The sequence below is a fragment of the Ceratotherium simum genome, chromosome 33, assembly GCF_057802395.1.
Source record: "Ceratotherium simum simum isolate JZ-2026a chromosome 33, ASM5780239v1, whole genome shotgun sequence".
Taxonomy (NCBI): domain Eukaryota; kingdom Metazoa; phylum Chordata; class Mammalia; order Perissodactyla; family Rhinocerotidae; genus Ceratotherium; species Ceratotherium simum.
Window position 1 is genome coordinate 14,635,633 of NC_141932.1, and position 112,143 is coordinate 14,747,775.

The 112,143-nt window shown below is 52.2% G+C and overlaps 4 protein-coding genes across 12 annotated transcripts; 1 reads left to right on the forward strand and 3 right to left on the reverse strand.

The window, feature by feature from the left end:
* Positions 1-15,188: 15,188 nt before the first annotated feature.
* On the forward strand, positions 15,189-25,860 carry MEIS3 (Meis homeobox 3). 4 transcript variants are annotated; one of them, XM_004440195.3, is made up of 13 exons: positions 15,190-15,630; positions 17,213-17,394; positions 17,625-17,784; positions 17,872-17,922; positions 18,843-18,893; positions 19,096-19,194; positions 21,114-21,225; positions 21,411-21,559; positions 22,523-22,599; positions 22,805-22,863; positions 22,964-23,047; positions 23,387-23,453; positions 25,653-25,860. In XM_004440195.3, the coding sequence occupies exons 1-12, from the start codon at positions 15,619-15,621 to the stop codon at positions 23,434-23,436; spliced, it is 1,086 nt and encodes a 361-aa protein (XP_004440252.1). In that variant the 5' UTR covers positions 15,190-15,618; the 3' UTR covers positions 23,437-23,453; positions 25,653-25,860. The 4 variants fall into 4 exon arrangements, with proteins under 4 accessions (XP_087277580.1, XP_087277581.1, XP_004440252.1 ...); XM_014795287.2 differs by having other exon boundaries at positions 15,191-15,630; positions 19,045-19,194; XM_087421454.1 differs by having other exon boundaries at positions 15,189-15,630; positions 17,625-17,922; positions 19,045-19,194.
* Positions 25,861-38,397: 12,537 nt separating this feature from the next.
* DHX34 (DExH-box helicase 34) lies at positions 38,398-68,228 on the reverse strand. Of its 4 annotated transcripts, none has more exons than XM_004440194.3 (17): positions 68,179-68,228; positions 63,861-64,854; positions 61,306-61,617; positions 58,137-58,391; positions 55,822-55,924; positions 53,994-54,211; positions 52,123-52,297; positions 50,068-50,261; positions 49,246-49,347; positions 47,380-47,619; positions 46,834-47,007; positions 46,333-46,450; positions 45,117-45,223; positions 42,527-42,802; positions 41,533-41,709; positions 41,199-41,337; positions 38,398-40,498 (listed from the first exon to the last, which is right to left on the reverse strand). In XM_004440194.3, the coding sequence occupies exons 2-17, from the start codon at positions 64,632-64,634 to the stop codon at positions 40,365-40,367; spliced, it is 3,498 nt and encodes a 1,165-aa protein (XP_004440251.2). In that variant the 5' UTR covers positions 64,635-64,854; positions 68,179-68,228; the 3' UTR covers positions 38,398-40,364. The 4 variants fall into 4 exon arrangements, with proteins under 4 accessions (XP_004440251.2, XP_087277584.1, XP_087277583.1 ...); XM_087421458.1 differs by lacking the exon at positions 68,179-68,228 and adding an exon at positions 67,759-68,092; XM_087421457.1 differs by lacking the exon at positions 68,179-68,228 and adding an exon at positions 65,366-68,092.
* A 2,060-nt stretch (positions 68,229-70,288) lies between these two features.
* On the reverse strand, positions 70,289-79,495 carry C5AR2 (complement C5a receptor 2). 3 transcript variants are annotated; one of them, XM_004440193.3, is made up of 3 exons: positions 78,898-79,493; positions 76,592-76,794; positions 70,289-74,651 (listed from the first exon to the last, which is right to left on the reverse strand). In XM_004440193.3, exon 3 carries the CDS (start codon positions 74,634-74,636, stop codon positions 73,623-73,625), a length of 1,014 nt encoding a protein of 337 aa, XP_004440250.1. In that variant the 5' UTR covers positions 74,637-74,651; positions 76,592-76,794; positions 78,898-79,493; the 3' UTR covers positions 70,289-73,622. The 3 variants fall into 3 exon arrangements, with proteins under 3 accessions (XP_004440250.1, XP_087277585.1, XP_014650783.1); XM_087421459.1 differs by lacking the exon at positions 78,898-79,493 and adding an exon at positions 78,616-78,673; XM_014795297.2 differs by lacking the exon at positions 76,592-76,794 and having other exon boundaries at positions 78,898-79,495.
* Positions 79,496-86,535: 7,040 nt separating this feature from the next.
* C5AR1 (complement C5a receptor 1) lies at positions 86,536-95,078 on the reverse strand. Its single transcript, XM_014795275.2, has 2 exons — positions 94,907-95,078; positions 86,536-88,702 (listed from the first exon to the last, which is right to left on the reverse strand). The coding sequence occupies exons 1-2, from the start codon at positions 94,907-94,909 to the stop codon at positions 87,647-87,649; spliced, it is 1,059 nt and encodes a 352-aa protein (XP_014650761.2). The 5' UTR covers positions 94,910-95,078; the 3' UTR covers positions 86,536-87,646.
* Positions 95,079-112,143: the final 17,065 nt, after the last annotated feature.

Sequence of the window (112,143 nt, forward strand, 5' to 3'; positions counted from 1 at the left end):
CTGTGATTTCTGTACAAGTTGCCATAAAACTTTGAAATTCTGCCTGAAAAACAGCCTACCCGTGGGAAGTTGGGATTCAGGAGGAGGGAGCGAGTGAGATCTCTGATTGAGATTTGGGCAACTGTGAAATAGACCAAGTAATCTGGGTTGTTCTATGCCCCCAGCCCGCTCCAGGACACACCCACGGATACACCAGCCGCACTAAAAGTCCTCACGAGCTTTTCCTAGCCACACCCCCACTTATCGCCCGGGAGCCTCCCTAGCCACGCCCCCATTGTCACACAAGAGCTTCCATGGCCACGCCCCCATCCATCACCCAGGAGCGTCCCCTAGCCACGCCCCAGCCCATCACGCAGGAACTTCCCTGGCCACGCCCCATTTATCACCAAGGAGCTGTCGTAGCCACTCCCCCATCCATCACCCAAGAGCTTTTCTTTAGCCACGCCCCCACACATCGCCCAGGAGCTTCCGTAGCCACGCCCACATTCCATCAGCCACAAACTATTCCTCTTCATCGGGCCTCCTGGGAACATAAAAAAGGACCCGAATTTGCCTGAGCAGGAGAGCTGGCGTCGATGGGGGTTTCCTGAATAAAGCGAGTAACTTTCGCAGAATCCTGAAATAGAAGGAGGTGTGCGTGTGTGTGTGTGTGCGCGCGCGTGTGTGTGCGCGCGCGTGTGTGTGCATGCTACTCCAGATAAACGGCACAGCCTATGTAAAGGTGTGCAGACCTGTGAGTTACTGGCTTTTTCATATTCCTGCAAATGGTTAGCATGAATGGATTGTGAGGTGCATGGGGAGTGGGGAGTGGAGCGAGCTCAGCAAACCTTATCAGCCGCTCTAGGGAGCTTGAAATTTATCCTAAGAGCAAAGGGGAGCTTTGGAAGGGATTTAAAGAGGGGGACGGGGGCACAGGCAGTTGATATTGTCTGATTTACATTTTCAAACGTTCCTTGTGTCTACCTGCGAGACTGGAGGCTGGGAGATCGGGCAGGGCCCTGGCAAGAATGAAGTGGTGAGCATAAATGGAGTAGCCTGGGAGAGTTTACAGAAAGCGCTATTACGGGGTCGGCGGGGTCAAGAGAAACAGACGGGGGCAGGTGCAGTACCTCGGGGCTAGCAGTAGAGGGAGCAGTTACCGGCCCGGCTTCAAGGTGAGCTGATGGCTGCCTGAAGTGTTGAGACTTGTCGCTGTAGCCATGGCACAGGAGAGGAGGGCAGGCACCGCCCGCCCAGGCCCGAGAGAGAGAGAAGGGGCTGGGGAGTGAGCACCCCATCCTTACTCTCCTCCCACCCCCAGTCTCCTGCTGGTGCCTCCCATTGGCTGAACTCAACCAGAAGCCAGAGGTCAAGAGAGGTAATAGGCTAGGGCACCCAGCTCAGCCTCTGGGGGGGGGGGGCGGAGAGTGGATCTGGAAGTGGGGGGCAGTGGGGAGAATTTCCAGCACAGACAGTGAGGTCTCTCCTGGGCTTGGGGAACCAAGGTGCAGATAGGTAGGAAGAACAGGCGTGGAGAATATGCTGGATCCAGGTGAGGCCATGCTGGCGGTGAGAACCCTATGGGACATCCAGAGATGTCAGGGAGGGGAGACAGCCAGGGGACCCCTGGAGCTCAGGAGAGGGGGCTGCACTTGAGAGAGATTTGGGATTTGTTGGCAATGAGGTGTCACCAAGCCACTGCGGGGTGGGCTGCCCAGGGAGTGTGTCGTGTAAGAAGAGGGCATGAACGGTGCCTTGAGGAGCCCCAACGTCTGAGGGGCACGTGGACAATGGGAAATCTGTTGACAGAGAAGGACATGCCAGAGAGGGAGGTGGGCAACCAGGAGCCTGGAGCACCTGGAGCTCAGAGAGGAGTTTCCAGAATGAGGGCGTGGTCAACAGGGTCAAAAGTCGTGGAGAGGTAGATGAAGATATTTACTACAATGCGACCCTGAGATTTAGGACTTGACAGGAACAGTTTGGTGGAAGGCGCCGGGGCAGAAGTCAGGCTGATCTAGAGTGAGGAGAGAGTGGGAGCAGGGAAACTGAGTCAGGGCATGTGGACCACGCTGGAGAATCGTGATGTGGAGGAGAGAGGGGGTGCTGGAGGGAGATATGGGGCATGAGCGGCTTTTCCCCCAACGTGGGGGGACGTGTGGAGCAGGAGGGCATCGCGTGCAAGGGCGTAAGGGAGCATTTGGGGTCTGAAGTCCGTGGGAACCGTGCCCACAGCAGCGGGCAGGGATGGAGAGCCCACGATGCCCGTGCTGGGCTCTCCTAGGCCCAGCCTTGTGCAGTCCACCACGAGTCCTAGGAATCCCCCCATTCTCCAGGGGGGGAAACTGAGGCTCAGAGAGGTGAAGCAACCTGCCCAAGCTCTCACTCTCACAGCTGGGAAGGGCAGGGGTGGAGGAGGATGAGGTCCGGTGTGCAGAATGGAAAAGGAGGCCTCTGTCTTACCAGGTGTGCGCAAGGAGAGCGGTGTAGAGGCAGGCAAGTGGGCAGGGAGGTGAGTACCGTCTCAGCTTCAAAGAGCTGTATCCAGAGCTAGGGACGTGCACGAGATGGGGAACATGACACATGGCCCTTCATCCCAGCCCAGACGTCATGCTTCGCACCTTGCAAGGAGTTCCAAGGCCGTCCGCTTGGGAGGGAGTTAAATGATTACCCAGCACAATGATGCACTTTCTCCGTATCTCGGCTCCCCCATCTGGAAATGGGGACAATAATGATAATGGGAGAAAATGGAGACGAATGGTACTTACGTCACGGGGTTGTTGTATTAAATGATGTATCTATTTTAGAATAATACCTGGCTCACAGTAAGAGCTCAATAGATGGTAATAGTTATACTTTCTGGATATTCCCAACTTGTTTGCTCGCTTTCATATTTCACATTCTCTCTCTCTCTCTCACACACACACACACACACACACGCACACACCCCACAATCGCCACCCTGGAACAAACAGCCTCAGAAGGAGGGAGAAATGCAGGCTCCCTATGGGCCTGCTTTGCCACCTGAGTCCCAGATGCTAAATCCCCAAACCCAGGGGCGAAGAAACGGACGAGGGGAATATCTGTTCCTCTCGTTCCAGCCCCTTCCCAGGGAGTCTTTAATTCCCTTTATCCGTTGTGTGCCTGCTCTGTGGCTGGCGCTGCTGGGGACACGGCAGTGACCAAAATGTCCCTGGGCCCTGCTCTCGCGTGCTCACAGTGCAGTGGGAGCCACATGCTGAACAGGGTGTGAGAGGTGGTGGTCGGGATGGGACTCGTGAGGGCAAGAATTTGTAGCAAGACACAGCAGGACATGGGTGACTTCCGGAACCTGGAGAGGGTGTCTGTACGGAGGGGGCCACCCCACCCCCGCTGCCCAATTTGGTGGGAGCTGCGGGTGTGAACACTCTGACCTCACTCGAGGGCCTCCAGTGGCCGAGCCACCAGGAGGCCAGAGGACAGAGAGCCCTTGCACGCATCCCATTAAACCACACTGGTGGGACACTGCGGTCGGCTGAATAATGGCCTCCAAGATGTCCACGTCCTAATCCTCAGAACCTGTGAATATGTTCCCTTACATGGCAAAAGGGACTTTACAGAGGGGATTAAGTTTAAGATCTTAAAATGGGGGCATTCTCCTGGATTGTCTGGGTGGGCCCTAAGTGAAACCACAAGGCTCCTTATAAGAGAAAGGCAGAGGGAGAGACCACTCTAGTAGGAGATGGGACAACGGAAGCAAGAAGTTGAAGCGACATGAGGAAGGGGCCACGAGCCCAAGAATGCAGGCGGCCTCTGGAAGCTGGAAAGGGCAAGGAGATGGAGTCTCCCCTGGAGCCTCCAGAAGGAACGCAGCCCTGCCAACACCTTGATTTAGACTTCTGGCCTCCAGAACCGTTAAGAGAATAAATAAATGTTGTTTTAAGCCCTTAAGTTTGTGGTAACGTGACTTACTGAAGGCTTCTAGTCCCAACTCAGACCCCTCTGGACCTCAGTTTTTCATCTTTAACGTCAGCATGTAGTGGATATTTCTTGTATTTCTGGCTGCTAAATACACTCACTATGTTTGGGGGAATTTCCAGCCTTCAGAGTCCCCTCTCCTCCAGAGAGAACCAGGAAACTCACTTTCCCAGCTTCCTTTGCATCCAGGGCCCAGACATGTGACTTAGGTCCCACCAACGAGACTCACCAGCACAAGTCTTGAATCAGGAAGGAGCGCCTTGCAGTGGGAGGCTCCGTATGGGATCCGTTTAGCTGGTGGGGATGGCGTGACAGGCACGGTCTGACTCCGGGAGGGATCACTGGTTGCAGACACAGAAGTGACATGATGCTGGGGGCAGGAGCAGGTACGTCACAGTCCCAGCAGCAATGCAAACTGGGGCATCGGAGATTCTGATTCCTCAGTGGCTGCGGACGCGGTTTCCTTGTCAGGTCGGTTCAGGGCGTGGTTGGGGCTCTCTTTCTAGAAACTTAGCCTCACGCCTGGTTCTCCAGGCCGCTCAATGCTTCTGTGAGCCACGCGTATTCTTTTCCATAAACACCATATAGTAAATTATATTCCATTTTCCTTCCCCATGGGAAGATTGTACATTCCTGCCCTTTGAATCTAGTAGTGGCCAAGCAATTTGCCTGAGCTAAGGAAAGAGGGCAGAGGTGATGTGTGACCCTTGTGGGTAGAAGCTTTAAAAGCCAGTGCATGCTTTGCCGTGTCTCTTTTTCCTCGGCCACGATGACCCGTAACGTCATAGGTAGTGACTGCTCTACAGCGTGGGGTCCTTGAGTGAAGGTGACATGCAGCCAACTTGCAGTGGGCTTACAGCTTGGTCAAGAAATAAATCTTTATTTCATTCAGCTGAGATTTGGGGGATGTTTGTTACTGCAGCAGAACACAGCCTGCACTGACTGGTACACTCTGGTTCTGTAGAATCAGTCAGTCCACTTCTGGGTGCTCCCAAGAACCAAGACAGATGCCAAGGGAAGAGACTAGATGAGGCTTCTTAAGCTGGAGTCCACACAGACCAAGAAGGTCAGTGGGCAGGTTTCACGAACTCTGTAGACTTGTGTGCAAACCGCATATGCAGGAGCGTTTTCCCTAGGAGAGGGCCTAGAACATTCATTGGACTTTCAAATTAGTTAATGACTTAAATGACTCTAAGACGTTGGTCCTGGAGTCAGACTTCCTCGATTCAAATCCCAGCCCCACCACTCACTAGCTGTGCCACCTTGAGCAGGTTACTTAACCTCTCTGGGCCTCTTCTTCATCTGTATAATGGAGGTGATAACTGATTAAAGGAGGAGGTGTCTGTAAAGTGTAGGAAGTGCCTGAGATATATGAAGCCCTCGTAAGGGCTTCCTATGAATGTGTTTATTAATAGTAGTTAGATATGGGTTTAGATGTGAATAACAGGGGTCCAAAATAATAGTGGCTTAAATAAGATAAGAGTTTATTTCTCTCTTGTGTGACAGTCAACATGTGTTACGGCAACTCTATTTCAGGAGAGCAATTAAAAAACAGGTTTCTTCTATCTTGTTGCTCTGACAGAGCGAGTACGGCCCTCATCTTAGTCCCAGATGGCTCATCTCCATGGCGTCATACCAACCAGAGCATGGGGAGGGAGAGAGAGGCCAGGTCCACCATTCTCTGTAAGGCTGTGACCCAGGGGTTCCACAGATCACTTCCTTCACATCTCAGTGACCAGACCTGACTCACACGGCCACCTTTAGCTGTGAGAGGAGCTGGGAAAATGTAGTTTTTATTCTGAGTCATCATATTAAAATCACAGAGGAGGTTTTTTTTTCCCCCCTGCTTAGGAAGATTGGCCCTGAGCTAACATCTGTGCCAGTCTTCCTCTATTTTCTATGCAGGTCGCCATCACAGCATGGCCACCGATGAGTAGTGTAGGTCCACGCCCAGGATCCGAACCTGCAAACCCCGGGCTGCCGAAGTGGAGCACACAAACTTAACCACTATGCCACCAGACGGGCCCCATCCATCTCTCTCTTTCTTTGCATCTTGTCTCTGCACTGCTGTCTCTCCCTTGATCTCTGTTTCCAAAGATCTCTGTCTCTTTGTGACCCTGTCTCTTCCATTTCCTTAATTCTACTTCTGTCTCTCTCTATCTTTGTGCTTTGCTTTCTCAATCTATATCTTCACTCCTGTCTTTATTGTTGTTTCCAAGTGTCAGGAATCCCCCTCCCCCAGCTGCTGTGTGTGTATGTGTGTGTCTGTCTGTCTGTCTGTTATCGGTTATCTATTGCTGAGGATCAAACCACCCTGAAATTTAGTGGCTTAAAAAACGGTGTATTAGGGGCTGGCCCCATGGGACAGTGGTTAAGTTCTGCACACTCTGCTTCGGTGGCCTGGGGTTCAAGGGTTCGGATCCGGGGTGCGGACCTACACACCGCTCATCAAGCCATGCTGTGGCGGCATGCCACATACAAAATAGAGGATGACTGGTACAGGTGTTAGGTCAGGGCCAATATTCCTTGGCAAAAAGAAAAATAAAAAGAGACGTGCATTATTTCTCACGATTCTGCATGTTGACGGAGGCTCTTCTGTTCCATGTGGTGTTGGCGGAGGTCGTTGTGTGACTCATTCACTTTGGAGCCTGGCTGGGGCTAGAATGTGCAAGATGCCCTCACACGTGGCTGGCAGTGGCAGTCCGTGGGCTGGTCCACTTCACTTCTCCGTGTAGCCCCCCTCTATCCCCTAGTTGGCTAGACCAACTTCTTCTTGTTGTTTTTGGCTGAGGAAGATTGTCCCTCAGCTAACATCTGTGCCCATCTTTGTCTATTTTGTCTATGAGACCTGCCACAGCATGGCTTGATGAGCATTGTAGGTCCACGTCCGGGATCCGAACCCACAAACCCCCAGCTGCCAAAGCAGAACGCATGAACTTAACTACTACGCCACCAGGCCAGCCCTAGACCAACTTGTTAGCAGCCTGGTGCCCAAGTTCCAAGAGAGGCGCAGTGGAAGCCTCCAGGCCTTGGTCACTTCTACCACATTCTGTTGGTCAAAGCAAGTCACAAAATTCAAGGGGCGGGGAAATAGACACCACCTCTTGATGGGTGGAGTGTGTGCATGGGGGAGGGGAGACAGTGTTGGTGGCCATTCACGGTAGGCTGACTAATGTCCCCCCAAAGGACACCCACGTCCTCGTCCCCAGAACCTGTGAATGTGTTACCCTATGTAACGAAAAGGATTTTGTGGGTGTGATTAAGTCAAGGATCTCGAGATGGGGAGATGATCCTGGGTGACCTGGCTCGGCCCGAAATGCAATCACTTCGATCCTTGTAAGGGGGAGACTGTCCCACACACAGAGGAGGAGGCCGTGTGAGGACGGGCAGAGCCTTGAAGACGCTGGCCTGGAAGGCTGGAGCAATGTGGCCACAAGCCAAGGAAGGCCACAGTCCCCGGATGAGCTTCCACAAGCACTGTAGCCCTGCTGACTCTTGATTTTGGCCCCCGGGACTGATTTTGGACTTGCAGGTTCTAGAACTGTGAGAGAATAAATGTGCGGTGTCGCAAGCCACTGAGCTGGTGCTGTTTTGTCACAGCGGCCACAGGAGACTAATATACCCTCCTTACAGCTAATTCATCACTGCCTCTTGTCTCCTTGTTTCTATCTAGCTCTACATCTGGAACTCTTTTTTTTTTTAATGTGGTAAAATACACATAACATGAAATTTACCATTTTAACCATTTTCAAGCGTGCAATTTGGTACATTCATGATGTTGTGCCACGACCACCACTATCTAGTTCCAGAATTTTTTCATCAGCCGAAAGGTAACCCCATACCCATTAGCAGTCGCTCCCCATTCCCCCTCCCCCAGCCCCTGGCAGCCACATTCCTGTCGCTATGGATTTGCCTAGTGTGGAAATTTCATAGAAATGGAATCATAGGATATGTGGCCTTCTTTGGCTGGCTTCTTTTGTTTAGCATGATGTTTTCAAGATCTCTCCATGTTGTAGCCTGGATCAGGGCTTCATTCCTTTTTATGGCTGAGTAATATTCCACTGTGTGAATGTACCACATTTTGTTTATCCAGTCATCAGTTGATGGATGCTCCATCTTGAACTCTTGTGTTCTTTTTGTTTCTTTGCCATGTCTCACATGCTCATAGCATTTTATATTTGGGAGGTACACTAGTGAGAGTTCTCCAGAGAAAGAGAACCAATAGGACATGTAAATAGATAAACAGAGATTTATTTTAAAGAACTGGCTCACATGATTGTGGGGGCTGGCAAGTCCAAATTCTGCAGGCCAGGCCATCAGGCTGGAGACCCAGGGAAGAAATGATGTTGCAGGTCAAGTCCAAAGGCCGTCTGCAAGCAGAATTCCCTCTTTCTCAGGGGACCTCAGTCTTCTTCTCTTAAGGCTTTCAACTGATTAGATGAGGCCCACCCACATTATGGAGGGTAATCTGCTTTACTCAAAGTCAACTGATTTCAATGTTAATCCCATCTGAAAAATACCATCATAGCAACATCTAGAATGTGTTTGGCCAAATATCTGGGCACCATAGCCTAGCCAAGTGGACGTACACAATTCACCAACACAGGGGGATCTCTTCTCCCCTTGCCCCCCTCTCTGCTCATCCATCATGTCCCAGGGAAGGGAGGGGAACCATTAAAGGCTGTGTTGATGAGCAGTCACCCCTTGTGGGCAGAGGGTCCACAGGGGACTGTGTAGAGTCCTCCCGGGGTGCCTAACCTGAGGGCGGGGAAATTGGGTGTTCATCCTCTAACTCCTGTCTGCTGATGGAGGGCTGATTCTGGGGGTTGATGCCTGGCACTTCGTGCCTTGGCCAGAGAGCGCATCCAGTGGGGGGTCGCAGGTGCCTGCCAGGGAGCTGCTGTTGGGTCATAGGGCCATGAAGGGGCATCCACAGCCCACAGGGCCTTACCACCTCCCTCTTCCAGGGAAATGCGTGGGCACCACGACTGTGCCAGGTCCCCCGTCTCCTGGCCCCACGCCCCCAGATCCCTTCTTGGCACCTCTGAGCACACGGCTTCTGCTCCGTTTCGGGAACAGGGAAAGGCTGACTCCTGGCACCTCCTCTGCATCCTGCCATCCTCCTGAGGATGGAAGTCAGACTCTAGGGAGGACTTCCAGGCACTCAGGACGGGGGAGAGAAGGGATGGACTTCCAGCGCCTCCCAAGGCCCTCTTGTCCTGTCTCCCCCCTCCCCCAGCTATTCGCCTCCCGGTCCCCTGCCCTCTCCCTGCAATTTTCTCCCTGCGAGGTGGAGGGGAGAAAATGTCAAGGATGATGGATTGAAAGGGGCAGTTGGGGTCAGTAGAGGAGGGACCACAGGGTGGAGGGGAAGGGAACAGAGAAGAGGAGCGGGGCACGGGGTCACAGAACAAAACATGGGCGGGGGCAGGGAACTGAGCCAGAGATAAAGACAGGAGGAGACAGAGAGTTAGACTGAGAGAGACCACAACACTGAGGGAGATGGGAGACAGAGAAATCCGGGCAGAGATGGTGCCAGAGGTTTAAAGCTATCCTCCAGCCCCTTAACCAGCACACAGAGCCAGAGAGAGGCCGCCGCCCAGGGTGCGCAGAGAGAAAACCAGAGACGAAAAGGCGTAGGGACTGCCAGACAGGGCCCAGAGTCGGGCAAGGTTGGGGAGAGACAGAGAGCGAGACAGAGGGAGATAGAGAGACAGAGACATAGAGTTACAGAGAGACACAGGGGCAGAGAGAGACAGCGAGGGAGAGAGACACAGAGACAGAGACACAGAGACAAGGAGAGAGACAAAAGTCACCAGGGACTGAGGGTTGGGGCACAGAGGTGGAAAGATGGAGACACAAAGGCGGAGAGACAGGGGTCCCCAGAGAAAGAGAGAGATGGGGATGGGGGGCAGGGGGAGGGAGAGAGACTGTGAGAGAGAGAGAGGGAGACAGAGACACAGAGAATCATCCAGAGAAAGAGAGACACAGAGATAGGGAGATACACATGAGACAGATGGGTGGACAGACAGATGCCCAAGACAGGGAGGGACGCAGTGAGAGAGAGGAGGAGGAGGAGGAGACCCAGGGGCACAAAGAGAAAGTGCAGAGCAAGGCAGAGTCCGAGAAGAAGGTAGACGGACAGGGCAGGAAGGGTCTGGGGAGTCGCGCCCGTGCCCCGCCGCCAGGTCAGGCGGGTCGGTGGCCTGTGCCGAGCCGTGACTAATGGTATGATTGCCTGGCGGGGCGGCAGGCGGTGGTGACAAATGAGCCGCCCGAGTCGCCAGCTCAGTGATGGATGGGCTGGCGCCGGCGCAGGAGTGGCGCAGGGTGGGGGCCCCGCCAAGACAAATGTTTCCTCCCCCTGCAGCCCCGCCAGGCGAGGCAGGAAGTGGGGATTCGGGGGGCGATGCATCTCTGTAAGGCCTGAAGCCCAGGGACAGATGCGGGGGGGGGGGGGGGGGAACACAAAGGCCCAGAGACGGAGGTCCCTAGAGATGGAGTGGGGGCGGGGGGAGAGAGACTGGGAGAAAGAGAGATGGAAACAGAGACACAGAGAGAAAGATGGAGGGATAGGAGACAGACAGACACACCCGAGACAGAGACAGAGACACAGAGGGTCCCTCATTTAGGACCCCTTCTTCCCCCACCCCTGAGCAGAGAACCAGATCCTTGGGGGGAGTCTAGCGGTGAGGGAGGAGGGACAGAGACGGAGAGACAAGCCAGAGCTGATGACAAAGAGGGAAACTGAGGCAGAGAGCTAGTAGGACCAAGAAAGAAAACAGGAGGGGCCCTGGGCAGCCACTGAGAGCAGATCCTGGGGGGGCCTGGGGGTCCCTGGGGACGGCGGCTGCCTGGTGGGCACAGCCCCAGGGGTCAGTGTGCAGGTGGGGGGACTGCCCAGGCCACTGGGAGGTCGGCAGCCAAGCTGGGGGAGCCTGTGTTGGAGAGACCCGGGAGGTCCCCCAGATCTACTCGGGGAGGGCTCAACAGGACGGGCTAGGCCTGGGGCCTTCCCATCTGGTGAATGGGGGGGGCTGGAGGGGGGGCCCCTCCCAGGGGTCGCTCCCGTGGGAGGCTGTGCCCACGCTGAGTGAGAGGCTCACACACGAGCAGACGCACACGCGCACGCTCAGTTAACACGCCTCCACACATGCACAGAGGGGCCCCCACCTCAGCCTCACAGATGCAGCCGCACGGGCCCCCCACCCAGGACCCCACCTGCTCCCTCCCCCGGGACGCAAGGGTCCAAGTGTCCAGGACCATTTGAGGAAGACTGCTTGGCAGAGGAGGCCTGAGGTCAGAGAGAGATGGGACATGTACGTGTGTGTGTGCGTGTGTGTGTGTGACAGACAGACAGGGGGCATGGGAGTCAGAAAGCCCAGGGACCCCCTCCCTCCCTCCTCCCTCCCTCCTCCCTCCAGCCCCTTGCCTCCCCCATCAGTCTCTCTCCCAGACACTCCTATTTCTCCCTTGCCAACAGCTCGCTCCTCTTTAATTAAAAAGATTTATGCCCAAGAGTCCACGCCCCTCCTCCTTGTCTGGGGGCTGGAGGGTCTCTCTGAGCTCAGAGCCGTGGAGGAAACAACTCATCTCTCCCTATGTCTCGGTCTTCTCTCCCTCTCAATCTTTCTCTTTCCCTCCATCTCTCCTCTCTCTGTCTCTCCCTCTCTCTCTCCCTGTGTCTGTGTCTCTGTCTCTCCCCGCTCTGTCTGTCTGTCTGTCTCTCTCTGTGTCTCTTTCTCTGTCTCTCTCTCTCCTCTCTTTCTCTCCCCATCTCTCTCTGTCTCTCCTTTCTCTCTCTCTGTCTCTGTGTATCTCTCTCTCTTTCTCTGTCTCTCTCTGTCTCTTCCTCTGTCTCTCTCCACTCCCTCCTCTGTTTGTCTCTCCTGATAACTCAGTCTGCCCCCCTTTCCTTCATCTCCCCGTGTCTCTTTCTGCCACTCTGTCTTGGCCATTCTCCGAGTCCCACGCCCTCGCTGGGACCACCACCCAGTCAAATCACAGTCGCCTCCTTCCTCTGTCCTCCGGCCCCACTGGGATGGTCAGGTCAGGCCACACTTCTTGTTCTCACAATCAGCTTGGGGGGGACCTCAGCACACCCCCAAGACCCAAAGCAAGGCTGGGGGCCCAGACCGGGGCTCCCCCACCCTGCACCTCTGCTGAGGGCAGTGAGGGGGCAGACAGAAGAGCTTTGCATCTTTAATTAAAAAGTGATTTAAATTAATTTTCTGCTCCAAAACCCCTATCTAGGGGGCGGGGTGTGTGTGGCAGTGATTAAAGGCTGGGGGTGGGGGCTTTCCCTCCGCCTTCCTTAAAGGGCCAGCGTCACCCATGGACAGCTGAGTGTGAGAACTTCAGGGGGGAGCGCCCACTGGCCTGGGGGACCCCAGACTCAGCCAAGGCCCCGGGAGCCCTGGCACCCTCTGGTTTAACCACTTCCCCATCATCCCCCCACCCAAGCCCATCGCCCATCCAGCAGATGAGGAGACTGAGGCTTAGGGAGGGAAGGACCAGTCTGAGGTGGGTCCAGACCCCAGATTCCTGGAGAAAACCCAGAGACAGCCAGGGAGGACGGTGTGTCGAGGGGAGTCAGAAGACAAGAGTCAGGGACAGAGACAGAGAAGGGACAGGAGAGAGACAGGGACAGAGATCCTGGGTGAGACAGAGAGTGAGGGCATGCCAGGAAGGGAGAGACAGAGACAGGGAGAGACAGAGACAAAGAGAAGAGGAGGGGGCCTGAGGGTGAGGCTGAGCCTGGATGGGAAAGGAGGGGCCTTCGCAGGGGCCAAGGGGGACCAGGGCCATCGTCCTCACCCTTCCCCACAGCCTCCTGTCGCCCTCTCCCGCTGGGAAGTGCTGCTGCTATCCTAGCCCCAATCCCTCATGCTGTAGCTCCAGCTGGCTGCCCCCCGCCCTGGGCCAGGGCAGTTTTGTTTAATTTCCACAAGATGGGAGGATGAGGAGAAGCAGGAGGCGGGGGAGGTAGAGCTGTTTACGAGAGTCATAAAAATATCCTTAGAGCGCCCAGCAGGGGTGGGCACACTGCCTCCAGCCCCCTCTCTCAGCCTCCCCTCTCTCTGCATTTCTCTCCCTCTCTCTCTGGCCCCCTGTCCTCATCTCTCTGGGTCTCTGTTCCCCCCTCCATCTCCGTCCCTCCTCCCTCTGGGTCCTTGTCCCCCCCCCACCGTTTCTGTCCCCTTCTCTCTCAATCTGTCTCATTTCTCTTTGGTGCTATCCCTCTGGAGTGATGGGTGGTAACTTTTGGGGGTCAAGTAACCTTTTGTGACAATAGGATGAAAACTATGGCCAGTCTTCATGGGGGAAAAAATACATCAGCACCAAACTTGTAATTTGCCATGCAATTTTAGGGAGTTCACAGGTCTCCTGACACCCATTGGCACACTCCGTCAGGAATCTGAGGACACCAGAAGAGAAAGACCCCTAATGTAGAAAAAGCCAGTGACAGAAAAAATCCCAGGTGTCTCTCTCCTATCCTGCCCTCGCTGGCCTCCTCACTGTTCACATTCCTGCCCCAGGGCCTTTGCACCTGCCGTTCCTCTGCCTGGAGTGATCTTCCCCCAGATGTCTGCATGGCTCCCCGCCTCACCTTCCTCAGGTCTCTGCTCAGATGTCACCTCCTCTGAGGGCTTCCCTGTCCAGCTTATATCATGCCTCCCCTCACCACCCCCCCACCCATCCTTATTCTACTTTGTTTCAGAGCACTTGTCACCTCTGGGCATCATTTTATACTTATACATTTACTTACTGGACTATTCTCTCTCCCCCACCCCATCCCCAATAGAATGCAAGCGCCAGGGGCCGGCCCCGTGGCTTAGCTGTTAGGTGCGCACGCTCCGCTACTGACTGCCCGGGTTCGGATCCCGGGCGCACACCGACGCACCGCTTTTCCGGCCATGCTGAGGCTGTGTCCCACATACAGCAACTAGAAGGATGTGCAGCTATGACATACAACTATCTACTGGGGCTTTGGGGAGAAAAGGGGTCAAAAAGGAGGAGGATTGGCAATAGATGTTAGCTCAGGGCTGATCTTCCTCACAAAAAAAAAAAAAAAAAAGAACGCAAGCGCCAGGAGGCCAGGAAGCTTGTCTTTTGTTCTCTGCTCTATCTCCAGAACACCACCCAGCACACAGTAGGTGCTCAATAAATTTTCACTGCAGAAATCTTATCTCCTGAGAGCACCAGTTTCAAAAGCTGGTGGGTCCAGACTTCTTCAGGAATCAGACAGAAGCTATGGACCTGCGCTCCAACAGATACGCAACCGGCCACATCATTTACCCTCAATTTTGGAGATTCCACAGACTCCTCAGAGCAGTGGCGGGAACTTCACGCTAAGAATCTTCTGAAAGGCAGGGGCCAAAAATGGGCAGAGGGAGAGAGTGATACCTCCAGGCGCACACACACACACCTGTGCCGACACCCTGATGTCCAGGGCCTAGATATTGTATGTACAAACTCAGGCAGACACACACACACACACACCCCCATACTCACCATATTCGGAGACAGAGACAACGCACGCAGTCACTCCTGCAAACACACACACCCGTGCGCGCGCACACACACACACACATGGCTTCAGCCACAGGCACACGCGTGTCCCTGTCTCCCAGGGGAGGGAAGTTAGGGGGCCAGAGGCAGAAAAGAAACTAAAATATGGGGTTTGGCTACTTCCAGCCTCCAGTTCTCTCCTCTGATGCTATCTCACAGTCAGAGAGAGAGAGAGGGAGGGAGGGAGGGAGAGAGAACAGAGAAAGGGTGGGGGGGCCTGTGGGAGCGCAGGGGCAGGGAGAGATGGAGAGAGGCAGAGATGTGTGGGGCAGAGATGGGAGAAAGAGAGACTGAGAGACAAAGAGAAAGAAATGGAGAGAGAGAGACTCGAAGACGTAGAAAGAAGAGGGAAGCGGGGAGATGGAGAGAGAGAGAGGGGAAGGGCGGAGAGCGAGAGGGAGAGGAGGGGGGCAGGGACCTGTGGCGGCCCGGGTGGGGGGAGGCCGGAGAGGGGTGGGGAGCGAGCCGGAGAGAGGGCGGCAGGAGGGGTGGGGACCGAGGAAGACCCAGGGAGGCTGCGACACGCGAGCTCCCCGCAAAAGCGCTGCGCCCCGGGAAGGGGGCCGGGGTGGGGGAGGGGAGGGGAGGGGACTGGGGACGCGCCCGCCCGCCCGCGCCGCCGGCGGACAGCGGGTTAAGCATCTCCGCGGTGGAACTTCCGGATGTGACCACAGAGAGAGGGAGAGACCGGGAGGGGAGAGGAGACGAGCGCCAGCATCCCTCGGGCGCGCCGACGCCGGGACCCGCGCCCCTCCCCGGCCCGCGGGCTGGCCGTCTGTCTCGGGGAGTTCAGTCCTCCCAGGACCCGGGCAGGGACCGGGGGCCCCGGGGAGGGGGCCTCGGGCGACCCGCCCCCGCTGCTCGCCCCCGCCGGCCGGCATGCGCCCCTGGCTGTGACCCCCGCGGGGGAGGGCGCCGGGGGTCCATGCGCGCAGCCTGCACCCCGCCCGGCGCCGGCCGCTGACGGCGGGGGGGTGGGGGGGCCGGGCACCCAGCCTCCTGCCCCACCCCCCGGCGTCGGCCCCGCCGGCCACCCGGGCCGCAGCCCCCGGCTGCGCCCTCCCCGCCCGCCAGGCCCTGGAGGGACCCAGCAGCGGCCGCCGGCTTCAGCCCATGGCCCGGAGGGTAGGTCTGAGGGCGGGCACCGTGCGCCCCAGCCCGTCTTCGCGTCTCCCGTCCGTCCGTCTCCCCCAGCCCATCCCGCCCTCTCCACCATCTCTTCCTCTGCCTCCCCTCTCCCTGCCCCTCGGTCTCCCCCTCTCTGCCCCTGTCTCCCCCTCTATCTCAGGCCCTTTATCCTACCCCCCACCCCTGGCTGCCCTCCCCAGTCCTTCTCCCTGGTCTACTTTTGTTCCCAGTGCTCCGGGGTCAGGGGTGGGCACAGTGCTGGGAGAGGTGGGTCTCACCAGGCAGGGCCGAGGGCTTCTCTCTTTTATGGTCCTGGGGATGGGCGAACCCCGAGGAGACAGGCGAGGAGGTGAGTCTGCACCTTTGGGGGCAGAGGATGCGAACGCGGCAGGACTGAAGACCCCAGCACACATCTTGGGGGCGCAGGGAAAGGCGGGAGCAACTGGATTCAACTTCAGGGCTCAGGAGAAGTTGGGAGAAGAGAGAGTGAGGGGCGGAGAGAAGGAGAGACACACGCAGGTGACCCTGGTGGGAGCACTTGGCTCCTCCTCTCCCGAGTCCCTGGTGCCTGCGCCTGTTGGAGCCTCAGTTCCTTCATCTCCAAGGAAAGGGTTTGACCTTGTGATTTAAAGGCCCCTCTGGCCTCCCTGCTCCGCGGGCTTCTGTGATGACAGGACGCAGAAATCTCACCCGGATGCTCATGGTTTCTCTGTGGGGCTGTTTGCACAGTGGGTTTGTGTGGTTGTGCAGGGTCATACTTTCCTTCAACAAGTGTTTATTGAACGTGTGCCAGGCACTGTGCTCAAGGCCTCATTCATTCCTTCACTCACTCATTCATTCATTCATTCCTGTGCCCTGCGTTTGGCTGTGTGTGTGTGTGTGTGTGTGTGTGTATTGGAGTCACGTGGTGGGTGGGGTGTGACAGGTTGTTAAGACACACTCAGATGTGCAGATTTGACAGCTGTGAAATGAAACTGAAGTGGGGGAGACTGTATGTAGGTTCGTGTCTGAACGATGCATGGCTTTCGTGGGAAGTGTCCGTGAGCGTGACTTGGTCTCTCTCTGCCTCTCCCTCCGTCTCTCTGTCTCTCCCTCTGTCTCCTTGCATTTCTCTCTTTATCTCCTGTGTCTTTCTCTTTGCCTTTCTTGCCATCTCTCTCACCATTTCTCTCTCCTCCCCTCTGTCTCTCTCTCCACGGCTCTCTCCCCTCTTCCCTCCCCTCCTCACTCTGTGAGGAGCTGGTAGTTACCAGCCAGACCATCCCTGACCCCTGACCTCCCACCCTGACCCTCAGATCCAAGACCCTCATTGCCCTCACCTCAAGGATCTCTGATGGGACATTTGTCACAGTCCAGGGGTACAAGGGAGGCCGTGAGACAAGGCCCTCAGTCCCACCCAGCAGCTCCACGGACATGGGGGGCATAAGGAGGTGGAGCTTGGACACTCGGGGAACAGAAGGGCGGGTTCCTGGGGCAGAGAGGGGGCATCTCCTGGGTCCCAGGGTGGGGAGGTCTCTTGCTGGCGCTGACGTCTCCCTGGGGCTATCTCTCTCTCTCTCTGTCTCTCACCTCCCCTCAGTACGATGAGCTGCCCCACTACCCAGGCATTGTGGATGGCACTGCAGCCCTGGCTGGCTTCTTGGAGGCAGTGCCCTCGGCACCGAGAGCCCCGGGGCCCTACGGCCCCCACCGGCCTCCCCAGCCCCCTCCCCCGGGCTTGGACAGCGATGGCCTGAAGAGGGAGAAGGACGAGATCTACGGGTGAGTGGGGTGAGGGCCGAGGGCTCCGTGGGGTCTCGGGATGTGGGCCTCTCTCCCACTCTCTGTTTCTTTGTCTCTCTGGGTCTGTTTCTCTTTCTCGCACTCCATCTCACTCTCTCTCTGTCTCTCCGTCTCTCCTCTCTGGGTCTCCTGTCCCCCTCCCAGTTGCTCCATGCTTCGCAGACCCCTGCCCTGCCCTCGTGAACCCTCTCCTCTCCTGCTCCCCCCAGACACCCGCTCTTTCCGCTGCTGGCCCTGGTCTTTGAGAAATGTGAATTGGCCACGTGCTCACCCCGTGATGGGGCCGGGGCTGGGCTGGGCACGCCCCCGGGCGGTGACATCTGCTCCTCCGATTCCTTCAACGAGGACATTGCTGCCTTTGCCAAGCAGGTGGGCACCCCCCATCCACCACGTGCCAGTGAGGACGGGCGGGCGGGAGACAGGACGTGCCCTCCCTGGCCTCTCTCTTCCTCCCAGGTCTGCTCCGAGAGGCCCCTCTTCTCCTCCAACCCAGAGCTGGACAATCTGGTGAGACCCCGGCCCTCCCTAATGCCCCCTCCTCCAAGGGGTCTCCTGTCCTGCCCTCCATAGCCCTGGGGTTGGTTGGGGGAGCTGACCCACGTTCTCAAATATCGAGATTTGTGGCCCATCTGCAATGCAGTGTAGCCGGGAGTTTGAGAACAGGACCAATGGCCCGAGTTCAAATCCCAGCTCTGCCACTTACTAGCTCTGTGAACCAGAGAAAGGAGCTCCCTCTCCCTGTGCCTCAGTTTCCTCATCTGTAAAGTGTAGCCTGTAGTAACTTCTATCCTGTAGGGCTGTTGTGGGTAATTAATGAGTTCACGGGAGCTTAGAACAGGGCCTGGCACCGAATGGGGACTTGAAAAGCTGTTCTATCAGTTGGGAGGACAGAGCCTGCGCCACAATGAGTGCAAGGACTCAGGTGCAAAGGAGAGAGAAGAGCGGGGAGGAGAGGGAGAGGGAGAGGGAGAAATACCCTGGCTTCTCTCTCCCTTTTGTTTTCTAAGCTCCCACGAGGGCTTCCTATTGGCTGAACCCTTTGGCAAAGGACTCTGGGAAATGTAGTTCGCAGGTGAAGGGTGGGACACGGAGCCGAGGGCAGGCAGGGGAAGGGTGGGCTAGTATTATTACAGACCCCTCGGCTCACTCCTCCTGTGATGGACCCCCTTCTGTCTCCTGCACCTCTTCCTTCTCCTCGTTTGTCTCTGACTCTCAACGTAACGCTCTCTCTTCCCTTAATTCTGGGTCTCCATCTCTGTTCCCGGTTTCTCTCTCTCTCTGTCGCTCTGTCTGTGTCTTTCTATCTCACTCTTCGTGTTTCTCTGTCTGTCTTTTTCTCTCCTTTCTCCTCCTCCTCATCCTCCTTCCTCTCGCTCTGCCCTCCCTCCCTCTCTCCCTCCTCTGTCTCCCCCCGTCTCTGTTGTCAGATGATACAGGCCATCCAGGTGCTCCGCTGCCACCTGCTGGAACTGGAGAAGGTGAGTGCTTCTCACTTCCCCTCACACCCTCGCCTGCCCCCCGTCCCCCCCCTCCCCCTCCCCCAGAGTTGGGGCAGAATGCCACCCCCATCCCTGTGTACCCCAGCCCTGGCCCCCGGGTGGCCCCCCCAGTACCCCGGTGCCCCCTCAGGTCCACGACCTGTGCGACAACTTCTGTCACCGCTACATCACCTGCCTCAAGGGAAAGATGCCCATCGACCTGGTCATCGAGGAGCGGGACGGCGGCTACAGGGAGGATCTTGAGGACTGCCCGGCGTCCTGCCCCAGCCTCCCGGATCAGGTGGGGCACCAGGCATCTCCCTACCACCAAAGCCGTGTCCGGGCCGCTGGGCCACAGCTTGAGGGCACACACACGCTACAGAGCCTCAGAGCCGCGGTCAGACACGGCCTGTCCACGGGGCATGCGCCAACCACACAACAGCCGCACAGCCGGGGAGACGGCTGGACGACAGCACACACACACACCCCAACAGCTGCAGACAGGACCCCTAGACTCGGCTACACCCACACGGGTTCCCACACAGCTATGCAGTCACAGCCGTTCTCACTCACAGCCGGGCAATAACGTATGCCACCAACTCAAACACACACACCCCAGCTGCAGGACAGCGTCATAGACCACACAGCCTGATTGGGACAGTGCTGTTCTAGAGTGTGTGTGTGTGTGTGGTACACACACCCCAACCACACAACAGCCACACATATGGGCTCTGATACCGCCCATGGCCGTGGCCCACCCTGATATAGTCACAGAGCCACCCGCCTGCTTGTGCAGGAAGCAGGATCACAAATAGGACAACCACCCCTCGAACTACAGCCACAAACAGAAAAACGTGGCTTTGCAATAGTCAGATAGAGCCACCTGGCCATCTCAGAGGGTGACACAACGATGCTCGAACACCACTGCATATCCCAGCTTTGCCCGTGGAACAACCACGCCACGGCCACCTCCTCTCCAGAGACAGCCTTGCCATCTCGGGCACAGATGTAGGCACACTCACACTTACGTGCCACACACACACAACAGTGTCAGGACAGCTTCAGGGACACCGATGTGGATGCTCACCCACAGCATCCGATCGGATCCGGTGGCAGAAGAGCTACGGGCGACAGTGAGAGCCGTGCTCGAAAGCCTTCAGACCCGACGTTGCTGCGGTTTGCACACAGCCCGTCCCCAGTGCTCTCAAATGCACAATTCCATGCACACATACCCAGCCTGCAGAAATCCTCTCTGAGCTCCGGTGTCTCTGGCTGGGCCCCAGCAGGACATGAATGATGCACCCACATTTGGGGAGGGACTGTTTACAAAGCAGTGGGCAGGGTCTGCGGCAATCAGTAGGGCAGGGGGGTACCCAGGGTTCAGCAACAGCAGGTGACTCTTTCCACCCCCCTGCACCAAATCTGCCTCCCAGAAATTGGACCAAACCTAAGGTAATCGACAAAGAGGTCTTCACGCAGTATCTATGGGTGGGCCGGCCTCCTGGGACACACAGCTGGGGCAGAGGGTGACTCCACCACATTGTCACGTTCCTCAAAGTGTGTCGGACTTTGGATAAAGAAAACACAGCCCCAGACTCCCTGATCTGCAATTCTGAGACCCCCCCAAATCTCTGAAAACTGAAAGTTGTGGGGTTTTTTCTCCATAAGTTGAGTGCAGACTCATTTGGCAGCAAAATCTGACCTGAACTAATGAGAGACTATTTATAGCCTTTATTTATTCCACTTAGTTAAATATTCATCCATTTTGCTGCAGAAATGTGAATGAGTTTGATGACGAGGTTATGCCCCAGACCCTGCTGGGGGTGCTATGAAATACGCGGTGTGTGCACTGATTTACTCTCTGAAAATGTGAGAAGTTCTGAATTCTGAAACACTGCAGGCCCCCGAGGATTTCAGATAAGGTGCCGTCAATCTGTATAAGCTCATCTTTATTGAGCGATTGCTATGTGCCTTTACATAAATTAACTCATTGAGTCCTTACCACACTCTGTGAGGTGGGGGCCGTTATTGTCCTCCATTTTCCAGGTGACGAAACTGAGGCACAGAGAGGTGAAGTGACTTGCCCAAGGTCACACAGCCAGGAAAGAGGCAGGGATAGGCTTTACACCCAAGAGTCCTAGCTCCAGAGCCCACGATCTTAGCCACTGTGCTATATGGTACCCCAAGCCTTGGCACTGACTTTCAACTCTTGTTTTCCAGAATAATACCTGGATTAGAGACCATGAGGACAGTGGGTCTGTACATTTGGGGACCCCGGGTCCATCCAGTGGCGGCCTGGCCTCCCAGAGTGGGGACAACTCTAGTGACCAAGGTGAGAAGCTTGGGAGGTGGAGGGGACATGTGGGAGTCAGTCTGAGGATTGAAGTTAGACAACAAGTAGGACTTCCAGAGGGGCAAAGACGGCTGGGATGTGAAGTGTTGTCTTGGGTGAGGGTTCTGGGTCCCCCTGGTCCCCCACCTTCACTGTCCACAAACAACATGCCTCTCGCCCCTCAGGAGACGGACTGGACACAAGCGTGGCATCTCCCAGTTCTGGGGGAGAGGACGAGGAGCTGGACCAGGAGCGGCGTCGGAACAAGAAGAGGGGCATCTTCCCCAAGGTGGCCACCAACATCATGAGAGCCTGGTTGTTCCAGCATCTTTCGGTGAGCGCGCTGGGGCCCCGGGTGCAGGGTGGGCATAGAGGAAGAGAGAAAAGGACGGCTGCACAGAGACTGAGGCCCCGAGAGAGCCCAGAGATGGGAGACGGAGGCAGGGGAGAAGTACTGAGGGAGAATCTCAAGGAGATGATTGACAGGGGCAGACATCCGTGAGCGCTACCTGGGTGCCAGGTGCTGGGTGCCGCTGAGGGCTCTTAACTCATTCAGTCCTCCCCCTAACCCATCCACCCATTCGCCCATCTATTCACCCAGCCGTCAATCATCCACCATCCAGCCAAGCATACCCTATGATGGCAGGGCTATTATTAACTCCATTTTGCAGACGGGGAGACAGAGGCTCAGAGGTCTCACAGCCAGAAGTGGGTTCAGATGCAGGCAGTGTGGCCTTAACCACTGCACAACACTGCCTCCTGGAGAGAGCTGGAAAAAGAGAGACAGGGAGAGGCTGGAACAAAGATAGAGATGGAGAGATATGGGGAAGACTGAATCAGAGCAAGATAGACACAGGGAGAGACTGAGTCACAGAGGGACAGAGACAGAGAGAGCGGGAGAGAGAGATTAAGTCAGAGAGAGAGCCACAGGGAAAGATAGAGACTGGGACGGCGAGAGACGTGCACGGGGACCCTGACAGAGACTCAGAGGGCTGGTGCCGGCTTTGCCTCCTTTCTGGGTGATGGCCCCCTCCGCACGCTCAGTCTCCCTAATGAGAGCTGGCCAGTTAGTCTCTAATTGCTGGAAGAGGCGGGGGCGCCCACGGGCGTAATTGCCCTAAGCTCGGTTCAGCTTCCCTCCATTGGGCCCCAGGGGAGCCCAGAGAAGCTCAGATGCTCTGGCTGTCCTGGCCCCTGCCCCAGCCTGGGCTCGCTATCCTCGGAGACCCAGAAGGGCCAGGCCTCGGGGATCAGATGGTGGCCGGGCCGGCAGGGTGACCCTTGCTGGTGGCCACAGCACCCGTACCCCTCGGAGGAGCAGAAGAAACAGCTGGCGCAGGACACGGGGCTCACTATCCTGCAGGTCAACAACTGGTGAGTGACCCGGGAGGCGTGGGCCGTCCGTGGGGCAGCCGGGGTGGGCGGCCTGGCGCTGTCCGCGGTGCTGAAGGAGGCCCCGGCGCCCCTCGGAGCCTGTCCTCTCCTCTCCCTGTCCTCTCTTCCCGGCTCTCTCGCTGTCTCTGTCTGTTCATCTCCTACTCTTTACACCCTCCTCCGTTCCCATGACCCACCCCTCCAGGTTCATTAACGCCCGGAGACGCATCGTGCAACCAATGATAGATCAATCCAACCGCACAGGTACAGGGAGAAGGTGGGGAGAGAGGGCCTCGTGTTCCTGCGGGAATGTCAGGACCCGGGCATCCTGGGGCTCAGCCTGCACCCTCAACCCCCCTCGCAGGGCAGGGTGCAGCCTTCAGCCCGGAGAGCCAGCCCATGGCGGGCTACGCGGAGACTCAGCCACACATGACCGGCAGGCCGCCAGGTAAGGCCCCGCCCCTAAGCCCCGCCCCCAGCACACCACGCCCCTCCTGGCATTAAATTCATGGGATTAAGTTCATGAATAATACAGTGACTCATTTGCATAACAGGGGAACTGGAGATGCAAATGCAGATTTCCTGGTCCTCATTGGGTTGGCTTCTTTCAGGCTCCTCCCACCTACTGGAAGGCTCCACTTTTCCTTAAAGGACCAGCACCCTCTTAAACGATGACTCAGTGTGTCCCAATAGAAGGATCCCCTGGGGAAGGAAGGGGTGGGAGGGACTTAAGGGCATATGCAGGTGTCTGGTGAAGACCCGGTAACACTCCCCTTTTGTCTTCCAGGATCAATGGGGATGAGTTTGAACTTAGAAGGAGAGTGGCATTATCTGTAGACGCTGGATTCAGAAGTGTGAGTGTCCAATGTAGAGGGGTACTGGGTTGGAGGTTGTGTGACTCAAACCTTCGTAAGACTTCTGGACTCCAGTAGTGTGCCCACCCAGAGCAGGGTCAGCCTGGCTCCCTGAACTGAGGGTTCTCCAGGGCTTGGTGAAAAGATGATTCATTCATTCATCCATCCATCTATCCATAAACAACTCACTCATCCATCCACCCATCCATAATCAACTCACTCATCCATCCCTCCATCCATCCGTCCATCCATCATCAACTCACTCATCCATCCATAAATTTCATCAGGCATCCATCTACCCACCATCCACCAAACATCCATCCACTCACTGTCCATCCAACCATGCGTTCACCTACTCACTCATTCATTCATCTGTCCACCCACGCACCCACCCACCCACCCACCTCCATGTTGACCCACCTGCCCATGTGTGCATCCACTTGTCAACTTATCCTTGTGTTCCCCCACCTACCTACCCACCCATTCATCCACCCATCCATACATTACCTACATCTCCAAACATATATTGAACCCCCACTCCACGTCCTGACATGCCTCAGGTATAATCCAGCTCTTGAGAAGGTTCTGGGCTTCTGAGGAAGGGGACATCAGAAACCAATGACAATCCTGTGCAACAGTTGAAACAATAAAACACAGCTTGCTCAAAGGAGGGAGTCATCAGCTATCTCTGAGATATCAGGGAAGACTTTGTAGAGGAAGTGGCCTCTGGGTGGGGCATCGAAGGATGAATAGGAGTCCACTGGGTAAGAGTGGGGAGCAAGGTAGTATGGTGCATTCTTGTACTCTCCCAGGTCTTAAGACTTTAGAGTATCTTCTCATTTAGCCTTCACAACAATCCCAAGAGGGAGAGATTATTATTATCTTCATTATACAGATGAGACACTAAGGCTCGGAGAGAAGAGGTCACTTATATAGCTTCATTGGGCTCAGGAAAGCATAGGGAACAGTATGTGCAAAGGCCCAGGGTTAAGAGGCAGCCTGGAGTTTCTAAAGCACAGATTTTGACTCTTCCCTGGATTAAAACTCTTCTATAGCTTCCTAGTGCCCTCTGAATGAAGTCCAGACTCCTTAGTTTAGCATCTATTCATTCATTCATTCAATACACATTCCCTGAGCTCCTCTGTGCCCGGCCCTGTGCTGGGTGGTGCTCGGGACACCATAATGACCATACCACCTCCAGCCCTGTCCTCAGGGGACTGATAATTCAGTGGGGAAGACACCCGTGTCCCCAGACAGTGACAACCCAGAGTTCTCAGGGCTGGGATGAGGGAACCCAAGAAGTGGAGGGGCCGGGGGGGGCATCACACCCAGGTTGGAGGGTTCAGGGAGGAATTCCTGCAGGAGGAGGTATTTGACCCAGACTGGAGGATTCAGGGAGGGTTGCCTGGAGGAGGGGACTTTGGAGCTGAGACCAGCAGAATAGGAGTGATGCAGGAGAGGAGGGAACAGCATGTGCAAAGGCCCGGTGCACTTAGAAGCTTCCTGGCTATGAGCCACACACACACACACACACACACACGGGCGGGGGGAGGGATTGGGCTGGACTGAGGCTAGTGAGTTGGTGGGTGGGTAGTGAATTCAGGGTCAACAGAAAGGCTGGGAGCTGGGAGTGGAGACCTGGGAGGGCTTAGGCGTGGAGGGCACTGGAGGCCTGAGCGTGGGAAGGACAGATGGCTGGCTGTGTTCAGAGCTGGCAGGCCAGTGGGGGTCTCGGCCCTGCTCTGATCAGTCGTGGACAGGTGTGGCCTGGTGTGAGCGTCAGGGGACCTCTGGGGTCAGGAGATGGAGATCCTCCCCTTCTCTCTCTGCCCTCCTTCTCTCTCCCACCCTTGTCTTTTTCTCTGTCTCTCTCTGTTTTTCCTGCCTCTGTACACCTCATTCCTTCTCTCCACGTCTTCATCTCTGATTCTCTCGATGTTTCTTCCTCTGTCCTCCTCTATGTGTCTCTCTCTCCTTGTCTTTCTCTAAGTCTTTCTTGGTCTTGACTGTCTCCTGGTCTCTTTTTCATCGTCTCTGTCTGTCTCTGTCCCTCCTCCATTTCTGTTCTGACTCTGTCTCCTTCTTTCTCTGTTTCTCTCTCCCTCTCTGCGTCCCTCTCACTGTGGGGCTGGTGGGGGCTGACGTGGGGCCAGACCCGCCCTCTACCTCCTGATGTGACCTCTCCTCCCCTCTCCACAGACCCCAGTCTCCGGACTGTGACCACCAGGCTCACATCTGGTTCTGGTCCCCGCCTGGCCCTCTGGCTTCAGGACCCCACCTCTTACGGCTCCCTCACTCAACGCCTACCTCCCTGGGGCCCCTCCGGGACATGGGGGGCCTGAGCGCCCACGCGAGGGTCTCTCAAGGACAAAGACAAGGCCTCCAGGCCCTGCGCCCTGCTTCTGCCTTCACCTCCGCCCAGAACCTGAGCTGAGATCCTGGGCCTGAGTCTTCAGAAGATGGCGGCTGGGGGTCCCCCACCTCCAGGACAAAGAAGGGATCGGAGGTGGGCTGGGGCCATCAGGAAAGAAGGGTCACCTGGATCCGACATTTTGGAGAGGTTTCCTTCATCCTCCCAGCCCACCCCCCTCCCCTCTTCCCTACCTCCCTTCTCTGATGTCTTCTACTTTTTTTTTAATGATAAAGTCTTAAAAACAAAAAGCCACCAATCTGTGTTCTTGTATCTCTTCCCAGACTCAAATTCTCATCAATTTGAAGCTCATGAATCACTAATTGTAATAATAATTGATACTTTTTATCCTGCTCTCTTCTTGGGCACTCTGTATGTATCAGTTAGCTATTGCCGTGTAACAAACACCCCCCCCAAAATTCGTGGCCCAAAAGGCCAACTATTTTGTAGCTCCTTATTTGTGGGTTGGTATTTTATTCTAGGGTCAGCTGGGCAGTTCTGGTGGTTGCCACAGGGCTCTCTTGTGCATCTGTGGGCAGCTACGGCTCTGCTGGGGGCTCTGCTTCTGAGGGTCCGCTGGCTGGCAACAGGGGCAACAGCAGCGACTGGACTGCGTGGTGACACCGACCAGCATGCTGTCTGGTTTGTTCACATAGAGGATTGGTTGGACTCCAGGAGAAAGCAGATGGGCCCAAGGCCCTCGAGGCCCCAGCTCAGATCTGCCACGTGATTATCTCTGCTGCATTCTCCCGGCCACTGGAAGTTACAAGACCAGCCCAGATTCCAGGAAGGAGAAATAGACTCCACCGCCCGCTGGGGGGGCTGCAAACTCACATTGCAAGAGATGGGGGTACAGGGAGGGAGGAAGAATTGTGGCCATTTTGGCATCAGTCTCCCACACTGTGGCTCTCAGATTACCTTCGCCATCTGTCCCACGGGAGATGAAGAGGCTGGGCCTTGAACAGCCTCACCCTGATGGACGTGGGTTCAAATCCAGCCTCTGGAACATAACAGCTGTGGTACCTCAAGAAAGTGACTTCCCCTCTCTGGGCGTCAGCGTTCACATCTGGAAAATGGGGAGAGTGGCGATACCTGCTCACAGGCCTGCTGAGCTGATTGATGCGGGTGTGGAAGGGCCATGCTGAGAACAGTGCCCTGCTCAGTCACAGGCAGAGGTCACGGTCTGTGACTAGAGACGCTGATGGGCTAACCAAGCCCCTGGGTCTCTCAGCTTCCCAGACCTGCTTCCCCCGAGAGACCAAGAAGGCAGAGCGGGGGTGTCTCTCTCTAGTCCTGTTCGCCTCACTCTGTGTCTCTCGTCTCCATCTTTTTCAGTTTTGGTCTCTCTCTCCAGGGCCCCTGCTTTTTGTCCCCTCACCGCCCCCAGGCCCTCTCCTGGGTGGCCCCCCAGCCCTTCCCGGCCCCTCCTTAGATCTGTACAGGGCATCATGCAAGGGTGTCACGCCTGTCAGGGCAGCCCCACCCCAATCGTGCTCACATCTGCTCTGTGTTCGAGGCCCCTGGGTGCCTGTGTGTGTCATGGTGGGTGTCGGGGCGCCAGGAGAGATGTGTGCCCCTGAGTCCCACCCAGCAGACCCCGGACGGAGATTCACACAGACGCACACATTGCTACAGATACAGCCGATGCCAAGATTCACACTGACACTCAGAAATACACACAACCGGACACCCCCAGCACACACACAGGACACACACAAAGATAGACCCACACTCAGAAACACGGCCACACACAGGCATGGAAACACACACACACACACATACACACTGGGAAGCTCCGGGAAGAGTCACAGATAAGCCACCACACATTTATGTTTTCAAACACATATTCGCACACAGGCATACACATGCTCACGCATCACACGTCACACACTCATGATCACACACATTCACACTCGTATATAATCACAAACACATGCATTCATTCTCACACTCATACGTTCACACATGTTCAGCTCACACTCGCTCACACATGGTCATACAACAAAACGCAAACTCACGACATGCATGTTCGTCCTCACTCGTGCTCACACGTGCTGATGCTCGCACACTCACCGACATCACACCCGGGGGGGTGCCCACAAGATGTGGGCAGAGGCTGACACCAGGGAAAGTTCCAGCAACAGCCACCTGCGGAAACATTCGTGTGTGACCAACAGACCGACAGGCCGGACAGCAGGGAGATCACAACCCTGACTCCAGCAGGACCTGCCCAGGTTCAAGTCCCCAGTCTGCCACTCACCAGCCCGTGACACTCACTTGGATGGTGCAGACCGGGCTGGGGATGTGCCGAGACCCTCAGAGCCCGCCTGGAAGCACCATGCACTTACGCTCACCTCCTACGATGCTGCAGCCTCAGAATCCTCGTTGTGCAAACAGGGAAACTGAGGCCCGGGGCCCCTGGGCCTGTTCTGTCCCCAGCCGTGTTAGGCCCACAATGGCCGGTGTAAGGAGGCTCTGCGGACTGGGAGACCCGTCTCCTAAGACTCTGAGATTTTGTTCATTGATTCATTCACACAGCGGATCCCTTCTGTCCACCTCCTGCCAGGCCGGGCGCCAGGCTCCAGGGAGAGGCCCCGGGCCCCGGACGAGGTGGCCGTGCATGAAACATCCCTCACGGGAAGGTCAGCCGCTGCTGAGTCCGGGGTCTGACCGCTCTGCTGTGTTGTCCCCAGACGCCGTGGAGCTCAGGGCAGACGCTCAGTGGCTTAGGCTCTTCTTAGTGGAAAACGACCAGACCCCCCACTTCGGGGCCTCTGTCTGGGCGGCTCCCTTTGCCTGGGACACCTGTCCTGGCTCAGAGGTCGCCTCCGCAAAAGCCAGGAGCAGCCAGACCACAGCATCCCGCCTTCCGACCGGCACTTGTCTCCCTAGCGCCCCCTGTTGGCCTGTTTCATGATCGGCTTGAACCCCAGCCCGTCAGAAGACAGAGTTTGTCTCTCCATCACCAGCTCGGATGACCTGGGGCCTCCCAGCACCCAGCACCCAGTGGGTGCGCAGGAGGCAGGAGGAGAGCGGAGGAGGCAAGTCCGTAGTTCTGAGCCGCAACCGCCTCCACCGTGTCATTCATTCGGGCCACAGGGATTTCCTGCGCCCGCGCTCTCTGCTCGTCCCTGCACGTCAGTGGATAAAGACCTCTGCCCTCGCGGAGCTGATGTCCTCGCGGGGGAGACCCACAGTGGACCCCTCACCTGAGCGTGTCGTGTAGCCTGTGAAAAGGTGACAGGGGTGGGAGCGCGCCTGCCTCCTGTACCCATGCGTTCACCCTTCGTCCGGCGCGTGCTATGTGCCAGGCTCTTTTCCAGGAGCTTCAGACCCACCAACCCGGTAAACCCCACTGCTAAGCCCCAACAGGAGGTTGAAGCAGGCTCCCCATTTCCCAGATGAGGAAACTGAGGCTCAGAGAGGCGAGATGGCTCACCCGGGGTCACACAGCTGCAGAGCGTGCGTCTCCATCCAACCCAGGCGGCTTGGCAGCTGGGGAGCCTGCGCGTTAAACACTCCGCTCACGGCCTCTCATTTTTTTAAATATAATTCTAAGATTCTATGATTTTTAAAGGGCCTAACACTAACTATTTTCTGGGTTCAATATTGTTTTGGGGACTGTGATTAGTATTTTTCTCTCCCCAAACTCCCCAGGACTGAAGCGAGATGGATGAGGGATAGACAGTGGGAAGGACTTCCAACGACCCCCCCCCCACCCCCCACCCCCTTTGAAGGCAGGCCAGGAAATGTTGTTGGGGAAGGGCAGGGCTGGGTCAAGGCCTGAGGTCTGCTTTAAGGGGAGGCCGCTGCCTTCATGCAACCCCTGCCTGGCTGGGGAGGGAGGGGGGAATAGGGGATCCTGAACTGTGGAGGAAGGGCGGCTCCTCTCCTCCTCTCCCACCTTCTCCCGGTGCCTGGAAATGCCTCTCACTTAATCTTCTCTAATTAAACCAATTGGATGTGCCACCGGCAAGGAGGGAAATTGGGCGGGAGGTTAATTGTAACTAAAAATACCTCCTCCACTTCCTGGGGTGAGGAACCAGAGGCTGGACCCCCAGTCCTGGGGCCGCCTGTGCAGCGGGCGGGTGTCACTGAGTGGGATGGGCCCGGGGGAGGTGGGGACCCTGATGGGTCTGAGAGGTGGTCTGTGTGGGGCTGGTGGGCAGAGCCAGGCAGTCTCGGGTCCGTGTGTGTGTGTGTGTGTGTGTGTGACCATCGTGTGGTTGCTGCCACGATGGACTCAGGACGGGGGTCCGTGTGCCATCCCGGGATGGCGCCGCCAGGAGTGTGTCCGCGGCTGAGCCTGTCATTGAACGGGGCGTATGTGTCCCTGAGGGTCCGTGGCTGCGTCTGTCACGCTGTGCCTGGTCTAGGTCGCGTGTCTCTGCCTGTGTCTGTCACCACCAGACTCTGGTCACTACGTGTGTCTGGGTGGGATTGTGTGGCGAAGCGGGTCTTTATAACTGAGCCTCCTTGTGTGTGTCCGTGGCTGTGTCTCCGTAGCATCTTGTGAATTACGTGTCCGTGACAGTCTGACTCCGGGTCATCCAGCTCTGATGCCTCAGGATGTGGGCAGGCGATGAGCCTGGGCTCCCTCCAGAGGGCGCTGGGGAGCCATGGAAGGTGTTGGTTTGTAACAGCTTCATTGAGATGTAATTCACATACCATGAAATCCACTCATTTAAAGCGTGCAGTTCAGTGGCTGTAGTATATTCAGAGTTGTGCATCTCTCACCACAACCAACTGTAGGACATTTTCCACACCCCGAAAAGACACCATCTACCTCTTAGCTGTCACTCCCCATCCCCCACAACCCCCAACCCCAGGCAACCACCAGTCCACCTTCTGGCTCTGTGGATTTGCCTGTTCTGGACATTTCACAGGATTATGTGGTCTTTTGTGTCTGGCTTCTGTCACTCAGCATAATGTCTTCCAGGCTCATCCATGTTGTAGCCTGAATCAGTACTTCATTCCTTTTTATGGCTGTGTAATATTCCACTATCTTGGGAGGATTTTGAGCAGAGAAAAGACAGAGTCGGGTTTGTGCTTTGCCCCTCGGGCTGTCATGTGGAGGGGGGAATTGAGGGGGTGTTATGGGTTGGACTGTGTCCCCCAAAGAGATAGACTGAAGTCCTAATTCCAGCACCTGTGAATATGACTTTATTTGGAAAGAGGGTCTTGGCAGATAACCAAGTTAAGATGAGGTCATTGAGTGGGCTCTAACCCCATATGACTGTGTCCTTACAAAAAGGAGACATTCAGACACAGACAAACACACAGAGAGAGAGAAGACAGCCCATGTCAAGACGGAGGAAGGGAGTGACGAAGCCAAAAGCCAAGGAACACCAAAGACTGCCAGCAGAGCGCCAGGGGCTGGAAGAGGCCAGGAAGGGTCCCCTACGGGTTTCAGGGGGAGCACGGCCCCGCCGACACCTTGATTTTGGACTTCTGGCCACCACAAGTGTGATAGAATGAGTTTGTGTTCTGAGTCGCCCATTCGGTGGTACTTCGTTATGGCAGCCATGGGGAACTGGTACAGGGAGGAGCCCGGCCAGGGCGGGGACGTGGGAGGGAAGGAGCGGGCAGAGCAAGACTACTTAGGAAGATGTGCAGGGAAAGAATATTGGGCACAGAGCCACTTTTTAGAGATGAAGGGGCCATCCAGTTAATATGTGTCACCTAAAGATGGTCAGTGTGCATGTCCCCAACAGCTCACGGCAGGCTGGTAAACGGTAAAACACAGCTGGCTCCCTCAGAGGCGGTTACCTTAGCGTTGGGGGTGGGGAGTGGAGGTGAGGGGCAAAGAGCGAGCCATCAGCTGCTGATACGCCTGAGGTGAGGACCGAAGAATAACGGTTGGAGGTCGCCGTTGACCTTGACCGGAGCAGGTGCAGTGCGGAGTAGGGGGCAGCGGGGGGCTGGGCAGAGGCTGACAGGGAGGAGGTGAGGGGAGCGGAGGTGAGGACGTGATGTAAGTGCTCCACGCAAGCTCCAGGGGCTAGGTACAAGGAAGTTCGTTTGTGCTGAAGCCTGGGGACGACCCCAGGCGTATGGAGTGGTGATCGGCAGACTGCATGGTGGTCCATCCCAGGTGATCCCCATGGTGGAGTGATGGCCCACCAAAAATGAGATGGATTTCATTAAAGGAAAAAAACCTAAGCACAAAGGACAGGGCTTAGAGGTTGACTGGATGCGGCAGGCAAGAGGGTGGAAAAGTCTAGAACTGTACTCGGATTTCTGACTTGGGAACTGACCCAGTCTCTCTCTGATGTCACAGACGAGCACACCGTGGTGGCCTTTCTCATGGCACTGGGGGCGATCGTAGCTACTGTTTGCCGAGCGAGCACCTGTGATGTGCTAAGCAGTTCTGAGCACGTGGATCAACGCACTCAACACTCACCTCAACTTCGTGAGTTGGGAACGGGTATCCTCCCAGCCACAGGCAGGGAAACACACAGAAAGCGGGGAGGATGGTCTCCTGCCCCCTCCAGCCCTGAGGTTCTCTGCTGCAGCAACGATCAGCTCCAGGGGCCAGCAAACTATGGCCACAGGCTGACTCCATGGTTGTGCAAGACCTGTCCACTGGACACTCTGAATGTGGCTGGGAGAAGTTAAAGGAGACCTGAAATAATGTGTTAGAGGGAGAGATATACCATATTCATCGATTGGAAGACTTACTGTGGTTGAAATGTCAACATGTCAATTCTCTCTAAATATCTATCGAGTCAGGAGAATCCCAGTTGAAATCCCAGCAGACTTTTGTAGAAATTGACAAGCTGATTCTAAAATGTATACGGAAATGCACGGGACTTAGAATAAACAATTTTGACACAGAACAAAGTTGGAGGATTTACAAGGCCTGATTTCGACTTCCTATAATGCTACAGTGATCAAGACAATGTGGTACAGGGACGAGCTTCGACAAACAGATCAATGGAGTAAAGCCTAGAAATGGACCCACGTGGATCTAGTCCACTGATTTTCAATAAGGGTGTCCAGTCTATTCAAAGGGGAATGAATAGTCTTTTCAACAAGGGTGCTGGAACAGCTGGACGCTCACATGTAGACAAATGAACCTTCACTCTAAACTCACATTATCTCACAAAGTAACTAGACTTAAAGGTAAAATCGAAAACTATAAAACTTCTACAAGAAAACGTAGGAGAAAAACTTCATGACCTTGGGGGTAGGCAACAATTTCGTGGGTAGCGCACCAAAAATACAAATAATAAAAAATAAAATAATAAAAATTTAAATTTAAAAATAATAAATTAATAAGTAACAAATATAAATAGAATCATATAAAAATAAATACAAATATAAAAATAAAATAAATTTAAAGTTATTAAAAATAAAATAAACAAAAATAAAAAGATAAAATAATAAACAATAAAAATAATAAATAAAAATAATTTAAAAGTACAAATAATAAAAGAAAATGATAAATTGAATTTCATCAAAATTAAAAACTTCTGCTCTGCAAACACTGTAAAGAAAATGAAAAAGCAAATACAGACAAAGAAAATATTCACAATACATATATTTTAGAAATATATTTGTATTTAAATATATAAACTATATATTTATTATATAAATAACTCTTTCAAATCAATCAGAAGACTCCTTTATAAGAGGCAAAATATTTAATATAAACTACAAAAAGTAGATAAACAAATGGTTAATAAGCCCATGAAAAGATACTCGACACCCCTAGTCATCACAGAAATGCAACTAGAACTGCGATAAATATCACTAGAACGGCTAAAATAAAAAATACTGACAATGCCAAGTCAGCACAGGGCACAGTCAGAGCTCTCATACATTGCTGGTGGGAGGGTAAATTGATAAAACGACTTCGGAAAACAATTTCAAAGAATCTGCTAACACCGAACCCGTGCGTGTCCTGTGACCCAGCAGTTCCGCCCCTGGATACCCACCTCCCAGAAATGCACACACGTGTTCACCAAAACCCGGGTCCTGTGTGCTCAGAGCAGCATTATTTGTGCTGGAACCAAGCCAAACGCCCCTCGACAAAAGAATAGATAAATGCATTGTGATTGATTCATACAATAGAATGAATAAAGCAGAGCTCCGTGCAACAGAATGTTGAGCAAAAGAAGCCAGACATAAGAAAGTACATTTTTTTGGAAGTTCTAGGATGGGCAACATAGGCAATGGTGTTAGAAGTCAGAATGTTGGGGGCCGGCCCGTGGTCTAGTGGTTAAGTTCAGTGCACTGCACTTTGGCGGCCCAGCTTCAGTTCCCAGGTGTGGACCTACACCACTTGTCTGCCATGCTGTGGCAGCGACCCACATACAAAACAGAGGAAGATTGGCACAGATGTTAGCTCAGGGCCAATCTTCCTCAGCAAAGAAAAAAAAAGAAGTCGGAATGTTGATCTTTCCTGGGGGCGGGGGCAGGAGGAGCACCAGCCAGGCTGCTGGGGGGCTGGTCATGGCTTGTTTCTTCGTCTGGATGCTGGTCACCCAGAGATGTTTCAATTTCTGGGAAAATTCATCAAGCTGTTCAGTTATGATTTGTGTACTTTTTGTATATTACACTGCAAGAAAAAGTTTCAAAAGATTGAATGAATGCATACACACTTTGCATTTTGAACCATCCTGCTAAATTGCCTTCCAGAGAAGTTGTGCAGATTTCCCTCAAGGTGGTTGAGAGCAGCCGTTTCCCCACACCTCCCAGCAGTAAGCATCAGCAATCTTTTTAATCTGGACCAATCTGATGGGTGAAAAACCACGTCCCCATGAGGTTTAATTCACGCAGTTGTGAGAATGCCAAACTCACAGCCCCACCTGGAGTTTTTGTGCACGTACCCAAACGGACACATTTCCCCAGGTAATGAATGGGTAGTAAGGACGTCTGGTACTGTTAAGGGTCTAGAATTCTCCTTTGAGAGGCTGTGACCCCTGGATCCTCACTTCCCACAGATGCCCTGATGGCCATCTCTGGGCATTAAGAGTCTCTTCCCTTCTTCCAGCAGGTTCCTTCAGACTCACTCCCCAGAATGGATTGATTGGGTCAGAGACCGGGGCATTCTTAAGGCTTTTTTTTTTTTTCTGAGGAAGATTGGCCTTGAGCTAACATTTGTTGCCAATCTTCCTATTTTTGCTTGAGGAGGATTCACCCTGAGCTAACATCTGTGCCCATCTTCCTCCATCTTATATGTGGGTTGCTGCCACAGCATGGCCACCAACGAGTGGTGTAGGTCTGCGCCTGGGAACCAAACCCAGGCTGCCAAAGTGGAGCATGACGAACTTAATCGCTAGGCCACTGGCCTGGCCCCTTGCTTAAGGCTTTTTGGCAGACACTGGATGGAAACGTTTTAAGTGGGTAAAGTCACCATAAACAAAGCCAAAAGACAAGAACAGACTGAGAGAAACGTTTGTAACATCTACGATGAAGCTTAAGATCCAGCATATATAAAGAGCTGCTGCAAACCAACAAGAAAATGACAAAGAGCCTAGGAAGAACATAGTCAAAAGATCTGAGCCAGCACAGAAGAGCAAATACAAATGGCCTGGGATAATATGCAAAGATGCTCAGGCTCACTGGCAATCAGGGGAAATAAAGATAATGTAAATAGGCACAGCCTGTTTGGAAGGACATTTGAGAGAATCTATCAATGATCTGTGAAAATACACCTTCCCTTCCGTCCCCAGGAATTTATCCTACAGATATACAGATATCTGGAAACAACACATGCACAAGGATACTCATGCCAGCCTTGTTTGTAGGAGCAAAAGATTGGAAACAGCTTAAATGTCTATTCATACTGGCCTGGTTAAACAGATGTTTGGCACATCCATATAATGAACCACCGTGCAGCCACGCAAAAGAATGAACAGGCTCCGTGCTGACTCAGAAAGAGCTCCAAATTATACTAAGTGGAAAAAAAGCAAGTTGCAGAAGCATGTGATCCCATTTTTTGAAAAATCAAAACATTTTATTTCCATATGCACATCATTGAATAGAATCACACACCAGATGCAGTGGAATAATACATAGCGAATCTGACTAATGGTCATCTCTGCGGGCGGGGGGGTGAATGAAGACGGGAAAGGGTGGGTTTTCTTTTTACATCAATTTTATTTAGGTCTAGTTCACATATAATGAAATGTCAATACATTTTGACAAACACACCTGTGTAGCCACCACCCCAATCAAGATAGAGAGCATTTTCAACACTCCGGAAAGTTCCCTGCTTGCTCTTCTGGTCAATGCCTCGGCCCCAGGCAACCACTGATCTGCTTTCTATCACCATTTATTAGATTTGCCTTTTCTAGAATTTCACGTAAATGGAATCACACAGCACGTACTTTGTGGTTTTCCATTGTCTGACTCTGCCACCGGCTCTCCATTGTCTGGATGTTTGGGTGTTTCCAGTTTGGGGCTGTTATGAATAAAATTGCTGTGAACATTCACATATAAGATTTTATGTGGACACGTTTTCATTTCTCTTGGGTAAACACCTAGGAGCGGAATTGCTGTCAAATGGTAAGTGGATGTCGTGAAAATTAACACTGGAAAGGGAAACCTTATTTAAAATGCAGTCGGGAGGCCAGAAGGGGGCGCCCTCGCCAGTCGGTGTCAATTACAGGAAGACTCACCAATGACAGACCCCAACAGGAAGAGGTGTACATTGCATCCCAACAAGAAATCCACCAGCCCAGCAGTCAGCCAATGAGAAACTGTCACCACCCTGCAGTCTCGCTTTCCACTCCTGGACTTTTGTTCAGAACAACCCCTCTGCACTTCCTCCTTCTTCTCTATAAAATAACTTCCTCTCCTTTGCTTGTGGGACTGCCTATGGCTTTTGCCCTAGTTTGCTTGTCCTGAATTGTGGTTCCTTTGCTAGTCCCGAATAAAGCCATTTTTGCTGGTACAATAACTGGCCGTTTTATTTCCTTTAGGTCAACAGTGTTTAAGTTTAAAAGAAACTGCTGGTTTTCCAAAGTAGTTCTATTTTCTCCCTCCCACCAGCAGCGGGACAGCTCCAGCAGATCCACTGCGTGGTTGTGCATTTGCGGTTCCCTGATGACTAAGGGAGCTCAGGGTCTTCTCCCCTGCTGATGGGCCATCTGCATATTCTCTTTAGTGACACGTCTATGTCAGTGTTTGGTCTATTTTCTCTTGGGTCGTCTTTTTCTTCCTGATCTGTAGGAGCTCTTGATATATTCTGGATCCAAATGCTTGCAGAACGTCTGTACCACAAACACCTTCCTCCTATGTGTGCCTCGCCTTTCCATTCTTTTAATGATGTCTTTTGATGAACGAAAGTTCATCTTACTATACTCCGACTTGTCCAGTATTTCTGTAGATTAGCATTCTGGTGTCCTGTTAAAGATATTCAGCAGCTACCTATCGGGCACAAGATCCGTCCCAGGCGCCGCTGCTCCCGGCACCGGGGACAGAGGGCGAAACCCCGCCTCCGCACATGCGCAGAGCGGCGCGAGGGGCTCCGCGAGCGCCGGAATCCCCTCGGCCGTTGTCGCCGGTCCAGAGGGCAGAGGGGCTTTACCGCGATGCTAGAGCAGCCGGGGCTTGGGGACCCCTCGCTTGTCCAGGCCCTCTTCAAGACCCTGCCCCTAATTTTGTTTGTTCTGTAGCTTTTCCCAAAGAGGGCCCCCCAAATTGTGTGAGCTTCAGGCCCCACAAAACCTGGACCCACCCTGGATTATATCAGAACATTGGGAGGCCACAGACACTCATCAGTTGGGCAATGGCTGGATAAATTACGCTGTGGAGCTCTACTTGGCTGTTAAAAAGAAAAAGGAAAGCTCTACACACAGCAGAGAATTGCAATTAAGCGCAGGGACTCGGGAGCCAGACAGTCTGGATTCAAATCTCAGCTCTGCTACATACTCGCTGTGCAACTCTGGGCAGGTGACTCAGCCTCTCTGGGCCTCAGCTACTCCATCTGCAAAATGGAGGGGAACGAGAGTATCTATCCTGCTGGGTTGTTTCAAAGATTAAGTGAAGTGAGCACTATTTGAGCGTTTGCTATTATACCAGAGGGCATGCAGTTTCTCTTGTAAGTTGGACAGAAAGACAGGTGGCTAAAAAGAAGTGGAAATTCTGCACTCTGTGCCGAAGACCCCTCCCAAATGTTCTCACCTTTTGATGCCCCCCAATTGCCCTCTTAGGAACAAACCCTAAGGAAGTGGCCGGAAGCTTGGGGAAAAGCATGAGGCAGAGGCAGGCCCGTCAGAGTGCCGTGTAGGATGGCAGGAAGTGTGGTCACGGACGCGGGCCCCGCCCGGCCACTGACCGAGGGCTCGGACGCCTGTGTATAACTGGGCCGGGTTTCTGTTCTGATGCTCTGTGGAAAAAGCCAACGCATTGCGCCCCCATCCACGCCGAGGTCCAGCAAACACACCCCACGCCCGAGGTCTCCTAGGGAGATTCCAGGGGATTCTCTTTCCTTACTTTTTCCAGCTTTTCCAAATTTTCTATAAAGGAGAAAACTTTTTAAAAACAGGAACTCAAAAAATGGACAACATTCCCGCAAAAAGATGTATGCCAAGATATTTCCTATTGTGTTACTGGAAGGGAAAAGAGCAGCATCAGTCCACAGGCAGAAGAGGAAACGGGTTTCGACAATGATTTAAATGGCACACTCAACAACAGGATATTTCACAGCTCTTAGAAAATCGAATTTTGGAAGAATTCATAATGACCTGGAGAAATACGCAAGATTAGCCACAGAAAAGTATGACACGGAGAGGACAGAATGACAGTGGAACCCTGACGAGTTAAACCACACGTATGAACACGAGGAGAGAAAGGCCTGGGAGGGCGTGGCCCAGGGGTGACGGGGCCTGAGCAGCTGGTGAAGGACGGTGGTGGCATCTTCCTCCTCGTCTGTGCTTCCGTGTCCTCTCATTTCCTCCCTGTTCCTCGCTGGGAGTACACGGGCTGGGCCGGCCCCCACCCTCCTCGCAGCAGCTGTGTCTCCCAGACGCCCTTGCAGCTGGATTCTGTCCAAGGAGCAGGTTTCAGCAGTGAGAGTCTCTCCAGAGATGCGACCCCAGCGTCACACCAGGACGGGGCGTCCCTGAACCCAGCGGCAGCCCTCGCGGGGGGTTCTGTGCTGTCGTCCTGGGCGTCCTTCCTGAGGGCCCGGCCCAGAGCCCGCTGCTCCAGCCTCCCGCGGTTTCATAAGCACCCAGTTCCCTGGATTAAATCCCTTCCTGTTTAAAACACCTGGAGTGGTTTCTACATAGGCTCCAATCCCTGCCCGAGACAGCCATGCGTTGCTTTCACACACAGGAAAAAATACCTATACACGTGGGCTTTCCAAGGTTTCCATAGCAAGACAAAACCTCTGGGAAAACAGTTGAGCTGTGTTCACTGGTCAGAGCAAAGAAATGGTGGAGCAGAGAGGTGCCGAGGTTTACCCAAGGCCACACGGTGTGGAAATTTGCCAAGTACACTTTCTGGGTTTAATATGGCAAGTCACGCTGATTGATTTTCAAATGCTGAACCAGCTTTGCATTCCTAGAACAAACCCCACTCGGCTACGACGTGCTGTTCTGTTTACATATTGCTGAATGTGAGTTGATAAACCTTTGTGAAAGATGTCGGCGTCTGTGCCCATAGAGGACACCGGTCTGCATCTTCTTTCTGGTGTTGTCTTCATCTGCTTTGGCATTAGGGCCCTGCCGCCCTCATAACACTCCTCCAGAGGTGGCCTCTTCTACACGGCGAGTGAGCTGTCGTCGACTACGTTATTTCGTCCTTCCACATCTGCTCGAGGCCCCCAGTGAACCAGCCCAGCCTGCTCTCCGTGTCTGTCACTATGAAGTCCTTAACAGACACACACAGTTTATCTATTTATTTCTGGGTGAGCTTTGCTAGTTTGCGTCTTTCAAGACATTTTCCCATGTCGCGGAGTCGTGCGGTTTACGGGCATCCAGTCGTCACAGCGTCCCCCGTCCCTTCCGTGTCTGTAGGGCAGGCGTGGCCGGGAGAACGGAGGGACGCGGAGAACGGCCCACAGACCCCGCGCAGGAACGGCCCGGTGACCATGCCGTGAGTGGGCCCTGACGTGCAGCTGTGGGCCCACGCGAACGCTGACACCCCCAGCTCTCAAAGGGACCCCTGTGGACGGGCCCGTGCCGAGTCTCCCTGGTTGGAGGGAAAGCGGAGGCCACGAGGAGACGGAGGGGCGAGCGGCGGCCAGGGAAGTCAGCATCCTGTCCCTGGAATCTGAAGTCCCTGCTGGGCCTCAGCTCCCCACATCCGCCCAGGACGCCTCAGATGGCACGCTGCAGCAGGAGGGATGAGAGCTAGACCGGGGGGGACCAACAAGGGGCAGGAGCAGGCTTAACGGTCCGAGTCAGCACAGGAGACTTTATTCCCACATTCCCTCCCCCTTCCCGTGGGGTGGGGGCCAGACCGTAGTTCTGAGCCCACGCTGCGGGTTCGGGTGGGAGTCCTGGTCCTGGACTGGGGGCAGGCGGGCTCCCGGCCAGGCTGGCTCACACATGCTGCCTCCGGTGCCGCAGCACCTCCGTGGGCGTGAAGAGAAAGTCCTGCTGGCAGGCCTCGCAGTGGTAGGGCCTCTGCAGAGCAGACACCTTCTGCGGGGGCTCGGGGGCAGCGTCCTCAGCCCCTGATGGAGAGGAGAAGGGAGGCAGTGAGGGGGCGCTCCACTGCGTGCTCACCCCACCCAAAGCCCGGGCACCTGTGGGGCTCAGACTCCCTCCCAGCCTTTGGGGAATCTGGCTCTGCCTCCTCCAGGAAGCCTTCCTTGATTAATACACACACACACAGGCAAGTCTTGACTCTGTGTCCCAGGGGGTGAGAGAGACGGAGAGGAAAACACAAGGAGAGAGACAGAGACTGAAAGAGACAGACAGACAGGGCCCTGCGGTGGGGACTGTGTGGTCCCGCTGCCCTCTCCCCCACAAGCCCTGGTGTGTGACACTGTGTCAGGGTCTGCCCACTGTGGCGTCCCCTGGGGGACAACAGGGTGGATGTGGCCAAGGCAGAGACGGCTACAGGACAGAGGAAAGAACAAGAGACACAGCCGAGAGAGACAGAGAAACAGACACACAGAGACAGCGATGCAGAGAGACCAAAGAGACAGACAGACACACAGAAAGGAGAAAGAGCTGCACTCCAGGCCCCGCTCCTCCCGGGCTCCCCGCTCCGCCCGGGTTTGTGACAAAGCCCAGGTGGCACCAACCAGGGCCAGCGAGTTGAGGCCGTCAGTGCCCAGAGCGCCCAGCGAAAGCCCAGATGCACAGGAAACCAGGGGATGGACGGACAGCCGGGCAGACACGGGCGCCCCGGCCCCCCGCCGTCCTCACCTGGGGGCCCGTCCCGCGGGGCCTGCGGGCAGGTGTTCTCGTGGGCCATGCGCTCCAAGGGCGTGAGGGGCATGTGCAGGCCGCAGTGCGGGCAGGTCCAGAAGGTGCGGAGACAGTCGCTGTACAGGTCCGCGTCGCTCTGCGGCGGGAGGCTGTGTCAGGACTGCCCCGCCCCCAACGCCAGCCTGGGACCCCTCCCAGAAGCCCTCAGGGCCGGCAGGGCCCCTTCTGAAACTGCACCCCGGGACTAAGTGGGAATGAGGTTGGCGTGGGGGGTCTAAAATCCCATTTTCAGGGGCAGGAGGGTGAGGGGCCAGGTGGGGTCCATGCTCACCATGAGGCAGTTGTACGTGAGGAAGTCAGTGACTGCGTAGCCCCCTTTGGTGGGGTGGGGGGACAGGGTAGAGCTGCCAAAGAGGCCAGGGAGACTGGGGGCAGCCGTGACGGTCTGGGGTCCCACGTAGAGGTTCTGGACTTCCAGCCCCGTGAGCCGCCGGAGGCTGTAGGGAACCTGAGGAAAAAAGGACAGGAGTTAGGGGAGATAGACTGAGGGAAGCATTATCAGGGCACCTGGATCCAGCTGTGCCTGAAGTCCACCCCTGAACTTTTCTCTTATGGGGGCCAATTGCTTAAGTCAATCACAACATGGTTTTAGACACCCATGACCAGAGGTTTGTCTAAAACATGCCCTAATGCCCTATATCCCATCTTAACTGCCTTCCCCAGGTCCCTTCTCTGCTCCCTGTCACTTGTGGGATCACATCCAGACCTTAGGTCTGGCCTTCAAGTCTGACCACTTTCCCCCTCCCCCCGGCATGTCAGCCTGTTCCTCTTTCCCTGGTTCACTGGGTCCCTCCACTCCTCCAGGAAGTCACCCTGGATTGCACCCTTCTCCCCATCCACACATGCTAGAATCAGGATCAATTCTCAGCACCCCACTTTAGAGGTGGGGTTTGGTTTCAAATCTGCTCTGTCCAATTCTTCCCATCTGTCCTCCACGAATAGAGACCTCACAGCTTCCCTCTCACACCCCGCACACCCTTAACTGTTCCTGAGCGGTAACCTGCACTGTGCACACAGTAGGTGCTTAATAAGCCTCTGCTGAATGAGGGCCACAGGGGTTAGTAGCGTGGCCTCTGGAGACAGGCTCCTGGGGTCAGATCCTGGCTCCAGCCTTTACCCGTGCGTGACCTTGGGTTTGTCATCACCTCTTTGGTTTGAGAACCCCCACATGTGCCCACGCTAAATGAATACGCCTTCTGGAGCCCTAATCCCTGAGGCAGACGCCCCTCTGGCCAAGGCGGCGCAGGCCCCCGGGCGGTGGGCACCTTGGATGCCGTGAACCGCAGCAGCTCCCTGCTCAGGGCCGCCACCTCCCCACGGTTGACCGGAGCCTCGTCGTCCTCGTCCTCCTCCGGCCGCCGGGCCTGCCGGGCCAGCTGCCGGTCCAGAACACTCTCCCAGCGGGCGCGGAGCCGCAGGGCGGCCGCCAGGAGCCCCACAGCGCTCTCGCTACCCGCCAGCTGCAGCTCCAGCCAGCCGTCGGCCACCAGGCGGGAGCAGTCACCGTTGGTGTCCAGGGACCGGCTGAACAGCAGCAGCGACTGGAAGAGAGGGGGCAGGGGACAGGCCGGGGGCGTGAGGGGCACGACGCCACCCGAGGCCCCGCCCGGCTGGGCTCCCGCTGGCTCACCCGTCGTGCATCTTCCTGTCCCTCCAATGTATCCATCCACCCACCAGCCACCCCCGCAACTAACATTCGCCCCGCGCCGGCTCTGTGCCAGGCGCTCTGCCAGGGGCTGGAGACACAACTGTGGACACAACCAAGTCCCTGCCCCAGGGGGCTGCCAGTCTACTCGACAGACGAGAGATCACAGAGGAAAGCACAGAGCGTGCTCTAAGTCAGGGTGGCCACTGCCCGGGCGGGAGGCGGACGGCGGGGACAGGCTGTCTTCACAGGGCTGGGGCCGCACACGTGGAGCCTCGTCGACCCTCACCAAACGGGGCCCCTACCATTGGTGCATGTCCCTCTGTCTCCAGTTCATCCTCGAAACACACACACAAATATTGGACGCTAGTGACTGGGCCGCGTGCTGAAGGGCTGGACAGTGACGGGCACCGATGGCGGCACCTGACTTTAAAATGCACCCGGAAATTACAGAGAACGCCCACCGATGACGAGGGAGGGAGGGAGGCAGACAGCGGGGCAGAGACGGGATAAAGCAGGAAGACCACGCGTTATCTGCAGGACCTCGGGAGTGGAGTACAAGGGTTCACTAGACACCTCGTTTAATGTTTCTGTTTGAAACTGTCATAATAAGATGTTGGGGCCAATCCTACGGGACGGGGCGGGGGCAGTGGACGGGGCAGGACTGGCCGCAGGCCGGTGGGGCTGGGCAATGGCACAGGAGGGCTCAACACGCTCTTCTGTCTCCTCCGTGGATGTTTCAGACTCTCCACCAGGAACAGCCGCACGGAGGGCGAGCAAATCTCTGTTTCCTTCCTGAAGTCTGGCTGGTCACCAGCACTCTGTCCCCTGCCCCGCTGTCCCCTCCTGCCAGCACGGATGTGAGCACCTGGCCTTATCTTGTGTTTGTGCTTCTGTTCCCCGTCTGCCTCCCCCACTCACACGAGCCCCCCGAACGCAGGGAGTGCCGTCGAGCCCCATCATGACGGCATCCCCAGCATCTAGAACAGGAACTGGTGCGTGGCGCAGGCAGGCACTCAGTGTTTGAACAAATATGTAAATGAGCAAATTAGAGTCCACTTTCACAGCGTTGGTCAACTAAACCTCCCTAGGCTTGGGGAGCCCAAAGGGTCTCTCTTCCCTCTGTGTTCCCTGGGACAGAAGCGAGGGGGTCTGGGGACTGGGGACGCCCACCTGATGGGCAGGGGAGGCCTGAGGTGGGGCGTGTGGCCCCGGAGCTCTGGCTCAGCCACTTGTCGCTGTGTGACTGAGGCAAGTGACATGCCCCCCCACCACTGAGCCCCGTCTTCTCTATAAAGAGAAGCTCAGGGCTGCGGGAGGACCCCAGAGGCCAGGCCCAGAACCGCAGGGCGGCGGCAGTGAGCTCGCAAGGTGTGCCCACCTCTGCTGTCAGGACTCTTGCTCCTGGCTACAGACACACAGACAAGCACATCCGCAATCTGAGCGCACCCTTGGCCTCCACCCGGTCCAGCTGTGTCCTCTCTGGCCTCATCTCTGGCCACTCTCCCCCTAACCGACTCTGTTCCAGCTGCTCCCCGTGCACGCATCCGCAATCTGAGCGCACCCTTGGCCTCCACCCGGTCCAGCCGTGTCCTCTCTGGCCTCATCTCTGGCCACTCTCCCCCTAACCGACTCTGTTCCAGCTGCTCCCCGTGCACGCCAGGCATGTGTGTGCCTCAGGGCCTTTGCACTGCTGTTCCCTCTGCCTAGGACGCTCTTCTCCCAGAGATCCCTATGGCTCCTACCTCTCTCCCTTCAGGTCTTTGCTCAATTGCGCCTTCTCAAGGAGGCCCACCCTGATCGCCGTATTTCACACTGGACCCTGTCCCCCCCCCCCCCGGCACTCCACCCCGTCTCCTATTCCTCCTATTTGCCCCGAACACTGGTGCCCGTGACACTGCATTTAGTGCTGTGCTGTCTCACCCCTACTGTCCGTCCTCCCTGCTGGATGTGAGCCCCAGGAGAGCAGGGAGCAGTCTTGCCTTGTTCACTGCTGTGCTCTCAGCCTTCAACAGCCCCTGGCACCCAGCGGGCACGCAGCAACTGATTGTTGAATGAATACACGAACGAAAAGACAGCAGCCGACGTGCAGTCTGAGGCTGAGGCCTGCAGCCGCCCGGGGGAAGGCAGCTCCTCCAGGCCCACCCTGGCCTCTGCCCTGGGCACCCGCCACCAACCGCGGGCGCCGGCAGGCGTGGGGCGGGACCCACCTGCAGAGCGGGGACGCGCACGCAGTTCACGAGGTACGGTTTGTTGGTCTCCAGCAGGGAGACGAAGGCGAGGAGCTGGTGCCTGCTGCTCATCTTGTCTTTGTCGTCTGCAAGGGGCAGGAGGACAGCTCAGCGCCCCCCTAATCTCCCGTCCGTCCCCCAGGGCTGCCTCTCCCCCCCGGCCGTTTACACCTCCACGTCAAGGATACGCTCGTGGGTTAACAATAAAACGTCCGTGGCTTATTTTTAAAACTGTGCCACGACGCACATGACTTGGGCTATTTCATGCTATTAACAAATACTGTCGATTTTGTTAGGAGTGATAATGGCATTGTGGTAATGAAAAAAATAGTCATTATTATTATTATCATTACTAAATGATATGACGTCTGGGATCCGCTTCACAAGGCTCCAGCAAAAAGGAAAAAAAAAAGCGAAGGGACAGAAAAAACAAGGGCGGCAAATGTGACAGCTGCAGAGCTGGGCGAGGGCACCGAGGGCCGTCATATTCTCTCTGGATGGTGTTTGGAAATCTCCAAAATTACAAAATAAAGGAGAAAAACAATGTAATAGGAAGAGGGTAAACTGACTAGGAATTCACAGCAGTTAAAGACCAAAGAGGAAAGGTTCAAATTCTATCTTAGATGTTTAAAACTATAAACCGTATCCTTTCGGGTTAATATTCACCGTTTTCAGAGAGCATGTTACTGTCTCGACAAACAAGGGGAAGGACGAGCTGCCTTGCAGCGCTCAGGCAGAGCTGGCGCTCGGATGCAGGTGTGACGCCCCCGCCGCGGCAGGGGCCTGCCCTGCACAGGGCGCCCTCAGCTGGGGCGGCTTCTGCGGCCTTCCACGCCCGCAGGGGCTGCGGGAGCCCCCTGGGCCCAGCGAAGCCGGGGTCTCCCGGGGCTCCCGGGCCAGGTCTCCTGACAGCTGCTCTACTCACTATGACCTCAGGCCCTGGGACGGCCACAGTGCTCGGTGGCCAGCGCCGTGGGGAGGGTGGGCTCAGCGTGGGGCGGACTCGCCAAGGCCACCCAGCGAGGTCTTGCTTCTGGGAGCTCCCCTCCTCCAGGTCCCACGTCAGCAGCCCCAGCAAACGGGAGTGTGGGGAGAACAAGGGGGACCCCCGAACGGCGAGGGGCCCCTGAGGTCGCTGTCCCCGCCCCTCGCATCCCCCGTGGAGGGGGTTCTCAGCCCCCTGGGATCCCCATACCTCGGCCCCCTTCGCCGTCCCCGGCCTCCTGCTCCCGTGTGTGCAGCACCTCGGGGCTGTTGGCGAAGACACAGGTGGGGTGCAGCACGGTGCCCTGCTTGGCCTGGGTGTGGAAAATCTGGAAAGGCCACAGGCGGGGGCCAGGTGACAGAGACCCTCAGACCTGCTCCTCCCGCTGCCCGGAACGCTTTCCTCCACTCTCTTGGCCAGACTCCCCCTCTATGTCTCAACTCAGAAGGCCCCTCCTCCAGGAAGCCCTCCCTGACTCCTCCCAGGCTGGTCAGGCCCTCCTCTGTGTCCCCTTAGCCTCTGGACGCCCCATCCAGCCCCAATCACTCTGGGTCATCTGTTTGGGGACGGCTCTGTCCCCACCACTGGACTGGAGCCCCACAGGGGCAGGGCCAGGGATGTTTCGGTCCCCGTGTCCCCGGCACAGAGCAGGAGCTGGGAAGGTGTGCTGAATGAGAACACAGCGGGGACGGGGAGCGGAGGAAGGCCCACCTGGTCCGAGTCCTTGCGGCCGCTGTTGAACGGGTCCGGGACGGCGAGCTGCGGGTAGAGGCCCCGCGCCAGCACCAGCTTCAGCAGCGCCGTCTGGTCCCGGGGCAGCGCCGCGGCCGAGCTGGCGGCCGCCTGCAGCTGCTCCAGGTTGTGCCGAAGCTTAAACTTCACATCCTGGGGGCACACGGGCAAAGGGGGGTTCCTGGGGGCCTCCCCACCACCCGAGGGGCTGGTACCAGGATACCCGCACCCAAGGGGTTCTGTGGACTGCAGGGCCAGGTCCTGCCACGGACACCTGTCTCCTGAGGGGAGGGCAGGGCCGTGTCCCCTCAGACCCCCGGGGCAGGGCCGTGTCCCCTCAGACCCCCGGGGCAGAGCCGCATCCCCTCAGACCCCTGGGGTAGGGCCGCGTCCCCTCAGACCCCCGGGGAAGGGCCACGTGTCCCCTCAGACCCCTGGGGCAGGGCCGTGTCCCCTCAGAGCCTCAGTGCTGGCTGTGTCCCCACTCTGGTCAACTCCGCCCGAGACAGCCCCGCGGCGGCCCACCTGGATGTCCACGCTGTCGCCGGCCCCCCGGGCAGCCGCACTGCCCCGGTCCTCATCGCTGGAGCCGTCCTGGTCCTCGTGCAGCCGCAGCACCTTGCGCCTGCGCCCCCCGCCCTCCTCGTGCTGGCGCTTCAGCTGGTAGAGCGCCTGGCGCTCCCGGCGCTGCCATAGGCGGCTGTAGCTGTCCCCCGGCGTGGGGACCTGGGCCCCGGCCAGCAGCCCGTGGTCCTCCAACAGCTCCTGGGAGCGGGGAGGCCGGGTGAGGGACACGGGGCAGGCCAAGTGGGCTCCGGACCAGACATGGGCTCAGGTCTGGGGCCTGCCACCTGCTGGCAAGCAACCCCACCCTTCTGAGCCACAAATTTCCCCAAATGGAAAACGGGGACCTCCCAGTACCTCCTGCCAGGGCCGCTGGGGGCTGAAACTGACTGTGTGAGAACAACCCTGTGCCCACTGCGGGCACAGATGGCTGCTCCATCAGAGAGCTGTCACCGCTGTTGGCCAAGGGAACGCCTGGGCCCGGGACAGGAGGAGAGAGGAGACCAGTGACCACTGCCCAGGTCCTCCCCGCGGGCTCCTGTCACGGCTCTGACCTGCCCCCTCAGGCCTGCCCCAGCCCCTGTGGGTTTTCCCTGTGGTTCTCACAGCCTGGTCCTCCGACCAGCAGCAGCATCTGGGACACCCGGGAACCGGTCAGAAATGCCAAGTCCCGGGCCCCGTCCCACACGACCGCATCAGAATCTCAGGGCGTGGGGCCGGGAACCTGGATTTCACAGACCCTCCAGGTGATTCGACACACACAGGGACCCCCTGCCCTCCCCCCAGCCCTCACCTCTGTAAACAGTCTTCGAGTGACCCTATGATCTGACCTTCTGTTTCTCCGAGCCCCGACCAATGGACGACGTAGGATGTCGTGTGTGTGTGTATGTCTGTGTGTGTGTGTCTGTGTGTGACACAGAGAAGAGGGCCCACCTTCCATGAGTTTCTCAGTGTCTGGGGCCCAACAAAGGTTGAACCACAGTTGGGACATCAGTGGTCCCCAACGTGTGGCCCCCTAAAATGGCATGGGCGGCGCTGGTCGGGTGACGGCCCACTCTGGCCTCAGTTTGCCCATGTGCAACCAAAGGCAGCGGGTTACACCACGACTCTTGTTATATTTTCATCCCACAGCATCTCCTGACCACTGAAAGGCACGTAGCAGCAGATCTTTCTGTACTCAGCTGGGAAGATGTGCGTGGAATATTAACGACACAAGCAAGTTGCAGAACCACGTGATAATGATAACAGTGAAAAGTGCCAACGCTGGGATGGGACCACCTGTGCCAGGCGCTGTCCCAAACGCTCCACAGGTATTAGCTCACTTAACCCCAGGAATGCCGTGAGGCAGGTGTTATTTTCATCTTCCCGTTTTCAGAGGGAGAGCCGAGGCCCAGCGAGTGCAGTGACTGGCCCAGGGTCACAGTGTTAGCAGACGGCTGGGCTGGGATTTGCTGCTGGGACATCCGGCTCCAGATGTGGTGTCCCCAGGCATCGCCCCACGCTGCCTCCCAGCACCCAGCCTGCATGGCCGGCTCAGCACCCTGCTCCAGAGAGCGAGGTTCTTCAGGAGGATGCGGTATGTGACCGTTGACCCTGTCCACTCCTCCAGGAAGCCCGCCTGGATTTCCACCCCTGTGCCCTGCCCCGGCCGCCCCCACGCCTGGCCGTGTGATGGTGGGGGTGGTGGGTAGGGTGGGACTCTGATCCCTCTGTGGGAGAAGGAGAGAGGCTGTGTTCTGGAACGTGCTCACGCACACTCTCAGCCTGTCTGCCCCCCCCAGCCCCTCGTGTGTTCCTGCCCCGTCTGCCTGGGCGGCCGGCCCTCACCTTGAACTGGCGCCGCAGGTTGGCCATCTCGTACAGCCGGTGCTCCTCGACACCCCGGCGGCGGCACCACTTGCGCGAGTTTCCGCTCCGTTCACACTTCACCTGGCGGAGGGACAGACACCGGAGGGACAGACACCGGCATCAGGGCCTGGCCAGCTGGTGGGGGGCTGACCCACCCCCACTCCACCCCAGCATGGGTCCAAACCCCAGCCACTGGGCGGAGGCGAGGCGGGTGGGGGACCCGTCAGCCCTCCCTCAGGGACCCCCGCTTTCCCTCCTTCCAGGTCTCAGCCCAACTGCCCCCTCCCACCATCTGCCTCCTCCTACAGGAAGCCCTCCCGGACCACAATGGATCAGACACCCCTCTGGGCTCTCTCAGCCCCTGAGACTCCCCACTGCAGCCCACTCTGGGTGCCACTGTCCAGGGACGGGTCTGTCCCCTCTCATGGGACTGTGGGCCCCAGGAGGGCAGGGCCAGGTCACTGGGTCCCCAGCGCCACTCAGCACAGGGCCAGGCCCAGCGCAGGGGCTCAGGAATGCATGCGGATAAACAGACGCCACCCCCGGAGTCCGCGCTTTCTCTAGATGACACTGGTTTCCGTCGGCGCTTTAGAAACCCTGGGCTCCCCCTCAAGCCGGGGCCTCTGCACACGCTGGTCCCGTGAATGGTGGAGACGGGTCCTCCCAGGCGGGCCCAGTCTGTCTGCGGAGGGCTCAGGGGCCCTCCCTGGGGTGGGGGCATGAGGAGGAGCCACAGCCTCAGGAGGCCCTGACCCCGGAGAGAACGACAGCCAGACAGGGCGGCCCCGCCGCCGGCCTCACCTGCACCCAGGCGTTGAAGACATTGAAGAGCGTGAAGGGGTCGCCCTGGTCGCTCTCCAGGGGCCGCCGGGCTGCCGCACACTCCGGGCTGCTCTGGGCGCTGCGGGTGAAGGGCGACTGGACGCTGAGGGCGGCCGCGATGGTGAGCACGGGCTCCGCCAGGTGGAACGTGGAGCCCAGGATCAGCATCTTCCCTGGGAGGGCGGCCGCGAGCTGAGCCTCTGGGCACCGGGACAGCCTCCCCAGCCCTCGGGCCCTCGGGGTCTCCTGTCCCGCCCTCCCTCTGCGTCACCCACAGACGGCCTCAGGAGCCAGGCGGACACTCAAACACACTCTGCTTTCCAGGCACGTGACCTTGGGCGAGGCCTCAGTTTCCCCCTCCGTAAATTGGAGACAGCCACGATTCCCGCCTCCTTGGGCACACAGTGGGCACTGTCCAAGTGGTGGCTACTACTGTCACCATGTCACCTCCTGCCCAGCTCTTCCCTTTACAACCGACTCCCCTGGAACACCCACCCCGCTCTGTGCTTTCTTCTTCTTCCCGGCACTCATTTTGACCCGCCTGGTATCCGGCTCTCCTGCCTCTACAATGTGGCCTCCCCGGGATGTGGCCTCCCCGGGAGCTGTCACCTGGTCTGCCGGCACACAGCAGGGGACTCCTGTGCCCACCTCGGGGCGAATCTTTTCCTGCCATCTTTGTTTGATTCAAGGTGGAGGCAGGGAAGGAAGAAGAAGGGGGATGGAGAGGAGGGGGGAGGAGGCAGGAGGACAGGGAAGGACGGAGAGAAGGCAGGGAAGTGGAAGGAATCCTGTCCCCACGCAGTGAGAAGCCGCTCCGTCTGCAAGCGCTCCTCAGCAGGAACCTGGCTGCCCCCTGGGCTGCACCTCCTGCGAGCTCAGGCCCTGCCCACCTGCCTCGACTGTGTGTCACATGTCTGACTAATCCTCACTGGTCCCCTTGGCCACCATTCCAGAAAGTTCCTGTGACACATCTAGCCTCGTAAGATAAAGGTGGGTGGGAAAACAAGGCTGTCCCAGGACCCCCAGCTCTGTCACCTGGGACAAGTCCCTCCACCTCTCTGTGCCTCCGTTTCCCCATCCGTGAAAGGGGGTAACAGGGCGTCCACCTGCTCTGAGGATGAACTGTGTGTCACCCCGTGAAGCGCTCGGAGCTCCACCTGCAGAGAGTGAGGCCGGTGACTGAGCCCTCTGGGCCCAGAACCGTCCAGCACTGTGTCATCTGTGCCTCCTGCCCCTCAGGTGTCAGCCTGGCTGGGGAGTGCCTCCCAGCTCTGCCCGCTCTGTGACCCTCGTCTGGAGGGTCGTCTGGAAAGCGAGAGGCACTCATTCCCACCCCTCGGGGAGAGGATGCGCCTCACACACTTGGCATCGCGCCTGATCCGGCGAAGATGGAATGATCTAGGTCCCTAAAGCCTTTCCCTGACACACAGAAAATGCTCACGGAACGTTCTTTTCCTTCCCAGATCTGATTCCCCTTGCTCTAGCCCTGTTTCCTTCTGAAACAAACAAAAGCAAGCATCTCCACAGCCGTGGACGGCCCTCAGAGTCAGTGGCATCCGGCCCCACCCGCGCTGAAGCTCCTGTGTTGCAATCACAGGGGACTAACGACATTAACACAGGAGGAAGGCTCTGCTGAGCGTCATGCTTGCGAAGTGGTGTCACGGGTGGCACAGCTCAGTGGGAACGTGCTGTGGGCTGTGGATTGTTGGTGGAAACAGAAAGTCTTGAGTCAGGAGAATTCGGCGAAATGAACGCACCTCAGCCATAAGCTCCCGGGGAGGGGCAGGGGTGACTCAGGAATGACCAAGAGGAAGAGGCAGGCAGTTGTGACATCCTTACAACCGCAAGAGAGGGGGCACGAGGGTGGAGCTGGGGACAGGCTGTGCCGAGAGAGGCGTCTGTTTTGTTTACTGCTGTCTCTTCGGCGCCTGGAATAGGGGCCGCACAGAGGACTCGTGAATCAATGGACAGGCTCGCCGAGGGGTCCCTCAGAGTGAGGGGGTTCCTGTGTGACCACGCCAGGGGGGTCCTCACCAATCACAACGTCCACAGGGAGCTGGGCCAGCAGGGACCCGATGGGCGTGAGCGCCTCCGAGCTGTCCAGGGCCCCCTGGTCCCGGAGGTAGAGGATGGCCGTTTCCAGGCTGGCTGGTGGCGGGGGCTCAATGAAGGGGAAGGTTCGGGGGTCCCCCACACTCATGCTCTTCATCTGGAATGAGAACCCAACTCCCCGGGGAATGGGGAGCACATGAGCCACTGTGGAGCACCGGGCAGGCTCAGGGGTCACAAACCGGGGATACTTGAAAAGCTCCCTACATACAAATATCAAATCTCTATGTCGTACACATGAAACACAGTGTTATATGTCAACTATATCTCAATAAAACAAAATGCAAAAAACTGTGCCCACTGTACAGAGGCAGGAAAGGAGGGCCACTGTCTGTCTGTCTGTCTACCCAGCATCCCTTCCCCTAGCCCCTGGCCATGGAACGAGCACAAGATCTAAGCTGGACCAACCTCAGTGTCTCAGCCCCTGGTCCTAGCAACTGACTGAGGCATGAGCACGTGACCTGAGCTGGGCCAACCAGAATCCTTCCCTGGGAGTTTGCAAACTGGCGCTGGGAGAGAGAAGTTCCAGCATCCTCTCTGGTTGTGAGGGGTCAGGATGGAAATCCAGGGCTTCTGTGGGTATTGTCTCGATTGCCAGGAAATTAGCCCATCCACGGCAGATGGAGAAATCCTTAGAATTGATTCTAAGCTAGAGCACCCCCCACAATGGATACACAAATCCATAAAACCTCTTTCCTGCATACGATAGTTTGAGCTGGGTTTCTCTCACTTAAACCAAAAGAACCCCGATTAATTCAGAGGCGCAGAGGGGCGGCGGGTCGTGGGGAGAGTGAAGTGAAATGCACCATCACCAAGCCTGGCATGGCGTAAGCAAACAGCACCTCTCTAACGAGTGGAGGGAGGAAAGGCTGGCATGGTGGCTGCTGTGATGGTGAGAGCGAAAACAGAGCCGGGGGTCAGCCAAAGTCCCCCAGAGAGGTGACTGCTCGCCCGGCTCTGATCTGGAGGGCACCAGATGTTCTGGCCGTCTACCCGGCCACCAGCCGTTCCACCTCGCTCCCTGCTCACCAAGCCTGGATGGTGTCTGGCAGATCACCCAACACTCACTGAAAGCCCTTTAAACTAGAAGCTCTAGGGTGGGGGAAAGGCATGATTCTTTTTTAACTCTCCAGGTGATTCTAGTGGATAGCTGGGGCCCAGAATCACTGCTGATCCATTGTCCTGATCCCGGACAACGACAAGTCAGAGTGGACACGGGTGACCCAGGTCTGCCGACAAGACGGGATGGGAGATCAGCCAGGGGGAAAGGTTCTGTGGGCTTAAAAATGAGACCCACAAAGAGGGGCAGTTCACTGCTTCTGCCTCTGGAGGTGAAGGAGGAGGAGGCGATGCCCACACCGCCAAGGCCCCGCGGCATTCACGAGGCAGGCTCCAGGGCCTGACAGCCTCAGACGGAACGCCGGCTGTGCCACTTGCCAGCTGTGTGACCTGGGTCCAGTCACTTTCTCTCTCTGTGCACCCGTTTCCTCTACCAAGAGAGGAGTCAAGACATCAAATGAACTGAGAAACCCCAGTTTTAAAAGCCACTTCTTGACGGGTTTTCTGCTACAGCTGAAAGCACCCCGATGGAGTCACGAGGGTCTTCTCAGGACCCTGTGGACCTGGGGAACAGTCCTGCCCTCAACCTGGGATCTGACATGGGGACAGGAGGAGCTCCCCTCGTGGCCTGGCCAGCCCTGCGCTTCCGGGCCCTGACAGCCTGGGACTGTCCTACCTGCTCCCGGCTCCCCCGGCACCAGCACTCGGGATCCCGCCCCCTCCTCACCCGGCCTCACCTGCAGCACCAGCGCGTCCAGGGCGACCCTCCGAATCTCCGGGACGGGGTAGGGGGCGAAGGCGTCGTAGTCCGACTCGGCATAGAGGCGGAAGCAGACGCCCGGGCCTGTGCGGCCCGCCCGGCCCTTGCGCTGCTCGGCACTGGCCTGGCTGATCCAGAACTCCTGCAGCCGTTGCAGCTTGGCCTGTGGGTCGTAGCTCATCTCCTTCACCTTCCCTGGGAGGGGAGAGCGCCTGGGTGCAGGAGCCACGGGGGCCTCCACACCCCTGACCCCCTCTGCACAGTCACTCCTTCGCCCACACCCTCACTTACTCCTTTCTTCCATTAACGCTAACCCAGAGCTTATTCTGGGCCGACCCTGGCGTTCTGTTCATGAACCCTTCCGTTCCTGCACTCGCACACCTCGTCTGTTCTCTCAAGCCTTTGCCTACTCAGAGGTTCAGTCACCCAACGAATATTACGAAGCCCCTTCAAGGCACAGGCACTGTACGAGGCACTAGGGACGCAGCCGTGAGCACGGCAAAGCCCCTGGTCTCCCAGGTCTGAACAGACACTATATTTTTGTTTTCGTTGTTGCTGAGGAAGATTCGTGCTGAGCTAACAGCTGTGCCAATCTTCCTCTTTTTGTATGTGAGCCGCCACCACAGCACGGCCACTGACAGACGAGTGGTGTAGGTCTGTGCCTGGGAAATGAACCCAGGCCACCGGAGCAGAGCCACTAGGCCTCCGGGGCAGGCCTAGACATCATATTTCATCAGGTCTAAGGCCTGTCTTTTCTCACATTTGATTCCCTCTGAAAATGGGGTGCACCTTAAAATCAACAGCATGTCAAGGTTTAATGGGCAGCATGTGAAAATGTTCTTAATGGTACAGAACATTATGGAATGTTTATCATCGAGGGTATTTCCCAGTCGGTACAATTAAGGAACTGGTAACATTTACTGAGTTTCACTCTGTGCCAGGCACTGCCCTAAGCACCCAAGTGTATTCCTTTTTTTTTTTAAAGATTTTATTTATTTATTTTTCCCCCAAAGCCCCAGTACGTAGTTGTCTGTCATAGCTGCACATCCTTCTAGTTGCTGTATGTGGGATGCGGCCTCAGCATGGCTGGAGGAGTGGTGCCTCGGTGCGCACCCGGGATCCGAACCCGGGCCGCCGGCAGCGGAGCGCACGCACCTAACCGCTAAGCCACGGGGCCGGCCCCAACCAAGTGTATTCCTAACTCATGTAATCCTTCCAACCCGAGGGAGGCCCTGTTATTGTTATACGCTGTTATTGTTATACGCTGTTATTGTTATATATGCTGTTATCGTATATAACCAGTCACACAGGCAGCAGTGAACCTGGCCAGGCTTGCTCCAGTGTCTCCTAACCACTATGCTATGCTGACTTTCCAGAGAACAGTCTAACTGGGAAGACAGACGATAAACAGATCCACAGATATAAAACATAATGCCCATACTGTGAAGAAAGATGAAGCCTCATAAAGGAAGCAACGGTGGAAGGAGAAGGGGGAGATTGCTCAGAATAAGGAGACAAGGTGAGCCTCTAAGCGGGAGACATGCATGCAGGCCCTGAAGTGAGGGGAGGGAGTGAGCCGTGTGGACATCTGGAGAAAGACAGCCCTCAGCAGAGACAACGTAAGTGCAAAGGCCCTGAGGCAAGAGCAAGCCTGGAATGTCTGGGAAGGACGAAGACGTTGGGATCCACAGCCCTGACCACCACCTACTCCCCGCGTCGGTCTGGAGTTCCCTTGCTACATCCGCACGGCTGCAAACCCCACACTGCTCTCCAGGCGCTCGGGGCAGCTCGGGGGCAGCCCTTACCAGAATCTACTACGAAGCGGATCCCGTCAATGGTGACCGAAGTCTCAGCGATGTTGGTGGAGAGGATGCACTTCCGGACTCCAGCGGGAGCTACATCGAAAACCTGGGGGAGAGTGAGGAGGTGGCCTCAGGGCCCACCTCAGCCCTTACTGACCCGTGTGTCTGGCTGCCCCACGGGCCTCTCACCCGCCATGTCTGAAACAGCCTAGCGCCTCCCACTGAAACCTTCCGTCCTCAAGTCCCCATCTCAGAGATGGCTCATCACCCACCGCATCACCTGGGCTGTCCTGGGTCCCTCCTTCCCCCTTCCCCCTCCCGCCACACCTGAACATCTTGAACATTCCCTCCTCCCCAAACCCACAGCCCCTGCTCCAGTCTAGGCTCCTCCTTTCCACAGCCCCTGCCCCAGTTTCTGCCCTGGTCTCTGGCCTCTAGACTCATCCCCTCCAGTCCCTCCCTCACACGCCACAGAGGGATCTGCTACAGCAGACTTCTGCCATCTCAGAACCGTCCATGGCTCCCAGTGCACTTGGGACGACGCCCGGGCACCACACTGGGTCTTCAAGGCTCCCCGTGGTCCAAGCCTGCCCTCCTCTCCAGTCCCATCTCTCTTGACTCACCCTTCACAATCTGGACCCTAGCCACCCTGCATGCAGTCTCCCAGCCGCCCTGTCTTTCTCTCACCGCAGGCCCTTTGCACAAGCCCTTCTACTGGACCCAAGAGACAGTCAAGCACAGTGGTTATGAGTGGGGTCAGTAACTACAGGGCAGCCCATGGGCCCAATCCAGCCTGCCACCTGGTTTTGTGCACACGTCTTCATGGAACCCCGCCTCACCTGGTCAGTCGAGGGCTGCTTTTGTGCTGTAATGGTAAAGCTGAGTAGTTGTGACAAAGACTATATGGTCACAAAACCTGAAAATATGTACTCCGTGGCCCTGGACAGAAAAGTCTGCCAACCTCTGGTTAAGAGCTCTGGGGCCAAGTTACCGAGTTCCACAGCCCGCCTCTGCCACGTACATGAGTCTGCACCAGAGCCCACACCTCTGTTTCTGCATCTGCAGAATGGGGATGACAACGGGACCCAGCAGACAGGCTGCGGCGAGGATTGAAGGAGACGAGGCGGACACAGAGCTCAGAGCCCTGGCCGCACGCGTGAGTGCTCCACACATGCTGGTCGGGACGCTCTTCTGCCTGCCCCCTTCCTAGGCCGAGGCTTTCCCAGGTCTCAGTTTTGCAAGTCCCCTCCTCCAGGAAGCCTTCTCTGAATCCACTCTCAGAGTATCCTAAGCCTTTCTCTTACTGTTTGTAAAACTGTTGATCACTTGTCCATCTCCAACACACAAGCAGCCACCTGAGTGGAAGGACCATAGCTTGGCTCCCACTGTGTCCCAAAGAGCCCCAAAGTGTATAAGGGGAGGCGCTCAGAGGTTGTTTCTTCAATCAATGAACAACTGAGTGTGACCTCAACGGATTTTTCCCAAGGTGACTATGGTAGTTAACCCCCAAGATGGCCCAGTGAGTCTCGCCTCCTGGGACTCACACACTCTTCCAGTACCTTCCCACCAAACAGGGCAGACTGGGTTCACTAATAGGATTCCGCAGAAACAATGGCATGTGATCTCCAAGGCTACACCATACAAGACACCGTGGCTCCTGATTTGGCATCCAGCGGAGAGTCAGCCACCACGTTGTGAGACACTCACGCAGCCCCCTAGAGAGGCCCCCAGCCAACAGCCGGCCGTGTGAGTGCACCATCTCAGGATCCTCCAGCCCCAGTCCAGCCTCCAGATGATGCAGCCCCGGCTGACACCTGACTGCACCTCACAAACAACCCTGAGCCAGAGCCCCCAAATTCCTGATCCACAGAAACTAGGTGAGATGATGAATGTTTATTGTCCTAAGCAGCTAGATTTGGGGGTAATTTGTTACACGGCAAGAAATAACTAATACAGTGACCCAAAGGCCTCTCTCCCAGCACCCTCCATTCCAACCAGGTGGTCTCTTCACCTCTCCCCACGTCCAACTCACAGACTCCCACCTCCACACCTTTGCTCACAGTGGCTCCCCCCCAGGGGACTGCCTTCCTCCCTCTTCTACTCAAACTCTTCCTCGTCCTCCAAAACTCAGCTCTAATGCCTCCTACCCACCAGAGGCTCACCCTGGCACATACTCCCCTCCCCCAAAAAGATGCGAGCATCCCCCTCGGCAGCCCCCAGCCCTGGGTTTGTGGAATCGCATTCCCCTGACCCCCTTCTCCTCCTCCCCCACACTGTAGCCGCCCACCTGCCCCACTCGGCCTGGCCGCACGGGGTACCTTGTCCTGGTCGGCCACAGAGAGGGCGCTGTGCAGTGGCAGCACCACCCAGCGCTGGGTGTGGCTGGCGTAGGTCTGGGCGGCCTCGAGCACGGTGCTGATCTCTGCCATGCCACTGAGGAAGACAAGGAGGTCGCCCCGCTCCTCAGGCGGGTACTTGTTGTCGATGGCCTCCAGCACCCTCAGGAAAGGCCGCGGGTCCAGCTTCTCCAACTTGGATGTTGTCGGCTCCACCTCCTGCGGCTGGTACGTGACCTGTGAGGAGACAGCCCCAGGGAGGAGGGCACTCTGTCACTCCAGCTCAGAGTGGCGGGGTGGGGAGACCACAGGCTGACAGAGAAGACACGGATCACTCAGGTAGCAGGTGGCGCACACAAATAGGTTTTTTTTTTTTTTTTTTGCTAAGGAAGATTAGCCCTGTGCCAATCTTCCTCTACTTTATATGTGGGCCACCACCACAGCATGGCTGATGAGTGGTGTAGGTCCGTGCCCAGGATCCAAACCCACAAACTCAGGCAGCCGAAGCGGAGCACACGAACTTAACCACTAGGCCACGGGGCCAACCCCAATCAAGTAGGACATTTTGAAGAGGATCTAATAAAAGGGCAAAGTATCGAGGTAACTAGAAGGTTTCCCGGGTGGTGGCAGTGTTCAATGTTTTTAATCTGGGTGCTGGCTCCACACAGGTATTTAATTTGTGAAAATTAATTGAGCTCTACACTTGTGATATACACATTCTTTTGTGTTTGGAGCAAAAAAACTTTAAGGGGTGGAGCCAGGATTAAAACCCTAGAAATCACTTCTCAGAAAGCGTCCTCACTCTTTTTTTATGGCTGCTTAGAAGATGGATGGATGGGCACGTAGAACCAGAAACCACAAGGCCAGTGCATTTCCTGCTGCTGGAAACTCCAGAACTGTTACCGTTCTTAGTCCAAAAGTACCAGAGGGAGTGGTTATCAAAACCATAAAGGAGAGGGTTGTGGAGAGAGCCGTCTCGAAAGCAGCATGACTTCGCTTACAGCTGTGACTTCCTACTGGAGACCTCGAGGGAGGGAGGTGACTCTCCTTTTCCCACTGACCACCCAGAAGCCAGAGGAAACAGGGTCCATTAGTGCCCCCCACACAGGGCAGCCTCCCGGGGAAGACAGGAAGGTGGGGAAGGGGAAAAGGAGATCTGGAAGGGCAAAGAGAAGCAATGTGGCACAGGGCCCTGTCTGTCTGGGAGCAGGATTCCAGTCCTGGCTCTGCCACTCCTGAGTCGTCCCGTGAACAACGGACTTCATGTCTCTGAGCTTCAGTTCCACCCTCATTGGTAGGAATCCCTGGCACAGAACTACCGAGGCTGCTGTGAGGGACTCACGTGAGCTCCTGTATGTTAATTTGTAGCATGTAGTACACACTCAATAAATGTCAGTATGATCATCATCCAGCCAGCCCTGGTGGTCTAGTGGTTAAGATTCAGCACTCTCACTGCCACAGCTGGGGTTCATCTCCCGGTCAGGAAACCACACCACACACCTGTCAGTTGTCAGACTGTGGCGGCTGCATGTTGCTGTGATGCTGAATGCTATGCCACCAGGATTTCAAATACCAGCAGGGTCAGCCATGGTGGACAGGTTTCAGCAGAGCTTCCAGACTAAGACAGACTAGGAAGGAGGACCTGGCCATTTGCTTCTGAAAAATTTGGCCATGAAACCCTACAAACAGCAGCAGAGCTTTGTCTGACAAAGCGCCAGAAGGGGAGAGGATGGCACAAAAAGACCAGGGTCGGTGGGCCGGCCTGGTGGCATAGTGGTTAAGGTTGTGCACTCCGCTTTGGCAGCCTGGGGGTCACAGGTTCGGATCCCAGGCACAGACCTATACACTGCTCATCAAGCCATGCTGTGACAGCGTCCCACATACAAAATAGAGGAAGATCGAAAAAACAGAGGAAGATCAGCACAGATGTTAGCTCAGGACAATCTTCCTCACCAAAAAAAAAAAAACAAAACACCGGGCAGGGTTCTGCTCTCCTGTCCACAGAGTCACTAGGAGTCGGAATCGACTCGACAGCACTAACAACAAATGATCATCGTCACTATTACTACAAAATGTAAGCCACAGCTAACAGGTGGAGAAAAAGCGGAACGTTCAGGGCAGAAGTTGCTGGGGAAACTGAAGAGATGGGATGCTAAAAAGGATCTCCACCTAGCTGGGGTAGAGCAAATTGTAAGAGGACCTAAAAAGCATTATTTTTCACGAACGCCAAATTCCCTTTCCTTTCCCTAAAGGTCTGTCTCTTAATTTCAGCAGTGGCTGCACCTCAGCGGGGGATGCTGACTAAAATGCAGTGGCGGCAGGCCTACCCCCAGGACTGCTGACCACGATGAGATCAGGTGTGCTGAGTGGTGTGGGAGACCCAGTGGTCCCCAGAAAGTCTGCTCTTTTCTTCCCAGGCACACCGTCACCGAGAGACAGAACATTTTCCAGCCTCCCTTGCAGCTAGGAGGGGTTCAGAGATGAGAATAAAGCAACTGAAAGGTCGTGTCCAACTTAAACTGCCTTCCCCAGACTTTGGCTCCTCCCCTCCTCCTGCGAGCTCTGACCACACAGACCAGGACAACTCCCTAGGACAGTGGTTCTTATCGGGGTGGTTCCGCCCCCCAGGGGACGTCTGGCAACATCTGGAGACATTTTGGATTGTCACAACTCGAGGAGGAGAATGCTACTGGCATCTAGTGGGTAGAGCCCAGGAATGCTGCTAAACATCCTAAAACGCACAGGGCAGCCCCACAACCTAGAATTATCCAGCCCCAAATGTCAACAGTGCTGAGTCTGAGAAACCCTGCGCTATGAGATGGGAGAGCAATGAGAGAGGAGGAGCCTGGGTCCCTGAATGACCACATGGAACAGAGCTGCCCACCAGCCTGGACCAGCTGAACCATCATATAAGAGAAAGAAACTTCTTACTTGAGGCTTTATGTTTTGGGGTCTCCTCTAACAAGCACTAAGCACTCTACCCAGCACACTGTAAATGCTCAGAAAATACCAGCTTTAAAAGAGAGAGAGAAAGAACGTCCTTAATTGAAGAGACAGGACATAGAGCAGCAGGAAAGAGAAGGGCCATGGCCGGGTTGGCCAGAGACCAGGTAGGAGGCATGGGGATGTGGGGGGTGGGGGGAGCACTGACCGTGATGGGGAAGAGCCTTCCCGGCACCTGCACCACGGGGGCCTTGTCGAAGTAGCTGGAGAAGAGCGAAATGTTGATGGTGGCCGACATGAGGATGACCTTGAGGTCAGGCCGCTGGGGCAGCAGGCGCCGCAGGACGCCCAGCAGGAAGTCATTGTGGAGGTGCCGCTCGTGGACCTCATCCACGATCAGGACCTGGTACTGGGGCAGGCTGGGCTCCCGCTGGATCTGCCTCAGGAGCAGCCCCACCGTCAGGAACACAATCTTGGTGGCCGCCGAACGCGTGCTCTCAAAGCGGATCTGGTAGCCGACCTGGGGGAGGGTTGGGGGGGGGGTTGGTCAGGAGAGGACCCCGAGACTGGCACCAGCCCCCCACCCTGCCCAAATTGAAAATCCGAGCAAATGCACCCCCCTGCCATCAGACTCTGGAGTCCCACAGGCTTGGGATGGAATCCCACCTCTGTCACTTAGGGCCCTTGACTCTGGGCAAGCAATCCCATCCCTTAGATGCATATTTTCTTCTCCTCGATGCCGTGAGAATTATACGTGCTAATGCACATAAAGTATTTGGCACAGAGTCTAGCACATGATACTAATGAATTAAAACAGTAATAACTAACGTTTATTTGAGTCCTCACTATGTGCCAGGAACTACTTTAAATGCTCACATCCATCCTCACAACCACCACACAATGTAGGAACTATTATTATCCTCACCTCACAGATGGGGAAACAAGTCACTCTTCCAAGGTGACACAGCTAAAAAGTAGTATTGAGAGGAAACGTGTCTTAACCCCTACCTCACACCATACACACACACACAAATCAGTATCAGATGAATTATAGTTCTAAATGTAAAAAGTTTTAGAAAAAAACATAAAACATCTTCATGACCTTAAAGAAGGCAAAGATTTCTTAAACAGAACTCAAAGAGTGCCAACCATAAAAAAAAAATGACAGACTGGATTAAATTCAAGTGAAAAGACACCATCATCAAAAGACACCACTCAGAAAATGAAAGACAATTCACAGAGCAGGAGACAAGATTTGCAATACATAAATCCTACAAAGGACTCACCCAGATTCTATAAAGCCCTACGGATCAAGAACAAAAAGACAACACAAAAGACAAATGGGAAAAGACCGGAACAGACACTTCACAAAGGAGGATCTCCAAATGGCCAATAAATACGTGAAAAGGTGCTCAACGTCCTTGGTCATCAGGGAAATGCAAATTAAAATGTGATATCACTACACACCACCAGAAAAGCTAAAATGACAAAAGTTAAACAGATAACATGCACAATATTATAAGCCAATATGACCTCAATAAAATTTAAAAAATATAAAGATTAACGATAACGAGCCTTGCTGACAATGCAGAACATACCACTGGTAGGAGTGGAAATTGGTAGGACCACTTTGCAAAATGGTTCGGCAGTACCTACTAAAGCCAAAACACATGTGCAGATCTGATGACCCAGCAGTCCCACTCCTAAATATACACCCAACAGAAACACGTACCAAGACACCAAAAGGTACGTTCTAGAATGTTTACCTTCACACAAGACCCTAAAACGGGAAATCCCCCAAATTCCCATCCACAGTAGAGGGGACAAACACACGTGGTGCCTTCACAATGGAATACCACACAGCAGTGAGAATGAACAGGGTACACCTATGAGACACTATAGATAAATCTTGCAAAACTAATATTGAGCAACAGAGGCCAGACACAAGAGAAAACACATTTTTTGATTCTACTTATAAAAAGTAAAAAAAAAGAGGTAAACACAATCTGTGATATTCTATCTTTAACTCAAGTGTCATAATCTAGCACTAAGAAAAGTGACAACCCTTGGCACCTCAAGGTTGTAACTGGAAGGGGGCACGAGAGGGTTTCTGGGGTGCTGGTAAGTTTATTTTTTTAATCGGGGTGCTGGTTACATAAATGTATTCAATTTGTGAAAATGCACTCAGCTGCATACATATGATATGTGCCTTGTTCTGTGTTTACAGTCTTATAACTTCAAAAACAATTTTTTTGTGTATGTGAGGAAGATTGGCCCTGGGCTAACATCTGTACCAATCTTCCTCTATTTTGTGTATGGGTCACCGCCACAGCATGGCTGACAAGTGGTGTAGGTCCACGCCTGGGATCCAAACCCACAAACCTGGGCCGCCAAAGCGGAGCACATGAACTTAACCACTACGCCACTGGGCCAGCCCCAACAACAATTTTTAAGTGGTAGATCCTGGATTAGAACCCTAGAAATCATCAGGAAGGAAGTATCCTCATTCTTTTCCTATGGATGCTAAAAAAGCAATTTAGGACATTTCCAATTTTTTACTGTGTAAGTGCTATACTGGAGAATGTTAGTGTCTTTGTCATTTGGAACATATTCAGGCCAATCTGTCGAAAAATTTCTAGAAGAATCATCACTGGGTCGAAGGGTCAGTGCTTTTGTAACTTTTCTCGATACTACCATACGGGCAAGCAACTTATTCCTCAAGCTTACCCCGGAAAAGCTGGAAACCTGTTACGTCCCGCTCACCTGGGAGCCATACTGACTGAGGCTCTCAAAGCCAACACGCTTGGCCAGGGAGACGCAGGCAATTCTCCGGGGCTGGGTGCATGCCACGTGACTGAAGCCGGCGGCCAGCAGGTACTGGGGCACCTGAGTGGACTTGCCACAGCCCGTGTCACCCGCCACCACCACCACCTGGTGCTCCTTCAGCGTCTGCAGGATGCGGTTCGCATACTGGGCGATGGGAAGAGCTGCCCGCTCACGCTGTAGCTTGGCCAGCCGCCCGAATGACTGCTTCTGGCCGAAGTCCAGATAGTGCAACAGGGCTCGGCGGAACTCGGACACTCTCTCTGGTGGCAGGCGCCCGCCCAGCCCCCGAGCGCCCCGCGGGTCAGGGCCAAGGATGGAGAGGTTGATGCGGTACCGCGCATCGTAAGTGCAAGGCAGGTCGGCCAGCGCTGGGATGCTGTGCTTAGGATGCTGGGCATCCCTCTCCACCTTCCTGGCAGTCTTGAGATTCTGGAATTTCTGCAAGCGTTCAAAAAAGGTCCAGAACTTCTGGCACTCCTCGGAACCCTGGCGGATATAATCCTCATCACGGAAGAAGGCATCTTCGAAGAGGCGACGTGTGTCTGGACAATTAAAGTCCCATTTCTCCGGGGCCTCCTCCTCCCTGGGAGCCCGGTGTCGGTCTCGGGGATCCCTGCCCTCCCTTGTCCTGGGAGGAGGCATGTTGTGGCTGATCACAATGCTGTCACAAAACTGGCCTCGGTTCTGATCGCCTGGACCAGATCTTCCCATCCATTCCCTGCCTCCTGCAGTGAGAGCTCAGAGCCTGCGATAAGGAACCACCTTCTCTCCAAAGAGCCAATCTGCCTCCTTACTGACAGTACAGGACCACCGCAGGTGAGGACGGAGTAAGTGGCCAGGGGCCCGGGTCAGGCTGGTGACACACAGGGCACCTCATGACTCCTGCAGCGATCTCTGGGATGGACACAAGTTCATCCTGGGTTTTCAGGCTCTGAATGTTTTGGGGAGAGAACAGAAGATGCTCATTCATTTTTAGAAGCGTTTACTGAAAGCCTGCTGTTTTGCAAGCACCGGACTAGGAAGAGGGATGGTAATGAGTCAGACCAGCTGAGCCCCCACAGGGGGTCGTGGTCACATGCGAGAGACAGACATTTCCCCAGACTCAGACAATCCAGGGACTGGGGCTCTGGGAGCCTTCCCTGACCAGGCTTGGAAGTCAAGGAAGGATCCTCAGAGGAGGGGACATTTAACCAGAGACCTGAAGGAGTATAGGTCACACGGCCAATCGACAGCAGAACCTTGTCACAGGAGGCAGTAACCCGAGAGAGGTGCGGTATGACGACAGAGTAAGGCGAGGGTTTCTAATCTGGGGTCTACTGAGCTTCAGGACACCAGGAACCCTTTGAAATTATGTGCTCAATTTTGCAAGAGTTGCGTTATTTATGTATTGTTTTTGCCTGCCTGGCACGCCCCTTTCTTCTTTTTCTGATAACAGGACACACCTTCCTTTGGAGAGCAGCCCTTCCTGGATTCCACGCAGTTCTGACCGCCTTTAAGCCAGAGAACCCTCGTTGGTTGGGCAGGTGACAGAGGCCTGGCCAATCATGGGACCCTTCTCTCCCTTTAACTGGTGATTGGTCTGAGGAGGGGACACATGACCCGGGGAAAGCCAATCAGGGCCTTTCTCTGGAATTTAGACTGTTAACTAGGAGAGAAGAGCTCTCCTTTTATCTACTGTGGCTAGGCAAAGATGACATAAACCCAGAGCTGTTTGCAGTAGCTCCTGAAGATGAGTCTTTCTAGAAAGCTATCCTAGAGAACAGCCTGCCCGTGGGCACAAACAGGCACGCACCAGGATGGTCAATGAGCCATTACGAGGAGAGAAGGGGAAGAGGGCAGAGAAGCTTGGCAACATCCTTTAGTGCTTGAGGCCTAGTTCCCTCCAGCCCTCCACTTCCCAGCTACACAAGAAAACGTCCTTCTGCTTCAGCTGCGTGAGTTCTCACTAATAAAGAGCACGCCCTCATATGTGCAATTTTCCGGAGGGATGTCCATCACTCAGATTCTTTAAGGGGTTTATGATCTTAGAAGGGTTCAGAGCTTTCCGTGGTAATGGTTTTGGAGTCAAGCAGATCTGGGTTTGCATCTCAGCCTCGTCATTTACTAGATGTGTGACCATCCACAAATTAACTTCGAGGCTGTTTTCTTCATCTCTAAGATGGGGACATACCTATCCCAAAATACTGCACTGTTTATCACCCAGCCTGGCACAGAGGAGCTAAACAGTAACTAGTACTCAAAGCCAGTGCTTTCTCTGCATGACGACTAACAGAAGGAACACAGTGAGAGGAATCGGGGGCATATAACCTGGGAAAAATTACACTCAACAGGCCACAACTGGCCTTCATAATGGTATTAGCGATGCGGTCAGCTACTCCGCCTTCAGTCTCTCAAGGGCCATCATGGAACAGAGTTCAGAGACTGGATCTCTGCGGTCTCAGGGGGACCTCAGGCCAACCCTGGGGGTTATTAGAGCCAGTTAAGGGTGTCAACTGAGGAAGAACTTGTACACTGCCAGAGTTGTTTCCCCCAGAAGCAGTAACCTGTGGGGAGGGCACATCACTTCTTGGTAAACACCTGGGCTGGGTGATGCCACCGCGGCTTCAAAGAGAATTCCTGTTCTAGGAAGGAAGAAAAGGAAAAGGCCTTAAAAGGCCACTGTGATACTGGGCCAGTGATTCTCAGAAAAGGATGGGGACAATAAAATGGAGGAGAGCATTCGTCTCAGGCCGCAGGCTGCCTAATGCCTCGCCGCTCTCAAGAAGTCTATTCTCAGGCTACCTTTTAGACTGCCTGGATCTGCTAGTTTCTCTATACCTGTGTCTCTGACCATCTTTTGGTCTCTTGCCCTACCTTTCCTAGGCTGACAGCTTTTCGAGGTTTTCTCTGCTTCCCTATCTCCCTCCTCTCTAGCTCTCCATCCTCTGGTCTCAGTCTCTTGTCTTTTCCAGGCCATCTTGCTCACCACCCTCACCTCTCTTCCCTTTCCTAGTCTGGTCCCCTCTCTCTTCATTTATCTGATCCTCTCCCACTGATTCCGTTCTTTAGTCTGATTTTCTCTCCAGCTATCTTTCTCCACTTGACTCCAGTACCCTTCAGTTCTCCACCTGACTTTCTCATCTTCTGTTTTCATCTTTTCTGACTCTCCATCTTTGTCTCCCCAGTTCTCACTCTCCATCGCTGTCTCCGCCCCGGTCATGGCGCTCTCTTCATCTCTCTCCACTTCTCCATCGAATATTTTGCCTCCCAATTGTTGCAAGCTTTAATAACAGCGAACACTTCCTCACGTCTCAGGTACCACTCTAAGTCACTCAAATACATTTATACGCACACATCCACTTCTCTCACAACCCTAAGAAGGTGCTATTATCACTATGTCACTGAACCACAGATTAGGTTTTACTACCTAACCAGAGATTAGGTAGTAAGTGGCAGGCGAGGAACTCAAATCTAAGGGTTCAGGCTTTACTCCTCTCTCTCACTGTTCACTGATTCCCCCCTGTCCGGCTGTATCCCTCCATTTTTAAGCCTGACGCCGTCCTTTCGGGTCTAGTGGCTCTCCCTCCATTTCTCCAGCGGCACTGTCTCTTCATCTCTCTCCGTGTCTGCACACTGAGGATCACTCCCCTCGTCCGCCTATCATCTCTCCCGTTCTCCATCCATCTCGCTCCTTCTCGTCTCTGCCTCTCTCTCCAGGTCTCCCTCCCTCAGCTGGCTCCTCCCGTCTCTCGATCCCTCTGGGGGCAGTTCTGGCAGTTTCTCCCTACTGCGCTGTCTCCACCGTTCCGCGTCTGTCCGTCTCTCCCGCCCCTCGGTCTCCTGTTCCTCCATTTACCCTGTCCTCCCCTCCGGTCTATTTCTATTTCTCATCCGCCTCCGTTTCCTCCACCTCCCAGCCCGCGGTGCGATCACATGTCTCTCCTCGCCTCGGCGAGCGCCCCGGGGGCAACCAGAGCCCCTCGCCCTGGCTCTCCTGGTTCTCAGCTTCCCTCCTCCTCAACCTCCCTGCCTCTGGTCCCTCAGTCTCTCGCAGATTCTTTTCGAGCCTCCATTTCTTTCAGCCTCGGGCGTCTCTGTCCCCCAGGTTCTCAGGGACGCTCAGGGCTCAGGCTGCATCTCCGTCCGCTCCTCCCGAACTCGGCCTCCGCCGACACACGTCCTCATCTCGGGATTTCCCTCCGCCCCTCCGCTCGCCCCCCTGCTCCCCTGACCCGCTCCGACTCCCGCCGCCGCCGCCGCCGCCCCGCCCCCTCACCTCACTAGTCGCCACCAATGCCTCGACTTCCGGTACCCAGCGCCCCTCGCGCGCCCGAAGCCGGTCCTGCGCCTGCGCACGCCATCCTCAAGGCCCGGCCCCGCCCCTCCGCAGGCAGAGCAGCCAGTGGGCAGCTGCGGGCGCCCAAGGCCCACTCTGCGCCTGCGCACAGCACGCTCTGGCCCCGCCTCGAGTGGTGCTGCGCCCTCTAAGGGCGGGTAGAGGCGCTGCGATGGATACTTGCAAGCGCCTCCTCCCCCGCCCCGCTCCGGCCCCTGCACAGCCCTCTGCACCCCAGGATCGCCGGGGCGCCGGGAATTTAACCCATCGAGGGAGCTGCTCAGCGCCCAGACGCTATAAAACACTCTCATGGTTTATTAATTATAAGTTATAATTATTAAGGCATAATTCTATTAATGTGTAATTCACCTTATCAATTCATTAACAAATAATCTAACTCGACTCCCCAGCTCCCTGAAGGCGAGGGCCAATTCTTTCTTGGACGCCCTATGTTCTCCAGCGTCCGCACAGGGATTAGGTAGTCGGTAAAGGTTTGTTGAATGAATGACCAAATGAACAAGAAGAGTGAGTCCTCTTTAGTCCTAGACGAACCAGTCATTGGGGGACTGAGCCTCGGTTTCCCTATTTATAACGTGAGGATAATACCTCCTTTTCAAGATGGTTAGGAAAAATAAATTTAAAAGTATCCCGAAGGTATATAAACTGTTTTCTCACTACTGTACATATAGGCGCTCAATAACATTAGAGCTTTTATTTTTATTATAATATCCTTCCCATCATTCTTTTTCCTTAGGACAATATTGCCGTTAAGAAGGTACAGCCTTCAGTTCTGGAGTCGGTTCTAGGCACTGAGGATACAGCAGTGAACAAAACAGATAAAGTCTCTGCTCCCATCAGACACATAAATAAAAATAAATAGAATGTCTCGCAGTACTGCCAGTGCTCTATGGAGAAAAACAAAGTGGGAAAGGGGCAAGGAGTGACGCTATTTCAAGTAGCATGGTCAGAGGAGACAGCTCTCAGAAAGAAGCATTTGAGCAGAGAGCTAAAAAAAAAAAAAAAAAGTGAGGCAGTGAGCCACGGGGATCCCTAGGGGAGAGTATTCTAGATCGAGAAAACAGCAAAGACTGAGATGGGAACAAACTTGGTGGGTTCAAGGAGCAGCCAGCAGGCTTGTGTGGCTGGAGTGAGGGTGGGGGAAATAGAGGGAATGAGCCAATGAGAGGAGGAGGATAGATCATATATAGCCCATGGCGAGGACTTTGGCTTCTAATCTGTGTGAGGTGGGAGCCATTGGAGGAGTCTGAGCAGGGGAGAGACATGAGACGTGTTCTGACTTAGATTTTAACAAAATCCTCTGGCTCCCATGTGGGGAACAGACTGTAGGGACCAAGATGAGAAAAGGGGGCCAGAGAGGAGGCTGCTGCAATAGGTGAGAAGTGGTGGCAGCTGGACCAGGATGATGGCAAGGAAGACAGTGAGCAGAGGTCAGATTCTGGAGATATCTTGAAGGTAGAACTCAGAGGGATTGGCTGATGGGTTGGCCATGGAATGCAAGAGAAAGAGAGGCGTCAAGGATGACCCTGAATTTTTGGCCTGAATGCCTGAAAATATGGAGTTGCCATCAACTGATATCAAGAAGATATGGAAGAAAGGCTGAGAGAGAAAATCCAGAGTTCCATTTTGAGCATAAGTTTGAGTTACATATTGGACATCGAGTTGGGATGTCAAGTGGGAAGTTGGATGTAATTATCAAATCTTTGGGAAACAATTTGGACATACAGAGACCAAGTCATATGTCATTATCAAAAGGAGAAGGGGAAGAAATTGCATAAAAACTCTACTTAAAATTTGCAAAAGAGAACTACAATTTTTTTAAAGGAAAAAGGAGGAAGTAAACAATAAATATGCAATTAAGAAGAAAGTCACAACCTACCAACACTAGAACTGAGAGGCAAACTTGAAACTAGTTCTTGGAAAAACCATTCAGACCGAGTTCCTTGGAAACTTAAGGAAATCAATACATTCGTGGTGAAAATGAATAGAACAAACAAATTTAGGAACAAAAAAGGGGAAGTTACAACAAACAAAAAGCAAGATTATCTTTAATGATCAAGGGACTTCTATGTAAAATTGCACAGAAATACATTTGAAAGCTTTTGTGAAATTGATTCTTCTTAACAAGAAGTAAGGCTAATGCAATAAGAAATGAAAACAAATTTTGAAAAACACAAAAGACTTTTATAAAATGTAGCAGAGAAGAACTCTCCTAAATGGCACCCGGCCCCAATGGATTAACAGTAAGATTTCTCCCAATTTTTCATGAAGCTAAATAAATTGTCCCAGGACGTAATTCATTCTACGAAGCAGTCTTGGTCTTAGTAATTCATACATGAGAATTCTGAATAACATACGTATTGTTGAGGACCTACTATGTGTCCCTGTATCAGATAAAGAAAAAAGAGATCCCCACTGTCAGGGAGCTCACAGTGTAGTTGGAAGCAAACAGGGCATAGACAAAGATAGTTTGGCTCTCTCTAAGGCCTGGGATGGGTCTATGAGAGACAGAAATTAAAGTGGCCCAGTTGTTACCCTTGGGGAATTTACAGTGTAGCTGAGAACTTGCATTCTGGAAACTTGGAGAAGAGAAGAACACTGCTTCCTCCCTGAGAGGGGAATGAATCAGGGAGGGCTCCCTGGAGGAAGTGTCTTTTGAGCAAGGCATTGAAGGAAAATCTTGATGATTCAGAGCATGGGCACTGGAGTCAAGTAAATGTGGGGTGGAATCTCAACTCTATCATTTCCTTGCTGTGTGATCTTGGGCAAATGACCTCCCCTCTCTGGGCCTTGGCTTATAAAATGAAGCATCTCCCTGGGTTGTTGTAAGAATTACCTTAAAGGGGAAACTATGTGTAAAGTGCTGTCCTGGAGTAATGACTCTTCACACAGGTGCCACTACTGTGTAATTTAAAAGATCTGAGCAGGTGAGATTCTACAGTAGCCCTGTCTAGTAGAACTTTCTGCAGTGATGGGAATATTCTGTATCTGCATGCCGCATATGGTAGCCACCAGCCACATGTGGCTATTGAACACTTGAACTGCGGCTAGTGTGACTGAGGAACTCAATTTTTTTTTTCTGAGGAAGATTCGCACCGAGACAACATCTGTGCCAATTTTCCTCTATTTTGCATGTGGGTCGCCGCCACAGCATGGCCACCAACGAGTGGTGTAGGTCCACACCCGGGAACCGAACCCGAGCCACCAAAGCAGAGCACGCCAAATTTAACCACTAGGTCACCGGGCCAGCCCCAGGAACTAAATTTTTAATTTGAATTAACTTGAATAGCCACAGACAACTAGCGGTTACCAGACTGGGCAGCATAGATCGGAAGGGCATTCCGGGCAGTGGCACTAGTTTAAGAAAAGTTCCAGGGCCGGCTCCGTGGCTTAGCGGTTAAGTGTGCGCGCTCTGATGCTGGCGGCCCGGGTTCGGATCCCGGGAGCACCCCGAGGCACCACTTCTCCGTCCAACGTGAGGCCGAGTCCCACGTACAGCAACTAGAAGGATGTGAACCTATGACATACAACTATCTACTGGGGCTTTGGGGGGAAAAAACTGAATCAATAAAATCTTTAAAAAAAAAAAAAAAAAAAAAGAAAAGTTCCAGAGGCGTGAAAATAATACAGTCCAGAGGATCTGTGTTAGTTTCCTGTGGCTGCTGTAACAAGTTACCACAAACTTAGTGACTTAACATGAATTTATTCTATTAAAGTTTTGGAGGTCAGAAGTCTAAAATCAAGGTGTCAGCAAGTCTGCGTTCTTTCTGGGGGCTTCGGAGAGAATCCGTTTCCTTGCCTTTTTCAGCTTCTGGAGGCTGCCTGCATCCCTTGGCTTGTGGCCTCTTCCTCACATCACTCTGACATCTGCTTCCGTTGTCATATCTCCTGCTACTGACTCTGAGCCTCCTGCCTCCCTCTTATAAGGACCCTTGTGATTATATTTGGCCCACAGGGATGACCTAGGAGACGCTCCCCACCTCACGATCCTTAACTTCATCACATCTGCAAAGTCCTGGTTTTACCATGTAGGGTCACATACTCACAGGTTCAGGGGATTAGGATGTGGACCTCACTAGGGGCCATTATTCTGTCTGCTACACGATCTGAGCAGATGGAATATAAGTGTGTCCAGTGGTGGAGAGAAGCCTTGAATACTAGGTTAAGGAGCTTGGACGTGGCCTTTTCTTCAAAGTAGATCCATCATCTGTCACTCTCTCACCATCTTTCTGCTAGTACCCTGATCCAAGTCACTGTCACTTGCTTGGACTATTGCCGTTGCCTCCTCACTTCCCTCTCCCCTCCCCTAGAGTCTAGTTCCCACCAGCAATCAGAAGGGTCCTACTAAAATCTAAGCCAAATCAAGAAAAATAAAATACAGAATGCTCAGTTAAATTTGAATCTCAGATAATTTTTTTTTTTTTGCTGAGGAAGATTAGCCCTGAGCTAACATCTGCTGCCAATCTTCCTCTACTTTATATGTGGGTCGCCACCACAGCATGGCTGACGAGTGCTGTAGGTCCGTGCCTGGGATCCGAACCCACAAACCCAGGCCACCAAAGTGGAGTGCACTGAATTTAACCACTATGCCACGGGGCCGGCCCCAACAAACAATTTTTTAGTTTAAGTATGTCTCAAATATTGCATGGGACATACTCATGCTAAAGCAATTTTGTTGTTGTTTATCCAAAACTCAAGTTTAATTGGGTGTTGGTATTTTATCTGGTAACGGTAGCTCAGAACCTCTCATGGATCCCTGGACACTTGCTATGGCCCAGAAGGTTTTCAAAGTCCAGCCCCGACTACCTCTCTCCCTTCATCTCACACCGCTCTCCCTCCTGCTCACTCTGCTCCATCCACACTGGCCTCTTCACTGTTCCTGAAATATGCCAAGCACATTCTGCCCCAGGGCCTTTGCACTTGCTGTTCTCTCTGCTTGGAATGCTTTCTCTCAGATTTAAGCATGACTCGTCCCTCCCTTCTTCAGGTCTTGGTTCAAATATCATTTTACCCAAGGGGCCTTGGCTGGCTACCTATATCCCTGCCCCACCCAGCCCTCTTTGTCACCTTTCGGTTTCTTAGCATTTATCACCACCTGACATGTTCCACATTCCTTTATTTCTTTGCTTATTCTCTGTCTTCCTCCACTAGAATGTCAGCTCCTTGAGGGTAGGGATTTGTGTCTGTTTAGGTCACTGCTACATCCCCAGGGCCTATAATAGGGTCTTTCACACAGCAGGTGCATAATGAATGTTTTGAATGAATAAAGGAATACACGACAATATCATTGAGCCCCTGGATCCAGCTATGCCTGAAGCCAGTTTTGTGAAATGAGAGAGGAGGCTACAAACCAGCTTCCCTCTGGCCTATACCTCCAGCTCCGAGACCAGGTCATGGCTGGTGGATTTCTTGCTGACTACACTTTCCTCCTTGCTCTGTGACTCCTTCAGGGCCCAGTGACACGCGGCTGGCAGTGACCGGCGGAGTTGAGCCCGCCCGAAATACAGGAAAAGCATGGGATTGAGGCAGCTGTGAGCAAGAGCAAGGCCCACGACCAGGGGTTCAGCCCTCAGGGCCCGGGCGAGGAGCACTGAGTGCGGGGCAGCCACGGTGAGTACCAGCCCCAGCATGTGGTAGGGGGCCCAGCAGATGAAAAACCCCACCACGACGGCCATGCCCAGCGGCCAGCGGCGTTGGGCCACGCGGCACAGGAGGGCGCCGTGGCAGCTGGCCACGATCACCAGTGGCCCCAGGAAGCCGAAAGTAAACCGGATGGCGGTCACTGTGTTCTCAGCAGTGGCCGAGCCACCATAGTCCACCACACACTCCAGCCGGCGTGGGAAGTGCTCCTGGTGCAGCCGGCGGTAGAAGGCCGAGGGCACTGTCAGCAGCAATGCCAGCACCCAGGCCACCCCGCAGGCTGCGTGCACCCTGCGTGTCCCCCGAGCCGCAGCCCACCAGATGGGCCCGAGGGCCAGCAGGTAGAGGTCAGCGCTGAGAGCGGCCAGCAGCAGGACGCTGGCGTACATGGACAAGAGGACGACGGAGGGCAGGGCCTGGCAGCCCGCCGCCCCGTACGGCCAGTGGCCCCCGCGGGCGATGGGCACCGCCAGCACGGGCAGAGACAGACAGCAGAGCAGGTCGGCCACGGCCAGGTGGAGGAACCAGGTGACACCGGCCCTCTGGCGGGCCTCTTTCCCGGTCACCCAGGCCAGCATGGCATTGCCCGGCACCCCCACCAGGAAGACCGCAGCATAGAGCAGGAGCGGGGCCGTGCCCAGGGGGTCGACCAAGACGCAGGAGTCGTCAGCGCAGTCCACGGGGACATCCGGAATCTCGCCGTAATGCTCATAGTCGTGGGCGAGAGAAGCGTTCTCCATCCAGGCCCCAGACACCTGGACAGAGAGAAAGGCCGGGATGCCCCACGATGAATCCGAATCCTAGAGTGTAGGAACCCCAGCCCATTAGCATCCTGGAAACTAGACCATGACCACGTTAGAACTCCAGTACCTTAAGATATTGGAAACTAGAACAATCAAATTAAACTAGCTAATTCCAAAATGTTACAAGTAGCTCATTAGCATCTTGGAATTCTACAATATTGCACCATTGGAATTCTAGATGCCAAAGGGTTAGAACACTGGCTCATGAGCATCCTGGAATTCTAGAACATTACAATGTTAGAACACTAGCGTGCTAAAAAGTCTTGGAATTCCAAAATGTTAAGCTATCAGAACCCTAGCCAATTATGCGGAATTCTAGAGAGGCACTGTGGAATTTCAACGTTGATGGAAATGTTCTATATCTTTACCGTCCAATATGGCAGCTGCCAGCCACTGAGCCTTTGAAATGGGGCCAGTGCAACCAAGAAAGTAAATTTTCAATTTTAGTTAATTGCAATTAATTTAAATAGCTACACATGGCTAGTGGCTACCTTATTGGACAGGGAAGTTCTAGAGCATTCAAATGTTAGAACACTAGCCCTGGAATTTTAGAATTTAAAATATTGGAATCTGAATATCCACCAAGAGGGGAAAAAGTTAATATATATTCACAGCAAAACTATTTGTCTTGGTCCTCCTCATCTCTGTTTTCAAATCTTGGTGCAATGAAAATGTATCTCTGGAACAATTTTGTCGTCTTTTTTTTGAAATATAAACTAGATCGTAGTAAAACATGCAGATGGCAAAGTGCACATCACACAGGTACCTTTGCTGGGTTTCATAACCTGAACAATCCGTGTAACCAGCAACCAGATCGAGAAACAGAAATTTCTGGAATCCTACTAGAGCAATTTTCAAAAGTAACAATAGTGTTAGGAAAAGAGGAAAAATAAAATGTTGAGTTCTCTACGGTTCATTCATTCATTCGACACAGCTCCTGAGGACCGTCTCTGTTCCAGGTGGGGGACGCACAGCGGGGGCAAGGCCCATAAAACCCACTTTCCCTGGGAGCTGCCGCTCCAGTGGGAGGAGTCAGACAGTAAAGGAATAAATACAAAATATGCAGTATTTTAGAAGGGGATCAATGCTATGGCCAAAGAAAAAAAAATGTTGGAATTTTAAATGAGTCGTCAAGAAGGGCCTCAATGAGAAGGTGACATTTTGAGCAAAATGACAAAGGAGATGAGGGAGGAAGCTATGTGAGGATTTGAGGGAGGAGAGTTCCAGGCAGAGGGAACAGCCAGTGCAAAGGCTCTGAGGTGGGAACATGATGGTCATGTTCAAGGAACAGGGAGGACACCGGCTGGAGTGGAGCAGACAAGGAGGATTGGGGGAGGTAAGAACAGAGATATCAGGGGCTTCATGGGGCATTGTAAGGACTTCGTTGTTTTTTTTTTTTAATAATTTTATTTATTTATTTTTCCCCCCAAAGCCCCAGAGAATAGTTGTATGTCATAGCTGCACGTCCTTCTAGTTGCTGTATGTGGGACGTGGCCTCAGCATGGCCGGAGAAGCAGTGCCTCGGTGCGCGCCCGGGATCCGAACCCGGGCCGCCAGCAGCGGAGCACGCGCACTTAACCACTAAGCCATGGGGCCGGCCCAGGACTTCGTTTTTTATTCCATGTGAGATGGGAGGTATGGGAGGGTGCTGATCAGAGAAGCAGCATAATTTATCATAGCAATAATAATAACAACTATTATTATTATTAATAATAATATTATTATTATAAGCCACTCTCTACTGAGCTCTTGTATTCTGTGCCGGGCATTGCTCCAAGCACCTCTCAACGTTGTATCATTTAATCCTTATAACAACCCTCTGATTTTAACACTATTATGATACCCATTTTGCAGATGAGGAAACCGAGGCACAGAGAAGTTAAGTAACTTACCCAAGATCACTCAGCTAAGCAGGTAACAGAGCTGAGTTTCCAACTGTGTTAGTCCCACTCCAGAACTCCGAGCCCTAGAATATCATCTTCCAAAAATCTTAGATTCGGGAGAGTCGGAAGGCGGTATAGCCAGTGGTCCTGAGGAGCCCCGGGCTGTGTGACTCCGGCTGAGCAGTTGCAGCTGCCTCTCTCGGTTTCCTCGGCTGAGAAATGAGAATCACCAAGGTGAACCTACCTCACCGGTTTGGGGAGGCCCAGAGGAGAGAATACGTGTAATGCATGTGGCGCAGTACAAGAGCTTGGATAGACAGCAGACCATCCAGCGTGGTGTCAGAGAGACCTGGCCCTGTGGCTCTCTGCTCATCCTTCTAGGCTGGCTGGCATGGGGCTGCAGCCGAGATTGATGCAACAGGAAAGGCAGAAGGGAAGCCCCGGCCCTTCCTTCCACCCCCTTCACCCAGACAGGCAGCCACGAAGAGGCCAAGCCACTGTGTGCGTGTGTTTCGAGTCTGGCCCTCTGCTTTCACAGTACTTCCATCAGTAGAGTAAAACGTGTGCAGGCTTTAAAACCTCAACCCCCCACCAGCTGTGTGGCTTTTGGCGAGTCACTTAACCTCTCTGTGACTCAGTTTCCCCATCTGTAAAATGAGAATAATATACCTACCTTAGAGAGTTTTATGAGAATTCAACAGGTTAATAGGCGTGAAGAGCTAAGCCCAGCGGCTAGTCCACAGCGAGTGTTAGACACGTGATAGCTGCTGACACATTTTCCAGGCACACCCTCCCTCCCCACCCCACCTGGTTAACATCCAGGAAATTTTCTGCGTGTAAGCAACTCAACCAGTCTATGGTATTTCCCTTTGAATATATGAACAGAATGGGAGGATTCAACACCCACTGTGTCATCTGTTAATCTTTTCCACTGAATGTGTCTGCCGTCTGTTTCCCTGTCTGCACCCACATCAACTCCTTTCTTCACAATGGCTTCAAAATCAGCCCCCTGGCGGGCATCTCATGCTTATTAACCAGCCTCGGACTAAGGGACATCTAATGATAATCATGAGTAGCGTTATTATTTTTATATTATTTTGTACAATAAATAAATTACATTTATATATTTGTATCTATATATAAAACATAATTACTATCATTATTATTTTATAATAATTTGAATGATAGATGACATTTATTGAGCATCTGTTATGCACCAGGTGTAACCCTTTCAACAACCCTATCAGACAGATATTATTATTAACCCTGTTTTCCCAGAATAGCAGGATTATTATTACCCCCATTTTCCAGAGCGACAGCTGTTCCCTGCTTTGGGCCTCCCTGTGTCCCCAGCATCTAGAACACTATTGTTACTTTTAAGACTATTGTTACTTTTAACACTATTGTTACTGTGCGCGCTCTTGGCGTGTGTATGTTTGTAAATCAGCCAGTTCTTGCTGGGCCTTTTGCTCCTGGAGGCCATGGGGCAGAATCTACTGAACACATGAAACCTCGCCCCCCTCCCAGAGAAGCACACATATGCTCGCCAGAAGACAGGTTCTAGAATGTTCTCAGCCCCCCAAGATGGAAACCATCCAAATATTCACCCACAGGAGAATGAATAAACATATCATGGTGTATTCACACAGTGGAATATTCTACAACAATGGTAATGAAGAAACCACACACGAGAACGTGGATGGATTTCATTGATACGATGTTGAGGGGAGAGAGCCAGACGCACAGGAGAATTTAAGGAATGATCCCATTCACATAAAGGTCAAAAATGGGCACAAGAACTATGGGGGGTGGTGACTGGCAGGGGGACCAGAGCAGGTCTGGAACTCGGCTCGTGCTGTCTCTTGACCTGGGTGCTGGGTACCTGGGTGTGTTCGTCTCCTGTAAATAACGGAGCCACCCAGATCTGACATGCCTGCTTTCTGTCTGTATGTTACACAGGAAAAGAAAGCTAAAGAACCCTGCTTAAGAAGTGGAATTGCTCAGTCAAAGAGCTTGTGCATCGGGCAGGTTACCGTTTGGTGGATTCTTCCCGAAGCTGTAGGAGTTCCTCCAGGATTGAGGATGGCTGGTTCCTATACAGCAGAGTGTGACAATATATTGGCATCCTTTGACAAAAGCTTTTCTGTTGGGCTGCCCAAGGCAATCCCAAGAGTCTGGGATTCCGATGTGGATTCCAATGAAATGGTGATAAGATTCCACTTCCCAAATTCTGGTCCTGATTCCAAGATTCTGAGAATAATGAGTCTAAAAGCCAAGATTGTGAAACCCTCCACCCTCTTTCCCTCCATCCTTACCGTCTCTTGCAAGAGGGTCTCCAGTTTGGTTGAATGCCACTTGGGAGCGCGATCCGGGCCCACAGTAGAGATCCGGGTGGTCTGGGGTCTGTCCTCCGCGTCTGGCAGCTAGTGGATTCCTAGAAGTTCGTCCCGTTTGCCAGGGCTCCTATGGGACACCGCTGGGCACTGCCACTTCACGGGCCCCAGCAAATCTTCATAACCAGGGAGAAACAGGAGTGGCCCTGTCCTACTCCTAGGGTGTGTTTGTCCTGTATTCTTCCCATGACTCACATATCCCAAAATTACGGGCAGCAGATGAGGCTGGAGAGGGCTCCCGTGGGTGGAGAGCTGACAGTGTCCCCCACCCCAGTGTGAGTGTGGCTTGACCTTCCTGGCCTGGGGCAGTTGGCCTGGACTCGGTCTTCCCACAGGGCCCTCTGAGGTCTTCCTCACCAAGCACCCACTGCCCGCTACCCCCCTCCCAGCCTCCAATGGCGTGTCCAGCCCTTCCCTTCAGATAAACATTCCTCTCGCCTCCCACAGTCTGAGGGAGACAGCTCAGGGTCACAACTTCCACAAAAAGTCCAAGGCTGCCAAGAGCAGGGCCTGAGGCCTCAGAGGCAGACACAACACAAACAAATCCTATGCCCTCTGTGGGGCTCAGTTTTCCATCTTTAAAATGAGAAGCTGTTGACCAATGCAGTTCTGAACCTGCCTCCCGGCATAGCACGGGGGCTGACAACACAGACTCAAGAGCCAGAACAATAAGATTTATACTCCAGGTCCACGGCCGTCGGGTTTCCAGGCCTCAGCCCCTCTGAACCTCAACTTCCTCATCTGTGAAGTGGGCATTTTGCCACGAGCATTAAACGGATGAAGAGATTTAAAACACACACAACAGTGCCAGGCACATGGGATACGCTATGGACATGATTGTTACATTAACGACAACAAAAAGAATATAGTATAAATTCTTAAAATTTACATTAAGAATGCAGGTTGAGCAAGAGTGAGTGGCTCTCCACCTTCCAAGCCTTATTCAGCAGTTCTTGTGTTTGCACTTCTCTCTGTGTGTGGTCTAGAGGTTCAGGGAATCTATTTATATATTCCTTTTGTTGTTGTTTAGAGAAGAAAATCGTGTTGTTAAAGGAAGTTGTTTCTGAGTCAAGAGACTGGGACCATGTGACCCAGGGCATCTCCCAGCCCCTCTCTGGGTGACCCTGTCTTGGCTGAGCCAGGCCCCAGATCCCTGTGGAAATAAACATCCCCCCCACCATGGGGCCCGCCCGGTGGCGCAAGGGGTTAAGTGCACGCGCTTCGCTGTGGCGGCCCAGGGTTCGCCGGTTCGGATCCCGGGCGTGCACCGAGGCACCGCTTGTCAGGCCATGCTGTGGCGGCGTCCCATATAAAGTGGAGGAAGATGGGCACGGATGTTAGCCCAGAGCCAGTCTTCCTCAGCAAAAAGAGGAGGATTGGCAGATGTTAGCTCAGGGCTGATCTTCCTCACAAAAAAAAAAAGAAAGAAAGAAAGAAACATCCCCTCTGCCTGCTTCCATCAGATTCTGGGAGGGCTCCTCGTCTCCCACATCCTGCCCACCCCAGGCCCCTGTGGTAACCCACCCTGGTCAGAAAAAGAGACTGAGACGGAAGACACCGAGCATGGAAGCTGTCTTTTATCAGCTCAAACTTTGTCTGATCTGATGAGTTTACGAGGATGTGTTTCTCAGATCGCTTGATCTTAATAAACTCTGCCGCTGTGTCTCTGCATGGACGTTTCTCAGATTCTGGGAGGCTAAGGTTTTCTGGTGTCCCTGGAGGCGGGGGCTCTTACCTGGAAGTCTGGGGGATGCTGTGGGCCTAGAACAGAGTCCCCACAGGCCTCAGAAGGCTGCTCTGGGGGGGGTGGGATTACTTTTACAGCTATCCTGCAAGATGCTGAGCGCCGGGCCCCTCCACACCAGGAGAAACCAAAAATGAGAACACTCTAGAAGGTTATTAAGTTGACCCATATGAAATTGCCATTTTTATGGGTCAAAATAGGTTGAATTTTGGCAAATCTATAGTGACAGAAAGCAGATTAGTGGTTGCCAGGGGCTGGGGGTGAGGGGATGGGAAGTAATTGCTTAACAGGTACAGAGTTTTCTTTGGCGGTGATGAAAATGCTCTGGGACTTAGTAGTGGTGACGGTTGCACAACATTGTGACTGTGCTTAATGCCACTATTGGTGAATCTTGTTATGCGTATTTCACAATTTTTTTAAAGGAACAAATAAATAAACCGTTACCCCCACACACACCCCAAAGTAGGATGAAGTTCGGCAATTTCATAGATTTCTACCTAATGGAATTCTAGAAGAGTAAGAGAGTGAATGGCTAAGATGGAGAAACCAGTCTCTCTTGAATGATATATTTTATGATGTGATATTTGGTGCATGGAAAAGAATATATGTAACATATTTGTTAACTTATAAAGCCCAACAATTAAATAAACATCTGTAAAGCCAATACCCATCTTAAATCTGTGAATTTCTTGGTCAAACTTTTTGGTAAAGGAACAGAGAGCAAATATTTTAGTTTTTGCTGGTTAAAACGTCACTCACGGTCTCTGTAACATCTGCTCAATCTCCCTGGTAGAATGACTGGCCACAGACTGAATGGGCATGGCTGTGTTCCACTAAAACGTTATGAAGAATTACAAGCAGTGGGCCGGATTTGGCCCACAGGCTGGAGTTTGCGGACTCCTGGATCTAGGTCAAAGATTCAAGACTATAGTGTTGGAATCACAGACTCTTAGAACATTGGAATCAGGAGGCTATCTGACCCGAGGGACCCTACAATGCTAGTCATAGACTATTTGAATCACAGGATTCTAGAACGTCACACCAGAACCTCAGAGTGTTAGAAGTATAGAGTTCCAGCTGTCAGATGTTAGCATTTTATAGATGGTCTGAATGTCAGTCAAGGAATTCTAGCTCTGACCTGTCCAATATGGTAGCCACTGGCCACATGAGGCAACTGAGCATTTGAAAAGTGGTGGAGGGGCGGCCCCGTGGCTTAGCAGTTAAGTGCGTGCGCTCCGCTACTGGCGGCCCGGGTTCAGATCCTGGGCGCGCACCCACCCACCGCTTCTCCGGCCACGCTGAGGCCGCATCCCACATACAGCAACTAGAAGGATGTGCAACTATGACATACAACTATCTACTGGGGCTTTGGGGGAAAAAAAAGGAGGAGGATTGGCAATAGGTATTAGCTCAGAGCCGGTCTTCCTCAGCAAAAAGAGGAGGATTAGCATGGATGTTAGCTCAGGGCTGATCTTCCTCACAAAAAATAAATAAATAAATAAAACCATTAAAAATGTAAAAAAAAAAAAAAAAGAAAAGTGGTGGATCTGAGAAGAGAGGTGCTGTGTATGTAAAATACACACCAGATTTTGAAGACTTGGCATTACAAAAAAAAAGAATGTGACATCTCTCAATAACTTTTTATATTGATCGCGTATTGAAATGATACTATTATGAATATATTGGGTTCAGAAAATACATCACTGAAATTAATTTTACCTGATTCTTTTTGTTTTTCTTTGCTTGTCCCTTGCTTGGCTACTGGAAAATGTAAAATCGCATATGTGGCGTGCGTTATATTCCCATCAGACAATGCTAACCTGGAGTAATACCTCCTGGAGGTGAGATGTGTGGTGCTCAGGAAGGTTTCATGACAGAGATGCAGGGGAGAGGCTCTGATCCCAGGTCTTGAGGAGTCAGGCGTGAGGAACAGGTAGGTGGGTGATGGGGGACTTTACGGGGGTGTTGGAACACAGCCGACTCAGCCAAAACCATCATCCACTTCCTTTCCCCACCACTTCCTCTTTAGAACTTGTTGACCCAGCAGACTCCTCCGAGCCCCGATTTGGCAATCGCCTGGCCCTGCATCCCACTTCCCTCCTGAGCATGGCTGGTCAACACCAGGCAGAGGCTGCCTCGGGGAAGCCACCTGGATCCCATTCACTGGCCTCCAAGTGTTTCTAGAAGACTGTTGTGGGGCCCAGCTCTTGGGACAGCATCTCCTTCCCAAATCAGGGTGAAGGGAAGACCTCACCACCTACAGCCCACTCCCAAACCAGGAAGGTGAGAGGATGGCCAGGAACAGAGATGGAGCCTGGGGCTGGGGAGGCAGAGGAGGAAGTCAGGGAGGACTTCCTGGGGGAGGTTGTATCCAGAAGGAAAGTAGAATAGGAATAGGGATGGTCTTTTAAAAACAGGCCGAGCAGCAAGGAGACCAAGCAGGAGGCGAGGCAGGGGCCTGAGTGGGAGAGGATGGAGGCCCTGGACCAGACAGGGCATGGGGGTGGGAAGAGGGTGGCATCTAGCATGGGTCCCAGATGCAGGTGTGGGTGACTTCGTGGACGGTGGGGCCCCCCAGGATGCGGGTGAGAGGGCAGGGGGTGGTTTGGGAGAAGATGCTGAGGTCAGTTTGGGCAAAGTGAGTTGGTGCGGAGGCCTCAACCTGAAGAGAGAGAGCTGTGAATGTCCTGGGGAAAGTGGCCAGACTGAGAAGAGAATCCAAGAAAGCCAACAGTTAAGGGCAGAAGGAGAAAGTCTGCGGAGGAGGCAGGGAAGGATCACGAGAAAGAGGAGAGGAGGAAAACCAGCCAGGCCTGGGGCCAGCCAGGGAGGACGCCCGAGTTGCGGGAGGAGGGCACTGGGAGGGATGTTGGCTGTCGAGGTAGCAGGGACATCCAGGATCACCAGGGTCTTTGCAGGGGGTACCAGTCACCCCCCCCAAGACCTGAAGGTAGCTGGGGCTCAGATTTTCCCCCAACGACCTTGCTGCCAGGGGGTCTGCACAGGTACCAACATTTACTATCAAAAACCACACACACGGGCCGGCCCTGTGGCTTAGCGGTTAAGTGCGCGTGCTCCGCTACTGGCGGCCCGGGTTCGGATCCCAGGCGCGCACCGACGCACTGCTTCTCCAGCCATGCTGAGGCCACGTCCCACATACAGCAACTAGAAGGATGTGCAACTATGACATACAACTATCTACTGGGGCTTTGGGGGAAAAAAAAGGAGGAGGATTGGCAATAGATGTTAGCTCGGAGCTGGTCTTCCTCGGCAAAAAGAGGAGGATTGGCGTGGATGTTAGCTCAGGGCTGATCTTCCTCACACACACACAAAAAAACCCACACACAGCTCCTTCTGGAAGCCCAGCAGAGCACCTGTCCTTCTAGTGCTCAGACAGCATCTTTAGTTTTTATTGATTGATTTTTTTAATTTATTATTATTATTATATATTTTTTTTTGGTGAGGAAGATTGGCCCTGAACTAACATCTGTGCCCATCTTCCTCTATTTTGAACGCGGGACGCTGCCACAGCACGGCTTGATGAGCAGTGTGTAGGTCTGTGCCCGGGGTCTGAACCTGTGAACCCCGGGCCACCAAAGCAGAGCACGAGAACCCAACCACTTCACCACCAGGCCAGCCCCTCTTTAAATAAAAGTTGTAGCCAAGGTAGACACGACAATACTGTAGTAGCAGGATTCAGTTTCCCAGTGCCCCGCGAGGAAGGCTGTTCCCTGGACTCAGCCTGCTCTTGCAAAGAGAGAGGGAGAGTCGATACCTGACAGCACCAGCCCTGCGTGGCTCCTGAGCCCTTGAAATTGGCCAGTCTGAATTGAGATGTGCTGTAAGTGTAACATACACACAGGATTTTGAAGACTTAGTACCAAAAAAAAAAAAAAACCATGTCAAAGATCTCATTAATAATTTTTCATATTGATTACATGTTGGAATAAAAATACTTTTGATATATGGAGTTAAGCAAAATATATTACTGACCATATTATTATTTTATACAGTAAATATTATTATATCTAGCAATATAATATATATTCTATTAATACTATTAATATTACTATAATATATGAAAACACATATATTCTATAAAATAATATCGTATTAAGGTGTTATATATTCTCTGTATTATATAATTATAAATATAATTATTATATAATATATTGATATTCGTATAATATAAAATACTTATGCAATACAATTAATATATTATTCATATCACTGTTGTTAATATAGCATATAATTATGTTACATTATTAAATATATTACTGTTATTTCACCTGTTTCTTTTTGATTTCTTAATGTGGCTACTAGAAAATTTAAAACTACTTAACATGGCTCACATCACATTTCTGCTGGACAGCGCTGATCTATACAATATTTCTAGCCAATCCACACACACACACACAAACACTAAGCAGAAATGTTTTAAGGTCAATTATAAATAACACAACATTTTTACAAGAGAATACTGTGAAAAACTGTATGCCAAAAAATTGGATAATCTAAAAGAAATGGGTAAATTCTTAGACTCATACAACCTCCCAAAACTGAATCAAGAAGAAATAGAGAACCTGAACAGATCAATCACAAGTAAAGAGATTGAAACAGTAATCAAAAACCTCCCAAAAAATAAAAGTCCAGGACCAAATGGCTTCTCTGGAGAATTCTACCAAACATTCAAAGAAGATTTAATACCTATATTTCTCAAACTATTCCCAAAAACTGAAAAAGACAAAACACTTCCTTACTCATTCTATGAGGCCAACATTATCCTGATACCAAATCCAAGCAAGGACAACACAAAGAAGGAAAATTACAGGCCAATGTCGCTGATGAAGATAGATGCAAAAATCCTCAACAAAATATTGGCAAACTGAATACAGCAATACATTAAAAGGATCATACACCATGATCAAGTGGGATTTATACCAGGGACACAGGGATGGTTCAACATCTGCAAATCAATCAATGTGATCCACCACATTAACAGGACGAGGAATAAAAACCATATGATCATCTCAATAGATGCAGAGAAAGCATTTGACAAGATCCAACATCCATTTATAATAAAAATAAAATGGGTAGAGAAGGAAAGTACCTCAACATATTACAGCCCATATACGACAAACCTACAGCCAACATCATACTCAACGGTGAAAAACTGAAAGCCATCCCTCCAAGAACAGGAACAAGACAAGGGTGCCCACTCTCACCACTCTTATTCAACATAGTACTGGAGGTTTGGGCCAGAGCAATTAGGCAAGAAAAAGGAATAAAAGGTATCCAAATTGGAAAGGAAGAAGTGAAACTCGCTGTTTGTGGACGACATGATCCCATATATGGAAAACCCTAAAGAATCCACCAGAAAACTATTAGAAATAATCAACAACTACAGCAAAGTTGCAGGGTACAAAATCAACTTAAAAACCAGTCACATTTCTGTACACGAATAACAAACTAGCAGAAAGAGAACTCAAGAGTACAATCCCATTTACAATCACAACAAAAAGAATAAAACATCTAGGAATAGATTTAACCAAGGAGGTGAAAGACCTATACACCAAAAATTATAAGACATTATTGAAAGAAATCGAAGATGACATAAAGAAATGGAAAGATATTCCATGCACATGGATTGGAAGAATAAACATAGTTAAAATGTCCATACTACCTAAAGCAATCTACAGAATCAATGCAACCCCAATCAGAATCCCAATGACGTTCTTCACGGAAGTAAAACAAAGAATCCTAAAATTGATATGGAACAACAAAAGTAAATAAATAAATAAATAAATAACACAACATTTCAACATTGATTATTTTTTATTTTCATTATTCAAGTGATACACACAAGTTTTTTTTACAATTCAAAAGGTTACATGCTGTATGATTCCATTGATATAGCGTTCTTGAAAGGACAAAACTCTAGAGATGGACAGCAGATTCGTCATTGCCAGGGGCTGGGGACAAGGCTGGGGAGGGTGGAGGGAAGTGGAGGTGTCTAGAAAAGGGCAAGGGGTCCCGGAGGTGAAGAAAGTGTCCTGTACCTCGACAATCTCAGTGTCAACATCCTGGCTGTGATGTTACAATGTCTTTTTGCAAGATGTTCCTACGGAGGGAAGCAGGTCGAGGGTACACAGGATGCCTCTGTATTATTATTTACAATTGCATGTGAGTCTACAATGATCCCAAAAGAAAAAGTTTAATTTTTTTCAAAAGATTCAAACAAAACACCAGTTTACAAAGTAAAAAGTCAAATTCTCCTGTGACCCTGGTGCTTGGAGGTGCCCAACCAAACGTTTCCGAACCTCTGTCTTCAGCATGCCTTCCTCAGGCTTTTCGCCATAACCACATGACATGTTTTTACTTAATATCTTTTTCAAAACCCAATTATCATTTTAACTTACTGTTTTTGTTCAAATCAACTCACTTATAAAAGCTTAGATAGGCCCATGTCCTTCTGCTTTGTCCTAAACAAGAATAAGTTTTGAGAAGCCGGTTACTTTTTTTCCCCAACTCTCCAGAAAATAAACACACAGCTATTTTTTGAACAAGGTTAGAATGTTTCTACGCATCTGGAGTCTATGTATCTAATATATTCTATTCACACTCTCTGCACACACAAACATATTGCTGGATGAGGGGCTGCAGACTGGTTCCTGGTGGTTTTTCAAAGTCCATGGATGGAAAGAAAGGTCGGGGGTCCCTAGAAGGAAGTGTTAACCTGGGAAATGAGGACGGATGAGAAGAGTTCGTCTAGAAGGGGAAGGACAAGTCCAGGAAAGATGAAAGAAATGGAGAAGAGTTCATGAAAACACCACCACCTCACCAAGGGCTGAGTTAAAATCAACAGAGAGAATAGACGGGAAGGCAGGTGAGGGTCCCGGGGCAGATGGTGGCCTGGGAGGGCTCCCCTTACGCGGCCTGGATCTTCTGGGATGGAGTGTCCATCGTGGAGAGCGTGTAGGACCTCGACTCCCTGCTCACAGTCTCCTCGGTCAACACTTTCCGGAGAACGGAGGGGAGGGTCTTGAGGAACCTGGACTGGAACCCCTGGGCAGCGACCACATAGATGATGGGATTAATGCAACAGTTGACGTAAGCCAAGGAGACGCACAGGGCGTCGATACTGGTCGCGAGACTGAAGCCGTGGTGGCTGCTGTGGAGGAAGGCTAGCATCATCCCCGTCACCTGGTAGGGCAGCCAGAAGATAAAGAAACTGGTCACCACTGCCACCACCACCTTGAGGGTCTTGGTGGAGCGTGTGGCACTGCGGCTCCAGGCTCGGATCAGGAGGAAGGTGTAACAGACGGCAAGGGTGACCAGCGGACCCAGGAAGCCCACGACCAGCCGGACGATGGCCACGGCCCTCTCTTTCCCGTAGCCGTCTTTGCCGTAGTCCACACCACACCTCAACTTGTAAGGAAAGTGCTCCTCATGCAAGGAGCGGTACCGGAAAGAGGGCGTGGTGAGCAGCAGAGCCAAGCCCCAGGCTCCAGCACAGGCGGTCCAGGCCAAGCCGGCCCCCCGGTAGTTCTGGCACCAGACGGGATTCACCACCAGCACAAAGCGGTCGGCGCTGATGGTGGCCAGGAGCAGGATGCTGGCGTACATGTTGAGCAGGATCAGAGAGGGCAGGACGCAGCAGGCAGCCGAGCCGAAGGGCCAGTCGCCGTGCAGGACGATGGACGCAAACAAGATGGGCAGCGCCAGGCAGGAGAGGAGGTCAGCCACGGCCAGGTTGAGAAACCAGATGGCGTTGACGGTTCGCCTGGCCTCGGACCCTGTCACCCAGACCACCAGGGCATTGCCCGGCACTCCCACCACGAAGACAGCCGCAAAGATGACCAGGGCAATGATATCTGGAACACTCAGAGTGGGGGTGCCGGAAGGGTTGTCCACAGGTGTCCCGGGCTCATTGCTCACGCCGTCATAATGGGAGTAGTCAGGGGTGCTGTTATTCATGGGGTCCTGGGTGGAATCAGAGAGGCGGGAAGAGAATGAGTCTGCAGACGGGTACCAGGGAGGCCCATCCCTCCACTCCTCTGAGCCTCAGGTTTCTCCCAGGATATGGGGAACACTGAGGGCTGAGAGCCAGCTGGGGTGCCCTACCATTTGTCAAAATATTGAAAACGCTTCCATGTCGATTGGCCTCCCTGCCACCCTGCCACCTCCCCCTGAAGTCCCTGGACTTCTACAGTCTAGCAACCAAATGGTTAACACCTAGCCTTCCTGCAACACTGTGGTCACACATCCATTCTGATGGGTCAGTGCCCGTGACTCACTGCTTGTTGGATATTTTTAATGTCACCAACAAACTGAGACGATATTACTGGATGGTTACCCCACCACCACCAACATGGCCCCCTTTTCCTGCCTCCCACCCACTGAGGCAGCTCTGTGCTCTGTCTGGGAGTGGCTACCCAGAGAGGGCCGTGGTTTGACAGTGTCTGGTATACTCAGGCACAACATTCAAGTTGGGGGAGAGGGGACAGCAAAAAACTCAGTCGTCAAGATGAATAATATCTTATTACATACTAATAAGGGGTGAGCACGATGAAGTCTATCTAGGAGTTAACAAATAATAATGTACACCCGAAATTACACAACATTATAAACCGTTATCATCTCAATAAAATTACTGGGAAAAAAATACCCCCACAGCAAAAAAAGAAAAAAAAAAAGATGGGGGCCAGCCCCATGGCTTAGCGGTTAAGTGCGCGCGCTCCGCTACTGGCAGCCCGGGTTCGGATCCCGGGCGCGCACCGACGCACCGCTTGTCCGGCCATGCTGGGGCCACATCCCACGTACAGCAACTAGAAGGATGTGCAACTATGACACACAACTATCCACTGGGGCTATGGGGCAAAAAAAAAAAAGGAGGAGGATTGGCAATAGATGTTAGCTCAGAGCCGGTCTTCCTCAGCAAAAAGAGGAGGATTAGCACGGATGTTAGCTCAGGGCTGATCTTCCTCAAAAAAAAAAAAAAAAGAATAATATCTCAATAATATCTCAATAATATTTTAAAGACTCAAAACTAATGCCCACCCCCAAAAAAATCCTTGATGGAAAAAAATTCCAAATTTTAAATAAAGACAGGCTGCTCTCATTGTTTGTTTATTTTATGACCCTGCATTATTGTACAAGGGGAACTTTCCGATGAACCCACAGTTTGTGTTCCCAGCTGGGCGCATCTTTGCAGGGTGACAATGGCCTGCAAACATATCAGGCAGTATGGGGCTTTATGTAGAGTCATGCTTTTGGGATCTTGGGGGTTTTTTGGTTTTGTTTTTGGGGGATTTTTTTTGGTAGAGCTTTATTTAGTTTTTCTACTTGGTTCAAACTATGGGAGGATATTTTGCTAAGTGTAGATAAGGGTGCACGTGTGTCCTTTGGCACTGGGTTCCAGGATGCCTCAGCGTGGCACTGGGTCCAGATCCCAACTGTCCTAGGTGAAGCCTGTGTGGCCTTCTCCAAATTCCATTACCACTCTGTGCCTTTGTTTCTTTCCTAGTTAACTCCTAGCAGTCCATCCATTTTAGCTATCACCATTCCAAACATCAGTACCAGAGGAGAGAGAAAATCTTTGGGGGCAGCAAGACAAAGAATAAGAAATAGGAATAAAAAATGGATGTTTACCTTGCTGGAGGGAGGAGAGAAGAGATGAAAGGCCCCACTCCCCCACCCCCAGGACCCTGGCTTCCCATTTTCTGCTCTGGGAACCCCCCTCCGCCCAGGTCCTCATGCTCTGGTCACTTAAGGGTTAATGCAGGCATGGCAGGAGGCCCCAGACCCCACTCAGGGGGGCTCTGCCCCTAAGCAAGTTGTTAAATATTTTGAATGTCCTCCTCGAAGGTGATCCATGAAGCTAACTTTGCCTCTGCTGGTTTCACAAGCTCTCAACCATCCTTGGCTGCAGAATGACTCACAGCCCCAAAAAGGGGAGCCTCCCCCCACCACTCTCATGCTCATCATTAATCCTCTCATCAGCAGACAGATTTCCCCTCCTGGCATGAGCTCACTTGACCCTTTCCTCTCGCTGACCTCATGAGCACAGAAAAAAGACGCTGATTCTAACAGTCTATGTTTCCAGGATCTTCCAGATGCAAATGACTTGCAAAGTTTTGCCTTCGCAGCACCCTACAAAGATTGGCAATAACTGGTGTCCAGCAAGAGGGGACTGGCAAAAATGAGGATGGCACATCCAGGCACAGAATACTATGCAACTATCAACAAGGATGAGGAAGATTATGTGCTGATGTGGAAGGAGCTCCAAGATCTGGAGTGAAATAGAAAAAGCGAGGAACGGACAGTGTGTCAATCACACTACCTACAAAAGAGGAACCTCTCTCTCTCTGTCTCTGTCTCTGTGTGTCTCTCTGTCTCTCTCTCCGTCTTTCCTTCTCTCCCTCCCTCCCTCCCCTCTATCTCTTGTCTATCTCTATCATTCGATCTCTCTCTCCGTGTGTGCATGCACATGTGTGCTGGCGTATGCACAAACTCTCTCCAGAAGCTGGCAGAGGAAACTCATAACAGTGGTTGCCCCTGGAGAGGGGAAGTAGTGGGTTGGAGGGCAGGCATAGGAAGGAAGCTCTTCAACATACAGGTTTTTGTTTTTCCTGTGTGTAGACCCATCCAAGTGAGTACACTGCCCATTCCCCAAAAATGGATATTATATAGCATATATAAAAGAATCCGTGGTTCAACAATTCTGGGAGACTAGCCACGATTCTAAGAATACTTCTTCCTGACACAAATATTAACTGGCTAGAGGATTGGGTGTTGACATATCCGGCCTCTGCCCTCAGAGAGTTTATGGTCTGCAGGGAGAGAGAAATTCATCAGCGATGATGAGGACCGAGAGGGTTTAAGAGAGGGTCCAGCCTGGTGTGGGAGCAGGAGAGGGGTCCCGGGAACTCAAACTGCAGTGCCGTCCAATAGAACTTTCTGCGCTGATGGAAATGTTCTAGACTGGCACTGTCCAAGGTGGTAGCCACCTGTGCAGCTGTTGAGTGCGTGCAATGTGGTAGATGCATCTGAGGGACTAAACTTTTCATTTTATGTCATTTTAATTGCATTTCCATAGCCACCCATGACAATGGGCTTGCACTAGGGTGGTGGCAGAGAGGAGACACGAAGGAATTAGAGGAGAACGGGGTGAAGAAGACACGAGACTTACGAGAATAGCACCATAATCGCCAGGCTCTGTTCTAAGCCCTTTTCCTATAGGATCTCATTTAATCCACAGAACAATGTTGCCATTGCAACACCCATTTTAGAGAGAAGAAAACCGAGGCCACAGAGAGCTTAAGAGACCTTTCCAAGTCCTCGAAGTCAGCAAGCGGCAGAGATAGGAGAGAACTTCTGAGAGTCGAACTCCAGAGCCCTCTCTGAGTGGCTTCCAGGCCTAAAGTACGGTGGAAGTGAGGGGCATGCGTTCAAGGCAAAAGGCCAAAAGGTAAGAGGGAGGGAGTATGCTCATCCAGAAAATGAAAGAAGGTCACCATGGCTGGCAAGTGGCCAAGACTAGGTTGGAAGATCCACAGATGCCACTCCTGGGGTAATGGGGAGCCGTGGATGGTTTTTGAGCTGCAGAGGGACCAGATTAGAGTTTCAGTTTAGAAAGATCCCTCTGGGCGCTGTGAGGAGGTGAGATTAGAGGCAGAAGGACCAGAGAGGAGGCTGGGGCGAGGACCCAGGCCAGTGAAGATGGGGATGGGTGGCGGTGATGGCCAAGAGGAGGAAGAAAAATGTTAAGATTTGAGAGCTCAGAGAAGAGGCATGACTGGGCCACAGTCATGCGGCTGGTACGTGGTAAACTCTGCCCCAGCCCCTTCCCTTCCTCTCTGGGCTTCAGTTTCCCCATCCTTCCAGGCAAGAAAGTCCTAGCAACCGTCCCCCCATCACAGTGAAAACAACAGACCCACTTAGGGATGCTGCCAGAGCCAGTAAACACACGGAAGGCAAAGTCCTCTTTTTTCCCCCAAACATCCCCCTCCCTCTTCCTGCAGGGACACGAAGTCTTTAAACAATCCACCCACAGAACCACATGAAACTATTATAGGCCATGACCTCTGAGAAACGGGATAGAAGGGTGGGGGCGGACATTTCAACTCAGATTTATCTTCCTGAATTTGCACGACCTTTGTGATTCCAATCCCTATGCATTAAGAAACATAAACACACACGTTTTTAAAACTATGTGAAAAAGACAAGCCTCCAGATCCTTTGAGGATGCAATGAACTGCCTCTCAGATTGGCAAAAATAAAAAACTTTGATATAACTGTGCAATGATGGTGTAGACAAACAGACACTCTCATGCACTGTAGATGGGAAATATAAGTTGGTACAGCTTTCGGCGATATCTGTTAAAATAAAAATCACCTCTGCCTTAGATTCAGCATTTGCAATTTTGGAAACCCAAACATGGGTCCAAAGATATAGTTTTGGTGTGAAAGACAAAATATTGTAAACAACCGAAATCTCCATTGATAGGGGATGGAAGCGCCCGTTTGGAATATTATACAGCTGATAAAAAGAAAGAGACAACTCCCTTGAAATACATGGGGATGATAATAGTACCTTCCTCACAGGTTAAGATGAAATTATTAAATGTAAACTGCATAGCACATGCAGTAGGCACTCAATAAATGCTGGTTAATAATATACATGATTCATGAAGAAAAGCAAGATGTAAAACAATATGTAAAACATACTTCTATTTGCAGAGAAAGGGGTGGAGAAAGGATAAACATGTCACATGCATTGAGCGCCAACTGTATGCCAGGCACTGTTGTAAGATCTTTCCATGCATTATTTCATTTAATTCCCTCAATGATCCTGTGATGTAGGCTCTAATTCTGCAGGACTTTTAGCCGCATCATAAAGATAAGGGGAAGGGGGCCAGCCCCGTGGCTTAGCGGTTAAGTGCGTGCGCTCCGCTACTGGCACTCGGGTTCGGATTCCGGGCGCGCACCGACGCACTGCTTCTCTGGCCATGCTGAGGCCGCATCCCACATACAGCAACTAGAAGGATGTGCAGCTATGACATACAACTACCTACTGGGGCTGTGGGGAGGGGGGGGGAGGATTGGCAATAGATGTTAGCTCAGAGCCGGTCTTCCTCAGCAAAGAGGAGGATTAGCACGGATGTTAGCTCAGGGCTGATCTTCCTCACAAAAAAAAAAAAAAGATAGGGGGAAGGACACCCAGCAAAGGCAGGTCTCCTCAGCTATCACACAGGAGAGGCGGAATTTGAACCACATTTCAATTTGACCCCCCGTGTCAAATTGGTCCTTACTTCATTCCCTGGAGCACCTGTAATCATTTCTGGAAGGATACACCACAAACTGGTACCCACAGTTGCCTCTGGGGCAGTGACAAGGAGTCTGAGGCTCTGGGGGGGCGTCAGGGGGGAGCAGGGAGAGTGGCTTTCCACTGACTACCCCTTTGGTATGTGGGACTATTTTATAGATGGAAGAAGTTGAAGCTAATCATGGGCCCTCTTCTGAAAGCCCAGGTCGGGTCTCGAAAGTGGGATGAGGAGAATGAGCCAACTCCCTCCCTGGTCCAGCCAACACGTTCTCCACTTCCCCTTTCACCCCGATGAAGCAAGACAAGATCCTCTACACGCAGGTGTTAAATCACAGCCCTGCGTCACTGAGACACGGACCTCAGGGCGCAGGTGTGCAAGGGGGCCCCTCATTTAGCCTGGAGACAGTCTCCCTCTTTGGGAGACAGCCTGGTTCTGCCACCAACCACTGAAGGACCCTGGCCAACTCCGTGCCTACCCGTGGCTCCATTTCCCCATCTCTACCATTCAGAGCATCTGAAAGTCCATGTGACTTCACCATTCTTCCAGACTGGCCCTTTCCAGCCTCCCAACCTTCAGTCCTGCCATTTCCGCTGCCTGGAAGGCCTTTCCTGGACGACTCCCCTTGAGGAAGGGTGTCATCTTATCAGAGGCAACAGCAAGGGTTTCCTGCCCTGGGGGACTTCTGGATCCCAGCCCGGGAGTGGGAGAGTCTGAGATGAGAGTGAGGGCAGACAGGGGGGAATGAGGATAGGGAGAAGCAGGAAGGAATGGGAGAGACGGCGAGAAGGGGAGAGCTGGAGAGAGAGACAGGGGCCCCGAGAGGAGAGAGCACGGTACAAGGGTCCCCTTCTAGACTCACCATATTCAGGTCTCCTGGGTTCCCCGTTGATCTGAGATCCCTTCTGCCTGAGGGCTGTGGTTTTTAAGGCCCCAAGGGAGGGTGCAGATAACCAGGGAGGAAATGACCCATCTGTCGCCTCTGGGGTTCTCATTGGTCTGCACACTGGACACCCTATCTGGGACTCCTTTATGGGCACACACCCGCGGAGCTCTAAACACCAGTCAGAGGAGGGAGGTCAGGGCTCAGAGAACTGAGGAAGTTCCTGTCCGAGGAGAGAGGAAGCCAGATGAAAGAGACCCCCACCCCGGTGTAGGCTTGGCCTCTCTCTGGACCTTAGTTTCCCCATTTGAGACCATCTCTCTCTTTCCTTCTAGGGCCCCGGGCAGCTCAGGGTTCTAACTGGCTTAAACTCTCCTGGGGTCCCGGGCAGCAGGGATTGTGAGCCTCAATCCAGGTTTCTTGGAGGCCCAGAGAGGCTAAGCAGTTCTGCGGGGGTGGCCCAGCACTTGGGGACTATTAAATCTTCCTCCCTAGGGTTGTAACGTTGGCGTCCCTCGAGCCACAACCATCCTTTCCAGCCTCGTTTTGAGTTCTCGTGGACACAGGCTGGAGCCCCGCGTGAGGAAGGGTCTTATGTTAGTTTCCTATGGCTGCTGTAACAAATTGCCACAAACCGGGGGGGCTTAAAACAACGGGGATTTATCCTCTCGCAGTTCTGGAGCCCAGAAGTCCGAAATCAAGGGGTCTGCAGGGCCACACGCCCTCTGTAGGTTCTAGAGAAGAATCTCCGCCTGGCTATTCCAGCTTCTGCCAGCTGCCAGCGTTCCTTCGCCTGTGGACATCACTCCAGCCTCGGCCTCTGCGGTCGCATCTTCTCTCCCACTGTGTGTCTCAAATCTCCCTCTGTCTCCCTTATATAAGGACCCTCGCGATTACATTTACGGTCTCCCTGGATAATCCAGGATAGTCTCATTTCAAGATCCTTAACGTATCTGCAAAGTCTCTTTTGCTCTTTAAGGTCACGCAGCAGGTTCCAGAAACTGGGATGTGGACCTCACTGGGAACCATTTTTCCACCTTCCACAATGGGCATGGTTATCACAAAGAGCACGAAACAGGCTCATTTTCCCCAGCCTTTTCTGCAACTCTGCAATACATCATCCACCTCTTCCCTCCGCAAATAGTATTTTTCTACAGCAACCTTCAGTTTGTAAGGATCTAGCTTTCTTTTCGTTGCAAAAGTAACCCACGCACATTGCAAACATGTAAACAATCCAGAAACGCACTCCTCCCACCAAAAAAAAAAAAAAAAAAAACCCACTGAAAAATCCCGTGACCGCCGCCCTTCTGAAACTCCTCTCAGCGGTTTGGAGTGTCTTCGCCCAGACTTTCACAAACGTGGCGTTTGCTTGGGAATGGACATGCGGGTGCACGACGTGCAGCAAGATTTAGTTCCACTAAATGAAGCCATGCGTGTGGTCTGCATGGCTCAGCAAGGATTTTTGCAAGTGCGTTGGCGGGGGTTTGGGGCTGGTAGGAATGCGGTGTTGTTATTCCGACTCGGACCTCAAGGGGGCGCTTGAGCCCCGGGGAGACTCAGGCGGCCAGGCCACACGCTCTTGATGTTTCAGGATTTTGGACCCAAGTTGCGCATTGCCTTAAATCGTGGATTCTCGACATTTTCTATGCGCTGGACCCTTGGTGAAGTTATGAACCCCTTCTCAGAATATTTTTTATTTTGGCAACTTTTAATTTCGGTGTAATTTCAAACTTAAGGGGAAGTAGCAAGAAGGGTTAAAGTAACTCTTGCGTACCCTTCACCCGGATTCACTCATTGTTGCATCTGCGCCGCGTGCATTAGTATGCTCCCACTGTATACTCGTGTGTGGGGTGGGGGAGGGGAAGGGGGTATCCATCAGAGCTCTCCAGAGAAACAGAAGCAATAGTAAAGAGAGAGAGAGAGAGATTTGTTTTAAAGAATTGGCTCCCGCAATTCTGAGGGTAGCAAGCCCAGGAAATGAACGCGGGAGGTCCATACCCATCTCCATATCTACAGATCTATTTGCATTTTTCCCCCCGAATCATTTGAGATTACAGTGGAACCATCATGCCTCTTTGCCTCTAAATTCTTCAGTGTGTGTGTCTTAAGAACAAGAATGTCCTCTGACATAACCACAGTGCAACTATTGAAATAAGGAAGTGTAACACTGATACAACACCATTATGTAATCCGCAGCCTTCATGCAAATTTGTTCAATTGTTCCAATCATGTGCTGTTATCACTGTTTTTATCCTTATTTTTTTTTTCGGAATAATGTTTTTGTAAATACATTGAAAAACACCTTGTTTCCTTTTAGTAGCATCATAAATCCGTTGTTAGTTTGAAACCTGTTTATGGAACCACTTCCCTGTGGGTGGAACTTTCGGTGGTTTCCGATATTTTTGTTCACATCACAGCGAGCACCCTCATCCACACATCCTGGTGCCGGTGTACAAGGATTTATTGCAGATAACTCTCCAGAAATGGAATTGCACGGCAGAGTGGGTGGACACCATTCTCAATGTTTGTAACCTTTATGCTGGCGTTTCTCCATCCTCTTCCTGAAGACCTAGACCTGCACTGTCCAATACAGCAGCCACCAGCCATGTGGCTACTGAGCAATTAAAATGTGCAGAGTCTGAATTGACATGTGCCATGAGTGCAACACACACACCAGATTTCAGAGACTTACTGCAAAAAAAAAGATTGTAAAAGATCTCAAGAATTTTTATATTGTTGGGCCAGCCCCGTGGCTTACCGGTTAAGTGCGCGCGCTCCGCTGCTGGCGGCCCCAGCTCGGATCCTGGGCGCACCGACGCACCGCTTCTCCGGCCATGCTGAGGCCGCGTCCCACATACAGCAACTAGAAGGATGTGCAACTATGACATACAACTATCTACTGGGGCTTTGCGGAAAAAAGAAAAAAAAAAAAAAGGAGGAGGATTGGCAATAGATGTTAGCTCAGAGCCGGTCTTCCTCAGCAAAAAACAAAAAAAAAGAAGAGGATTAGCACAGATGTTAGCTCAGGGCTGATCTTCCTCATAAAAAAAAAAGAATTTTTATATTGTAATACATATTAAAATAATAACATTTTCGGTTAAGCAAACTATATTATTATTATTTTATTTATTTATTTTTTTGTGAGGAGGACTAGCCCTGAGCTAACATCCAATGCCAATCCTCCTCTTTTTGCTGAGGAAGATTGGTCCTGGGCTAACATCTGTGTCCATCTTCCTCTACTTTATATGGGATGCCGCCACAGTGTGGCCTGACAAGTGGTGCGTCTGTCTGCGCCCAGGATCCGAACCTGCAAACCCCAGGGCACCGCAGCGTAGCGCGCGCACTTAACTGCTGCACCACCGGGCCGGCCCCAAACTATATTATTAATTATATTATTGTTATTGTTACATATTAAAGATCATTATAGGTAACGACCTAACAAATATCACTACTATGGTATGACTATGATATATTCATATACCATTAATATCATTGATATTAATCTAACATATAGTAATTATATTATTAAAAATGTTACTATTTTTATTTCATCTGTTTCTTTTTACTTTGGTAACACAGCCACTAGAAAATTTAAAATTACCTCTGAGGCTTGCGTTTGTGGCTCACATTATATGTTTATAGGACAGCACTATAGAGCCACCATCACCCCAGCCGGAGCCTTTGTGTGAATTATAAAGAGGTGCCCTGTCCAGGCAGTCAGAGCCCCGTGCCACGGTGCACACACGATTTGACAAGGAGAGCCGTTTCCGAGTGTTAATGCTTAAGTTCCTTTTTCTATCACATATCATATGCAACTCATGGCTTCCACTTTGGGGTCTAAGGTGGCTGTTCGTGCTCTCACCACACCCCGACAGGAAGGGAAAAAGGAGTCGGGGGCACAGATGCCCAATCCTTTTAGGGGCGAGACTCAGAAGTGGCTTCCCACTCACAGCTCACTGGCTGGAACACAGCCTCCTGGCCGCACCTGGCTACGAGGGAGGCTGAGAGACTCAGTCTTGAGCCGGGTGTTCCTGTGTCCTGTTAAACCTCCATGCCAGTGGACAAATGGGAAAATACATAGGAGAGGACAATTAGAAACCAGTCACAAACAGCATCGGGAGGGACAGCTTTAATCTAAATAAGGCAATCTTATTTATTATTGCTTCAATAAGAAATCTAGCAGAGGAAAATGTATGAGAGAAAAAGGATGTGCCAATGATTTTCTTCTGGTTTACCAAAGAAAATTCACACATATTTACATATTCCAGAAAACAGGGATGTCAATTCAAATAATACTACCAGGGCCGTACACTATTAAGTCAGATGACTGTGAAAAGCCGAACAGCCCACTTCTGACACCAACTGCAGAATTGGGGAGGCTCCAAGGCCACCCTGAATCTGACACCAACGGCATGTTTGAGGGTCCCCAAGACCCCCCCTCAGGTTTGATAACTTGCTAGACGGACTCTCAGAGCTCTCTGAAAGCTATTGTGCTCATGGTTACAGTTTAGTATGTCGCAAGGGTACAGATTAAAGTCAGCCCAGGGAAGAGACGCACGGAGCAGAGCCCAGGAGCATTCTATACTCGTAGCTTCTGGTTGTCCTCTCCCAGAGAAGTCGTGGATACCTTTTTCTCAGCAGCAGGGTGTGACAATACGGATGGAGCATTGCCAACCAGGAAGCTCACCCAAGCTTCTGTGTCCAGGCTTTGCTGGAGTTTGGTCACATAGACCTGGCTGGTCGCCAGCATGGCTGATCTCAGTCTGCAGCCCCTCTGGAGGTCCAGCTGATACCACAGGACCCAAAGCTCCCACCGTAAGTCACATTGTTAGACTAACTGGAGAGGCCTAAGACCCCAGGTAAACAAAGACACTTTTATCAGGCAGGACATTCTAAGGGCTTAGCAATTACCTCCCAGGAGCCGAGGGCGGAGGCCAGAGCTCTCTTTGGGCAAGGCTAAATTTTTTACTACACAACAACCAATCCTAATGACAGATTTTTTAGGGGTTAAAAGTTACTTACTTAGGACATAATAACATAACAGCAAAATCTGAAGTTTGGATGTCTTATAAGGTTCCTTTGTTAGAAATAACATTTACAGGGGCATTTTTATGATGCACAACCATGCCTGCTTTCCTGAGACTGTGGAGGAAGAAGGAAAAGATTTTTATCCTTATCTTGCTAAGATTTGTTTTCACCAGTAGTTAGGAAGACCTACGGTTTCAAAAGCACTGGGATTCTTTCAGTTAGCGCTAAGAGAAAAAAAAATTGGAAGGCCTGACAACACACAGAGTGGGAGAAGATACATTACTATCTCCAGCAAAGAACTTGTACCTAGACTCTATAAAGAATTCTTACAGGGCCGGCCCCGTGGCTTAGCAGTTAAGTGCGTGCTCCGCTGCTGGCAGCCCAGGTTCGGATCCCAGGCGCGCACCGAGGCACTGCTTCTCTGGCCATGCTGAGGCCCCGTCCCACATACAGCAACTAGAAGGATGTGCAGCTATGACGTACAACTATCTACTGGGGCTTTGGGGGAAAAAATAAATTAATTAATTAATTAAAATTAAAAAAAAAAAAAAGAATTCTTACAGGGCCGGCCCGGTGGCGCAAGTGGTTAAGTGCGTGCGCTCCGCTGCGGTGGCCCGGGTTTCACCGGTTCGGATCCGTGGTGCACCTAGACACTGCTTGCCAAGTGGTGCTGTGGCAGCGTCCCATGTAAAGTGGAGGAAGATGGGCATAGATGTTAGCCCAGGGCCAGTCTTCGTCAGCAAAAAAAGAGGAGGATTGGGCCGGCCCTGTGGCTTGGTGGTTAAGTGAGCGCGCTCCACTGCTGGCGACCCGGGTTCGGATCCCGGGCTCGCACCGACGCACTGCTTCTCCGGCCATGCTGAGGCCGCGTCCCACATACAGCAACTAGAAGGATGTGCAGCTATGACACACAACTATCTACTGGGGCTTTGGGGGGAAAAAATAAATAAATAAAATCTTTAAAAAAAAAAAAAGAGGAGGATTGTCAGATGTTAGCACAGGGCTGATCTCCTCACAAAAAAAAAAAAAAAGAATTCTTACAAATCATAAGAGGAAGATAACCCAATAGAAAAATGGGCTAAAGGCTTAAACTTTATAAACCTTCATAAACATAGATATCCAAATAGCCTACACACACTGAAAAGGTGCTGATGACTTTCTTGGTCAACAGGGAAACACAAATGAACCACAACGTGGTTCTACTCCACATCCAGCAGAAAGGCTAAGACGAAAAAGAAGGAAAACAGCAAGCCTGGTGACCATGTGGAGGAACTGAATTCTCACACACAGCTGGAGAAAGTGCAAAACGGAGCAACCACCTTAGGCAACTGTTGGATGGTATCTACTAAATTCACAGCTAACCTACGCCCCAGCAATCCCACTCCTGGGCACTTACCCAACAGAGCAGCAAATATGTGTTCCGCAAAAGAATGTACTAGAATGTTCATAGCAGCTTTATGCATAATACAGGCATCCCTCGGAGATATCGCAGGTTCGGTTCCAGACCCCCTGAAATAAAGCGACTATCACAATAAAGCGAGTCGCATCGATTTTTTGGTTTCCCAGGGGATATAAAAGTTATGCTTACACTATACTGTAGTCCATTAAGTGTGCAATAGCATTATGTCTAATAATACAATGGACGTACCTTAATTAAAAAATACTTTATTGCTAAAAATTGCTACCCATCATCTGAGCCTTCAGCGAGTCGTAATCTTTCTGCTGGTGGAGGGTCTTTCCTCGATGTTGGTGGCTGCTGACTAATCAGGGTGGTGGCTGCTGAAGGCTGGGGTGGCTGTGGCAGTCTCTTAAAATAAGACAACAATGAAGTTCGCTGCCTCTATTGACTCTTCCTTTCATGAACGATTTCTCTGTAGCACGCGATGCTGTTTGATAGCATTTTACCCACAGTAGAACTTCTTTCAAAATTAGAGTCAGTCCTCTCAAACCCTGCCGCTGCTCTATCAACTAAGTTTTTGTAATACTCTAAATCCTTTGTTGTCATTTCAACAATCTTCACAGCATCTCCACCAGGAGCAGACTCCATCTCAAGAAACCACTTTCTGGGGCCGGCTCTGTGGCGCAGCGGTTAAGTGCACGCGCTCCACTGCTGGCCACTCGGGTTCGAATCCCGGGCGCGCACCGATGCACCGCTTGTGAGGCCATGCTGTGGCGGCGTCCCATATAAAAAGTGGAGGAAGATGGGCGCAGATGTTAGCCCAGGGCCAGTCTTCCTTGGCGAAAAGAGGAGGATTGGCATGGACGTTAGGGCTGATCTTCCTCACAAAAAAAAAAAAGAAAAAGAAACCACTTTCTTTGCTCATCCACAAGAAGCAACTCTTCATCCATTAAAGTTTTATCAGGAGATTGCAACAATTCAGTCACATCTTCAGGCTCCACTTCTAACTCTAGTTCTCTGGCTGTTTCCACCACATCTGCAGTTGCTTCCTCCACTGAAGTCTTGAACCCCTCAAAGTCATCCATGAGGGTTGGGATCAACCTCTTCCAAACTCCTGTTAATGTTGATATTTTGACCTCTTCTCATGACTTACAAACGTTCTTAACAGCATCTAGGATGGTGAATCCTTTCCAGAAGGTTTTCAATTTACTTTTCCCAGATCCATCAGAGGAATCACTATCTAGGGCAGCTATAGCCTTGTGAAATGTATTTCTGAAATAATGAGACTTGAAAGTCAAAATTACTCCTTGACCCATGGGCTGCGGAATGGATGTTGTGTTAGCAGGCATGAAAAGCAACATTAGTCTCCTTGTACATCTCCATCAGAGCTCTTGGGTGACAGGTGCATTGTTAGTGAGCAGTAATAGTTTTGAGAGGAATCTTTTTTTCTGAGCAGTGGGTCTCAACAGTGAGCTTATAATATTCAGTAAACCATGTTGTAAACAGAGGCACTGTCATCCAGGCATCCAAATATTGTTCCATTTATAGAGCACAGGCAGACTAGATTTAGCATAATTCTTCAGGGCCCTAGGATTTTGGGAATGGTAAATGAGCATTGGCTTCAACAAAGTCCCCAGCTGCATTAGCCCCTCACAAGAGATCAGCCTGTTCTTTGAAGCTTTGAAGTCAGGCATTGACTTCTCCTCTCTCGCTATGAAAGTCCTAGATGGCATCTTCTTCCAATATAAGGCTGTTTTGTCTACATTGAAAATCTGCTGTTTAGTGTAGCCGCCTTCATTAATTATCTTCACCAGATTTTCCGGATAACTTGCTGCAGCCTCTACATCAGCACTTGCTGCCTCACTTTGCACTTTTATGTTATGGAAATGGCTTCTTTCCTTAAACCTCCTGAACCAACCTCTGCTAGCTTCAAACTTTTCTTCTGCAGCTTCCTCACCTCTCTCAGCCTTCACAGAATTAAAGAGAGTTAGGGCCTTGCTCTGGATGAGGCTTTGGCTTACGGAAATGTTGTGGCTGGTTTGATCTTCTATCCAGACCACTAAAACTTTCCCCATATCAGCAATAAGGCTGTTTCACTTTCTCGTCATTCGTGTGTTCACTGGAGTAGCACTTTTAATTTCCTTCCAGAACTTTTCGTTTGCATTCAGAACTTGGCTAACTGGCGCAAGAGGCCTAGCGTTCAGCCTGTCTCAGCTTTCCACATGCCTTTCTCACTAAGCTTCGTCATTTCCAGCTTTTTATTTTAAGTGAGAGACGTGCGACTCTTCCTTTCACCCGCACACTTAGAGGCCGCTGTAGGGTTATTAATTGGCCTAATTTCAATATTGCTGTGTCTCAGGGGATAGGGAGGCCTGTGGAGAGGGAGAGAGACTGGGGAACGGCCGGTCGGTGGAGCAGTCAGAACACACAACATTGATGGACTAAGTTCGCCATCTTATACGGGCACAGTTCATGGCGCCCCAAACAATGACAATAGTGACATCAAAGATCACTGATCACAGATCACCATAACAAATACGATAATGATAAAGTTTGAAATATTGTGAGAATTACCAAAATGTGACAGAGAGACACAAAGTGAGCAAATGCCATCGGAAAAATGGTGCCGACAGACTTGCTCAACACAGAGTTGCCACAAATCTCTAATTTGTAAAAACATGCAATATCTGCAGAGTGCGATAAAATGAAGCACAATAAAATAAGGGGTGACTGTAACCAACAACTGGAAACCAACCAAAAGTCCATCAACAGTAGAATGGATAAATAAATTGTGCATTCATATAATGGAATACTATATAACAATAAAGAAGAATGCAAAAACTAGTAGTAAAACATCTAATACATAGAACAACATGGCTGAATCTCAAAACCATTCTGTTGAGAAAAAAGTCAGACACTGAAGCATATTTACTGTATAATTCTGTTTCTATGGAGTTCAAGAGCAGACAAAACTAGACTTTGGTGTTATAAACCAGGATAGAGGTTATTTTTGAGGAGTAGAAACTCTAATGGGCTCTGGGGCAGAGGGAGGCCTAGGGATTGGAGATATCCTTTTTTTGGGGGGGAAGATCAGCCCTGAGCGAACATCTGTTGCCAATCCTCCTCTTTTTGCTGAGGAAGATTGGCCCTGGGCTAACATCTGGGACCAGCTTCCTCCACTTTACATGGGACGCCGCCACAGCATGGCTTGATAAGTGGTGCGTAGGTCCGCACCCGGGAGCCAGACCCACGAATGCCGGGCCACCGAAGTGGAGTGCACAAACTTAACTGCCACGCCACCAGGCCAGCCCCTGGAAACATCCTTTTACTTGATCTGGATGTCGATTACACACGGACGTTCAGCTGTGAAAATTTCCAAACCTGTACCTTTATGATTTGTGAACTTTGCTGTCTTTATCTTATACTTCAATAAAAAGATTTTTTTTAAAGTAGGCCTGAGAGGCTTAAAATTTACACAATGGAAAGGAAAGGAGCAGGAAAGGATTATGACCCGGCGGCATATGGACCCGTGTTGTCTTGTATCCACGCTCCCTAGCAGCATGCAAAGCCTGACCCCATCTGAAGGCTGGGCCGGGCAGGTGGCTGCAGCTGCCACACCCCAAAGAGGAGCAGCTGTGGCCAGCCCCCACCCTGCCAGCAGCCACCGGAAGCCCAGAGCCAGACAGACATTGGCCATCTGTGCCGAGGCTGTCAGCTGTGGGCACGGTGGCTTCTGAGGCAGGATGTGGCGGGCCCATCAGCAACAGTACTTGGGCCCACGAGGTCTTCCGACCCTGACCAGATCCGCTCACCAGAACTTCCGGCACCAGCTGAACCTGAGAACCAGGAGGTGGTGGTGGGCACCAGGGGGAGGCAGGGAGGTAGAGGCTGGAGGACGCATCAGGCAGAGAACCTCCTGACAGAGGCTGACGGAAAACAACAACATCAACAATAATAATAATAATGGCAAAGACTCGCTGAGCAATTCCCTGGTGCCAGATGCTGTTCCGTGCACTTCAAATACCTGAAGCAAGTTAAAACGAGAAGTGCTAACCCTGACAGAATTCAGAATGGGGGCTTATATTATTATTACTCTGAAAATTCTAGAAGTTTCTAATTCTGATTTTGTAAGTAGATGAAGAGTATGAGCATCTCTGATTCTAAAATGTCAGTTCTAAGATTCTCTCATTTTAAAAAATATTTATTGGCTGGGCCGGCCCCGTGGCTTAGCGGTTAAGTGCGCGCGCTCCGCTGCTGGCGGCCCGGGTTCGGATCCCGGGCGCACACCGACACACCGCTTCTCCGGCCATGCTGAGGCTGCATCCCACATACAGCAACTAGAAGGATGTGCAGCTATGACATACAACTATCTAATGGGGTTTTGGGGGGGAGGAATAAATAAATAAAATCTTTTAAAAAATAAATAAATAAATAAAAATAAATAAATAAATAAAAAGTATTTATTGGGGCCAGCCCGGTGGCCTAGTGGTTAAGTTTACGTGCTCCACTTCCGCAGCCTGGGGTTCTCGGGTTCAAATCCCGGGCACAGACCTACACACCGCTTGTCAAGCCATGCTGTGAGGGCGTCCCATATAAAGCAGAGGAAGATGGGCACGGATGTTAGCCCAGGGCCAATCTTCCTCAGCAAAAACAAATAAATAAAATAAAATAAACTTCAATCACTAAAAAAAAATGTTTATTAATTTATTTTTAACTTACAACAAAATCCACTCTTTGGGGCATACAGTTTCATGAGTCTTGACAAAGGCGTCAAGCTGTGTAACTACCACCACAAACAAGAGGCAGACCAGTTCCATCACCCCAGAAAATTCCCTCCGGCTGCCTCTTTGTAGTCAGCCCCTCCCCCACCCATAACCCCTGGCAACCACTGATCTATTCCCCATCACCATGGTCGTGCCTTTTCCTGAATGTCCTATAAATGGAATCATACAGTGTGCAGCTTTCAGAGTCTGACTCCTCTCACTTAGCATAATACGTTTAAAACTCATGCGTGTCGTTGCCTGTTTGACCTGTTCCTTATAGCAGCTGAGTAGTATTCCACTGTACGGATGTATCGCAGTCTGCTTATCCACTCATCAGTTGAAGAACTTCGAGTTGTTTCCAGTTTGGGGCAATTACCGAAAAAGCTACTGTAAACATTCTCATACGGGGTTTTCTGCGATCCTAACCTTTCACTGCTCCAGGGTAAACCCCCAGGAGGAGAACTGCTGGGTCACATGGTAAGTGTGCGTTTAACTTTATGAGAAACTGACTGTATTCATTTCCTGGCGCAGATGTAACAAATGACCACAAACTGGGTGGCTTAAAACAACAGTAATTTGTTCTCTCGCAGGTCTGGAGGCCAGAAGCCTGAAATCAAGGGTGGGCAGGGCTCGCTCCCTCCCAAGGCTCTAGGAGAGGATCCGTCCTTGCCTTTCCCAGCTGCCAGTGGTTCCAGGCACCCTTTGTGTCTGCATCACTCCAGTCTCCACCTCCGTCTTCCCATGGCCTTCTCCTCTGTGTCTGTGTCTCGTTCTTCGTGTCTCTTTTATGAACACTTGTCATCGGGTTCCAAGGCTCTAGGAGAGGATCCGTCCTTGCCTTTCCCAGCTGCCAGTGGTTCCAGGCACCCTTTGTGTCTGCATCACTCCAGTCTCCACCTCCGTCTTCCCATGGCCTTCTCCTCTGTGTCTGTGTCTCGTTCTTCGTGTCTCTTTTATGAACACTTGTCATCGGGTTTAGGACCCACCTGGATAATACAGGATCATCTCATGCTGAGATGTAACTTAGTTACATCTGCAAAGACCGTTTTTCCAAGTAAGTTCCCATTCACAGGTTCCGGGTGGATGTATCTTTTCGAGGGACACCACTCGACTTATTACAGCGACAAACAGGTTTCCAAAGTGCCTGCACCATTTTGCATTTCCACCAGTAGATTCTCTTACTTTAAAGATCCTAAGCTGAGCTGGGATGGGGGGAACCAGGAAACAGCTCAGGTGGGGTGGTGTGGCATCTCCTCAGGTTATCTATCTTTAAGGCCATCTTTAAGCCCCTTACTCCCCAAAGTGCAATCTCCAATCCCCAGCCTCGGCATCTCCCAGGCATGTTAGAAATGCAGAATCTCAGGACCCACCCAGCCCTGCTGAGTTAGAACCTGCATTTTAACAAGAGGCCCACGTGATTCCTTAATGGTTAAGAAGAACAGGACTAGGGCATCCTTGGAAGAAATTAGTCAAGTTTCCTGTCCCGCCCTCACTGCGTAGATGCTGTCCCCCGTGGAGACGGTTTAAGCCCCCTCCTTCTTAGCACGGGTCTATCTCTATAGTCTTGTTTGGTCTTGGGTGCACACATCTGCCATCAGCTGAAAATCTGACATGACGGCAGAGATGTTTTCTTGGAAACAAGCAATTAGTATTATTCTCTCATTTTAAACTGTTTGATATGCCCCCCAAGAAGAAGACAAAGTCCAAAAAAAATGAGAAAAATGAAAACGGAACAAGATCTAGAGAGGAGTGGCAGTTTTGCTAGAGTTTCCCAAAAAACAGACTCTGAGACAATGACGTGGGTGATGGTAGTTTATTTGGGAGGTGATCTCAGGAAGCAGGAGTGAAGAAGTAGAGAACTGAGTCAGAGAAGGGAGAAAAGCCAATGAAGGGTGTGTTAACCGGGGGGTACAGCTGTGTACAACCGGGGACTGTTAACTTAAAAAGCAAATTTACCTGTTATTTAATCCTCAAAATGAGTTTACTTGGGAACAGCCAAAAGAATTGCAATTCAGGACATGCATGCTATAGCAAACCATAGGCAAATCCAGCAAACAAAGGAGGGGAGCTGCTTTTATAGGGAAAAAGGGGGAGTAGGGAGGGGCTGTCCTAAAGAAAGTCCATTGGGGGAAAGTAATAGTTCAGGGCAGCAACAGCTTCTCATTGGCTGAGCCACGGCATTACTCATTGGCTGAGCCACGGCATTACTCATTGGCTGAGCTGTTGCCAGGTGGGGAGAGAAATCTTCCTTCAGGAGTGATGTAGTTTTACTTCCCGTGGAACATGCAGGTGTCTGTCTCTTCCTGTTTGGTGTAATTGACAATTGTGATGGGGGTGAGAGCTCCCCCTACAGGCCTTCCCCACTCCAGTTTAGTTAAGGTTTCTTTTTTTCTTTTTTTTAAAGCTTTTATTTATTTATTTATTTTTCCCCCAAAGCCCCAGTAGATAGTTGTATGTCATAGCTGCACATCCTTCTAGTTGCTGTATGCGGGACACGGCCTCAGCATGGCCGGAGAAGCAGTGCATCGGTGCATGCCCGGGATCCGAACCCAGGCCACCAGCAGCCGAGCGCGCGCACTTAACCGCCAAGCCACAGGGCCGGCCCCTAAGGTTTCTTTTATTAGTTTCCACAGGACTCTCTGCAGAACCAGGCAGAACATGCCTCAGAATCTTCCCACTGCAGGCTGGGGAGGCTGGGGCATTAATGCAGTCACCCCTATCCCCCTTTGGGTATGGTTGCCCCGGGGAATATTAAACTGCCCCCCATTTTTGGGGTTGCACCTGGAGTCCAAGTAACTTGAGTAATGTGGAAGAAAACCAAGAGGAGAGACATGGGTGCTGAGTTGAGAGGCTGTCCACGTGCTGGAAACTGTCGTCCCAGCTGCAGGCGACGCTAGGGGGATTAGCGGGGGATGGGGAGGGGCATCCACAGTGTCTACTACACCCAGGTGACCCTTGACAATTTTTTTTTTACTAGAAAATTGTCTCTTGTCTGGCCAGAAGCAGTCATTCTCTTTCTGCCCATATTTTTTTGAGGAATAGAAATCAGTTTCTCTACGTCATCTCTAAATCAATGCGCAAAGAAAAATAATATAAAGCTATCAGGTTTAGGGAGCACTGAATTTTTACCTTTTCTTGTCAGCATGCCCAGGAGGCTCAGATATCTCAGTCAGGCTTGGAAGAAACTATCCTCAGTGAAGTGGAGCTAATAAGGCATGTAAAACAAGCATAATGAATATCCTTAGAGAAATAACAGAGGATATTGAAAATTTGAAACAAGAAAAGGATGTTATGAAGTAGAACTTAACTGGAGATAAGGGATATGAACAATGTAATTATTGAAATAAAGAACTCAATAGGCGTGTTAAATGGCAGAATAGATACAACTAAAGAATAAATGAAGGAGATGAAAATACTACCCCAAAAGTTTCCCCCTTAAGGGGCAGAGAAAGACAGAGAAACTCTAAGGAAAAAATTAAGATATGTGGATGATGCAAATAAAAGTTCTAACTTCTATCACATAGAATCTCTCCGAAGAAGAGAAAAGAAAGAATGGATAGGAAACACTATGTGAAAAAATATTAACTAGGAATTTTATAGCTAATATTGTTATTATAAATAATAACTAAGACCATTAACCAAGAACTAAAGACACACTACTTTGTACTGAAATGTTTACCGCATAATGAGCCACATAGATGTGGGGGGAAAATAACAACACCAAATAAATATTAGCAAAATATTAAAATATCAAAAAACTAGAGAAAATCACAGAAGTCTCCAGAAAGAAAAAAAAAGAGATTACTTACAAAAGAATAGGAATCAAATTGGCATCCAACTTCACAGCAAATCGAGATGTCGAGAGATACTGGAATAACATCCTCCATGTGATGACAGAGCACAGGTCTGAATGTAGAATGGTATAACCAGATGAACGATTATTTAACTGGAGGATGAGATTCAAAAACTCAGAGAATTTGGGGGTCGGCCCAGTGGCGCAGCGGTTAAGTTCACACCTTCCACTTAGGTGGCCCGGGGTTCGCCAGCTCGGATCCCGGGCGCAGACCTACTCACTGCTCATCAAGCCATGCTGTGGCGGCATCCCACATAGAAGAACTAAAAGGACCTACAACTAGGATATGCAACTATGTACTGGGGCTTTGGGGAGAAAAAAGAAAAAGACGTATCCCCATCGTTAAGCGATGCATGACTATAAATTAGTTTGCATTTTCTAGAATTTCCTATCAGTGGAATCACATAGTGTGATGAGATTTTTTTTTTCCCCCTGGCTTCTTTCACTCCATATAATGCTCTGGAGTTTGATCACGGCATTGCATGTGCCGGGAGTTTATTCCTTTTTCTTGCTAAGTTGTAGTCCACTGTAGAGTGTGGGAGACAGAATAATGGTCCCTGGGTGTTCTATGTCTATGTAACTGACCTCCAACAAAAACCCTGGACACCAGGGCTCGGGTGAGCTTCCCTGGTTGGCGATGCTCCATGTGTGTTGTCACACGACGTTGCTGGGAGTGATAAGTTCTGTCCAGGTAACTCCCCCGGGAGAGACACATGGAAGTTCATGCTTGGTCTCTCCTGGACTCCTCCCTACATAGCTTTTCCCTTTGCTGGTTTTAATCTCTACCCTTTCACTGTAATAAACCATAAACAGGATTATAACAGCTTTTCTGACGTACGAGTCCTTCTACTGAGTCATTGAACCTGACGGTTGTCTTGGGGACCCCCAGTATACCTGTCTAGATGCTTCTCAGTTTCTATACATCTCAGCCCCGGTGGTCTAGTGGTTAAGACTCGGAGCTCTGGGCCGGCCCCGTGGCTTAGCGGTTAAGTGCGCGCGCTCCGCTACTGGCGGCCCGGGTTCGGATCCCGGGCGTGCACCGACGCACCGCTTCTCTGGCCATGCTGAGGCCGCGTCCCACATACAGCAACTAGAAGGATGTGCAGCTATGACATACAACTATCTACTGGGGCTTTGGGGGAAAATAAATAAATAAATAAAATTATTTAAAAAAAAAAAACCTTAAAAAAAAAAAGATTGGGAGCTCTCACCACCACGGCCTGGGTTTGTTTCCTGGGAACCACACCACCCATCTGTCGGTTGTCATTCTGTGGCACCCATGTGTTGCTGTGATGCTGAATGTTATGCCACCGGGATTTCCAATACCAGCAGGGTCACCCACGGTGGACAGGTTTCAGTGAAGCTTCCAGACTAGACAGATTAGGAAGAAGGACCTGGCCACACACTTCCCAAAAAAATTGGCCGTGAGAACCCTCTGAATAGCAGCATTGACCTAGGAGCACTGGCTGATGGAGCGCCGGAAGGGGAGAGGACGGCACACAAAGACCAGGCAGGGTTCCACCCTGCTGTCCACATGGTCACCAGGAGTCGGAATCGACTTGACACCACTAACAACAAAAACACCTCTCAGAATTTCTGTAGCTTCATCTCCATTTGGTCTCCATCTCCATCTCCATTTCCCAAACCGCATATCAGCCATCTCCTCGGTCTTTCTATGCCTCGCTTTTGGTGTCTCTCCCTCTTCTCCGTTTCCTTACCTCTTCTCTTTCCATTTGTCAGTTTGACTTTCTCCATACCCAATTGCACACCACTCTCTTTTCCATTTCTCAGAAATTTTGTCTCTCTTCTTCTTAGTTCCTCTCTTCAAGTCACGCTGGATTTCCGCATTTCCTTCTCTCCATCCCTCTTCTCTTGATCTCTCTCCGTCATTCAGCTTCACCTTCATCCTCCATTTGTGTCTTCCTCTCTCTCCCCCAACATCTTTCCTAATCTGTGTCACCATCCCTCAGTGTCGTTGACTCTCGCTTGATTTCTCTCCCCCTTTCTGTGTCTCTCCTTCACCCAGCCTTCTGGGGACTCTCCGTGCCCTCCTGTCCCTCACTCTCGTGGCGTCTGTCAGTATCTTCCAGCCTCGTCCCCTCAGACTGTCCATCTGTCCTTCCTCCTTCTATCTTGGTATGTTTGGCCCCGTCTCTCTCTTCCTCCTCCATCT

What these genes read in the sequence shown, in the direction of transcription:
- MEIS3 (XM_087421454.1), top strand. An exon ending in ACCCAGAGCTGGACAATCTG is followed by an intron (nt 17,923 to 18,842) that starts GTGAGACCCCGG and finishes CTCTGTTGTCAG; the next exon opens with ATGATACAGGCCATCCAGGT. An exon ending in ACCTGCTGGAACTGGAGAAG is followed by an intron (nt 18,894 to 19,044) that starts GTGAGTGCTTCT and finishes GTGCCCCCTCAG; the next exon opens with GTCCACGACCTGTGCGACAA.
- DHX34 (XM_004440194.3), bottom strand. Translation starts at nt 64,634, where the DNA reads ATGGGAAGATCTGGTCCAGGCGATCAGAACCGAGGCCAGTTTTGTGAC. An exon ending in TCAGTCAGTATGGCTCCCAG is followed by an intron (nt 61,618 to 63,860) that starts GTGAGCGGGACG and finishes ACCCTCCCCCAG; the next exon opens with GTCGGCTACCAGATCCGCTT. An exon ending in TCACGTACAACTGCCTCATG is followed by an intron (nt 41,338 to 41,532) that starts GTGAGCATGGAC and finishes CTCCCGCCGCAG; the next exon opens with AGCGACGCGGACCTGTACAG.
- C5AR2 (XM_014795297.2), bottom strand. Translation starts at nt 74,636, where the DNA reads ATGGAGAACGCTTCTCTCGCCCACGACTATGAGCATTACGGCGAGATT.